Below are 126,074 nucleotides of genomic sequence, written 5' to 3' on the forward strand. Positions count from 1 at the left end.
CCTGGTTTGAGAGACCATCGCATAATGCGAGGTGAAGGTGTGAACTGATGACCATGTGGCAGCCCTACAGATGTCCTGAATAGGGACATGGGGCAGAAAGGCAGCCGAGGAGGCTTGCGCCCTAGTTGAGTGTGCCCTCACAATCGGCAGCGGTGGGACTCCTGCCAGGTCGTAACAAGTACGGATACACAAGGTGATCCAGTTGGAGAGCCGCTGAGTGGAGATCAGCCGACCTCTCATGTGTTTGGCCGAAGCGATGAACAGTTGCAAAGACTTTCTGAACTTTTTTGTACATTCCAGGTAAAAAGCCAGAGCCTGTCTCACATCCAGCATGTGGAGGTGGTGCTCCTCACTGGACGCGTGGGGTTTGGGACAGAGCACTGGCAGGAAAATGTCCTGGCCCATATGGTAGGAGGAGACCATCTTAGGGAGATATGAAGGATGTGGTGGGAGCTGGACCTTATCCTTATGGAACACTGTGTACGGGGGTTCGGAGGTCAAGGCCTGGAGCTCTGAGACCTGTCTAGCGGACGTGATCACCACCAGGAAGAATATCTTCCATTAGAGGTATGACCAGGAGAATGTAGCTAACAGTTCAAATGGAGTTAACCTGGCCAGCACCAAGTTCAGGTCCCACTCTGGGACTGGGGGCCTAACGTAGGGGAAGAGGCGATCCAAACCCTTAAGGAATCAGCCAGTCATGGCACGAGAGAACACCGTGTGGCCCTGCACTGGCGGGTGGAAGGCCGATACGGCCGCCAAGTGCACCTTGATGGACGAGGGCGCTAGGCCCTAAGCTCTAAGATGAAGGAGGTAGTCTAATATGAGCTGGATCAGAGCAGCTACAAGCGAGATGCCCTGATCAGCAGCCCACCGGGAAAATCAAGACTATTTTGTCAGGTGGGCCACCTGCTCTCCAGGAGGACGCGCTGAACCCCTTCCGAGCAAGTCCTCTCCTCCTGACCTAACGCTTGAGCAGCCACACCGTGAGGTGGAGTGCTGCTAAGTTGCGGTACCTGCGACCAGCCAGTCATCGAGATAGGGAAAAATCTGGACCCCCCGACATCTGAGGTAGGCAGCTACCACAGACATACACTTTGTGAATACCCTGGGAGCCATGGACAGGCCAAATGGGACAACAGTGAATTGGTAGTGCTCCTGCCTAACCATGAAACAGAGGAAACGCCTGTGTCCCTCGAATATATGAATGTGGAAATACGCATCCTGTAGATCGAGGGCGGCGTACCAGTCCCCGGGATCCAGGGTGGGGATGATGGAGGCCAGAAAGACCATGAGAAACTTGAGCTTTACCATGTACTAGTTCAGGCCTCGCAAGACCAGGGTAGGCCTGAGCCGCTCTTTGGCCTTCAGAATAAAGAAATAGCAGGAGTAGAACCCCTTGCGTCTGAACTCCGCTGGCACCACCTCCACCACTCCTAAGCCAAGGAGCCGCGTCACCTTCTGCTCGAGTAGGCTTTCATGAGAGGGATCCCTGAAGAGGGATGGGGATGGAGGGTGGGTGGGTGAGATAGAAGTAAACTGGAGGGTGTAACCGACCAGACGGTCCGAAGTCAGCCACGACCACACTGGGAGAAAAGCACACAACCAGTTGGAGAAGGGAAGTTTTATTGTGGGTGGATCCCTGGTATGAACTAGTAAGTCGCCCCCAGACCTGTCCACATGACGAAGCCATTTTTGTTGACTTAAAGGGCTCTTAAAATCAGTTTCTGTACTCCTCCCTGACAAGGGGATCAGCGCTGAAATTGACATTGCCGGGTTGAATTTGGGGTAGTGTGGAAACAATTTGTTGGTATTGGCCTCTGGGAGCTATCCCAGAGTGCTCCATTGTGACTGCTCTGAACAGCAGTTTCAACTCAGATGCACTAGCCAGGTACACAGGAAAAGCCCCGAGGGCTTTTGAATTTCATTTCCTGTTTGGCCAGCGTGGCGAGCTCATCAGCAGAGGTGACCATGCAGAGCTCATCAGCACAGGTGACCATGCAGTTCCAGAATCTCAAAAGAGATCCAGCATGGACCAAATGGGAGGTACTGGATCTGATCGCTGTATGGGGAGACGAATCCATGCTATCAGAACTCTGTTCCAAAAGACGAAATGCCAAAATATTTGAAAAATATCTCCAAGGGCATGAAGGACAGAGGCTATAACAGGGACCTGCAGCAGTGCCGCTGAGAGGGAAGCTGGTGGTGAGTGTCCTGGTGCTGATGGTGATCCTGGAGACCAAGATGCAGTCAGTACCAGAGCTCTGGTACCGAGCAGTGGAAACCCTGTTGTCTCAGTAACTAGAAGATCTCTGGAGAAACAAAACTCCTGAGGTACCGTGATGGTGGTTGGTACCACTAGGGATGGTCAATGCTGGCTCATCAGTACCAAGGGAGTCAGTGGGGGATGAGGCCTCTTGTGTGATGAGCAGTCAGAAGAGGGCTCCTTCCTTGATACTGTAGTCTTATGCATCAACGCCGATTTTGCAGAGGTGGTACGATCTTTGATTCTATGATCCTATGATTTGCTTGTAGCTCTGACAGATGGTGCCGATGCTTTTGAGCTTGTGCCCCTCAGGTCTTTAGGTTTGATGATGGTACCTGTACCCAAGAAACTGTGAGCCTCATGGATACCATGCCACAGTGGTGCCTGTGCCAAAATGACTGATTGTGCCAGAGATCTCCTTTGATCAGTCAAGAATTCAGTTTGGGAACTTGTGGCCCTCTTCTTAGAAGCCCTTGAGGGGAGTCAGATGCTTTCCTTAGGCTCTCCTTCCATGGAAGTTGATGGTCTTAGTAGTGACCATTGCTCTGGGGGAGTCTCAGGACTGGGATCAGAGGCCCATCTAAGGGAACTCTCCATCATGAGTAACTTAAGTTTTAACTCCTGCATTCTGGCCTTCAATTTTTGGCAGAAGGTGCACTTCTGAGAAATGTGCACCTCTCTGAGGCACCAAATACAGCATGAGTGACCATAACTGATCGTTATTGCCTCCCTACAGGAGACGCAATATTTGAACCTGGAGGAGCCAGGCATAGCCCCTGATGGGGAGCTGGTCCCCAAAAAGGAGAGGGGGATGTGTCAACAAGACCAGGGAGAAAAAATGAAAGTACATATATATATAATATTTTTTTTAATGGAGAAAATTTTAAAACAAACTCTACTAGACGCTATGAAAAATGGAAACTCTACCAGCTCTTATAAATTCAAGGCAAACTGCAAACTAAATCAGACTGCTAATCACGCAGTCTCAGGCCAAGGGTGGCTGAGAAGGAGCTGGGGGTGGTTTGCCGACACAGCGCTAGATAGCCTCGAGGCAAGGCATGAGACAGGGAGAGTGCATGTGTGAGCTGAACTGACTCTGCTATCTAAAATCTCTGATCAGAGGCACAGGGATGCAGACACACCTACAGTGGCGCACCCATAGGGATACTACTAGAAGAATAGTATGTGATCATGTAATAAAGGACTATCACAATGCATACACACAAGGGGGCTGAATTAAGGTTGCCCAGGCAACTGTAAGTATTGTATTTCCTAATATTGGAGTGCTTGACTTTGCAACCTAAGAACATTTTTTATCAATGGGAGGATGGGTTTTGTGCACACACACACACACACACACAAACACACACACATTGATTTAGATGTAAGCAGTGTCAGGATGAGCTCCACCCTGACATCTGGTGGTGAGGTGTGGCAAGTTGTGGAAAAGAACTTCAGGGCCCGATCTCATTTGCATAGGCACACCCACCCCGCCTAGAATGAGGCCATAGCTGCCCAAATGGTCACTTTGGCTGCTGTGGGATCCCCAGTGTCTCTGTTATTGGGGCAGGAAGAATAAATTGTTATTACCCTGATTATGGGAACTGTGCTTGGAACTGTACTTGGCCTTTTGTTATGATGGAGGGACTCACCATCAACTAAGTGGCACTCGCTAGGCAAGGGTCATGGGTTCCAAAACTGTGTGAATTGAGAGAGACTGGGGATAAGTATTAATACTTGGTGGTATGGGCCTTACATGCTAATTGCACTTCCTCCTCTCTCCACTGTGGAATATCAGAGCTAATTTTGATTCCATTAGAAGTCTAGTTACAGGCTGCTGAGCTCACTTTGGGCTAATGGTGCACCAGCACTGAGGCTCCCCTACTACAAGCTGAATTCACCAGAGAGCTGAACTGACTAAGAGCTGAAATCACTCAGTGTTGTGTTAAGTAGTGGGGGAGCCTGAAGATATATTGTGGAGCATTTTGTGGGATGGCTGGAGTGCCTTGTAGACAGGCTGGTGGAGCAGTTTGTAGGACAGCGGGAGCTGCTGCTGGTGGGATGCGGAGCAGTTTGTGGACTGGCTGGTGGAGCAGTTCGCGGGACAGCGGGAGCTGCTTGTGGGCCGCGGAGCGGAGCAGAGCTGAGCGAAGGCCTATGGAGCTGTGGGGCGGTCAGCTTCAGATCATGTAAGGTGCCTCTTACCCCTGCCCCATCTCCACCCAGGTTGGGAGGTAAAGCTCCGCAGATAAACTTTCGAACTCTGGGGCTGCCCTGATCAGGGACAGAGACTTTTGGGACTTTGGGTGATTTGGGGTTGCTGGACTCAAGAACCAGTTGTGTTATGAATCCTGTTGGTGGTGTTTCCCCAACATAATGCCACATTGTTTCTCTCTGTTATTAAAAGACTTTTGCTACACTCAGACTATGTGCTTGCGAGAGGGGAGGTATTGCCTCTTGGAGGCGCCCAGCGGGGGTGGTATATATTTGTCCCAGGTCACTGGGTGGGGGCTCGAGCCGGTTTGCATTGTGTTATTGGAATGGAACCCCTAGATATTGAACCCGGCCCTTGTTGCTGCCAACTCTGACGGGCAGAAGAGTTACATATATTATACACGCACATAGATAGATGTTACGGTTGAGAATACATATAATTAATTTAGTGTAAAACCCAGATGTAATTATTCCTAAAACATTAAAAAGCCAAGAAATTCGAGAGTTAAGGTTACATTAAAAAAAATCCAAACATGTTCAAATATGGAAATGCATAGGTCAGTCATCCAAATGATCTTAATTCTGCTCCACAGCAACACTAATGCAATAACCATATGTTTCAGGCATTTTAGTGTTTGTGATACAAAGCTGAATTAAACTAAATTTAAACACACAGTTTATTTTTTTTTCCTTTACAGTTGCACTACAGGACAGTCACCATAGTTGAAGTATCAACCTTTCATTATTTATATTAATTTCTATGGCCAGATCCCCTGAAATGCTATGGCTGCATTATGTCATCTTGCAACAGTGCAAAGCACCCATAACATACTGGATAATTAGACTGAGATAATTACACATGAAGACACACACACACACACTTTTCCCTCCCTCCTGCCCTCCATGCACATACAACCCTCTACTGCCTTTCTTATGGAGTAGATCTCGTGTAACAGCTTAAAAAAAAGTACTAAAAATTAATGGTCATTTTTGTCATTATTCTTCATAGTTCAAAGTTTCTCCTTCAGCAGAAAAATGCTCTATTTCATCCAATTCTACTAGGAACTGATCTTTCAAAATGGCCACTCTCTCTACAGTTTTCAATAGGATTGAGGCCACAGGTTGCCATCAAATAAGATGTTCTCTTTCAAAATGGCCACCCCTCTCGTTATTCCAAATAGGAGTTAAAACAATCTGCCCTGACCAAAGATGGTGGCTCACTATACTTTCAGGAGATTGACTAGAAAACTGTGAAGTGCAGGTGAATGGAGGCAGTGGACATATTTGCTAAGGGCAGCCTGTGGTCTCAGTTCAATTGGGAACAATAGGACATGGCAGTCTTTTTGACAGAGGGCAAGTTTTTTGGTAGAATTTTCTGTAATACAATATTATCCGTAAGCTACTGCTGAAGGAGCAACTTTCACTTTTGAAGAAAGGCAAAAAATGACCATTAATTCTAAAATGTCTGCAAATGTAGCCAATACACAAGATCGTAGTGATTTTAGCTACATAGGGAAATTGAAAAGTCTGCATTACTAGATTATTCTCATCATTTGGGACTGAAGATCACATACAGTGTTAAATTTCAAGGACTCCCTATAAAATGAATAATTTACAATTAAATACATTAGTTTGAGCTCTCAGAAAATACATCCTATAAAAAGTATAGGAAGTAATTTTAATAAAATGTGTTAATGACTTTTCAGATTCACAGAATTTAAGGCCACAAGGGACCATTCAAAAATCTAGTCTGCCATCCTGTACAACACAGGCCACAGAATTACATTCAGTTACCCCTGTACTGAACCCAATAACTTGTGTTGAATTAAACCTTATCTTCCTGAAAGTCATCCAGGCTTAATATGAAGTATTCAAAAGATAGAGAATCCGTCACTTCTCTTGTTAGTTTGTTGCAATGGTTAATCACTCTCACTGTTAAAAATACATGCCTTACCTCTAGTTTGAATTTGGCTTCACCTTCCAGTCTTGATATGGTTCTTGATATGTCTTTCTCTGTTAGATTAAAGAGCCCTTTGGTACCATATTTTCTCCCCATGAAGGTTCTGATAAAACTATAATGATTTCCTTTTTGATAAACTAAATCTCTTTCTCTCTCTCACTGTAGGGTATTTTCTCAAGTCCTCAAATAATTTTGTGGCTCTTCTCTGCACCCTCTCCAATTTTCAACATATTGTACAGTGATCAAATTACCACTCCAGTCCTACTCACTTACTTGTTTATATATCTAAGAATCACAGAGTCTTTTTTAGTACATTACCACACTGGATATTCATGCTGACTTGTGTCCACTACAATCTCTCAATGCTTTCTGGTCACTACTGCCCAGGATACAGTCCCCTATTCTGTAAGTATGGCCAATACTCCTTGTTTCTCAATGTTTGACCTTCCATTTGGCTATATTAAAATCAACTGTTTGAATGAATTACCCACTCATCCAGATCACTCTGTATGACTGCCCTCTATCATCATTAGGTATTTACCACTCATTAATCTTTATGGGATCTGCATATTTTACCTGCTGTGATTTTATATTTACCTCCAGATCACTGATTAAAAGGTTGAATAGGATTGGAGCTAGAACCTGTTCCCTGTGAAACCCCACTAAAAACACCCCTGTGTAATGATTCCCCAATGACCGCTATTTTTTGAGATCTTTCAGTTAGCCAGTTCTTAATCCATTTAACATGTGCTTTATTGATATTGTATTGTGCATTTTTTAATCAGAATGCCAAAAGTCTATTAACACGAGTAGTTACCAGTGTTACTTTTATCTATCAGACTTGTAGTCTCATCAAACCATGAAATCAGGTTTTGCTTAAGAGCTATTTTCCATAAAACAAAGTTGACTGGTTTTACTTCCATCCTGTACATTTTTTAAAATTGAAACCCATAACAACTTTTCCATTATTATGCCCAAAACTGATGTCAGGCTTGTGACAGGTTTGGTCACACAGACCCCCTTGGTACTGTCACCTGATGTGCTGAAATTACCTCTGAGACCATTTTCCCTGCCAGCTTGGGACTCTAGAACTCTGCCTTGATAAGCCAGACATGCTAGCCTGCTGCAACACAGACCCAGGTCTGGTCCATGCCCTCAAAGCTGCAGACTTTAACTAAAAACTGCTCAGCAGGTTACTTGCCTCCAGCACCAAGACACCCAGCTCCCAATGGGATCCAAATAAACCCAAATAAACCCATTTTACTCTTTCGAAAGCTTATACAGGGTAAACTCATAAATTGTATGCCCTCTACAACACTGATAGAGAGATATGCACAGCTGTTTGCTCCCCCAGGTATTAATCACTTACTCTGGATTCATTAACAAATGAAAGTCATTTTATTAAGTATACAAAGTAGGATTTAAGTGGTTTCAAGTAATAACAGACAGAACAAAGTAAGTCACCAAGCAAAATAAAGCAAAAACACGCCAGTCTAAGCCTAACACATTAAGAAACTGATTACAGGTAATATCTCACCCTCAGAGATGTTCCAATAAACTGCTTTCACAGACTAGACTCCTTCCTAGTCTGGGCCCAATCCTTTCCCCTGGTACAGTCCTTGTTAGTTCCAGCAGACATCTTAGGTGTAAAGCAGGGGCTGTCTCATGACTAGCAGCCCCCTTTGTTTTGCTCCACCCCCTTTTATAGCTTTGGCACAAGGCAGGACTCTTTTGTCTCTCTGGGTCTCCACCCCTCCTTCTAAATGGAAAAGTACCAGATTTAAGATGGATTTCACTATCAGGTGACATGGTCACATGTCACTTTAAGACCTCATTCTTCATTACCCATGGCTGGCCCACACATACACAGGAAGGCTTGCAGGTAACTAAACTATCCACAACCAATTGTTCTAGTCAATGGGAGCCATCAAGATTCTAAACCACCATTAATGGCCCACACTTTGCAAAATTACAATAGGACTTCAGTGTTATACTTCATATTTCTAGCTTCAGATACAAGAATGATATATGCTTACAAATAGGATGAACACACTCAGTAGATTATAAGCTTTTTAATGATACCTTACAAGAGATCTTTTGCATAAAGCATATTTCAGTTACACCATATTCACGTTCATAAGCATATTTTCATAAAGCATATGGAGTGCAACGTCACAAGGCTAACCAGGCTATAATTACCCAGGTAATCCTGCTCACCCTTTCTGAGTATTTGCACAAATTAGCACTCTTCCAGTCTTCGGAAATTTCCCCAGTATTGCAAGTTTTATTAAAAGTTAACATCAATGAGTCAGAGATCTCCTCACAAACTGTTTTAGAGCTTTGGGATGCAAGTTATCCAGCCCTGCTGGTTTAAATAGGTTTTTCCTTAATAGATGCTGTTAAACATTCTCCTTATTCATTAATGGCCTGGAAAGTAATTAATCATCCTCATGTGCTACACGCATATCATCCTACTTCTTTCCAAACAGAGAAAGAAAATATTTATTGAACACTTGTCCTTTTCTGCATTATTAACAATGTTACCACATCTAGCTAGTAAAAGGCCTATTCTACTAATAAGAGGCCACTACTAGGATTTCATTTGCTCCTGATATACTTAAACTCTTTCTGATTGTCCTTAGCCCTGCCAGCCATGGATTTTTCCCTAGTGTCTTTAACTCCCCTTATCAATTTTCTAAACTTCATATCTTCTAAGATGAATTGATCACTGGACTGGAATTTGGTGGTTGACTAGGATCCAGTGATTATGACCTGATAACATTCAATATGGGCAAACAGTGGACATTCCCAAATAACTGATTGGGAATGCCCATTGTTTGGCCATTTTGAATATCAGGTCATGATCGCTGGATCCAAGCCAACCACCAACTTCCAGTCCAGTGATCAATTCATCTTTATCCCTTATACTGAGATCCAAAAAGTTGGGTACAATACCTTTTTTGTTAGATAAGGTATTATCATTCTTATTTGTATTGCCATAGTGCCTAGGAACCCTTGTCACAGACTAGGGCCCCATTTTGCTATGTGCTGTACAAACATGGAACAAAAAGATGGTCCCTGCCCCAAGATCTTACATTCTAAGTATTGCACCCAGTATCTAATTTGTAACCCAAAACTTTTTGGTTTGCAAAAGGTAAACATTTTTAGAAACTCTAATGATGTTGTACTGGTGGCTGCATGAAACTGACAGCATAAGTCTCCCAAACTGAAGTCCCTCATAATAATATTTTTACCTACATACAAGTGTTTAAGGAGTAGCTCATCCTGTTCTTTGGTTCAATTTGGTGGTCTGTAACAAACCCCCACTGTAAGGTCTGAGGATCTTTTCTACAGTAAGCAGCAGCAGCCAGAATAAGAAAGCAGCAGCCATGAATTAAGAAGCAGAGAGTCACATCCTCACATTCCATCTAAATTACATCAAAACAATGTAATAGCAGACTATTAAGAAGGCACTCCTGTCCTAATAGTACCCACCATCACCAGATAAAGAAAAAAAAACGGTTACCTATCTTTCGTAACTGTTGTTCTTCAAGGTGTGTTGCTCATGTCCATTCCATGCTAGGTGTATACGCGCCCATGTGCACAGCTGCTAGAGACTTTTTGCTTTAGTGATATCTGTAGGGCTGGCTCTGGCGCCCTCTGGAGTGCCACGCTCATGCGCCGGTATATTAGGCACCACCATCCCTGCCCCCTCTCAGTTCCTTCTTGCCATCAATTCTGACAGTGGGGACAGAGGGCGGGTCATGGAATGGACATGAGCAACAAATCTTGAAGAACAACAGTTACGAAGGGTAGGTAACAGTTTTTTCTTCTTTGAGTGCTTGCTCAGGTCAATTCCATGTTAGGTGACTCACAAGCAGTTTCCCTGGAGGTGGGCTCAGAGTTAATGATCTTGCGGCTTGCAACACTGCTCTACTGAAACTTGTGTCACCCCATGCCTGTTGGGTAATGACATAATGGGATGCAAAGGTGTGGACCAAGGACCAGGTCGCAGCTCTGCAGATGTCCTATTTCAGAACTTGTGCAAGGAAAGCTGTTGATGAGGTCTGAGCTCTGGTAGAACGGGTGGTCACAGTAGCTGGCGGTGACACCCCTGCTTGCTTATAGCAGAACTTGATACATGTAGCTATCCATGAGTAGATACCCTGGGCGGAAACCGGCAGGCCTTTCATCCTGTCTGCCACTGCAACAAAGAGCTGCGTCAATTTAGGAAAGGACTTGGTTCTCTCAAGGTAGAAAGCCAGCACCCTTCTAACACCAGGGTATGTAGCCTGAGTTCCTCGCTAGACTTATGAGGCTTGGGATAAAATACCAGCAGGAATATATCCTGATTATTGTGGAACGGTGACACCACCTTCAGCAAGAAGGCTGGAGGGGGGCCCACAGCTGGACCATATCCTTGTAGAACATCATATACAGTGGTTCTGATGTGAGCGCTCTAATTTTGGAAACTCTGCAGGCTGAAGTGATTGCGATCAGGAAGGAAACCTTCTTCAAGAGGAGTAGCAGAAACACAAAGATAATGGCTCGAAGGGTGGCCCTGTGAGCTTAGGCCACACCAGGTTTAGATCCCAAGGCAGGATAGGGTCATGAACTTCAGCATAAAGTCGCTCTATGCCTTTCAGAAATCTGACCGTCATATCATGGGAAAAAAGCAGATCTGCCCTGAACCAGCGGATGAAAGGCCAAGATGGCCACTAAGTGGACCCTGATTGATGAAAGAGTCAGACCTTGGTGCTTTAGATGCAACAGGTAGTCTAGGATGGATTGTAGTGAGATCTGGTGTGGAGGTAGGTTCTGGCCCAAGACCCAACATGAAAAACGCTTCCATTTGGCCAGGTAGGTAGCCCTGGTGGAGGGCTTTCTATTGCTCACCAAGATTTGCTGAACTTGAGCTGAGCAAGCCTGCTCCTCCACATTCAGCCATGCAGCAACCATGCCGTCAAGTGGAGGGGTGCTGGATTCAGGTGTAGCAAAAGGCCGTGGTTCTGAGACAGCAGGTCCAGCTGGAGCAGGAGCTCCAATGGGGCTGCTACCAAAAGCTCTAACAGCGTGCTGAAGTTGATGCAGCCACACCGGAGCTATCAGGATAACCTTTGCTCCCGACCACAGGAACAGGAAGGCTTTGGACAGGAAACCTCTGTCGTGCCTGTGGATCAGGCAGAACCGGTGACGCTTCCTGTTCTGGTCCACGTGGGGAGTCCCCCACCTTTGGAAAATGCAGCTGACCACCTATGGGTGGAGAGACCACTTGTGGCAAGGCAAGAAAGACCTGCTGAGATGATCTGCCAATGCATTCTTGGTGCCAAGCAGGTGAGACACCATGAGATGAATGGCGTACTGGACGCAGAAGTCCCATAGCTGGAAAGCCTTTTGGCACAGGCCTAACAAGCGGACTCCGCCCTGCTTGTTGATGTCAAACATCACCACGGTATTGTCTGTCCATGACTCAGACCTTGCCCTCCAGAAAGTGGAGGAAAGCTTGACAAGGCCAGCCAAACTGCCTTGAGCTCCCTGATGTTTATATGCAAGGAACGATCTTTCTGCAACCAAAGAACTTGCATGCTGATGTCGCTGAGGGGGGCTCGCCAGCCCAAGTCTGATACATTGGAGACAAAGGTTACTGCAGGACATGGGTTTATGAAGGGAATGCCCTCTAACACTGATTGGGGTTCCATCCTCCACCCCAGGGAAGCCAGGATGTGTGATGGGACTGTAATCACCTGTTCCAAATCGCATTTGCCTGGCATGTAGATTGAAACCAGCCACACTTGCAGGGGTCTGAAATGCAGACATGCATGACGGACCATGTAAGTACCTGCTGCCATGTAGCCTAGCAGCTTGATCCATACACGGGCAGTTGTGAGCAGGTGGGTTCTCATGTGGGTTATGAGGTCCGACATGACTCAGAACCTAGACTCTAGAAGGAAGGCCTTGGCTTGGGTAGAATTGAGTACTGCTCCTATAAACTCTATCCGTTGCATTGGTGACAGAGTTGATTTTTGTTAGTTTATAAGAGGTGGGCAAACTACGGCCCACGGGACCATCCTGTCCGGCCCCTGAGCTCCTGGCCCAGGAGGCTAGCTCTCAGTCCCTCCCCTCCTGTCCCCCCTCCCCCGCAGCCACGCAGGCAGCACTCTGGGCAGCGGGGCTGCCCGTTCAACGTGTCTGGCTCCAGCTGGGTGGCATGGCAGCCAGACATGCTGCTCTGAGCGGCATGGTAAGGGGCCGGGGTGTTGGATAAGGGGCAGAGGGTCCCGGGGGGCAGTCAGGGGACAGGGAGGGAGTTATATAGGGGGTGGGGTCCTGGGGGGCGGTTGTCCCAGGAGGGGGCAGTCAGGGGACAAGAAGCAGGGGGGTTGGATGGGTGGGAGGTTCTGAGGGGGGCAGTCAGGGGGCAGGAAGTGGGAGGGGGCAGATAGGGGGCGGGGCCAGGCTGTTTGGGGAGGCACAGCCTTCCCTACCCGGCCCTCCATGCAGTTTTGCACCCCAATGTGGCCCTCAGGCCAAAAAGTTTGCCCACCCCTGGTTTATAAGCAGGCCCAGATCCTGAGAGGTGAACCTCACCAAGTTGAGGCTGCATTGCACCTGAGTTTGTGACCTGTCTCTGAGCAGTCAGTTATCAAGGTAAGGACACCCCTCGACACCTCAGGTAAGTGGCCACCATGGCCATACACTTTGTGAACACCTTTGGGGCGATTCAGTGGCCAAAGGGCAGGGCCATGAACTAATAGTGGCACTGATCCACTACAAAGCGCAGAAACCTTCTGTGTCCTTGGAAAATGGAGATATAGAAATAAGCATCCTTCAAATTGAGGGCGGCAAACCAGTCTCCTGGATCCAGAGAAGGAATGATGGAGGCCAGGGAGACCATGTGGAACTTCAGCTTCTGAGATATTTGTTGAGGCGACACAGGTCTAGAATGGGTCTGACGCCCCTTTCGGCCTTCAGGATTAGGAAATACCGAGAGAAAAACCTTTTCCCCTCATGTCTTGAGGGACTTCCTCTACAACCCACACCCTTAGGAGGGTTTCTACCTCCTGGACGAGGAGTTGCCCCAGAGAAGGGTCCCTGAAGAGGGACGTGGAGGTGGGGTGGGAGGGAGGAAAACTGCAGGGTATACCCAGAGGTTTCAGTGCTCAGCACCCAGCGGTTCAAAGTAATTCGGAACCAGGCAGTACGGAAAGGGAATAAACGATTGAAAAATAAACGGGTGGGGGAGGGGGGCTGGATCTGATAAATCTGGTACTCCGTCCTTGGGCGCACCCTCAGAATGCCTATCTCGGGCCACCTGACTGACATGCAGAGCCTGATTGGGAGGCTGAGGATGGGGTGGGACAATGGTATTTGAAGCCCTTGTCTCTGTCCCTTCTCCTGTAGGAGCCTTGTCTCAAGGAGCCCGAGACCCTCAGTGATGGGGGAGAAGGCCGGAATGACTTCCTGGAGGTCTGCGGTGTGGAAAGCCCCATGGAGCAGAGCATGGCATGGGAGTCTTTCAGGCCTTGTAGCCTGGCATCCGTTTGCTCCAAGAACAGAGCATTGCCTTCAAATGGGAGGTCTGGATGGATTGTTGGACCTCCAGGGAGAGGCCAGAGGACTGCAGCCACAAACTCTGCCACATCGACACAGCCATAGCCATGGACCTGGCTGCCAAGTCTGCCACATCCAAAGCGGTATGGAGTGAGGCCCTGGCTACTGACCTGCCTTTCTCCAGAATAGACGTGAACCGTTGGCCCAGGTCTTGCGGCAGGAAATGTTTAAATTTTGCCAGCGAGTCCCGCAAGTTGTAATTATATCTACCCAGCAGTGCCTACTGGTTAGATATCCTCAGCTAGAGGCGCGCAGTCAAATAAATTTTCCTTCCAAATAGGTCCAACATTTTTGCATCCTTATTTTTAGGCGTGGCTCTTGCCTGTCCCTTCCTGTCCTTTTGTTCACTACTGATACTATGAGTGAACCCGGGGGTGGGTGGGAGTATAGGTATTCATACCCTTTGGCGGGCACGTAATACTTCTTTAAAGCCCTCTTTGATATGCGCAGCAAAGAGGACAGGGTTTGCCACAGGGCCTTTACTACCTTTGATCACCCCTTTATTCACAGATAATGCCATCTTGGCAGGTGTTGCGGTGCCAAGATGTCAAAAAGGCTGTCTGCTTGTTCTGCAAGCTCCTCAGCCTGTAGGCCCAGATTTGAGGCCACCCTTTTAAGCAGTTCTTTGTGGGCCATAAAGTCATCGGGAGGGAGTGGGTGAGATGGGCCCATGACCACCTCATCAGGGGAAGAGGAAGGTAAACCGGGGAGGGGCTGGGCCACACACACTACCCCAAGAGAGTCTTCCCCAGCAACTGACGTCTGTCATCAGGTACCAGAATCAGAATCCGATTCCAGGTCTGGTCCTGGTGCCAATGGTACTGCAGACAGCTTCTTGGAGGGCCCCACTGAGGAACGTTGTGAGTATGGCCCTGGCATTATGGGGAGGCTCCAGGGATTCCAATAAGGCCACTGGATCGGCCACTGGCTCTGTGGCCAGGCACCCATCGCGGGCTCTGCCATGTCTGGTGCCCCAGTGAATGGTTCCCCCTTTGAATTCTGGGGAAGACTCCTCCCTTCCTTACCCTGGAGGTGCTGTCAGAGCCTCCCTCTGCCATCAAGGCTGGAGAATGGTGCTGGGGTCATGGTGATTGGTGGTACCATGTAGGTGGAGACTGATAGTGGGATGGTGGTGAGAGCTGACGGACTGGGGTGTGGGTGACCTGCGCCGAGGAGATGGCAACCGCTGTCTTTAAGATGCAGGTCGGTGCCAAGGAGATTGAAGCCTCGCCAGTGATGAATCACATCGTCTGAGAACACGAAGGTGGTGATGGACTGGTGCCAAGTCTCCGGGGATTGATGGTGCCTGCGGAACCTTTGCCACCTCCACTGGCTGGGAGTCTTGTCATGTAGGTGGTACCGTGAGAGCCATGAGGTCTCTCACCACCTGAAACGCCTCTGGCATCGAAGGCACCATCAACCACGCTGGCCCCCTACCACTCCCAGGAGTCGGAGGCAGGTTCTTGGATGGGCTAGGGGCTCTTGAGGCTGCCACCCCTGGGCTCTCAAGTGCAGGCAGGTGGCCCGACATGGGTCCTTTGCCTGCTGATTGTGCCTTGTCCTCATTAGAAGCTGGGGAGCGCCCCCACTGCTTTATGTGCTTCCTGGGCACCGGTGACAGGGAGTGGTGCCATGGAGAGCTCGAAGCTGGAGGGGCACTCCAAACTGACCTGGACATGTTCTGTGCTGAGTCAGACCTGGAGGGGTCTGACGCCGGTCTAAGAACTGCCTCCATTAATAGTGCATTTAAGTGGATGTCCCTGTCCTTTTGGGTCCTTAGCTTAAGGTTTTACAAATTCAGTACTTGACCTTGACATGTGCTTCCCCCAAACACTTCAAGCAGCTTGTGTGAAGGTCGCTAACCAGCATCGGCTTATTACAAGCAGAGCATAGCTTGAAACCCGGGGACTGGGGCATGCCTTATCCCTGGAACAACGTCTCAACAGGGAATCATAGAATATCAGGGTTGGAAGGGACCTCAGGAAGTCATCTAGTCCAACCCCCTGCTCAAAGCAGGACCATTCCCCAATTTTTGCCCCAACTCCCTAAATGGCCCCCTCAAGGATTGAACTCACAGCCCTGGGTTTAGCAGGGCAATGCTCAAACCACTGAGCTATCCATCCCCCCACTCTAACTGTAACTAACTCTACCTTAACTGCTAACAATACTAACTATCCAAAAACTATAGTACACAAACAGTTCGAAGAGACCACTATCACACTTGCTGAACAAGAGCGAAAGAGGCGTTCTTTACTTGAAAATGATTGATTAAAGTATAGCTACGCAGGACTTAGTTTAACTATGTAACTGGAGTCCAAAAGGAAATTCTTTGGAACCTAACTCCAGCACATAGCCCAAGATCAGAGCTGCCAGACCTCAACACTCTGCCGAGCATACCATGCAGAAGCTGGAGCCCTGGACGACTTGATCCTGACTAGCCACTAAGGAAAGTTCGTCTGCCTTATTGGGAGTGGTGAGCATTGCATGCTTAGCCTATGTGTTCTGTTTTGGTAACTGTTAATAAACAAATAGAGGTTAAGGATATTATTGTGTAAGGCTCTTTCACTGATAAAGGCCTCACAAACACGCAGAAGATTATGCCCTGATCCCTGGGAACTGGGTCAGGGTGGGTGCCTTTCACCCAGAGCCCTATAACTGGGAAAGGGTGGGGGTGCCTAAATTAACCGTGTTATGCTTTGAGTGCACAGAAGGGTAAATGTGGGGTGCCCTAGAGTGTGTGGGAACATCCACCATTCATCAGTATCCCTCCTGGGCTTTGTTAGTAAGCACGTTAATCCATATGATCAGTACAGCTGGGAAAAAATAATGGCAAATATTTTACTCACCAGAAAGTACAATTTTGTTTGACCCAAAATGATTTGCGTTGAGTTTGCCCAGTTATGACCGAACCAAAAAAAAAAAAAAAAGAAATGTTTTGGAGATGTTGAAACAAAGCATTTTGTTTTCATATGACGGCTTTTCATTTTGATTTTTGAAATTTTAACAAAAGTAAAGGAGGACTAGATTCACCAAATGGTTTTTCCCTCAAGCTCTCCTGTTGAAGCTATTCCACCTTTTATAAATAAGTATTTCTTAGAGCAGACTTGCACTTGAGACTCCCACATCCCAGGCAGTGCCCTAACTACTAGGGTAAAAACTATGAGGAGATCACCTCCTCTTCCAGCTGTTTTCTGAATCTAGTCCTCCCCAGCCTTTGTTAAAATGCCCAAAATCAAACCAAAAAATCCAAGTTGAATAATAACAAAAAATGTTTCATATGACCCTACTAGAAATTTTTCCAACTTTTCAATTCACAAAAAAATTGGAAATTTTTCATTTTCAGTTTGATTTTTTGGAAATGCTAGCGAACCTAAGAAGATTCACCTAGGTCATCTTCTGAGTTATCAATAACTCTAAAATAGGTAATGGTGTCTTTAATGTAGAGTGCAACCCTATCCTCCCCCAACAACTCTTTTACTCACTGAGGGGATCTACAGAAGGTTTCTGTGTCATCCTCCACAGGTCAGAGCCAAGACCCACAATCACAGACCCTGGCAAATGCTGGGGTGTTTGTTTCAATGGGTTTTATTTAATTCCATATTTTACAAGGTGGATCTGGATTCCCAAACTTCCCATCACCAGGAGAACAAAGGATCTTGGACAGCAACAGGGATTGGGGAACTCTGGGGCAGAAGCACAGGTGATACAAAACCAGCTCCACCTAAGCTCACGAATGCTTCCTCTTTCCTGTAAGACACAGTACACTACCCATTCCTGAGATATTCCCCCAGAAGGGGAATAAATGAGACTCAGGTTCTCTCTAAACTCCCTCCTCTCCCACATACAACAGAGACCACTTGGTACTGGAGGTGATAGTGGAATGTAAGGTAGGGCAGGGAAGGACTAAGGGATCCAACTTTTCAACCAACCTGTAAGATGAAGAGGTGGCCTGCTTACCCCCCACGCCCAGGGAAGATCTAATAAAATCAGGAGCCTATAAAGTTTGGGGAGCCTTACCTCCTTCCCCTGGGCATTCAGGTAATCTTTCACTTCCCTGACTAAGTCTGGCTTCCCCAAGGAGAGATGCAGGCAATGGACTCTAAGTGGGGTGAAAGGTGAGCCAGGGAAATCAGGGGACCATCCAACCCCTAGGAATCTGGGGGCTACCTAGTTACCCTCATTCCCTCTGGGATTCAGAGACCTGTTCTAGAACAAAGGACCTCCAAGGGGAATCTGAAGGTAGCACGGGATACAGAACACATTGGAACTGTCATGAGGGCACAGCCCATTCAAAGGTCACCCTAACCACAAACAGGGCAAGACTCCCCGCAACCTCAAGGCCCAGGGGCTGGGGGAGCCTTGATGAGGCCCTAGTAGAAGAGATGGGACTCTGGCCACTGCACCAGGGGGCTCTAGGGATTTTATTTCTTCTTCCTCTCCTGGGAACAGCGAGGGCAGAACCTGGTAGGAAAAGGAAAGAGAAGGCAGCAGTTATGACGTGGGAGGGACCCACCAATACACAAAGCCTATGGGACCCTCCTTAGTGCCCCCCAAATACAGCCACACACACAGAAGCCCTTAAACACACACAACCCCCAATAACTCTTCATTGAGATGCAGTCCCAACACCCCCTAACATTCATAGTCACCCCGCCCCAGAACGTTCCGCTCCAGACACCCATGGGACTCCCCAGTGATTTATAGCCTCTTGAAACCTCTGATGTCCTTGTTTCAGCACCCACTCACCATTTCCCTCTCGGCTTTGTCGTCAGGCCCACACAGGCGAAATGGAACCACTCGATGGAGCACTGATGTGGGATGAAGAGCACAGAGTCAGTCATACAGTAGAGTTTCCTTCCCTTCTGAGTCTTTTGGGGGCTACCAACACCCCCTCAGCATTTGATCACATAACCTCCCCTTGCAACTCCTCAGCAGTGACCACATCAATATTCAGGATTGTGGAAGTGGATTGAGAAACTCACCTAATTCCTACTCTGTTTTAAGGCTTCCCTCCTCCTGGATTCCAGACTTGTCCAGGACAAAAATCTGTCCCTTAAGGGTCTCTCTAAAATGAGCATCCTCCTTAATTCTCTCCTCTCACATAATCTGTACATACACCCTCGACCTGCAGGTGTCACTGCTTGAGATAGCAGGACCCACATAAGCACAACCAGATTTCCAGTGTGAGTCTCACCCCGCCCCCATTCTCTCCAAGTCCAGTATCTTACATCAGGGTTATCACAGCCAATCATCTCCCCATAGGAGACCTGGTGGCACAGGCAGTAGGTGGGTTCATTGGGATCCACAGGCATATCCAGCACATCTGAGGGGTGCACATTTCCAAATGTCACTGAAGGCATCCCATACTCCGTGCTGCTGCAGGAGAGAAGGAGGAATCAGGTCAGCAAAGTCACCAGGGTGGGGGCACCCCCGCACTTCACCCGGGGAGACCCTCTGCTGTGGACTCCACCTTGACAGAAACAGAAAGAGACCCTTCCCCACATAACACAACTGCAGAAATTCACTATCCCAGGTCCTGTCCTCACAGCAAGGACCTGACCTCTCCAGGCCTCTATCTCCTTCCAGAGGGAAGGATATTTCTCTCACTAGGAGTCCCAGCCTACCCGGGCTCTTGCTCTAACTGCTCCAGGGCACAGCAGGAACAAGTGGGATGGATGAGCCCATTGGTCTGATCTGGGTGAAGTCAGGGGATCGCTTATGATCTGGATGAGGGATGGATTGCACCCTCAGCAAATTCTCGGATGACACTAAGCTGGGGGGAGAGGTAGATATGCTGGAGGGTAGGGACAGGGTCTGGAATGACCTAGACAAATTGGAGGATTGGGCCAAGAGAAAACTGATTAGGTTCAACAAGGACAAGTGCAGAGTCCTGCACTTAGGACGGAAGAATCCCAGGCACTGTTACATGCTGGGGACTGATTGGCTAAGCGGAAGTTCTGAAGAAAAGGACCTGGGGATTACAGTGGATGGGAAGCTGGATTTGATAGCAGCCTTCAACTAACAGCCCTCCATCCCACTAACGGGGGGTTCCAAGGAGGATGGAGCTAGGCTGTTCTCAGTGGTGGCAGATGACAGAACAAGAAGCAATGGTCTCAAGTTGCAGTGCGGGAGGTCTAGGTTGGATATTAGGAAAAACTATTTCACTAGGAGGATGGTGAAGCACTGGAATGGGTTATCTAGGGAGGTGGTGGAATCTCCATCTTTAGAGGTTTTTTAAGGCTTGGCTTGACAAAGCCCTGGCTAGGATGATTTAGTTGAGATTGGTCCTGCTTTGGGTAGAGGGTTGGACTAGATGACCTCCTGAGGTCTCTTCCAATCCTAATCTTCTATGATTCTATGACAAAGGGCAGGACCTGACCATTGGTTTGATCCTGATTAGGGGTGTAGCCAGCCGCAGCCCCCATCCATGGCTTGACCCCCCCCAGGCAGCAGCAGCTCCTGCTCCATGGGGAAGAGGTGCAGCCCATGGCTCCCTCTGCATCTGCCCTGCCAAGCAGTCTGTGCCTGTGTCGACCTCCTGTCACGTCGTTACCTTGCTTTTGAAGTGCAGTTTGCACAGTTTCCTATCTGAACCACAAATAACAGCAGAAGTCCTTGCGAATGTGAGGGGCTTGCTTAAAGCTATATTACCAATTGTATTCATGCTTATGAACATGTAATCAATATATAAGGAGTGAGATAGTATGAGTGTAAGAAACCAATCGCAAGGCTTGAACTGAAATATTACCATGTAAGGATAATCAAGGTGTATATGGGACTGTATATAAACCTACAGCAGTAGCGGCCAGAGAGAGATGTAACCTACGACAGCAAAAACTCAGGACCGGACCGGAAGCAGTAGAGCCCTCCCACAGACCCGAAGGGGCTTCGGGGACTCTCGTCGCCTAGCGGTTCAATCTCTGGGAAGCTGGAACCTGGCCAGTCTCAGTCACCTAAGATCGAAAACAACACCTGCGTCTTCAGCCTGCCAGTATGCATGGAATGTGTGTGAGTATAACTGCGCAAATAATGGAAGTAAGCAATAAATCAACCCTCAATACTGTTTCAATTCGACCTTTGTTTGTGGTTATTTCTTGGCTGGTTCCAAGAAAGAGTAACAAGGGGAACCTTGATGGACCCACTGGTCTGACTTAACTTGTGTGGTTACCCCCCATTCCCTAAGTCTCCCTGTCACTTACGTGCGGACGAGTTTCAGCTTCTTTTGAGCCATCTTTGGTGCCTCCTCATCAGAGTTTTTCCCCTTAGAACGAGCACGGGCAGCTTTCTTCTCCTTTTGGGCCCGGCCCTCTGGAGGGATGGGGAAAAGAAATGGGCATTAAACTCTTCCACCCACGAAGACAGATACCTGTACACCAGCCCCCTTTACAGCATTAAGACACATACCCTGCCCTTTCATAGTCTCTGGTCTACACACACCCATCATCTCCTCTGAGACACCCCATCACAACCCTCCATCATCATCCCTGGGTCACCTCCTTGTCACTTGCTGGGTTCTAGATCCTCCTCAAACTCCAACTTCACAGGCTCTGGGCCATCTCCTGCCATCCTCCTCCCAGGCTCCCTTCCAACCCCACCACTTTTGTGGTCCTGGGCCCCACTATATCAGTTTGCGGCAGGGCCCTGGGACTCACTCTTCTTGCCCTTGCTGGAGGAGCTGTCGTAGTCACTCGATTCAATCTGCTTCTCCTTCAAGTCAGCTTCAAAACGGGCAAGGTCCGTGTCTAGCCGCCGGATGTGCTTATCCACCTGCAGGTAGGACAGTAAGCAAAAGCATTATTAGGGGATGGAATCCTGAAGGGCCTAGAAAGGACAGGGGAAGGGGCTTCAGCAGAGAGGCAACTGTAGGTGGTGCCTACAAGGGAGACAGGGATCCATGTTGGGACTGGAGCAAAGGATTTCCAAATGCTTTATAACCCCATCCAGTACCAGGAACAGGATACAGTGAGTCATGACTCCCAGCCCTTCATGCTATAACCCTTTGTCACCACTCTGCTCCCTCTCTCTCCTTCATACCATCTCATAGGTCTGCATGGCCAGCTGAACCTTGTCATCCCCGAACTCCTTGCATTTCGCATAGGCTTCCTGAATTTGCTTGAGAAGCCCCAGTTTTTCCTCCGAAGACAGAGTCCGTGCATTGGTGATATACTCCGTGGCCAGTTTATCAATCTCTGACTTGAGGTCTGAAACAAGACCGGATTCATGGTCAAAAATATCCCAGTGCCCTCTGCTAGGAAGGGCAGATCTGGACAGCTGTAGGCTCCCTCCTCTGCCCTGTTGTCACACCACCACCTGCAAGGGAAGGAAGAGCAGGCCAGCTGCAGGCTTCCTACCTACTCACAGCACATACTCTGGGCCTCATTCCTGACACTCACCTTCTGTTCGCTGGTCTAAATCTCGCATGAGTTGGAAATTTCTCTGCAATTCAAATGGCAGGTTCTCAATGCCTGGAGAGAGAGGTAGATACATGGAGAGGTCAGGTCCCTGTCTCTGTTTCCCCCATTAAGCATTTATAATAACCAGATATAGGACTTAACATCCCCTAATTTCCCTGTCAGTCCAACTCTGATGTAATGCAGCAGCTGTTCTCTAAGATGCCAATGATTCAGTCTTGCGCCCATTGGAAGCCTAGAGTCTGGTGGGCTCACAGACGGGGTCGTTACTTTAGTAAATCTTACTGGGGTCCACTAAGTTGGCACTATCTCCAACTCCCCTCAATGCAGACATTATTAACTGGCATTATTAACTTGCAGGTAGCATGGAAAAGGTGGGTCACGAGAAGGAGTGGGTAGTGGTCCTGATCAGAGCAAGAAGGCTCTTCCACGCATAAGATGCGGCATGAGAAGAGGTATGGGGTTGTTTATGGAACAATTTGACAACTACACAATGGTAGCGGTAGCAAAAAAAAATAATAATGGAAAGCTCATGAGGGACGAAGCTGTGCAGTGGCTTAAAGGTCAGGACAAAAAGCTTGAACACGATATGGAGGAAAAAGAAGAACCAGTGGATTCAAAGGTGATTCAGGGATGATAGTCAGACCAAGATACCAGAAAGATAATCTTAGTGGCAGCATGTTGAATGGACTGAAGGTAAGTGGTGTATGTGTCCAGGCAGTCTTAAAGAAAGAAGTCACAGTAATCAAGACAATAGATATGGGGCTGTGCAAGAGTTCTGCTGAGGGAGCAGAGAGAAAAGGTACCAACTTAGAAACATCATGGAAGCAGCAGCAATATTTGGCCTGGATGTAATTCAAATACGCATGCACCAGAAGCACAGGTCCTTATCAGTAAAGATAAATGAGATATATCTTATTGTAAGCTGTACAGGACCTAGGAGAACATGGGTGAAAAATACTGATTGCATCCAGTACAAGACATTGACGACACAGACCACACTAGTCAGTTCATTACAATATAACACAGAATCATAGACATGTAGGATTGGAAGGAAGCTCAATAGGTCATCTAGCCCAGTCCCTTGTACTCATGACAGGACTACATAATAACTAAACCAGAGGTTTTCAACCTTTTTTCATTTGCAGACCTCTAAAAAACTTCTAAAGGAGGCACGACCCCTTTGGAAAACTTAGACCGTCTGCGGACCCCAGGGGTCCGTGGACCACAGGTTGAAAACCACTGAACTAGACCATTTCTGGCAGGTGTTTGTCTAAACTGCTCTTAGAAACCTCTAATGAGGGAGATTCTACAACCTCCCTAGGCAATTTGTTCCAGTGCTTAACTACCCTGACAGTTAAGAAGTTTTTTCTAATGTCCAACCTAAACCTCCCTTGCTACAATTTAAGCCCATCGCTTCTTATCCTATCCTCAGAAGTTAACAATTTTTCACTCTCCTCCTTGTAACAACCTTTTATGTACTTAAGAACCATCAGTCTTCTCTTTTCCAGACTAAACAAATCAATTTTTTTTCAATCTTTCTTCACAAGTCATGTTTTCTAGACCTTTAATAATTTTTGTTGCTCTCCTCTGGACTTTCTCCAATTTGTCCACATCTTTCCTGAAATGTGGCACCCAGAACTCGACACAATATTCCAGCTAAGACCTCATCAGCACAGAGCAGAGTGGAAGAATTACTTATCGTGTCTTGCTTACAATGCTCCTGCTAATACACCCTAGAATTACGTTTGCTTTTATACCGTTCACTCATATTTATCTTGTGATCCCCTATAACCCCCAGATCCCTTTCTGAAGTACTCCTTACTAGGCAGTCATTTCCCATTTTGCATGTGTGCAATTGATTGTTCCTTCCTAAGTAGAGTACTTTGCATTTGTCCTTATTGCATTTCATTCTATTTACTTCAGACCATTTCTCCAGATAATTTTGAATTTTAATCCTACCCTCCAAAGCACTTGCAACCCCTCCCAGCTTGGTATCATCCGTAAACTTTTTAAGTGTACTCTCTCTGCCATTATCTAAATCATTGATGAAGATATTGAACAGAACTGGACCCAAGACTGATCACCGCAGGACCCCACTCAATATGCACTTCCAGCTTGACTGAACCGCTGATAGGTACTCTCTGGGAATGATTTTTCAACCAGTTAGGCACCCACCTTATAACAGCTTCACCTAAGCTTTATTTTGCTAGTTTGTTTATGAAAAGGTCTAGCAAAACAGTAACAACAATCGCAGGAAAGTCAAGACATGCTACATTTACCACATCCACCCTATTCATAAGGCTTATTAACCTGCCACAGAGAGCCATCCGGTTGGTTTGACATGATTTGTTCTTGACAAATCCATGTTGACTGTTACTTATCACTTTATTATCTTCTAGGTGTTTGCAAATTGATTATTACTTGATTATTTGTTCCATTATCTTTCCAGGTACTGAAGATGAATGGTCTGTAATTCCGAGGGTTGTCCTTATTCCCCTTTTTTCAGATTGACACTATATTTGCCCTCTTCCAGTCCTCTGGAATATCACCCATCTTCCATGAGTTTTCAAAGATAATCACTAATGGTTCAGATATCTCCTTAGTCACCTCCTTCGGTATTCTAGGATGTATTTCATCAGGCTCTGCTGACTTGAATACATCTAACTTGTCTAAGATAATCCTAAAACTGTTTTACATTAAATAAATAATAAAATAATAGTTCTTTTCATGCAACCAACTCAAAGCACTGAACTGCTTGAAGTGCCACAAAGAAGGATTAATTTCCCCATTTTACAGATGGGAAAACAGAAGTCGAGATGGGAAGAGACTTGTCCAAGGTCATAGAGCAAATTGGGGAAAAGCTGGGAATAGAATACAGGAATCTTGACTCCAAGTCCCCTGCTCTTTAGTCTATTCTGCCTGCTACATTATAACATAATTCAGTTGTCTCTCTCCAGGTCCTGGAAGTTCTGAAACACAATGTATATTGTAACTACCAAATATTATTACAGTAACAGACATGCTGCAAGACTCAAAAGTCAGTATTCCATGATTCTTTTTCAGCATTACTTCTTACTAGTGTTGTTGATTAATTGCAGTTAACTCATGCGATTAACTCAAAAAAATTAACTGCGACTAAAAAAATTAATCGCATTGTTAAACAATAGAATACCAATTGAAATTTATTAATATTTTCAGATGTTTTTCTACATTTTCAAATAAATATATTGATTTCTATTACAGTTCAATACAAAGTGTACAGTGTTCACTTTATATTATTTTTTATTACAAATATTCACACTGTAAAAATGATAAAGAAATAGTATTTTTCAGTTCACCTCATACAAGTACTGTAGTGCAATCTCTTTATTGTGAAAGTGTAACTTACAAATGTAGATTTTTTTTTGTTACATAACTGCACTCAAAACCAAAACACTGTAAAACTTTAGAGCCTACAAGTCTACTCAGTCCTACTTCTTGTTCAGCCAATTGCTAAGACAAACAAATTTGTTTACATTTATGGGAGATACTGCTGACTGCTTCTTATTTACAATGTTACCTGAAAGTGAGAACAGGCATTTGCATGGTACTTTCGTAGCCACGTACCAGATGTGCTAAACACTCATATGCCCCTTCAAGCTTCGGCCACCATTCCAGAGGACATGCTTCCATGCTGATGATGCTGTGACGAAGTGGGACTGTTCTTAATGTTTCCTCTGAATAGTGTGGAGGTGCCTCAGCTTCCCCTATGCAGTTCTTAAGTATTTAGGTGGTGGGGTAAGGGTGTATGATCATTGCAGAACCCTAGAGGGCAGGTGTGTGCAGGGGTCTGGACACAGAGAATGGCCAACACCCTGTTTCCTAGCAACTGATGGCCTGGGCCCTTCCCCTCGCCCCCCTCCCGCAAGGTGAGAGCTAAAGGGTTGGAGAACAAAGGAATCAGGTGACCTCCTGGCCCGGGAAAAGGGAAAGCCCAGAGGAGGAGGGGCTGGAGGAAGCTTCAGTTTGGGGCTGGCTGGGACATGGAGTGAAGTGCAGACGTGGTTGTCTGGCTCACTGCCCCCCAAAATGGACCCAGCTGAGGGGTCCTGTTCTCTGCACCTGCAAGTTCTGTTTTAGACCATGGTTCCTGTTGTCTAATAAACCTCTGTTTTACTGGCTGGCTGAGAGTCACGTCTGACTGCGGAGTTGGGGTGCAGGACCCTCTGGCTTCCCCAAGACCCTGCCTGGGCGGACTCGCTGGGGGAAGCACACGGAGGGGCAGAGGATGCTGAATGCTCCGAGGTCAGACCCAGGAAGGTGGAAGCTGTGTGAGCTTTGTGTCCTGAAGACAGACTGCTCACAGAAAGGAGACTTCCCCAGAGTCCTGACTGGCTTCATGGGGAGCAGTTCCAGAGCATAGCCCAGGGACTCCATGACAGATGCTCATTAAAAAAATAATATGTTCATTAAATTTGTGACTGAACTCCTTGGGGAAGAATTGTATGTCTCCTGTTCTTTTTTACCCATTTCATGTTATAGCAGTATTGGATGATGACCCAGCACATGTTCATTTTAAGAACACTTTCACAGCAGATTTGACAAAACGCAAAGAAGGTACCAGTGTGAGATTTCTAAGGATAGATATAGCATTCAACCCAAGGTTTAATAATCTGAAGTGCCTTCCAAAATCTGAGCAGGACGAGGTATGGAGAATACTTTCAGGTGTCTTAAAAGAGCAACACTCCGACATGGAAACTACAGAACCTGAACCACCAAAAAAGAAAATCAACCTTCTGCTGGTGGCATCTGACTCAGATGATGTAAATGAACATGCGTCGGTACGCTCTGCTTTGGATCGTTATCGAGCAGAATCCGTCATCAGCATGGATGCATGTATGCTGGAATGGTGGCTGAAACATGAAGGAACATATGAATCTTTAGCGCACCTGGCACATAAATATCGTGCAATGCCAGCTACAACAGTGCCATGTGAATGCCTGTTAATTTCTGATGACACTGTAAACAAGACATGGGCAGTATTATCTCCTGCAAACTGTAACCAGAATTGTTTGTCTGAGTGATTGGCTGAAGTAGGACTGAGTGGACTTGTAGGTTCTAAAGTTTTACATTGTTTTATTTTTGAATGAAGTTATTTTTTGTACATAATTCTACATTTGTAAGTTCAACTTTCATTATAAAGAGCACTACAATACTTGTATTAGATTAATTTAAATATACTATTTCTTTTGTTTTTTACAGGGCAAATATTTGATATCAAAAATAAATATAAAGTGAGCACTGTACACTTTGTATTTTGTGTTGTAATTGAAATCAATGTATTCGAAAAAGTAGAAAACATCCAAATATATTTAAATAAATGGTATTCTATTATTGTTTAACGGTGTGATTAATCTTTTTTAATCACTTGACAACCCTACTTCTTACCCATAGCCATGGAGGTTCTCTTGGACTCCTCTTACTGGGGAAACTGGCTGGCTAGATTGTCGGGCTCAACGGGTAGTGATCAATGGCTCCATGTCTAGTTGGCAGCCGGTATCAAGTGGAGTGCCCCAAGGGTCGGTCCTGGGGCCGGTTTTATTCAATATCTTCATAAATGATCTGGAGGATGGTGTGGATTGCACTCTCAGCAAATTTGCGGATGATACTAAACTGGGAGGAGTGGTAGATACGCTGGAGGGGAGGGATAGGATACAGAAGGACCTAGACCAATTGGAAGATTGGGCCAAAAGGAATCTGATGAGGTTCAATAAGGATAAGTGCAGGGTCCTGCACTTAGGACGGAAGAACCCAATGCACAGCTACAGACTAGGGACCGAATGGCTAGGCAGCAGTTCTGCGGAAAAGGACCTAGGGGTGACAGTGGACGAGAAGCTGGATACGAGTCAGCAGTGTGCCCTTGTTGCCAAGAAGGCCAATGGCATTTTGGGATGTATAAGTAGGGGCATAGCGAGCAGATCGAGGGACGTGATCGTTCCCCTCTATTCGACATTGGTGAGGCCTCATCTGGAGTACTGTGTCCAGTTTTGGGCCCCACACTTCAAGAAGGATGTGGATAAATTGGAGAGAGTCCAGCGAAGGGCAACAAAAATGATTAGGGGACTGGAACACATGAGTTATGAGGAGAGGCTGAGGGAGCTGGGATTGTTTAGCCTGAAGAAGAGAAGAATGAGGGGGGATTTGATAGCTGCTTTCAACTACCTGAAAGGGGGTTCCAAAGAGGATGGCTCTAGACTGTTCTCAATGGTAGCAGATGACAGAACGAGGAGTAATGGTCTCAAGTTGCAGTGGGGGAGGTTTAGATTGGATATTAGGAAAAACTTTTTCACTAAGAGGGTGGTGAAACACTGGAATGCGTTACCTAGGGAGGTGGTAGAATCTCCTTCCTTAGAGGTTTTTAAGGTCAGGCTTGACAAAGCCCTGGCTGGGATTATTTAACTGGGAATTGGTCCTGCTTTGAGCAGGGGGTTGGACTAGATGACCTTCTGGGGTCCCTTCCAACCCTGATATTCTATGATTCTATGAAACTGTTGGGGGGAAAAGCCCACTTTCTTCTGTGACTGGACAAAAGACTGTGCTGCATGCAATAAAACTCAGTGACCCAGCCACTCAAGACCACCAAGCTTGATTACTACTATCCATATCTAGAAATGAAATCACATGACCTGAAAAAACTCCACTTGGTAAGAAATGCAGCAACTTGTGTGCACAACAACATAGGACACCATGAAAACATCTCCATTCTGCACTGACTCTCCATTGAATTCAGAATCTGGATCAAGGTCTCCATTGTGATATTCAAAGCCCTCTACAGGATTGGTCACAACATGACAGACTGCCCCACCTTTCATGACCATGCATTCCCACAACAGAAATAATCAAAACTAAGACAATTAAGCTGCCAACTATTGGGGAAGGCTTGTGAATGCAAAAGACAGAATTCTCAAAAAAACTGGACCCAAACTACAGAACTCACTCTGGCAAGAGAGAAGAATGACTACAGCTGACTTGGACTTGCAGGGCTCAGGCTGCAGGGCTATAAAAGTGCTGTGTAGACATTACATCTACTGCAGGGAAATGGGCTCTGGGACCTCCCCATTCACAGGGTCCCAGGACTCAGGCCCCAGCCCAAGCCCAAACCGTCTAAACCACAATTTTGCAGCCCTGCGAGTGTAAGTCAGCTGACCTGGTGCAACCGTGGGTGTTTAATTGCTGTGTAGACATACCCACTCTGTTCAGAACCTGTTTGTTCAACTTCAATTTCATCATGCAGACACAAAAACAACCACTTACACACAAGCAAATGTCCTTACAAACAATGCAAAGTATTTCTTCTAGAGGCTGGGAAGGAACTGAAGGGGAATTTGTTACTATTATTTCTATTTTAAATAGCTAGGAGAGGCTCAGCTTCTATGGGCCATTTAAGTATCTAAATAGAAGGGAAAGTTTTCATGGTATTATTCCAAAGATTACATATAAATGGGGTGGGGTGGGGGGCGGAGGACTACATTAAAAGAAAGATAACATTGCACAGTTAAGCATTCAAAAGTTAGGAAAAGCCAGACTTAAGATTGCCTCTGTAACCTCAGTCTATCCTCTTTGTACATATGTATTATGCCACAGTCTTTAATTACATGATCACATACTATTTGTCTCACAAAATGCCTGCCTCATTCAGTGCACATGATGGATAGTGCTCACTGAATGAATTCTTTTCATCCTCATTTAATGTGTGGCCCCAGACCTTATTTACTGCACTATTAGTCAAACTATACTTTGAATACAGAATTATTAATTTCCTCGTGGGCTTTTCTATAGCACTCATCACTGAGTGCTTCACAGTGTATCTCCACCCCACTGCTGTCAGGTCCAGGTAGGTATTATAATTGCCATTCTACAGATCGGGAACTGAGGTTCAGAGAATTTAAGGACAAAAGGTATCCATTCATTTTGGGTGCTCAATTTGAGACACCCAGAGCCTGGTACATCAATCACAATACTTAGCATTTTTATAGCACTTTATATGTTCAAAGTGCAGCTCCCATTGACTTCAGCTGCAAGTGCTTACCACATATGCAAATGAGACCCCAGGATCTCAAGTTGGGCACCTAGAAAATGAAGGACACATAATTAGTGACCACCTGCAAAAAGTCTTAATTTAATTACATAGGAACTCCGTGGCAAAGACAAGAATAGAATCCAATGACTAAACCATAAGACCATCCTTTCCTCTTCCTGCAGTCCACTGCCTCATTCACTATACACCTTCCAACTTCTATAACAAATGTGGCAGGGGTGCCATAGACAACAATCTCATTCACTACACAACCCTGGTCCATTCCCAGAGGAGGCTCAGCTTGTGCATTGAATGATGGAGGGATCCTGTGGAAAAAACAACATGACCCTGTAATTAAAGACTGTATCATGATTGTGACAAAGCTCTGTCCTTGTCTCTGTGGGTCCCGCGTTTCCTGGCGGATTTCGCTAGCCTCAGAGGCTCACTGTGACCCTCCATGTAACCCTTCTCTCTCTAGAGACAAGAGTCACAGTCTACTGAGCCATTTTCACCCTAAGCCAGCGAGGGAGGTGACAAGAAGCTATCCTCCCTTGCACAATCTCTGTTGTCTCGCAGTCTCAGTGATTAATTGGGGGGTGGGGGCGCAAAAGGGGGAGCCCGGGCCCGCCCTTTACTCCGGGCTCCAGCCCAGGGACCCTAATAGTATCAGCTATGGTAACTGACCTTTTAGAAACATGACACGTACAATTCCCTGGACTACTTCCCCACAGCAGCACCCACTTCCTCAAGCTCCACTTCACCCTTACCTCAGGGCCTCCTTCCTTGTGCCTGATATGGTGTGTACTGCTCAGTCTCTCCAACAGCGCAACTTCCTCCCACGGCTCCTTACATTCGCCCCCACCTGACTAACTGGGAGGCTTTTAACTAGTTTCAGCCAGCCCCTGATTAGCTTCAGGTGTCCCAATCAACCTACCATTCTCCCTGCCTTCTGGAAAGTTCTTAATTGGCCACATGTGTCTTAACTGACCTGGAGCAGCTGTCATTTCACTTATCCTGGTACCAGGGATTTGTTTAGCCTGGAGCTAATGTATCTATTTCCCACTACTTTTCTATAGCCATCTGGCCTTGCCCCGTCACATATCCCCACCCCTCTGCTCAACACCATAGAGTTGGGCAACTTGGGACGCCAGGCAGTATGCTCGTGATAGACCATCAGCGTTGCCATGGTGGCATCCAGCCCTGTGCCATATGTGGAATTGGAACGGTTGGAGGGATAAGAACCACCTGGTGACCCTTCCATTCTCTTCCTTATTCCACTGCATCCACTGGAGGGGTGCATGGTCTGTCACAAGAGTAAATCGCTGGCCTAGGAGGTAATAACACAGTGTCTCCATAGCCCATTTGACAGCAAGGCATTCTCTCTCGACTACTGCGTATTTCTGTTCTCTCGGGAGAAGCTTTCTGCTTAGGTAGAGGATCGGGTGTTCCTCTTCTCCCACCATTTGCGACAGAACCGCCCCCAACCCTACCTCAGAAGCACCTGTTTGTAAAATAAATTCCTTGCTAAAGTCCGGGGCTATGAGTCTGAGGTCATTACAGAGAGCCGTCTGAAGGTCTGTGAATGCCCCCTCTGCTGCTTTGGTCCACTTTACCATGTCTGGACTTCGGGCCTTCACCAGGTCAGTTGGGGACTTGCCCTAGGGGCGAAGTGGGGAATAAAATGTCGGTGGTAGCCTACCACACCTAGGAACACTCAGACCCGATTCTTTCAGGTCGGCCAGGGCCAGTTTTGAATTGCCTCTAGCTTATTCGTTTGGGGCTTCACTGTGCCCCTTCCCACAATATATCCCAGGTACCTAGCCTCTGCTAGCCCTATGGAGCATTTAGCAGGATTAGCAGTGAGGCCAGCCAGCCTTAAGGTACGCAGTATTGCCTCAACTTTCTCCAAGTGAGTTCCCCAGTCTGGCATATGGATGATGACATCTTCTAGGTATGCAGCTGCATAACTAGTATGAGGGCGCAGCAGCTTATCCGTGAGGCGCTGGAATGTGGCCAGGGCCCATGTAACCCAACAGGGAGGACGGTGTACTGGAATAGCCCTTCCGGGGTGGAGAACGCTGTCTTTTCTTTAGCTTCTTTGGTCAGAGGAATCTGCCAGCACCCTTTTGTCAGATCCAGTGTAGTCAAGTATCGGGCACTACCCAGTCGGTCAACCAGTTTGTCGATGCGTGGTATGGGGTATGCATCAAACTGGGATATTTCATTCAGTCGGCGAAAGTCATTACAGAATCTCGTGGTACCGTCAGGTTTAGGCACTAGAACAATTGGACTGGATCACTGACTGTAACATTCTTCAATAACCCCTCATTCTAACATTTTCTTTACTTTGGCCTTGATTTCTTCTCTTTTGGCTGCTGGGATTTGGTAGGGTCTCAATGTTACCTTGGTTCTGGGGATCGTGCGGATATGGTGATAGGTCTCAGTCATCCGCACGATCCCCAGAACCAAGGTAACATTGAGACCCTACCAAATCCCAGCAGCCAAAAGAGAAGAAATCAAGGCCAAAGTAAAGAAAATGTTAGAATGAGGGGTTATTGAAGAATGTTACAGTCAGTGATCCAGTCCAATTGTTCTAGTGCCTAAACCTGACGGTACCACGAGATTCTGTAATGACTTTCGCCGACTGAATGAAATATCCCAGTTTGAGTTATCCTCACTTGCTCGTGTAAGTTATCCTCCTGGGGAAGGGTCTCCTGCGTGACTAAGCATGCCTCTCGATCGTACCAAGGTTTTAGAAGATTGATGTAGTAAATTTGCTCCGATTTCCAGCGGCATGGCTGCCGCACCTTATAGTTCACCTCTCCCACGGCTTCGATTACTTTGTAGGGTCCCTGCCACTGGGCCAACAGTTTACTTTCTGCTGTGGGCACCAGTATCATCACCCGATCCCCTGGTTGGAAAAGTCAAAGCTTTACTTGATGGTTATAATGGGTTCGTTGGGTCTCCTGTACTCTCTCCAAGTGTTCCCGTACAATGGGCGTAACTCGGGCTATGCGATCTCTCATCTGCAGTACATGCTCAACTATGTTCCTTCCAGGATTTGGCTCCTCTTCCCAGGCTTCTCTGGCTACATCCAATATGCCCCAGGGGTGGTGCCCATATAGTAGTTCAAATGGAGAGAAACCCGTGGAGGCTTGCGGAATCTCCCGGATGGCGAACATGAGGTAAGGCAATAGGGTATCCCAATCTTTCCCATCCCGGCTCACCACTTTCCTGATCATGGCCTTGAGGGTCCTATTGAACCTTTCCACAAGGCCATCTGTTTGCGGGTGGTATACAGAGGTCCGTAGGGCTTGTACATGGAGCAATGAACAGAGATCTTTCATCAACTTGGACACGTAACGTGTCCCTTGATCAGTCAATATCTCCTTGGGTAGCCCAACTCGGGCAAAGATCTGTACTTAGCTCCTTAGCTATTGTCTTGGAAGCTGTGTTGTGTAGGGGAACAGCTTCTGGGTATCAGGTTGCATAGTCCAGTACAACAAGCACATGTTGGTAGCCCCGAGCTGTCTTCACACCCTACCAGATCCATGGCTATCCGTTCGAAAGGAACCTCTATTATTGGAAGAGGTATCAAAGGAGCCCGCAAGTGCGGGCGAGGTCTATGTAACTGACACTCCGGACAAGAGGCGCAGTATCGCCGGACATCTTCATGTACTCCTGGACAGAAGAACCTCCGCAAGATCCATGCCTGGGTTTTCTCTACCCCTAGGCGTCCTCCAAATAGGTGACTGTGGACAAGACTCAATACGGCTTTTTGATGTTTTCGTGGCACCAGAAGTTGTATTTCTTGCTCCTGCATTTGCACCATGTGGAACAGGAGATCTTTCTTCACTATAAAGTAAGGTCCGGGACTCCGGACCTTCCCATCCACGGGTATCTCATCGATCTCAGCCACCTCTTTCCTGGCGTTATCATATCTGGGGTCCTCTGCCTAGTCCCACCCAAAAGTCTCTCTCCCAGGACTAACCTGCCCAAGCTCCCAGAGGCCAGCTTCTGCTTCTTCCAACGGCTCACCACCGTCATGGCTGGGGCCAGCCTCTGGCTCACCTTCTGTGGTGGAAGTTTCTCGGTTGGCTGCTCACGTCCATCTGCCTACTCGGGAGGTCTTCTGGCCCTGAGTCAGAATCCGGGTTCCCAAGGCCTTCACAACTTTCCTCTCTTTTTTTGTCTTCCGGGTCTTTTCGGGGGCTGAGAACAGATCCTGAGAAATCTCAGTGAACACAGGGGGTTGACATTCCCCCAGTGATGAGTCGCTGTCCTCAAGATCCCCACCTCCCTCCAGCCTCCCCGGAGGAAGTAAATTGTCAAACCCTGGATAGTCCCTCCCAATGACTACAGGATATGGGAGTTTAGGAACTACGCCCACAGTCACCTCAATGGGGTTCCCCTGAACCTCTATCTCCACCGGAATGGTGGGGTAACGGCTCACAGCCCCATGCATGCACATCACTGCTACACGTTTGGTTTGTAGCAGCTGACTACTTTTTACCAGCTTACCCGATATGAGGGTGATAGCACTCCCAGAGTCCACAAGTGCTGTAGTCTCTACTCCATTTATCCTCACTGGCCTGGTGTAATTATGCGGGGCTAATGCGACCCCCACGAGGTGGATAAGGGAGCATGGGACCTCCCAATCCCTCAAGTTACATTGCATAGGCTCCTTGGTGCTGGGACTCTGTGCTGCTATGTGTCCCTATCCCCACATGCATAACATCTATAATTGCTTTTAATCACTACCCTATCCCGCAGGTTAGGGGGTTTAGTCCCGGGGTTCCCCCTACTCAGGACAGTCCCTTCCTTCTGGGTTCCCAGCTGGTTTTCGGCCCCCCCACTTCTTCCACCTAGGACTCACCGGGGTTTGGCTGCCCAACCTTCCAGGGTTGGGATCGGGTGCTTGCTTCGAAAGGGGCCTTCCTTGAGTAGTCAGGTCAGTTCCCTGGCTGTCATCCGTCTTTCTACCAGCAAGATCATCTTGTCGTACGTGGACAGATCGTTCTGACCTACCCATTTGTGGAGATCTGGTGGCAGTCCCTGCACGTAATGGTCCATGACCAGGGTCTCCAAAATCTCCTCCGGGCTGTACACCTCGGGCTGTAACCACTTCCACATGAGGTGTATGAGGTCGAATAGTTGGCTCGGGGGTTTGTTCTCCTGGTATTTCCACTCACATAACCTCTGGGCCCTTACTGCTGCCATCATCCCTGATCATGCTAGGATCTCTGCCTTCAGACAGGTATAGTCAGTGACATCTGTGGCAAGCAAGTCAAAGTAGGCCTTCTGGGCCTCTCCACACAAGAAAGGGGAGAGAATGCTGGCCCACTGCTTCTGGGGCCACGCCTCACGCTGAGCAGTCCTTTCCAATGAGAGGAGATATGCCTCTACATCATCTCCTGACATCATCTTTGGCAGACAAGTGTCCCTCAAGGTTCGTGTCCCGTCGGACCCCCAGGCCTGGGTGGTGAGGATCTTCAGCTGGTCCACCACCTCTCTCAAGAGGGCACGATCTTGGGTTGCCTGGCTCATCAATAATTGGTTTTCTGCAGTAGCCGCATAGACTCCTGTTGCGGCATTGCCTGAACCCAGGTGGCCTCCTGCTGGGCTGCTGTGTGGCTTGTACCAGAGCTCTTACCACTTCCTCCATTGTGGTACAAAGCAAACATACAAACCAAAACAAAACCAAAAATCCAAAACCCCAGTGCACTTTTTTTTTAAACCTCTTTCTTCCGCCACGCTGTGAACGAAATCCCACCCTTAACACCAGTTGTGACAAAGCTCTGTCCTTGTCTCCATAGGTCCCGCATCCCCTGGCGGATTTTGCTAGCCTCAGAGGCTCACTGTGACCCTCCAAGTAATCCTTCTCTCTCTAGAGACAAGGGTCACAGTCTACTGAGCCATTTTCATCCCAAGCCAGCGAGGGAGGTGACAAGACGCTATCTTCCCTTGCACAGCCTCTGTTGTCTCCCAGTCTCAGTGATTAAACGGGGGGTGGGGGGCAAAAGGGGGAGCCTGGACCCACCCTCTTCTCCGGGCTCCAGCCCAGGGACCCTAATAGTATCAACTATGGTAACTGACCTTTTAGAAACATGACACGTACAATTCCCTGGGCTACTTCCCCACAGCAGCACCCACTCCCTCAAGCTCCACTTCACCCTTACCTCAGGGCCTCCTTCCTTGTGCCTGATATGGTGTGTACTGCTCAGTCTCTCCAACAGCACAACTTCCTCCCACAGCTCCTTACATCCACCCCCACCTGACTAACTGGGAGGCTTTTAACTAGTTTCAGCCAGCCCCTGATTGGCTTCAGGTGTCCCAATCAACCTAGCGTTCTCCTTGCCTTCTGGAAAGTTCTTAATTGGCCACAGGTGTCTTAACTGACCAGGAGCAGCTGTCATTTCACTTATCCTGGTACCAGGGATTTGTTTAGCCTGGAGCTAATATATCTATTTCCCACTACTTTTCTATAGCTATCTGGCCTTGCCCCGTCACATAATGCATACACACACAGGAGTTTAATTAAGATTTGCGTGAGCAACGTTAATTCTGATATTTCCTATTAGAGGGTGTGACTTTGCTACCTTAATATTTTTCAATTAATTTTAATATAATTTCTTAGTTTAACACTGCAAACTTAAAAACCATGAGAAACCATACTGACCCCTCAAATGCATCATGAGCAAGGTTGGAACCTTTAGATCCACAGCACAGACCCTTTATGACTTGAGCAATAAGAGTTTATGCTCTGTGTGAACCAACAATAGGAGAGTGATACACACCTTTAGCAAATAGCTGTGAAACCTACTAGCAAACAGTTGAGACTCAAAAATCCTGGACTCTACCCCAAGTTCTAGAAAGGAGGCCTCTCTAGTAATGATAGACCTTTATTGCTCAACTCCCAAAGTTACACCGTGACCCATTCCGAGCTACTATCCATGAGGGATAAGTAGTAGCCAAAACAGTGCTCCAGTCAGCCCTCGATGCAGCCAACACAGCAGACTCCATTGTGGTGGTTATGCAACAAGTGTTTTGGTTACACCTATTTGGCCTCCCTAAGGAAGTGCAGATGACAGCTGAAGACCTTCCGTTTGAAGGCACCACATTGTTCCCTAAAAAGACTGATGCATCCTTCTATATCCTTAAAGATTCCAGGGCCACTCTCCGCTAATTAGGAATCTATACTCCTGGCTCATGGTTAATGGCTTGAGTACCAGCAGCGCAGGGCAAGGCTGAACGCCCAAGATGGGAATGGTTGACAGCTGCAGCAGTGGCACAATATCTTATGGAAAAGAAGTCCCCTGCTAAGGCACAAAGAATGAAAGGAGGAAGTGGAAAGTGGAGTAAATATAGAATTCCCAATATTTTGCAAAATTTAATTATAGCTCAGTAGAAAACTTGTAGGCTATTTTCTGGAGTTGTTTGGGCACATGACCAGTTGGAAATTAAGTAGTGTACCTGGCAACCCTGAGACAAAGAGGAAATTCATTCTACTGAAATAAATGTGTAGTGTGGAAGCCAAAATGCTGCTAACCTATAAGGCCCTGTTAGAGGCCCTATGCTTTGCTTATGTTTTACAGATAAATCTGTTCTTGCCACAGAACCACAACTAGGGGATGAGCCAGCAGGTTGTGAAGTTACTCAAATTATAATATGATGGGCATCCTTGTTGGGGGAGCAGACCACCATCACAGCACATACTGGAAGTACTAATTCAACCTGGATGACATATTTGCAAACTAAATCGGGTACCCGAGCTACCCCTAGGGGGAAGGTAATAAAAGCAAAAATAAGATGTAGGAAATGGCAGTATTGGCCACATACAGGAATAATGGAACACAGACCCCTTAAATGGACTCTCCCATGTCCAGGAAGAGATCAATATGTAAAAGGAACCTGGCTTGGTAGGAAATATTTAATTTCATTGGACTCATAAGGTCATTTAGGACAAAACAAGAGGGTCAGATACGGTGTGAAGTTACCCAGATTGTAGCTATAGCCTTTCAACCAGGGGACCAGATTGATATTTTTACACACACAAGTGGAACCGAGTCTGTGTGGATGCTTGAGTGACAAGAACTTAAGGGAATGCTGATTACTTCTCCTGGTCAAACTATGTAGGCACAGTGGAGGTTTAAGGTGAGTAAGTGACATGTTTCAGATCCAACTGAAAGGGGTCCCCCACAATGGGCTTTCATATGGTCACAAAGAACACAGTATGAAGCAAATCAATTAAAATGGCAATGCAATGAAAAATTTGCAGGGGTGAATGTAATTTATGAGATTTATATTTACACTAAAGGATCTGAACTTGAAGTATCAATTTGAAATATTGAGAGACAGTGTGAGGCTGAGAAACATAATGAAGACCCCCATGGTTAATGAGGAGAAAAAAGTGACTGTTACAAATCACACAAATACAAAACCCTAATTATAACCCCCATAGAAATAGAACCTAATATAAAAGGTAAAACGGAACCATAACCAGCAGAGGTTGACCATGGGAGTGATATTCTGATTATCTGGCCAATATCTCTGAGGTAATCACCCCAGTGATGCCTAATGAAGATGACCCGAGTGATGCCTCAGGTTTCTAATGAAGATAAGGGAACAGCAGAGAAAGATTAAACCCTCACCAAAGAGGTTAACTCATCACCAGGCATTACAAGGATTTTGAAGTACCCTACGACCCAACAGAAAACCCCAATCAGCCAAATTTAGTGAGGACTATGAGTGGAAGAAGAACTAGATGAGGGAGTTTGGCAGTGTGTAAATACAGATTAGACTTGGCAAAGTAAATGGGTACCAATTGTTTTGCACAGGGAACCTCCTCAAACATATTAACATAATCTTGAAAAAGTACCTCAAGAGTGTACTACCAAGGGGCCTGGTTTGATAATGGGACTGAAGTGACAGGAATATTTACAGGAGTTTTTGTAAAATTGTATAATATTACAGGGAATATCTATATATGTCATTGGGGATGTGAGTGGTGTTCTCAGAGGAATTGTTCATTACAGGGTGGATAAAAATCAATGATTTTTTTATTTAAATCGGATTTCTTTGATAAAATGCTTTTTGAGGAAAAACCTAACAAAAGATAGTTTTAATTAAGATATAATGTATCTCAAAGATATCTCATCATGGAATAGGGATTATAAATTCTAATTCTATATATAAAACAATATATTCATGTAATGTTTAAGAACAGTTTTGTAAACGAGTTCCAATAGTTCACGGATTAGGGACTCAAGATAAATATATTGTTTCGGTTAATCTTTCTATCTACCCAATGGGACTCAGTGCTCAGTGTAGAACATGGATCTCAAACTCAAATCACCACAAGGGCCACATGAGGACTAGTACATTGGTCCGAGGGCCACATCACTGATACCCCCCCGGCCCCATTCCAATTCCTTCCCCAAAGTCCCCACCCCAACTCTGCCCCCTCCCTTCCCCAAATCCCCACCCCTGCCCCGCCTCTTCTCCACCTCCTCCCCGAGTGCGCAGCTCCCCACTCCTCCCCCCTCCCTCCTGGAAAGCGCTATGCACTACCAAACAGCTGTTTGGCAGCGGGAAGCACCTGGAGGTAGGCAGAGGAGCGGGGACGGGGTGCACTGGGGGGGAAAGGGGGTGGCAGGGGAGGGGAGTTTGGCGGGCTGCAGCAAATAACTCCATGGGCTGCACCGCATGTTTGAGACCCCTAGTCTAGAAGATACCATCAGAGATGCTTAGTTTTGCAGTTCTCAAACTGTGGATTTGTGTCTCCAGAGATAACGCGCTTGTTAACAGCAAAAATGTTTTAAAATAAATAATGTATAGAGGTGAGAAATAACTGACCTCAACCCTATTGTTTGTGTACAGAGCGTTAATCCCTTACTTCTCTCTAAAAGTGCAAAAGTTTAAAAAAGTTCAATGAATAGAAGATTGTTGGGGGCGGAATAGATCTGGACAAGGCGAAGAAGTCAGGAGATAAACATGAGAAGGGAGGGACACGCAGTAGAAACAAAATTGAAACTGTTTGAGCAGCATATTCCAGAAGTCTTGAGGTCTTTCTGAGTGTAGTCTCCATTGATTTGAGATCTACCATTCCATTCTCTGACTAGAAGGGAAAACCTATAATGGCAGCAGGCCGTAAAAGAGACCCAGTTTGGGAATATTTTAATGAAGTTCCTCTACCCGTGGGTAAAACAGGTATGCGTGTAAAATGCAAACAGTTCAACAAAGAAATGCAAGGCCTGGTTGCCTGAAGGAAACATCCTTCTCAGGAGGAAGCTGCATTGAAGATGATGAAAGAAACATGTCTGAACATGCAGGATCTTCAGTTTGGTAACAACCAACAAGAATGCACTTTTATGTAGAAATCCATGATTAAATCGAGTCTTCCTGACTAGTGATTTAAATCAAATCCACCCTGGTTCACTAGGATATGGTAAAGAACATTTTCGAAAGAGTGTTTGGGAACGAATGGGTCATGATACAGGGACACCATTAATGGGACTTGATTTAAAAGATGGGAAGTATCTAGATGGAAATGTCCCATGAACACGTATGTGCCTTGAAACATCTTACTTACATTGGAGGTCAACAACATAGAACTGGACAAACTTGGACTAATATAACCCAACAGATGAAAGAACACTGGACCGTTACAACTTTTGCTCCTGAACAAATGGAATAGCTGATCCCAGATCGTGATCATGGTTGCAGATGTATACAAAATGGGTCCAGATTTGAGATTACTTTGATTTTATCTCCTGAGGATTGGGTTATAGACAGTCACTATCCAAACTGTTCCAAGTGGACTGCTGGGTATAAAACATATTGGTTTTGGGATTTAAAAAGGAGAATGATTTAAAGGAATGCTACATGGGAAACATTTAACACTGGTTTGGGATTAGGAACTACCTGGTGTCTCTCTACTTTAAGGAAAAGAGAGAGCGAGAGAGAGAGAGAGACCTTGGAACAACTGGCTAAAGTGGCCAACACAGGGGGACAATGGGAGGTGGTAGACCAAAAATTAGATCAATCAGTAATGGAATTAAGGAAATTACTGGGAAAGGCTGTTTTGGAAATTGTTAAACAAGAAAAGCACATTTGTTTTGGTTTATCCTGGTGGGAAGTTTATATGGAAGCACAGGGAATATTAGAACAATGGAAAGATATCTTAGAACAAAGTAGTAAAGGTAACTGGCCAAGAGTACTGAATTGGGCATTAAAATATTATCTTACATTAACAACATGTTCAAAGACACCTGGAAGGTGAAAATGCAAAAGTGTACACTACACCAATGTATACTCATCCTTTCAGGAATAGCCAATGGAAAGGTGCAAGAGGTATAACTAGTACTTGGGGAAATGAGATGAGATACTATGAAATAGTGTCAGAAGGAAATGGATTGTGGTAGATCCCTGGAGAAAGATGGAAAAGAATAATAGGAGCCCAATGGGAATGGGGAACACTAATTGAAAAGGGAAATAGAAATTTAGAATGGAAAGGAGAGAACCTTACAATCAATTTGCAATGGAAAAGAGGTTGGTGGGGATTGTATTAAATAAATCAAAATTTATGTTGGCACCACAAACAAAAAGATAATGTAACAATAAAAATACCCTGGATGCTGGAACGAGGAATGTGGTATATGTGTAGGAAAATAATTAACTTCCAATATGAACAAAAACAATGGCACCCCTTGGTAATCAAAACATATATAACTCACCCTAGATTGATGCCACCAACTTTGGAGGAAAGAGGAGTGAATGATACAGATCGGGTCATGGAAATACAAACATACCAGAGGACATTAAATCAGATAGAACAGACGACAGGCCTTGTAATAGGCATAAAAGGTGTACTTGCTTGAAAATACAAGGTTATTGAAAAAGATGTAAAGGGTAGAGAATCTCAAATACGTGCCTGGTATGATATTGTATGTCATGAAACAGAGTGGAATGGGACTGAATGGATAATTGTATTTTGGATTCTTGGAATAACGGTGTTATTTTTCTTGTGCATCTGTATTGGGTATCAAATATGTAAACAGTATAAGAAAAGGCAAGCCTTAGAGGGACACTTTAAAATTCAGTTGCCAGATTATACAACTGAAGACCACAAAATGACATTTTAACTTAAAAAGGAGACACATGGCCCAATAATTAATAGGTATAATTGGTGTAATTGGTGCAATATCACAATTACCTTTAGTAACTGGATATCGAGTGGGGGACTGATGGGATAGTGTTGAAATATTATGAATTGCGGGGGATGACACAAGTCTGGTAAAGCCTGGTAAGTCTGAATTTGCTAGAGGATTCTGGGAAGAGGATTCTCTTGGCATCAGACAGGATGTACGGAAATTTACTGAGAGTGCTGAAATTGCACTTGAACCCTGACACAACTATGTACTCTGGATGTTTAACCAGGGGCTTTGTGTGTATTTGTGGTGATCTGGAAGAACTATGGTCATGGTCAGTCATGTTCAAACAAATCACCCAGAAAACATGTAAATGGTGAACTCAGAACAAACTGACTAGGGTCAACTGACCCTCTACGACAGCACAACAGCAAGAGCTGAGGTGAATGATTGATGAGAAAGTAAATGTCAGTCTGTCCCTGTTGTCCCTTGCAAAAATATTAATCAGAAAAACAAGTTATGATTATGAAATGCCTACATGGCATATTTCAGGGACAATCTGAGAAAAGATTTCAGATAGAGGGCTCCTTGTTCATGTAGCAGACAAAGGCATAACAGAATTCAACCACTAGAAACTGAAGGTAGACAAACTCAACTAGAAATAAGGCGCAATATTTTAACAGTGAAGGTAATTAACCAGTGGAACAATTTGCCTTGGTACGTAGTGGATTCTCCATCACTTAAAAACAGTCTATCTTTTTTAAAAGATATGCTGTAGCTCAAACAGAAGTTACTGTGCTTGATGCAGGAATCACTGTGTGAAATTCTATGTTCTGTGATACTCTATTAGATGATCCTAATGGCCCCTTCTGGCCCTAAAACTATGAATCAAGCACGTGATTCCCCACAATCAGCACATTTTATTCCATCTTTAAAAAAAAAACTTGTCAACAAAACATGAAAAAAATTAATAGCAGTTTTAATTGCACTGTTAAACAATAGAATACCAATTGAAATTTATTAAATAATTTTGGATGTTTTTCTACATTTTCAAATATATTGATTTCAATTACCACACAAAACACAAAGTATACACTGCTCACTTTATTTTTTATTACAAATATTTGCACTGTAAAAATGATAAAGAAATAGTATTTTTCAATTCACCTCATACAAGTACTGTAGGGCAATCTCTTTATCGTGAAAGTAAAACTTACAAATGTAGATTTTTTTTTTTTGGTTACATAACTGCTCTCAAAAACAAAATAATGCAAAACTTTAAAGCATGTAAATATCTTGTGACACTGGCTACAACAGTGTCATGCGAACACCTGTTCTCACTTTCAGGTGACATTGTGAACAAGAAGTGGGCAGCATTATCTCCTGCAAATGTAAATAAACTTGTTTGTCTGGGCGATTGGCTGAACAAGACATAGGAGTGAGGGGACTTGTAGGCTCTAAAGTTTTATATTGTTTTATTTTTTAATGCAGTTATTTTTTGTACATAATTCTACATTTGTAAGTTCAACTCTCATAATAAAGAAACTGCATTACAGTACTTGTATTAGGTGAATTGGAAAATACCATTTCTTTGGTTTTTTACAGTGCAAATATTTGGAAGATTTTGGAGCCTTTTCCCAGCTCTTTCCCCCCAGTTGAGTCTTTTTTTGAGACATGTAGCTACATATGACAGTACAGATGCAGCCCACTTTTCACTGCACCCCATAGCTACAGATACCCTAATGCCATCGCCATTGTAGACAAGACCACAAACATTCACACAGCACACTATGCTGATTTTCCCCTCAAAGAATATACAGACTTCTATCTTCCTTTATCCTGAAAATCCCATAAAAAACTCAAACATTCATTGATATGCAGAGTAGTGGGATTACTAATATTTATATAAAAACAAGTTACAATTCACAGCCATTGATTTTTTTCACACTGCAAGCCTCTGTAATTGCACAATATGTTACCCTTCATCTTCCCTCCTTCTCTAACATTTGACTACTTACTTGTGTCTTGTCTTAAATTAGGACTTGTCTACACACAAGAATTCCATTAGTGTAGTAAAACCGATGCATCTTACATTGATTGCTTGTGCCCACATTGTTGTAGTTGCATTTTGGTAAGATACGTTGCTTTTGAGCCTTATATTCGTATAGCAGGGCTGTGCTGCATCAATTCCAGTATGGATAAATATGCCAGGATTCCTTGCACTGCTCCTAGGCATGCTGCATTCTGAGTAATTTTTGCTCCAGATTGTGAGATACTTCCAGGAGGCCAGAGAAATTGTGGGAAGAGAGGCCCAATTCCTAAAATCTTCTCACTGTATCCTGGAATTTAGCTGACGGAAGTGCCATTTCTAAACAACTTGGTCACAGTGATAGAGACATACTGTGCTCCTGTCCATTATTGAGACTGAAAGCAGGTTTTGGAATATCTGAAAGCATGCAGTGTGGTACCTATGGTGACTGTGAGAATTTTTGAAATTGTGTGAGAAATTCAGAGAAGGACCCAGAAATTGAATTTGCATGGACCAACAAAATCTATTATTTGATCAACTGTCTTTGGAGGGATGCTGCTGTTTACTCCAGCCAACAAGCATTGATAATCTGGAGATTTAGGATGATGAAAGCTTCAAAACTTCAGACTGCATGAGGGTACTGATGAAGCAGGGCCACAGACCAGAATGAGAGCACTTCTCAGCATGCAGAAGTGAGTGACAATCACTATTTGGAAGGTGGCCATCACCAATTGCTACCAATCAGTGGAAAACCATGTCAGTGATGAAAGATTCACAGTTGGAGCTGTTATGCAAAGTGTGTACAAAACTATTCAGCATTTGACACTGCATCATGTGATCAAGTTAGGTAATACGGGAGCTCATTACTGTGTATGAAAAGATCCCAATTGTGATAGGGATCCACTGAAAGGACCTGTGTGCCCATTCTATTTCCCCCCTCACCAGCTCTTGCCATTCAATTACTCCATGGTTCTGTAGGCCTTGTTTGAAGACCCCAACAGTTCACCAGCATTAACACTGGATGGGTCAGGAAAAGTTCGTGATACCAGGGTCTTCAGAAATTCAGCACTAATCTCAAAAATCAAACAAGAAGTTCTCTTCCTCTACTGTACTACAGACATAAATGAAGAAATTGAACCAACTTATTTTTGGATGACCCAGCACCACCTTCTTGCTTCCCTGGCTTATAAAGGGAGCTACTGTAAATCCTGACAGGAACACAAGAGACTAGTTAACTATACCCTAAACCACTGTAGGATGGCTATAGAGCATGCATTTGGTAGGCTGAAGAGGAGGTGGAAAAGTCTGTCACAGACTTCCCTGTTCTGGACTCATCTTCCCTGTATTACTGCTGCATGTTGTTTTTACACATAATCTGTGAGACTAAAGGAGGAGTAATTGCTGATGATTGAAGAGAAGAGGTGCAGAGACTACCTGCCAAACGTGAACAGCTAAAGGTGCAATCCACTGTTGGCAATAATGAGAAGTATTTGTGGCACCTTTGAGACTAACAAATTTATTTGGGCATAAGCTTTTGTGGGCTAAAACCCACTTCATCAAATGCATGGAGTGGAAAATACAGTAGATAGATCGACAGATGGATCGATAGATCATGAAAAGATGGGAGTTGCCTTACTAAGTGGCGTGGGGGGGGGTCAAGACAATTTAATTAAAGTGGGCTATTATCAACAGGATGAAAAATCACTTTTGTAGTGGTAATCAGGGTGGCTCATTTCAAGCAGTTGACAAGAAGGAGTGAGTAACAGTAGGGGAAATTAGCATGTGGATATTAGTTTTTAGTTTTTGTAGTGACCCATCCACGCCCAGTCTTTATTCAGGCCTAATTTGATGGTGTCCAGTTTGCAAATTAATTCCAGTTCTGCAGTTTCTCGTTGGAGTCTGGTTTTGAAGATTTTTTGTAGAAGAATTGCCACTTTTAAGTCTGTTATTGAGTGTCCAGGGAGGCTGAAGTGTTCTCCAATTGGCTTTTGAATGTTATAATTCTTAACAACTGATTTGGGTCCATTTATTCTTTTGTGTTGAGACTGTCCGGTTTGACCAATGTACATGGCAGAGGTGCATTGCTGGCACATGATGGCATATATAACATGGGTAGATGTGCAGGTGAACGAGCCCCTGATGGTGTGGCTGATGTGGTTAGGTCCTATGATAGTGTCCCTTGAATAGGTAGGTGGACAAAGTCCCCTAACGTCTCTACTTGCACTACACTGATGACATCTTCATCATCTGGACCCATGGAAAAGAAGCCCTTGAGGAATTCCACCATGATTTCAACAATTTCCACCCCACCATCACCCTCAGCCTGGACCAGTCCACACAAGAGATCCACTTCCTGGACACTACAGTCCAAATATGCAATGGTCACATAAACACCACCCAATACCAGAAACCTACTGACCGCTATACTTATCTACACGCCTCCAGCTTTCATCCAGATCACACCACACGATCCATTGTCTACAGCCAAGCTCTAAGATACAACCGCATTTGTGCTAATCCTTCAGACAGAGACAAACACATACAGGATCTCTATCAAGCATTCTTAAAACTACAATACCCACCTGCTGAAGAGAAGAAACAGATTGACAGAGCCAGAAGGGTACCCAGAAGTCACCTATTACAGGACAGGCCTAACAAAGGAAGTAACAGAACGCCACTAGCCATCACCTTCAGCCCCCAACTAAAACCTCTCCAGCACATCATTAAGGATCTACAACCTATCCTGAAGGACGATCCATCACTCTCACAGACCTTGGGAGACAGGCCAGTCCTCACTTTCAGACAGCCCCCCAACCTGAAGCAACTACACACCACACAACAAAAACACTAACCCAGGAACCTATCCCTGCAACAAACCCCAGAGCCAACTCTGTCCACCTACCTATTCAAGGGACACTATCATAGGACCTAACCACATCAACCACACCATCAGCGGCTCGTTCACCTGCACATCTACCAATGTGATATATGCCATCATGTGCCAGCATGCCCCTCTGGGCAATCTCTACACAAAACAATAAATGGACACAAATCAGATGTCAACTGTCACATTCAAAAACCAGTCGGAGAACACTTCAACCTCCCTGAACACTCAACAACAGACTTAAAAGTGGCAATTCTTCAACAACAAAATCTTCAGAACCGGACTCCAATGACAGACTGCAGAACTGGAATTAATTTGCAAATTGGACACCATCAAATTAGGCCTGAATAAAGACTGAGAGTGGATGGGTCACTACAAAAACTAAAAACTAATTTCCGCATGCTAATTTCCCCCTACTGTTACTCATATCTTCCTGTCAACTGCTTGAAATGAGCCACCCTGATTACCACTACAAAAGTGATTTTTCATCCTGTTGATAACAGCCCACTTCAATTAAATTGTCTTGACACCCCCCCCCGCTCCACTTGGTAAGGCAGTTCCCATCTTTTCATGTACTGTTATATATACCTTCCTACTGTATTTTCCACTCCATGCATCTGATGAAGTGGGTTTTAGCCCACAAATGTTTATGCCCAAATAAATCTGTTAGTCTCTAAGGTGCCACAAGTACTCCTTGTTGTTTTTGCTGATACAGACTAACACGGCTACCGCTCTGAAAACTGTTGGCAATGTTGCCAGCAGAAGTGCCATGGTCAAAAATGCTTGTGCATACACTTTGGGAACAGGAGACAGCAACATATTAGATTTTGGTAGAATATATATCAGTATTGCAGAAGTGCTTATGGTCCCAAATGAGCAATTTGGGTGCCACTGTTCTAGGCACTGTATAAACACATAACAGAAAGATGGTGCCTGTCCTGAAATCTCTTCATCTTCTAGTTTATATGCATTTTAATGCTATTCAATAAACCTTGGCATCTGTGTTTTGAAACCAAGACCACCACTGCTGCTTTATTAAACAGTACAAATTTTATTAAACACAAATCAGAACTTCAGCAACCATGCAAAGCATTCACAAACACACAACAAAATAATTTAAAGATCAAGTCTGTGACAGATAAGACACAGACTAAGTCGTTCTCCTTGTCCTGAGGATTGGTGGGAGAATGACTGGGACCATGGGGGGAAAGTGAAAGAGCCCACCCAATATCCTCAATCTCAATATTTCTGCAGCACAAAGGTGCAGCTTGCCTAGGCAACAATGCTCTCCAGGAACACAGTGTGCTTCCTTATTAGGGTGAGCATTTCTTCTTGCATCATCCCACCCCGTCATCTCTCTCTCTCTCTCTTTGCTTAGATCAACTTCAAAGAACAGTCTTCTTCCTGTCCCACACTCTCTCAGTTAAGTGCTCATCTTAACACATCCAGGTCCTCTTTGTGGCTCATTGGAACTCCACCATAAGTTTTTTAAACAATCTCTATATTACTTACCTATATGGCCCTCATTACCATCGTACAGTAACTCCTCACTTAAAGTCATCCCGATTAACAATGTTTTGTTGCTGATCAATTAGGGAACATGTTTGTTTAAAGTTGCGCAATGCTCCCTTATAATGTCATTTGGCAGCTGCCTGCTTTGTCCACGGCTTGAAGGAAGAGCAGCCTGTTGGAACCTACTGGTGTGGGCTTGGAATCAGGGTGGCCCAGCATCAGCTCCCCTAAGTTCCCTGTGCAGCAGCTGCCCAGCAGGCTATCAACTGCCAGGCAGTTCAGCTGTTCCTGCCCTCTGTCTTGGTGCTGCTCCTGGGAGCCTCCTGCTTGCTGTGCAAGGGGTGGGGGGACGAAGAGGGGTACTAATGTTAGGGTGTCCCCCTTCCCCTCCCTGCTCCTTTACCCCATCTCCACAGAGCAGGAGGAAGCTTGCTGGCAGCAGCTGCTGTCTCAACTTGCTGATCAACTTAAAAAGACAGTGTACTTAGAGTGTGGTCAGCGTACTTAAAGGGGCAATGCCTGTCTCTCTCTCACACACATTGTGCGTGTCTCTGTCTCTCTCTGCCGTGCTGTCTCCTCTCCCTCCATTCATGCTGCCTTGTAGAGTGTGAGGCTACATTAACAACGTCTTAATCCTTGAGGGCTCAGCCAAGTGTTAGTTCTTCATTTAGCAGTAAGCCAGTCCCCAGGAAATATCCCACCCTCTTCCACCACCACCTCAACCAAGCCTCACAATCATCATTGCTGTGTACAGTATTAAATTGTTTAAAACTTATACTGTGTATACGTGTGTGTATATATTTAAAATATAGTCTTGTCTGGCAAAAAAAATTTCCCTGGAACCTAATACAACACCCCCTCTCTCCCTTTATATTAATTCTTATGGAGAAATTGTATTCACTTAACATCATTTCGCTTAAAGTAGCGTTTTTCAGGAACATAACTACAAAGTTAAGTGAGGAGTTACTGTATCTATATGCCTTACAATCATTAGTGGGCTTTATCTTCACAACACTACTGTGAGGGAAGTGTTATCCCTATTTTACAAATGGGGAACTGAGGCACAGAGTAGATTTATCAACTTGTCCAGGGTCACAAAAGAAGTCTGTAGCTGATCCAGGTATCCTGGTCCTTTCTCTTGTGTTCCAATTTATAAGACAGCAAGCATCAGTGGAACTTTCTAGTAAGGTATGTCTATTGCAGGTACTGTCCAAAGAAACAGAGATCAGTCAGTAACCATAGTGAATGCAGTAGCTATGGAAACCCAGCATTCCCAAAAAGAAAATGTATCATTTACCCTCCCGCAACCCCTCTTTTTGTTGTTGGCCATTTTCCCAATAGTTTACCATAGTTCCCCAACAATCTGGCACCCAGAGCAAGATGGAAAGCAGCCTTTAAATGCTTCCTAGAAAAAGGATGTTTATCATTAGTCGATGCCAATCTTTACTTTAAAGGTTTGATAGAGTGCGGGAAAATGATGCATTATATGGAACTTATTTAGAACTCCAGTTATACTATCACAGGCAGACCTGGACTTGGAAGACATTACCCTGATGCAGAGTCCCAAAAGGCAAAGGAGGACATAATTCAAGAGGGCTAGAGGCCAGCCAGGGAGACTGCAAGGTTTTGAGCTGAGGTGGTTCTGCCAGATTTGCTACTTGATAAGTGAGAAAACGTATCCTGCCATAGCATGGAAGGGATAGGGAAACATGTATTGTCTAGGAATGTGCATATCGAATTAAAACTCCTCTTGTCCCAGAAATTCTCTGATATGCCAGGAGACATGAGAAAATCAGGATTAAAAATAACCATCTCTGAAAATACACTGCACTAACAAGTTTAAATGACTGCCTCTGATATGTTTCAGAGTAGCAGCCGTGTTAGTCTGTATTCGCAAAAAGAAAAGGAGTACTAGTGGCACCTTAGAGACTAACAGATTTATTTGAGCATAAGCTTTCGTGAGCTACAGCTCACTTCATGAATGCATCCGATGAAGTAAGTTGCAGCTCACGAAAGCTTATGCTCAAATAAATTTGTTAGTCTCTAAGACGCCACTAGTACTCCTTTTCTTTTTACTCGGATATGCGAACCAATAATGCCCATGAATCATTGAACCCCTTTTTTTTTTGAGCAGAAGTACTGTAATTTTCCATGGACTTTCTGTATTATACTGTTATGCATGCAGTTAAACCAAAGGCTTGAGACAGTGAACGACATTGCTTATGATGCTGTATTGCTGGACAGCACAGAGACTGGCAGATATTGTGTTCAAGCTTTGTGATCTCTATATTGCTTCTATATTTATGTTATGACACATCATGGGCCATTTGTGCTGGAATTTTTTTGCTGCTGTTTGCCATTTTGTACCCAACCACATGACTCAATGGGGGGAGAAAAGATGAAAAAGTGTCAGGAATTGAACAAAGGAGAGTGGTGGCAGGAGGAGATGGGGGTGTGTGTGGAGAAAAGAGGAGACCTTGGGGCAAGTAGTCTCAGCAGCATTTTGGAAGATGTGGGATGGGGGCGGAGCGGAATAATGAGAAGGAGAAATGGAGAGGTTTCAAAATGACATAGCTATATTTACCCATTTACAAAAGCAAAAAGTGGAAAAGCAAACGTGGTAGAAAGTTCAAAGCCTCCCCTCCCCCCCGCAGCACAAAAAAAGCTACAATGATTATGTATTACAATAAAAACTTACTGGCTGAGGGCCCCTCATCTCCCTAGTATGTTGTCTCCGTTGTCGTCTCTGAGGCAGATGTATCCTAGTATCTGCATCTGGAGCAGGTCCTGACTGATGGCCTCCAGGACAATACCATGAGTATCAAGCAGCTTTGAGTAGACACGTCAGTATTATTCTCCTATTGCTCTACCTCATCATGGCTATCAGCACTCTTCTGGGGAGCCTCCAGACAGGGTCAGCATGGTTTGCAAGTAACTGAGGCTGAATGATGGGCAGGGTGGATTTGGTTTAAATCAATTTGATTTAAATCATGATTCAAATCAGTAGTCAGGAAGACTTGATTTAATCATGTATTTCTGCATAAAAGTGCATTCTTATTGGTTGTTTTAACCTTAATACATATTCTTCACAACTCAGAGATAGATGTAGGTTTCATTTTTAGAAGGTACACACTATACATTTTTAAAGTGATTTATTTTCAAAAAACTTTTCAGATGAGTTTTACAGCTATATGAGAAAATGAATGATTGTTTATTTCATTTACCTTTGGTAAATGAAGCAGATATTTATGAAGTCATTGGGAGGTGAACTATCTCCAATTCAACAGATTAATCATTAATATTTGGAGGATTTTCTTGCCATGCTGTATTAGGAGGAGATCATCATCAGACAGACACTTAAATTGTTTTATTTAACTAAAACAACGTTATGTATTCTGAATTTTTTTCTTCAACAGCACACACATAATATTTTAACAAAACAAGCATATGAATTTTTGAATTTAGTTAAACATTCAAAGTTTTTAAAATCAGGTTTGTTTTTGTTAAAGTTGTTTTTAACTATAATAGTTAAATGATATTTTTTTAAAAAAAATTAAATCAACTATGTCAGCCAGGTCAACATGAAAAACTTAAAATATTGGCTTCTGCAGCTAACTCAGTCATCTTCATCTTCATTTTTCTGTTTGTTCATAATTTGGAAAAGAAAAACAAGCTTTCCTGCTTTTTCAGGTCCCAAACAATTTCTCAATTTGGAATGAATTAGTCCAAAGGAAGAAAATATTCTTTCTACACCGGCAAAAGAAGCTACTGCTGTTAAAAGTGAGATGATCACTTCAACAGTCTCTGAATCCAAGTGCTTAAGTGACTTCCACCAGTTCACCGGTGTGACTTTCTTTAAAACATCATCAGCAAACATATATTTCTTCAATGGTTTCACCCTTAGCTTTGAAGTTTATTATAGTTGGCATTATGGAGGGATGATTGCTGGAGGTCCATGTCATAGCCAACTCCCCTTCTTCAGCAGTTAAGGTTCAACCCCGGTACCGCGTATTGAGAATATTTGCAAGAAAATGAGCTGGAGATAGTGCTTGTCCCATTCGGTTTTTTAATGCTTGTAATTTAACTCTGTCATGGCATATTTCTCTTTTTAAGATCTCACTCAGCTCCTTCCAAATTTCAACAGCATCAGCAAAAAAACAGCTATTTCCCTGCATTTTGTTCAAGGCTACAGCAATAGGCTTCAGGGTATTCAGTCTGTGTTCAACATTTCTCTTAACCCCAATGTTGAGAACTTTGGCTGTGACAGTGCCATCTATTTTTTCATGATTTTGTTCACAAACTGTCAACAGATTAGACCAGTTCTTGATACAGTGCTCAAACCAGTCCACTACTCAGTTCCATTACACGTCTTGTGGGAGAGTTAGCTTGGCTCCTCCCACTTTTTTCAGAGCAGCTGCTGCTGCAAAGTGGCTGTTACACAAGAATTTTGCAATTTCAACAACATTAGCCTTTATTTCTGGAACACCGAAGTCTTTGGCTAGGAGGTGCATCAAATGAGCACTGCAACCGTATGTCATTAGCTTGGGACTCTCTTCACTGAGCACTGCAACCATGTTATTAGCTTGGGACTCCGTTCTAAATAATTTCTTCTAATCTTAGATACATTTGCAGCATTGTCTATGAACAAGCTGCGTACTAAACATTTGAATTTTTTTCCCCACAGTTTGTTATAGCTTTTACTGCTACTTCTTATAAGTATTCTGCTGTGTGATCATTTCCTGATGTATCAATTGTTTCTGTAAGGAAGACATTCCCTTCTTCTGTTGTCACACAAGCACATACAACACGATCATTGTGGACATTACTCCACCCATCAAGACTCAGGTTAACAATTTTACCCTCTAGACCACTGTTTCCCAAACTTGGGACGCCTCTTGTTCAGGGAAAGCCCCTGGGGGGCCGTGCCGGTTTGTTTACCTGCCACGTCCGCAGGTTTGGCCGATTGTGGCTCCCACCGGCCACGGTTCGAGGCGATGTACTGGCCGCCGCTTCCCGCAGCCCCCATTGGCCTGGAGTGGTGAACCGCGGCCAGTGGGAGCCTCGATTGGCCGAACCTGTGGATGCAGCAGGTAAACAAACCAGCACGGCCCCCGGGGCTTTCCCTGAACAAGCAGCGTCCCAAGTTTGGGAAACACTGCTCTAAACCTTTTGCACAGTGCTCAATTTCTCTCTCTTACACTTTATCCAGCAATTTGCCTGCGACAACTGCTCTGTTGGGTGAACTGTACCCTGGTCTTAATGACTGAACGATGTTAGTGAAGTGTGGGTTCTCAATCATATGGAAAGGAGAGTTTGTTGCATAAACAAACCGGGCAATTTTTTCTATTAATTACCTCTTTTTGTAATCTGCTGGTTAGTATCACAAACTTACCTATGGTTGTTTCTGGGTGACGGAGATTTTTTTTTTTTTTTTTTTTTTTGCTACAAGTGATATACTGTGGCTACGTGACATACATGATGTGACTGAAACACATTGGCAGATAACTCTGAAACTATAGAAAATGATGGTGCTCTTGAAGGTGGATAGTCTTCAGAATCCTGTATGTTGAGGATGGATTCTCCTAAACAAAATAAGTCAACGCAGTTATTTAATTATTATCATATTGCTCATTTAGTATTACTCATTACACTCACTTTTACTCAGTACTACTTTAAAGGTGAAATTGCAAAAAGGAAGATCTGCCTATTTCAGCTATTTATTTTTTATCACAACTGCATCTAAAATCATAGTATCACAGAGTAACAACTATATTTTTTCTTTAAACATGAGAATTCAAGACTACTCCAGAAGGAAGACAGGCGGTCCTTAAGAAAGAAGTATGAAATAAAAAAAGTTTACCAACCTGAAGATTCAGCATGTTCAGACACGTTCTCTCATCATCTTCAACACAGCTTCCTCCTGAGAAGGAACACTTCTCATAATGTTGTTTCATTCGGGCAACCAGGCCTTGCATTTCTTTGTTGAACTGTTTGCATTTTGCACGCATGCTTGTCTTACCCACAGGTAGAGGAACTTCATTAAAATATTCCCAGACTGGGTCTCTTTTACAGCCTGCTGCCATTATAGGCTTTCCCTTCTAGTCAGAGAATATGGAATATTCTGGAATATGTTGCTCAAACAGTTTCACTTTTGGTTCTACTGCCTGTCCCTCCCTTCTCAAATTTATCTCATGACTTCTTCTCCTTGTCCAGATCTATTCCGCCCCCAACAATTTTCTATTCATTGAATTTTTTGAAACTTTGCACTTTTAGAGAAAGTTAAGGGATTGACTGGGTGTACACAAACTTGCAGAAGGACAATAGGGTTGAGGTCTGTTATATAGAGGTGAGAAATATTTAATTTATTTATTTAAAAACATTTTTGCTGTTAACAAGCATGTTATCTCTGGAGACACAAATCCACAGTTTGAGAACTGCAAAACTAAGCATTTCTGATGGTATCTTCTAGACTGAGCACTGAGTCCCATTGGGTAGACAGAAAGATGAACCTAAATAATCTATACAGAAGCCCCTGAAACCCCATAGGACTGGGTCCCTATAATCCATGAACTATTGGAACTCATTTACAAAACTTTTCTTAAACATTACATGACTATATTGGCTCATACAATAGAATTATAATTTATAATCCCTATTCCATGATAAGATATCTTTGAGCTATAATGTATCTTAATTAAAACTATCTTTAGAGAGGTTTTTTCCTCAAAAAGCATTTTATCAAAAAAATCTGATTTAAGTAAAAAAAAACAAAACAAAAAAAATAAAAAAAATCAGATGTATATCACTGATTTTTATCAACCCGGTTGATGGGCTTCTTGGAGGTTGTGTGGGCATTTCCATAGTTGCCATTGTGATCTCTTTTATAGCTTTGTCACAGCTCCTTACCCTTCATTCTACACTGTTATTCAGAAAGTAACCCAGTTCTACCACCTGTCAAGGCAGGTGCTTGGATCTCTTTGCATTCTGGTTCAATTTTCCCAGGTGGGACAGTCCATGTTGCATGTCCCTAACAGCAATTAAAACTCCTTATGGTTCCAGGCAGATGTGCAAAGCATAACGAACACAGAAGGCTGGATTTGGTTGGGAAAGCTCTTTCAAAAGTAGCCTATGAATGGGAACTGTAGATTCGTCAGTGCTCTCTGAACAGGTGGGTGACTTCTAGCTGAGATGAGCTCAGAACATAAAAAGTGTAGGAAGCTGACCAGACGGGTCAAATCTGTTGTGACCACTGGAGCGTGAGACAGCAGCAGCAGAACTATTTGCCATGGAAGTGAAACAAGTCCTTGTGGCACTACACAGATTTAACTCCCACTGGTGCAGACTTACTATGGATAGAAACAAGGGTAATTTCCTCAGTGAAGCATGGGTGGGAGGAAACGTGTGTGTGGATGCACAGCAGTTCCCTCTAATATAAGGGCAATTTCACCAGTGGAACTTTCATGTGTACATAGGGACTTGGATAATAATCTCTTTAGGGCAGGGATCATATCTTATTGTTCATGTTTGTACAGTGCCTAGCACGAGACCACAGTCCTCAAGGGTCCTTTGGTTACTACAAAAAAAAAAATCACATTCTTGTGCCATCCCTTCTCCCACTTGCCCCCCAAGATTACACTCATTTTCCACCCTCTACAAAATCTCTAACAGCCACTCATCTCATGCATCCCATCCAAAAAAATGTCATGTTCTCTGGCCTTCTTACCTCAAAAATCAAGCAAATGCAAACAGCACACACACAGACTGCCTCTACACATAAGGGACTTGTTACACAGGCTCTTCTAAGAGTCCACATACACAGACACAAGCTCCTCTACACAAAGGAAAGAGCTCCTCCCCCCCTCCCCCAGCCTTCTCTCTCCCAACTGTCCCCCAAGACTCTTCCCTTCCCAAGTTCTTTCTCTGATCTCCCTCCTTTCTTCTCCCTCTCTCTTACTACCCACTGCTTCCTTAGTGTAGGGGAGGAGAAAGTGCTTCAGTATCTAGCTTCCTCCTCCCATTACAGGATTTGATAGCTACAGTATAGAAGATCCAGCTTCTCCAATAGTGGAGGCAGGGGACAAAAAATGGTTTAGGACATTAAATGGAGATAAGCTGCAGGAGGACATGTTTTAGGGAAGTGGGGAGATGCCTTTTCATTTTTAACTCCTCTCATATTGGACAGAGTTGAAGGAAGGGGAAGAAGAAGAGGATATGGGACACAGAGACATCACCAGAGAGGAAGAAAGCTGAGTTCAAATGTATCTGTCTGTGAATGGGCTCAGCAAAGCTGGGGCATGCTCAGTGCAGACACACAGTCTCATTTTTTAAACAGCAAGCCTATCATGCTCTGCAGAGTATAATACAAACTGCAAATGGAGATGTTTTACAGTTTTATAACTTTTTCAGTTTTCAAAGGGACAGCAAGATGCAAGTCTCTGAACCTAGAACCATCCCCTCTGCTAAATGTTAAGTCCCTGCTGCAAACCACAGAGGTGTTAGAGCTTACACACACAAAACTGCATTAAAAGAATATGCAACCTTAATTCTGGCATTTCCCAACTTCTGAAAGCTTGACTTTGAAAGCTTAATGTTTGTATAAGAAGTTTTTTTTAAATGGGTAATTTCCTAAGTTTTTAAAAAGGTTAACAAAAATAATTTCATCATGTGATATATTGACACCCACTTGGCTCACCAGCAGGGTTAAAACCTTTAAATCCACAGCACAGACTGCTAGCATTTAAGCTAAGCAATAACTGACAGCAATAGTAGGTTGTCGTCCTCTACATAGATTGAGGCAGGAGGGGTACAAGACAGTGGATTTCACAGCAATTTGCTGACAGCCAACGAATGGTGAGAGCCAGGAATCTTGGGTTCCAGTCCAGGTTTTGGAAGTGTGTGCACTCCGGTCACAGAGCCTTCTGTTCCTGTGCCTTCCAACTGTCCTTGTCTAGTCCTCTCTCTTCGTTCCAGCGCCAATCAGTCCTAGTCCTTTCCTCTGAGCTCCCGGTCTGAGCCCTAGTATCCTTGTAAAATCTGTTTCTTTCCCTTTTCACCAGGTCTCCAATCATCTCCTCCTCACTGGCTCCCAGTCTCCCTTCCTGGGCTCATGTAATCTCAGTTCCCCCACACATATCTTGGCTGAGCCTTCCCCAGTATCTTTGCCCAGCTAGTCTTAGTTCTCCCACGATACCCTGGCTCCTCATGAGCTTTGTCTCTCCTGCCCCCAGCTCAGTATCTATAACTGCTTTAAATTCAGGCAGCTTCCTTCTCCGCACTGCCTGGACCCAGAGGGGAGAAAATTGAGACTGCAGGGGAGAGAGTCTCTCTGCTCTTAGTTCCTGTCCCACAGCAGCAAAGAGTGGCAATTGCAGGGAAGTGCTGTTTGGCCCCTGCAGCCCCAAGCTAGAGTATACTCAGTACTCAAGGAATTTTCAGAGAATTTCGCTGTTAAGTTCCAACAAGTTTATACTGAGCATGTGCAAAAAGATTCCCCCACCCCAGCCAAGACTTGCAACTTGGCCACATTTGGGTGAATTTTCTCCAGGATGGCAAAAGGCACAATCCTAACAATCACAGTAACTTCCCTGCCAAATTTCAAGTCCCTAACCTAACACATGCTAGCAATTTCTAAAGAATAGGTTGCTAACATATCTTTTATTAAAATATGCCAAAACATTTTCTCCTAGACTTGTTCTCTGAAGCAATTGAACTATTTTGGCTGAAATTTAAAACAAAACAAAACAAAATCAGCTCAAGACTTTCCCCCAAAAATGGATCAAGTTTGGTAGAGTTATAAGTGAAAGTGAGGATCTTATAATGAGAAGTATCAGGCAATCTTAAAAGATGGTGCTACCAGCTTCACCTATAAAATTACCACTTTCTCTATAACAAAAAACAAGCAAGGACAATTTTAAAACATTTATGCAAATAAAAATAAACCAGCTGTAACAAACTCCATACAAGTATAAGAAAAACCATAAATATAGTTGGATTTAGCTCACAACCATCCTCTCCACCCACATATTGAAGAGAAAAACACTTTAAACCATCCACTCTCCTTTATTGCTTTCTCAGGGGGTGGGGAGACAGCGTAGGGAGCGGAGAAAAATACGCTTTTTGTCAATTATAGGAGACAGAACTTGAAATCCAACTACTTTCTCTCTTCTTCACTCAAACCATCACTAAAGTCACAGACAGATCATGAGCAAGAAAGGTCATGGAAGACTGTGACCTGTCCGTGACCTTTCCTAAAAATATTCATGACAAAATCAGAAGCTCAGCTGCAGGGTCCCCACACCACACCCAGCAGCCAGACATCTGTGGGGGCCCGCTCGGAGCTCCGGGGGCCCCACCGCCACATGGCGGGGTAACCCCACAGCTCCCAGCCGCCGTGGGCTGAAGTCATGGAGGTCGCTGGAAGTCAGAGATTCCGTGATTTCTGAAACCTCGGTGAAAGAATCATATCCTTAACCATCACCCACACCAATGCCAACTGTATGGCTGCCAGCTCTTGCAGGAGCCTGGCACAAACAATCTGCTTTCTGAACATAACAGTCGCCACACTGGGTCAGACCAACTATTCATCTAACCCAGTTATCCTGTCTTCTGACAGTGGCCAGTGTCAGATGCTTCAGAATGAAGCCACCAGGCAATCGTCAAGTGTCCACTCCCAGTAAGAAGTTTAGGGACACCCAGAGTATGAGGTTGTGTCCCCAACCACCTTAGCTAATAGTCATGGATGGACCTGTCCTCCATGAACTTATCTAGGGTTTTTTTGTTTTTAACCCTGTTATAGTCTTGGCCTTCACAACATCCTCTGGCAACAAGTCCCACAGATTGAGTGTGCGTTGTGGGGCAGGAGAACAAAGCTAAAAAACTACACCTTCCCCCCAACATATAAACCGCGATGAAAGGAGAAGTCAGCAGGGAAAGGATGCAAAAGAGAACGTGCAGAAGCAGCAGCCGCCAGCAGCCCCACCCCCACCCCGAAGCAGGATCTGGCGCCGAGAGCAGGTGTGTGGGACTGACCCAGACCACGTCGAGCCGAGCTCCAGAGAGCACAGGAAGAGCAGGAACTGGGAACAGCTCCGCAACGCCAGGGCGAGCCCGACACCCCATGAGCGCGGGAAGGGGCCACAGCGCCGGCGCCGCGCTTTAACCCCCCTCCCCGCCGCGCACGGGGGCTCGCCGGACTCGGTCCCAGCCACAGCGCCCTGGGCGGGACCGCGCGCGCTCGAAGCTGTCGGGCCGCGTCCCGGAAGCCCGCGCGCCGCTTCTCCCCGAGCCGAACGCACTCCCCACGGGGCCAGCGCCAGGCAACGACCCCCCCGCCAGGAGCCACCCCCAGCCCCACCCCGGCTCTTACTATCCAGGTAGTGCTCCAGGTACATCCCCGCCGCCATCTTGGGCCTCAAACACAGACACTTCCGGCCAGGGCCGCAAACCGGGTAACTTCTGTCCCTCCGTCCGACCAGGCGTCACTTCCTCCCCACTCGAAAGTACTTCCGGGTAGGGCACGGCCGCTTCCGCCTGCGGGAGGCGCCGCTTTGAATTGTTGCTCGTTCCTGCCCCAGCGACGGCTCGGCCGGCCCGCGTCGGGCGGGGGGCGCGGCTAGAGGCTCCGCCCACCCTGCCTCGGGCTGTGAGCTCAGCGCCCGTTGATGGGCGATAACGGTACAAGCGGAGGCAGGCACCCGTCGGAGTGACGCGGTCGCGGGGCAGACGGGCCGGGCCCGGCGCCGCGCCGCGGACGGTTAGGCCCCGAGGCGAGTGGCCATCGCGGATCGCGGATCGCGCAAGCGGGGCGCGGGGCGGAGGAGGGCGCGGGGCCGCTTGGCTGAGGCGCACGAGAGAGCAGTTTGTCTGTGCAAAAAGCCGGTGAGCGGCGTATAGTGGGTCCGGGAGGGTTCAGGGTCGGGGGCGAGACTAGGGCAGCAGCCCAGCGGGGAGCAAGGGCCCCGCTCCTCGGAGGAGCGTGGAAGTGTGTGTAAAGGCGTCTGAGGATCTGGGCCCCATCCCGGTGCGGGAAGGAGGGTGGCTCCATGGACGCGTTCCTGGCCGGCTGCCGCAGCGTGCGGATGCTCTGCCGGGTCATTTCCAGGAGCAGCAACGCCTTGCCCAGCTAGCGGCGAGGAGGGTGCTGATGATGGGAAGGAAAAGGAAAATTCAGTCTAGACTGGCCTGGTATCCAGTCACAATCAGAAACAACTGTGTGCCTGTCGGGATTCATCTCGGGCCCTCCCAGGCTCCCCGAGGGGTAGTTTTCATCGGACTAAAGAGCCCTGGCAGCACTGGGGAAGAGAGTGGAAATATTTTCCTAGTACTTTCCGGGGGGAGCTCTCACAAAAGCGTTGGGGACCCTGACAGCACACAGGGAGAGGAAGAACACAGGACTGAGAGTAGAGGATGGGAATGCTTTCCTAGCCTCGGTGGTGAACACTTTTACCAGGGTGGGACAGGTGCAGGGGTATTGTTCTCACCTTGTGACCTTGGCTCATGCCCTCCAGGAGCAGTGTATTTAGTAGGTTCAGACAGTGGATGATTCAGTCATTGTCTCTTAATCAGTGGTTTGATCTGAGGATGGATAGGGATTTAGTATTAATATAGGAAATGGATTGAATGGAGCCGTAACCTTGTGCGGGGGGAAAGAGAGAGGAGGGCAGACAATAAGATACCAACTGACATAGCCTAGCTATCAATGCAGCCCAGCCAGACCCTGAGGCAGCCTAGGAGCTTTTGCTTACCTTTTTGCAGACCACGTGTTTTGGCTTGTTCAGATGTTCTTTACTACAGGCACAAGTTCTCTGCAGTCCCATCTTTGAAGTCTGTCTCTTAGATAGAAATTTGAAATTATTCCCCAATCATTTCTCTCTTCAAAGTCACTTTACAGGAGACCCCAGTGCAGCTGTCATATCCCTTTACCAGCTCTCTACTAATTCCAAGGTGCCTCAGGAACTAAGTGTCTCTTCTGTCTCCCTTCACACCAATGACAGCCAATGAGCTTTTTGCTCGTCACAAGGCTGAAAAGGTGTCTCATGAGTTATAGTCCAGGAGACCAAGAGGGAAATATGAAATGTACAAAAGGGGATTTATATGTGGTCATCCAGCTGCTCTGTTAAGGATGGGAGATAAAGAGGCTCAGAAAAGTATAAAGGGGGTGACTACAGACAAAACAGGAGGCTATTGAGAGGGTAGCTACAACAACAGGTGGAGTATGTGTGTGGAAAATGGGATGCAATACCTTTTCTTCAAGGGTTTGAAATTCCAACTTTTTTATTGAAGTACAAGAATCATGCATCCTATTTAGGTCACAGGGGCTCCCAGGGAAACATTAACATAGTCATGTCATCTGAACTGAGTGCGTTGTGGGAGATATTTAGTAAAAAGAATCAGAAAGTCAGTAGACTAAGCCCTTGAGGCTGCTCAAGTCCCCAAAAGTACTTGCCTCACAGAACTTAGTCTACACAGTACGATGCCTGCTGCATTTCAGATTCAGTAAAATAAAGGCACCAAAAGGAAGAAAAATAAACTTTGGGGTAAGCAGGACATCTGAATATTGTGTGTGTAACTACTGCAATGGTGGGCAGAGGGGAAAGGCCTGGAGAGGTGGGTGACTGATTGAGAGACTGAATGGCTATAGACCAGTGATTCTCAAACTTTTTTTTCCATGGACCACTTGAAAATTGCTGCGGGTCTTGGTGGACAACTTAATGATCTTTCCAAATGTTGTTTGTACCATTAGCTAACTATTGTAAAACACTTTGGATAAAAGCGCTATATAATAAAAACATCATAATAATTGTTTTTTTATTCTACAAATAAAAGCACACAACTCATATTTTAATATCAGTAGTCTTACCTTTCTAATGCAATGAATGTGCCCTCTCCCCTGACACGGCAGCCCCTGAGCTGGGGTTAGGAAAGAGGGGGGGTCTCTCCCCCACCACAGCACCCACAGAGCTGAGGCTGGGAAGGAGGGGGGTCTCTCCCCGGCAGCCACAGCCCTGGAGCTGGGGAAAGTCACCTCTTTCTCTGGGAACCACAGCCCTGCATGTCCCAAATTCCCCCCACCCCCTCTTCTCACCCTACTACCCCCTCTCACTGACCTCCTATCCCCCCACAAGGCTTACATGTGAATTTCCTACAGGGTCTTCTACAGGTGTGTCTTCACCTTACATGTGTGTCTTCTACAGGGTCCAGGCACCTAATTAGTGGAGCCGCCCCAGGCGTGGCTCCACTAATTTGAGGATGGCTCTTCATTCTGTCGTGTGCGGCCGCCCAGGTGCGCACCTTAGAGGGAACTATCCGCATACCACCTGAATGGAGCTTGCAAACCATTGGTGGTCATAGAATCATAGAATATCAGGGTTGGAAGGGACCTCAGGAGGTCATCTAGTCCAACCCCCTGCTCAAAGCAGGACCAATCCCCAACTAAATCAAAATGGTCCATGGATCACAGTTTGAGAACCTCTGATATAGACAGATAAATTAATATATAGAGTATAGATACATAAGACTGGGTCAGCCCAAGGGTTTATCTTGTTCTGTATCCAGCCTCTAATAGTAACCAGTGCCAGATGCTTCAATGACAGGTGCAGGAAACTCCCTAGTGAACAATTACGGAATAACCATCTCTTTTGTTTTGTATTCTATCTAACATAAGATCAGATGTCCAACCCTGTTTTGACTTATAGCGGTAGAAGTGTGAAATACCTGGCCACACTGATGTATGTGGTTTGCACAGCACACTCACATTCTGCACAATTTACGTTTTAGTTTTTTAAATACATTTCTTGTCCTCAGATAAAACATTGAAAATGTGACCTGAATGTAAACTGTTGTAGGGATGTCATCCTGAGGCAGCAGACAGCCTAAAACAAAAACTCAAATGTGTAAACTTCCTCACCTTCCATTAATATCAATGGTGTGTTAACATTAAAGCCTAATCATTATGTTTTAAATGTCAATTATTTCATTTCCAATAATTTTAGAAGATGAATGGGAATAAAACCCACTGCATGGAAGGACATACAGAAATATGAAAGAAGAAAAGTCCCAGGGACAGAAGCAGGAGACAAAGAAAGAATGGAGGATGGTAGAGCAAAGGGAGCAGAATTTATTGTCTCATTCACTATTACTCAGAGTAAGGCATTGAACAAATATAGATAATGAAAAGATTAGTTTCTACATAAACTTTCTACCCTGGTTTTCTGTGGACAGTTTTCACTGTTGTCAATGGGAGATCAGCTGTGGATAGAGGCAAATATTTTATCCTAAGTTTATATCCCAGCCCACACACCATAATTAAAAACAGAACTTGGCCCTCTCTACAGAATGAGGGAAACCCCTCTGCTAGGCTCTTGGTCTCCATGAACTCATGGGGCAGTAAAGTTTCCTTTTGTCAGTTTTAAATGTGCTGCCTTTCTATTTCACTGACTGTCCCTTGTTATTACATGAGTGAGTAAATATGGGTGCCCAATTTACCTTCACTAGGTTGCTCATTAGCCTTGGTACCTTTAGCCTGGTTGCCTCCATTAATCTCTTTGCTAAACTGAACAGTCCCAGTCTTTTCAGTCTCATGGAAGTTTCTTCTGGTCTTTTATCACTGAATTTCCTCTATTTCTTCCATATCATTCTTGAGATATGGTAGCCTGAATTAACAAAATGTTCCAGGTGAAGGTGTCCCATTCATTTATGTAATTCAACAATAATGTCAGTATTTTTTTCCATCCCATTCTTTACATTTTGTTGTCTTTTTTGACAGTTGCAGCACAGTGAGCAGAGGTTTTCATTGTCTCCATAATGATTCAGATGGAATATACAGCAAGAATCATGGGATCATAGAAGATTAGGGTTGGAAGAGATCTCAGGAAGTCATCTAGTCCAACCCCCTGCTCAAAGCAGGACCAACCCCAACTAAATCATCCCAGCCAGGGCTTTGTCAACCCGGGCCTTAAAAACCTCAAAGGAAGGAGATTCCACCACCTCCGTAGGTAACTCATTCCAGTGCTTCACCACCCTCCTAGTGAAATAGTTTTTCCTAATATCCAACCTAGACCTCCCCCACTGCAACTTGAGACCATTGCTCCTTGTTCTGTCATCTGGCACCACTGAGAGCAGCTGAGCTCCATCCTCTTTGGAATCCCCCTTCAAGTAGTTGAAGGATGCTATCAAATCCCCCCTCAATCTTCTTTTCTGCAGACTAAATAAGACCAGTTCCTTCAGTCTCTCCTCATAAGTCATTTGCCCCAGCCTCCTAATCATTTTCAGAACATACTCTCTACTCCTCTGCCCAAAGGCATTCACCTTACCATTACCAGAACTGCCATGAGCTCCAGACCATATACTGCCACCTTAACACTAGCTCCCTCAATCTAGCACAGGGGTAGGCAACCTATGGCACGCGAGCTGATTTTCAGTGGCACTCACACTGCCCGGGTCCTGGCCACTGGTCCGGGGGGGATCTGCATTTTAATTTAATTTTAAATGAAGCGTCTTAAGCATTTTAAAAATTTTATTTCCTTTACACACAATAATAGTTTAGTTATATGTTATAGATTTATAGAAAGAGACCTTCTAAAAAACGTTAAAATGTATTACTGGCATGCGAAACCTTAAATTAGAGTGAATAAATGAAGACTCGGCACACCACTTCTGAAAGGTTGCCAACCCCTGATCTAACATTCAGGGTCAAGGTTGTGGTATGTGGTCATAATGGTCACTCTGGTCTTTAAAATCTATGACTTTTCAATGCTTAAGTATTTTCCCTGATTAATTGAGAACCCTACAAGGTATATGAGAAGTTCAAATTATTTATTTTAGTGTGCATTATATTGCATTGGTATGCATAAATTTCATGGTGCTACCTGGTCTACCTTGTTTTGGTTCCTCTGATGTTCTGCATAATACTCTATGGTCCTGAGTTTGCTGCAGTTTCCACGATATGCATCTGATGAAGTGAGCTGTAGCTCACGAAAGCTTATGCTCTAATAAATTGGTTAGTCTCTAAGGTGCCACAAGTACTCCTTTTCTTTTTGCGAATACAGACTAACACGGCTGTTACTCTGAAACAATAATTTTGTGTAATCTGCAAAGTTTTGTAACCTCACTGCCCACCTTCCTATTCCAGAAATTGTATCAATATATTAAGCAATAATGGTCCATGTACAGAGACTGGGCACCCCACTGCTAATGAAAATTAACTCTTTTTCTCTTCTCTTTGTTTTCTCTCTTAGCTGCTTTCTAATGCATGACAGAACTTCATATCTCATCCCATGATTGCTTAGTTTTCTTTGGCTTGTCTACATAGTGGGGTAATGCACTCTATGGGGGTGTGATTTTTAAAGTGCACCAATATATTGCACATTAATTGGTCTGTGTAGACCCTGCTGGTGTGCTTTAATGTAGTGCTGTTTGAAATAGTGTTAAAGCACACTAGGGAACTTTAGTGCAGAGCAGCAGAGTCTACACAGACAATCTAATGTGCAGCATGTTAGTGCACTTTAAAAATCACACCCCCATAGAGTCCATTACACTACTGTGTAAACAAGCCTTAGTAGCTTCTGACATGGGACTTCGTTAAAATCTTTCTGAAAATCCAAACAAATTATAGAAACTGGTTCTTCCTTTATCAACTATTTTGCTGACACATCCAAAAAATTCTAATAGATTAGAAATGTGGTTTTCCTTTGTAGACACTGTAGTGTATAGTCCCTAACATATCATGTTTGTCTAAGTGATTTACAATTCTGTTATTAATTATTTTAATTTTCCTAGTCTGAGATACTGCTAATTCCTGGCTCATCCCTAGCTTCTTTAATAAAATTAGCTGCATTTTCTTCTTTCCAGGACCCCTATTACAATAGCTGGTTTTAATGAGCCCCTTTTAATTCTTCAATTCCATCAGAATTCTTGGATAAATTCACTTACAAAAATCTTAATTAAAAAGGATGATGATGCTGTCACACAGCAGTGACTTTTTATTGTACCCTTTCAAGATGTGGGACTTCAAAATGCCAGACTTGTCCCTTCTGAAGTGATTAATATTTCCCTAAACTCTGGGAAACTAATTTTAGGAAAACTCGTAATGCATATTTACCCTCTTTCATTGTGGTTGTGAAGCTGGAAACAATCAGTTCAGTGTGTCGAGCATGATCTGTGTAGTTCTTGCCAAGGATTTGTGGGATAGGAGAGCTTAACTAAGCATTTCAGGTTTTCTAATGTTTGAGTTTGGGGATCTGAGATCCCACATTTCAGAAAGGTAGAAGGAGCAGAAGGCTCTTGGTTGAGCAGCAACCTTAACTCAATCGTAAGGAAGTGTTACCCAAAATTGGGCCAGCTAGTAAGCTTAGGGAGGACTAATCACCCACCAGAGTTTGGCAGAAAGCAGCACATTTATTATACTGATAGCTAAGCTGAAAAGAAGGGAGTGGGGATCACACTCACACTCGCATACTCACGCTCCCAGGACAGGCACGTCAGGATCCTTCAAGGTAAGTGTCCCACAGCGCAACGAAGGTAAGTCTTCCTGAGGCACGATGGAACGCAACACGGTGAACCAGTGGCCAGGCGGTCCTGGCGAAGGGCCTTCACAGGAGGTACAATGTTGTGAGTGCACTCCTGAGCACATGGCCCCTTCCCCTTTTAAGGACCTGCTCCTCATGACCTGCAACTAGAGATGACTTGGCCACGTCTGGTTGGTCACACTCCACCTCGTGCAGTGTCCATGCATTGGGTGTGTGATTTTGCCTAATCAGAGTGCCAGACACCTTGTCTACCTTGGAGCTCTTCTGATCTTCCAGCTGTTCAAGCAGCCCATTCATCCCACAAGTATTCCAAGAGGGAGGGGGAAAGTCACTTCACAGATATTCAAAGAAGGAGAAGAGACAAAGGGGCGAGGGGGAAGGTGTAACAGACCTTTTGAACATACAGGTTATACAGAGCATACAGATCACTGCTGCTCCTACAAGAGGAAGTTATTTGTAAGTGAATTTTATTTGTTTTTTAATCATATGAATAAGCCAGGCTGTCAGGGGTTCTGACATGTCAGGAAAATGGGTTTACTCACTTGTGGATGGGATATAAAGTTTTCACAGACCATATTAGATGTTGCCTTGAGTTTCCAACTTTCCCTCAGTGCCATCTTTAATGAGAGTGCTTCAGAAAAAATCCACTATTGGAGAGAGCCTGCATACACAGTGGCTCTTAAGAGCTAACATCAAATGAGACAGCCCACTCACTAGTGACAATTCATATATTCCCAAGCCAGAAGATTCACAGATTCCAAGGCCAGGAGGGACCAGTGTGATTGTCACACTGTCTGGTGTGGCTGGCGACTATGAATTCCTACTTCAGGACAGACTGTCAAAAACAGGCAGATACCCCAAACTGGTGGTATGTTCTATAATTAGATGTCACCAAACCAGTAACAAATGTGAACTCCTGGATCTACTATAACAGTTTCACCGTGGAGTCCAACAGTCCCCTTAGACTCTCCAGTCTACCGTGCTACTCAAGCAGACTGGGCTTAGTGATAATGGTCACTTATACCAAAAATCACACCATATTCAGGTTGCTTCCAGTCCTAAGAGACCAGTCACTTACCCAGATCGACTGGTACCCTAGATCTTACACCAAAGACAGTGCCTGTAGCCAGTCCTGTAAAAAACTACCTGAAGGTTTATTAACTAGGAAAAAGAAATGAGTTATTTACAGATTAAAGCAAGCATATGTATACACAGAAATGAGTTACCATCTAAATCCTAAAAGTGACAGAGTTGTAGTGATCTGTCAATTCGAAATGGCTTTCAGGGCAGAACCAGGAGGTAACCCTTGGGGGATTTCTGTCTTCAGTTTGGTGTCTCTGGCCATATTGGATTAGGAAAGAGATATTGACCATCAGTTTATTGAAAATGATACTTTCCATCCTTTTACAATATCAAAAGAAAGGTTCAATCTAGAGACTAAGAAGGAGTAGCAGTCTATCCACTTGAAACATGCCATCTATTTGGCCCTGATGCCTGCACTTCCCCTGATCCATGTGAACTGCTTTAATTTCTCCAAATATTATCCTGATTGCCAAGACCTAGGACAACAGTATATGCACACCTGGCCAGCAAATTTGAATTAAACACAGATTCCCTATAAAAGAAATAGGAGGAGGAACTAGGCCAATTATTCTCTGCTAACCAATGGAAACAAATTTTAGTCAGTGCTCCAAACTGTTCCTTGGACCTCCATTTAAGATTAAGCCAGCAGAAAATCATACAGAGGATGCATTGGGCCCCTCTCTGACCATTCAGAATAGTCAGAAAAATGTTGGCACTGTGATTCAATATGTACTAACTGAACCCATATGCTCTGGGAACGTTCCTACACTTGTATGAACAGAAATTAGTTGCAGAGTTAATTTTTTCCTGTCAATTAAAATTGTGTTACAAGCTAAACATGCAATTTTAAACCTAATGGATGTTAATTGGAAGTTTTGAATAAATCTGAAAAACTTTGGTTAAACAGAGCACTAATAATTGCTAAAAGACTAATGGACCAACAATTGAAGATTGGAGCATAAACTTCATAATATTGGCCACCATGGAAAGAATTGTATACCATAACAGAAATATCAAAGAAAAATTTTCAGAGATATGGGATGAGTTCCTGGAAGTATCTGAATGATCCTGTTAAATGTATGTCCCCCTCCTCCCCCTCGCTTTCCTCTTTACCCACTTCCTTCCCTCTCTGTATCTATCCCTCTTCTCTGAAATTTGCTTCTATTCTTTATCTTAATTTTTCTTTAAGTAGTTGGATTTTATTAATTGAATTCTGTTTGTAAATTGTGTAATACAAATATTTGATTTTATATTTTAATAATTCATGATATATAATTAAATGTTTTCTGTATAGCTAAGATTAGGTAGCAAATAGTTAATATATTATGAGAAGTTATAGATTATGAGAAGTGTATGCATAATTATTTGTTTTTTCCTCTGTGTGTGTGTGTGTGTGTGTGTGTGTGTGTGTGTGTGTAATTAATAAAATATTAGTAGGAAAAAAACCCCCAAGACTGTTCAGAAAGCTTCAAGCAGGGACATTCTTCCAGAACCCTGAGATTATTATTGGTGATATGCAAAAACCAGTTCTGATTCTGGGGGACCCAGCCTACCCCTTGCTTCCCAGGCTCATCAAGTTGTACACCTGCCACCTCAATAACACCAAAGACAGAATCAATTACCAGCTCAGCAGATGTAGAATGACAGTTGGATGTGCTTTTGGTGGGTTGAAGGGATGCTGGTGGTGTTTACATACTAGGTTGGATCTCAGTGAGAGTAAATATCCCAATGGTTATAGCTGCCTCTTGTGTCCTGCATAATATCTATGAGTCAAAGAAGGAAAAGCTGCTCCCAGAATGGAGGTGGAACTATTGTCTGCCGACTTTAAACAGCCAGACACAAGGGCCATCACAAGAGCTTAATGTGGAGCTATGTAGTTGAGGGAGGCTTTGAAAGAACATTTTAATGGTCAGCCACAGTAGTCATAGAATCATGGAATATTAGGGTTGGAAGAGACCTCAGGAGGTCATCTAGTCCAATCCCCTGCTCAAAGCAGGACCAACACCAACTAAATCATCCCAGCCAAGGCTTTGTCAAGCCGGTACTTAAAAACCTCTAAGGACGGAGATTCCACCATCTCCCTAGGTAACACATTCCAGTGCTTCACCACCCTCCTAGTAAAATAGTGTTTCCTAATATCCAACCTAGACCTCCCCCACTGCTACTTGAGACCATTGCTCCTTGTTCTGTCATCTGCCACCACTGAGAACAGCAGAGCTCCATCCCCTTCAGATAGAGTTCTGTGCTAGACTGTTCTTTGGGCCTGGAGCTTTGGGTGCTGTTAGGAACTGTGTGGTGCTTGACATATAAATATGACTGTATTTTCCTAATCTATGCAGTGATGTAGCTGTGTCAAACAACCCCCCAATTTCTCCAAGCTCATCATCAGAAGCAAGCTCCTCACAGACCAGGATACACCAACTCAAAGTAGTGCCAGATCCTGCCAGAACAACAGATGCAAACGTGCAGACTTATCTCCACAGCCACCATGGATGGCGGGTATCATAGGCTGAGGGAGGCTGTTCCTCCCTAAACAGGCAGGTGTAGCCCCGCCCATGCTCTACCCCCAAGACCCTCCCTCCTGCTTGCTCGGCATGACGCCAGTCTCCTTGTGGGGTGGCACCGGCTTTGGCCGCGCCTCCTGCCCTCCCTATGCTCCAGGGCTGTGGGGGCTGAGGCCGGGGGGGGGGCTGCAGCTACACTGCCTGCCTTCCTGTTGTTCCAGGGCTGGGGGTAGAGGGGGCACTAGCCTGGTGCGGGAGCTGATGGCTGGGGTGGAGGGAGCTCTTGGCTCCGGCGGTGGGGGACACAGTAGGGGCAGGGGTGGAGGCTAGCCTCCCCCAGCCAGCGGTTCATGCGCCACCCAGACCTGCCACAATGATCAACACCCTCCATAACATACCTTTCAAGATCCAAGGGTCCTACACATGCCTATCACACACAATATGTCATGTACCTAAATGCCCCAATAGCAACTATGTGGGTGAAACCAGACAATCACTATGCTCTCAAACAAACACACAGAGAAAAATGACAAAAGACGAAAAACACCTGTTGGTGAAAACTTTTCACAAAGTGATCATTCAAAGTCTGACCTATCAGTCCCAATGCTCAGAGGAAATCTGCACAGCACTTTCCAAAGATGAGCGTGGAAGCTTAAATTCAAGTTTACTAGATACTAAAAATCATGGACTGAATAGAGAACCACATTTACGGCTTATTACAACATTCTGTAACCCACTAACAACCATCTCCCAGCTGTTTCCTCGCCCCCGTCCTACCTATGACTAGAGGGGTGTTAACGGGCACTTCACTGTGAATGGTCCCTTGAAATATGTGTTAACTAATGCTAAACAATCTGTTCCACCTTGTATTTAGCAGTGAGTTAGTTTCTCAGACCTGAAGAAGAGTTCTATGTAAGCTCAAAAGCTTGTCTTTCTCACCAACAGAAGTTGGTCTAATAAAAGGCATTACCTCACATATTTGCCTGAACCTAGGAATGCTGTGGTGCTTCCTGTAAATTTACAAGTATTGTGAGGGTTTAGTACTCCTATGCATTCTGCAATACATGTTGTGAAGTAATACAAATAATTTTATTCTCCAAAAATTGAAGTTTATTGAGTGGCAAAAAACAGTGCAGAAAAACAATGGCAAAAAACAGGAAGCAATGCAACACAAACTTTTAACATAAATTAACAGAATGGACCTTTAAAATTGGAAAAGCAGCAAACATTTTGGTCCATTTTAGTACACAAATGTATTCCACTGTGGCTACACATACATCAACTGTGGTTCTCTCGGGTCAGTGTATATGAAGCTAGGGGTTTCTTTTCTGTCACCTGGTATGGAGCGGAAGGGGTAAGGATGTGGCCCATGATGCCACATGGTTTGTTGGGGAGCATAGGGAGCTGCTACCATGGAGTTTTCCAAGAATTGCAAAGGGTGGGGAATCTAGAATTTTTGGATCTGTAGATCAACCAGGGTCTGCAGCATCTGGGTTTGTTGCCCGAGAAGACCTATTATGTACTGATGCATCTCCCTGTCCTTTCCTGTTGTTCGTGGTCCAATGCCACACTGGCTTGCCAGATCTCACTGACCATGTCCTCCCTAGTCCTCTTTCTGTTCCTCATCAGGGCCAAGTGTTCTGCAGGTGTGGAGGGGGCACCCCTCAAGGCTGCAATGGCAGCAACTGCTGATAAAAACAGACAGATGTATCATTAGATTTACAGTCACAACACAAAGGGAAACGTAAGTTTCAAAACTCCCTTCCCTTATTCCCATGTAAACTTTCAATAAGACATGCTTACTGACACTTCAGCACTGCTCTCCAGCACCAACCATGCTGAATATGGCCCACTCGGTGAGCAGGCAGAGCAGGGGAGAATTTTGGTTGCATGAAACAATAAATTTTCAGCCCCGATTCCATGAGTATGTGCCTAGGATAATGGCACTGAATATTAGCTCTATTTTCCACAGGCAGTGGTGATTTTGGCTGATATCTCACTCCTGGTGGTAATAAAGGCACAGCGAGCACAGCTACTACTGGTGTCCTGTGTTCCCTCTAAGCTGCTTGGCCATGCGGCCTCCCAAGAGTCAATCAAGTGCCGCACACTTGGTTAGCAGAGCACCCCCTCTCCCCCCACTGCTCTGCAGCTGCATTGCTCCTGCCCTCTGCCTTGGAGCCCTTGGCCAGCTGCTCCTGAGACCCTCCTGCTTGCAGTGCAGAGTCAGGGGAGGAGGAGGGTGGTGCTAATGTCAGGGTGTCCCCATCCCCCCACCCATGTACTCCATCACCACAGAATGGGGGAGGGGGGAACAGAGCTCAGGAGCTGGACGGAGCTGCTGGCCAGGGGCGGGGAGTTGTATGGGCCCCGTGGTGCGTGGCCTTCAGCAAATTCAGGGGCCCATCTGTCGCCCCCGCATGCCTTCCCCGAGTGTCTCTGCCTGCCTTGAGCAGTGGGCAGCTACCCCCTGCAGCTCCGTGTTGTGCTCCCTCACCAGCCACTGCTGGCTACAAGGGGACAGGCTGAGGCGGTTGCTGTGCCTGTGGAGGGAGGAGGGAAGGAGGCGCATGGAAGTCCTCCCCAGTCTGGCAGGCAACACCATGGGAGAGGGGCTTATACTGGCTGGACCTCCTGAGCAGCAGCTTGGGGGGGCTTGGGTGAGTATCATGCTGGGGGGGGCCTGGTCCTCCCCCAGAGCTCGCTGCTGCTGGCGGGGAGAGGGCTGCAGGGTGTCCTCCTCTCTGGCCCTGAGCCACAACCCCAGGGCAGCCTGTCTGCTGCACCCCAAACTCCTCATTCCTGGCCCATTCCCATGCCCCACACCCCTCCCACACTCCAACCCTCTGTCCCAGCCCAGAGCCTGCACCCAGCACCCAAACTCCATCCCAGAGCCCCTCCCTCACCCCCGTCCCAGAACACAAACTCTATCCCAGAGACCGCATCCCTCCCACACCCAAACTCCCTCCCAGAGCCTTAAGCAGGTGTGGGGGAGGGGGAAGGGTGGGGTGCGACTTGGACCCATTCTGGGCTTCTGCAGTTTCCACATTATGCATCCAATGAAGTGAGCTGTAGCTCACGAAAGCGCATGGTCAAATAAATTGGTTAGTCTCTAAGGTGCCACAAGTACTCCTTTTCTTTTTGCTAATACAGACTAATACACAGCTGTTACTCTGAAACCTGTATATGTGTGTATCTCTCTTTGTCTCACACACACACACACACACACACACACACACACACACACACACACGAGTCTCTCTGTCTCACTATAGCAGGGCGGTCACCCCACCCCAGTTTGGAAGGGGTTGAAATCAGCCCTGGTAAAGGGCTGCTCCGGGGAGCCAATCACGAGCGGGCTTGAGGCAGCCAATCACAGCCCAGCTGGGCCAGTATAAGAAGGGCTCCTGGGGAGAAGGAGGGGAGTCTTGCTCCAGCAGTGGAGCAAGAAGGATCTAGCTGCCTGGTAGAGGCAAGGGTACCTTGACTAGAGCAGTACTGGAAAAGGGGAGCTGAGCTGGGGAGCTCTGGCCTGGCAACTTCCCAGGCTGAGGCCTTGTGGCAAAGGCCTGAGGAGGTACTAGGGCTGCAGGGAGGCAGCCAGAGCAAGAAAAGGCAGCAAGTCTAACCCCCTTGCCAGTGATGAGTGGCCACTTCAGACTGAAGTTTGCCCCTGAGAGAAGGGACTAGATGATGACTGGCAGTAGCCACTGAGGAAAGGTGGGTATAGGAGGGTTGGGGTTCCTCTGGGAAGGGAAACCCAGAGTGTGGGGACTCTGCTGTGGGGCAGTATCTCAAGGTAAGGTGATCTGGGAGGGATGCGGGGCCTGAACTGGTGGAGATAAAAGGACTGCAGAGGGGCAGGTAAGGAAAGGGGAGAAATTGGCCAGAGGAGGGTGCTCCTGAGCTGGATGAGCTAATTCCTGGACTGACCAGCAGGAGCCACCATGCTGGTGAGTCAGTGCTGTTACTCACACATACTCTCTGTTTGTGTATGTGAGAGACGCACACACACAGTCTCCATCACACTCACCTCCCAACATTGTGGTGGTGTTTGTTGTTACTACTTCCTACAATACACACAATCTCTGTAATTTTATTCTTTCAAAGTGCTGTTTTTTAGTTTTTTGACTGGTCTATGCATTTCATAACTTTATTTCTCTCATGCTTAAATTTAATTCTTTGAGTAGAGAGTTCTAAAATACCTAACCTGTCCTGGCTAGAGTAATTATCCCTATGGTAACTTTTAAACAATATATATGATATCTAGGTTTCTTCTTTGAGTGCTTGCTCACATCTGTTCCATTCTAGGTGTGCACACATGCACAGTTGTCAAAGATTTTTGCCTTAGTAGTATCCATAGGGCCAGCTGTGGCACCCTGTGGAGTGCCATGCCCATGTGGTGGTATAACAGGCGCCACCAGCCCTACACTCTCTCAGTTCCTTCTTACTGCCCAGGATGGTTGGTTGGAGCACCTGGTCTTGCTTAGCAAGAGCATTAGCGATGCTTCACTGTTTAGATCATTCTCCTTTGTTATTTAGTAGAGTGCTTAGTTAGCTGTAAAGTGTTTTAGTAGTTGTTGGAGTCCCAGGTGGGACTTTGTCCTGTAGTGGGGCATGCCCTGCTTCCCAGGCTTCAAGCGGTGTTCTGAGTGCAGGTGGCGGATGCCCATCCATGACCCTCATGAGAGTTGTTTGAAATGCCTTGGGGAGTCCCATAGAAAAGACAAGTCCTGGATCTGCAAAACCTTTTGCCCAACTCAGAAAGAGCGGGGCATTCAATTGAGGGCCCTCCTCATGAAGGCCACTCTACACCCAGTATCAGAGTCCTCGCACTCCACTCCTGGTACTTCAGCATCAGCACTCAGTACGCCGCCAGCACCAGAATCCACCTGACACTCTTCCCCTTCACTGGTACTGCAGAGGAACCTAAGCTAGGCCTTGTGTCTGCAACAGAGGTTTTCAGGGGTGCCGCTGTGGTCAGACCCCCTAGCCTGGCCAGTGCCCCAACTCCAGGGAGCAGTAGGGGGTCCCAGCCCATCGCAGGGCCATCTGTGCCCAAGGCAGGCCTGGTGGCCAGCACCACTGAAGCCTGCCTACAGGCAAATCCTGCCAAGACACCTGTTCAGGTGACCAAGCCACTTATGGGACCACCCCTGAAGGCAGTGGAATGTCCCTGGTTCCCATACCGCAGGTGTCGAACTCCGGAGTCACAACGCCAATCCTCATACTCCTGGTACCGACTATCCTCCCACCAGAGATCGCCAAGATGCCAGTCACTATCGCCTCACAGATCTCCCAGGCATCGGTCCCCTCCAGCACGAGACCCTTCCTGGTTGTGGCACTAGTCACTGGGGCTCCGGTACCATTCTTTGGGCAGACACCAGCCTTCACCTTCCCCATACCAGTTGCCAATGAGAGTCGGTTGACAGACTCAGTCTTCCACAGCCCTGCCCTGGTCACCAGAAGGACAGTGGTCCAGGTTGCAGGGACACTTCAAGCCCTTCCCCTGTAAAGGGTGAATTGTCTCTGAGCCAGGAACCACCAAGGCGCATGCAGCACCGGCAAGGGGTCAAGGACAATGGCCTGCCCAGTGCCAATACTGAAACCCCTGAGGGGTGCCTGTTATGCTGGCACTGTACTCCCACTGCTCCTCCCAAGCTGCATCGCATAAGCTACCTCTGGCACAGCCAGGACTGATGTCAGAGCAAGGGACCAAATCCGAAGCAGCGACTTCATGGGAGGCCCCAGCGATATCTGGGGAAGAGGATGACGATTCCGGAGGGTGAGGCAGTGGCAGGGCCCTCGCAAACCTGTAGCCTCACCCCCAATGACTTCAGGGAGCACCAAGTCCTACTTAAAATGGTGGCGGCCAACCTGAACTTGGAGGTTGAGGAGCTAGCTGAGGAACCTGATGATCTCTTCAATGTCATTCCCTCCTCTGTCCCAGCCTGGGTCGCATTGCCCGTTCACCCAGGAGTCCGAAAGATTGCCAAGTCAGTGTGGCAGACCCCATCTTCTGTTCCACCCACATCCAAGAAGGTGGAAAAGTACTATGTCCCTGCCAAGGGGGATGAATACCTTTACATGCACCCTCCTGCAGGGTCCCTGGTCATGTCCACTGTCAACAAAAGGGACAGGCAAGTGGCACCCCCAAAAATAAAGATGCCAAGAGGTTGGACTTTTTTGGCAGAAAAATTTACTTAACAGCCAGCCTCCAATTTAAGGTCCCTAATGATCAGGACCTACTTGGCAGATACAATTTCAACCTGTGGGACTCAATCAGCAAGTTCAAAGAGAACCTCCCACAGAAATTTGCCACTATGGTGGAAGAGGGCAAGGTGGTAACCAGAGATGTACTCCAGATGGCCTGTGATGCCACAGACTCAGTGTCCAGGGTGGTCACCTCTGCGATAGCCATGCAAACAACTCTCTCCAGGACCTCCCTTTTGAGGAAACAGGGCTTTCTTGGAGGTAACTGATGCAAGACTCCATAGCCTTAGACTCTCAGGCCACCCTCTACTCTTCGGGTCTGTATACTCCTCAGCAGGCTAGAAAGCCATTCTGCCTTCTGCTGTTGTCGAGGTCTTGGGGTACCCCTCGTTTCAGCTCCTACAAAAAGGACAAAGATGGTTGTGATGTTTCCGTCCAGTGTTATCCAGACTGGTTATCTGCTAGGTCACTCCAATCCTTGACTCTGGGAGCCAGCCTTACCCTGCTCTGCTGTGAGAGCCTCCCCACTCCTGGGCTGTTCACGCACAGCCTCTGGCATGTAAGCTGCTCCTTGGATTGTGCAACCAAACAACACTAGCCAATATCTCCGGTCCCAGACACAACCCTAGGAACCTCTGTCTTGCAGTGTCCCGTTATGCCCACTGGATGCTGCAAGCTTACGAGTTTATCAATTTAACAAAGAAATTGATATGTACCAGGCTTGTTATCCCAAGGAGAGCCTCTGACACACTTCAAACCAAACACACTGCTTCAGGTAGAATAAACAAATTTATTAACTAAGATTGACTTCTAATCACTTAAAATCTAAGCACAACAAGTCAGATTTGGTCAAATTAAATAAAAGCAAAAAGCATTCTAAGCTGATCTTAACCACTTTTAGTGCTCTTACAAACTTAGATGTTTCACAGCACAGGCTGGCTGGTTGCCCTTCAGCCAGGCTCTCCTCTTTGATCAGCGCTTCAGTCACTTGGTTGTAATGTATGTAGATGGAAGAGAGAGAGAGCATGGCAAACATCTCCTTTTTATCATGTTCGTTCTTCCCTCTTGACTTTGCCCCCCTCCCCCTTCAGAGTCAGGTGAGCATTACCTCATTGTAGTCCCAAACTGACCAAAGGAAGGGGGGTGACTCACTTGAGAGTCCAACAGATTTTGTTGCTGACTTGGCCAGTTTCCTCTGTTCCTGTAAGACTGGGTTGGGTTTGTCCCATACATCCCCTGATGAGGTGTGAACTACCCCTCTGCTCTTGAAGTTTTTCCTGGGCTTGTTTTAAGCCATGAGGACACATTTTCAGCCTCACAACTATATACATGAAATTACACCTATAACAATGCTCAGTGCATCATGAGCCTTCCAAAGACACCCAACATGACATCCTTTACATCTCATAAGGATGAACATAGGGGTGTAGGGTGTTCCCCCTCCCCCACCCCAAGTTACAGAGCATCACAATGGGTTTTAAGCAACACCACCAGTCGTCATCTCATCTACCTGCCCAGCCTAGTCCTTCCAGGGACCAGGGCAGCCAAAAGGAGTCATTTTGAGGGTGCGCCTGAGGATGACACCCCAGTCAGTGCACCAGATCTGCTCCCCATCTTCCTCAACTGCCTTTATCCTTTCTGGTTGGCCTGGACTCATATCACCTCAGACCTCCAGGTGCTTGATACTGTTATCAGGCAACCCTGCACTTTATAGCCGACCAACCCTTCCACCCCCCTTCCCCGTCCCTCTTCAGAGACCCTTCTCACAAGCAACTCCTTGTTCAGGAAATCTTAACCTCCTGTGCCTGGGGCAGTGGAAAAGGTTTCACAAAACATGGAAGAAAGAGGATTTTACTCCTGCTACTTCCTAATTCCAAAGGCAAAAGCAGGGCCTCAGACCTATTATAGACCTATGTTGCGTCAACAAGTCTCTCAAAATGTTGAAGTTTTGTATGGTCTTCATTCCCTCCCTGGATCCAGGAGACTGATACACATCCCTCAGTTTAAAGGATGCCTACTTCCATATATTCATCTTACTAAGGCACCAGCATTTCCTCCATTTCACATTGGGCCAGCGCCGTTTTCAGTTCACAGCAATGCCCTTTGGTCTCTCATTGGCCCCAAAAGTGTTCAAAGCGTATAGCACCAGTGGCCACTTACCTGCGATGTCAAGGAGTCCAAATCTACCCATACCTCGACAACTGGTTGATAAGGTGTGGATCAGGTATGGAAGCATCTAAATTTGGTCTCTTCCACTTGCTGCAACTTGGGCCTAATAATAAATGACAAAGTCAACCCTCACCCCAGTGCAAAATATAGAATTTAATTGGGGTGGTACTCAACTCCACTTGGGCCAGAGCATTCCTATCTGAGACTCAATTCCAAGCCATGGTGGACCTCATCTAGTCTCTGCATGCCAAACCACTCACCACCGCCCACCACCTGCCTGAGACTGTTGGGTCACATGGCAGCATGTACTTACATGGTCTGGCAGGTGCGACTCTGCCTCAGGCCCCTACAGTCGTGGCTGGTGTCGGTCTATGCCCCCAATCAGCACAGCATGGGTGATCAGGGTTCCTGACAGCGTACTGTCATCTCTCACCTGGTGGCAAGATCCCACATTGGTGCAGGAAGGAGTCCCCCCAGTCTCCCGAAGCTTTGGATCTGGGTTGGGGAGCCAACCTGGATCTCAATACTCAAGGCCATTGGTCCAGTCACGATCAGCCCCTGCACATCCCTAGCCTGCCAAGCCATTCTGCCTCACGTACAAAACAGGGTGGTTCAGGTCCTAATGGACAATGTGGCCATGGTCTTCTATATTAACAATCATCTGCGCTCTGTCAGGAAGCGCTCTGGAATTTGTCTGCAGCCTGACATCCACCTTGTGGCCATTCACCGCTCAGGAGTCAGGAACACTTGGCTAGACCACCTCAGCAGGACATTCTTGTCTCACCACGAGTGGTCCCTCCATCTGGAGGTGGTCAGTTCTATCTTCCACAGGTGGGGAAGTGCCTAGGTGGACCTATTCACATCCAGGCACAACAGAAAATGCTATGTCTTCTGCTCGTTCCAGGGCAGGGACAGGGGATCCCTGTTGGACACCTTCTTGCTCCCGTAGTTGGGGGCTCTGATGTATGCCTTCCCTTTGGTGCCATTGCTGCCCAGGGTCCTCATGAGGATCAAGCAGCACAGGGTGATGGTCATCTGCGTAGCGCTGGTGCGGCCGCACCAACACTGGTTCAGCACTCTGCTGGACCTCTCAGTGCTGCTCAGGGCAGACCTGTTTGTTTCAGAACCATGGCAGGCTCCTGCACCTGAATCTGGCAGTGCTACATCTAACAGTTTTGCTCCTGTGTGGCTGAACGTGCAGGAGTGGCAGTGCTCATCCAAGATCCAGCAAGTAGAAAGTAGGGAAGTAGAAAGCCTTCCACCAGGGCCACCTGCCTCGCCAAATGGAAGCGATCCACCTAGTGGATAAGGGGTGACACAGGTTTGGTCACAGAGACCCCCTTGGGACTGTCACCTGATGTGCTGGAATTCCCTCTGAGCCCATTTTCCCTGCCAGCTTAGGACTCCAGCACTCTGCCTTGTTGAGCCAGACACACTAGCTTGCTGCAACACAGACCCAGGTCTGGTCCATGCCCCCAAAGCTGCAGACTTTAACCAAAAACTGCTTAGCAGGTTCCCTATCTCCATCATCTTGACACCCAGCTCCCAATGGGATCTAAACCCCAAATCCATCTTACTCTGTATAAAGCTTTATACAGAGTAACTCATAAGTTTTCCGCCCTCTATAACACTGATAGAGATGTACCGCTGTTTACTCCCACTCAGGTATTAATTACTTTAGGTTTACTATTAATATCAGTTAAGTATAAAGAGTAGGATTTAAGTGGCTTCAAGTAATAGACAGAACAGAGTAAGTTATCAAGCAAAATAAAGCAAAAATCATGCAAGTCTAAGCCTAATACATCAAGAAACTAATTACAGGTAAAATCTCACCTCAGATATTTCAATAAGCTTCTTTCACAGACTAGACTCCTTCCTAGTCTGGGCCCAATCCTTTCCCCTGATTCAGTCCTTGTTTGTTTCAGCAGACCATCTTAGGTAAAAACTAGGGGTTTTCTCATGACTGGCAGCCTCCTTCATTCTTTCCCCTTTTATAGCTTTGGCACAAGGCAGGAATCTTTTGTCTCTCTGGGTCCCCACTCCTCCTCCTAAATGGAAAAGTACCAGATTTAAGATGGATTTCATTACCAGGTGACAGTCACATGTCACTGTAAGACCTCATTCTTCATTACCCATGGGCTGGCCCACGAGCACACAGGAAGGCTTTCAGGTAAATAAACGATTCACAACAGATTGTCCTAGTCAATAGGAGCCATCAAGATTCTAAAACCCATTAATGGCCCACACTTTGCATAATTATAATTGAATCTCAGAATTATACTTCATATTTCTAGCTTCAGATACAAATGATACATGCTTACAAATAGGATGAACACACTCAGTAGATTATAAGCTTTGTAATACCTTACAAGAGACCTTTTGCATAAAGCATATTCCAGTTGCATCATTCATATTCATAAGCATGTTTTCATAAAGCATATGGAGTGCAACGTCACAAGGAGGTCTGTCCTAAGCGAGCCTTGTTGCAGCTTATTCTAGACTACCTCCTGCACCTCCAAGCTCCAGGGCTTGTCGCTGTCATCCATCAAAGTCCATCTAGCAGCTATCTCAGCCTTCCACCCACCGCTCAAAGGCAGGTCGGTTTTCTCTCCGCATAGCATGACCAGATTCCTTAAGGGCCTGGAGCACCTCTACCCACGCCTCAGGGATCCTGTTCCTCCGTGGGACTTAAATCTGGTGCTGTTTCAGCTCACAAGCCCCGCTGCAAGCCTCTGGCTTCCTGCTCTCTCCTTCTCCTCTCCTGGAAGGTTGTGTTCCTGGTCGCAGTGATGTCGGCCCACCAGGTATCTGAGATTCGGGCGCTCACCTCAGAACTGGCTTACTGTCTTCTACAAGGACAAGACCCAGCTAAGACTGCACCCAGCCTTCCTTCCCAAGGTAATCTCTCTGTTTCATTCAAGCCAAATTTACTTATCGGTCTTCTTTCCAAAGCCACATAAGTCGGAGGAGGAGCACAGGCTGCATGCCCTGGACGTCAGATGAGACCTGGCCTTCTATATTGACAGGACCAAGCCTTTCCGTAAGTCAATGCAATTATTCATCGCTGTAGCCTCAAAGAATTTTTTTCCTGGATCACTGCCTGCTTTCACTTTTTTGCTATGATCAAGTAAAGATGCTGCCCTGGCGATAGTCACTGCCCACTCTAGTCACTGCCCACTCTAACAGGGCACAGGCTTCTTTGGCAGCCTTTTTGGCCCAAGTGCCTACCCAGGACATCTGCAGGGCGGCCATCTGGTCGTTGGTCCATACCTTCATGTCCCACTATGCACTTAACCAGCAGGTCTGGGATGATGCTGGCTTCGGTAGAGCAGTACTTCAAGTGGTGAACTCAGAGCCCACCTCAATATATACTGCTTGTGAGTCACCTAGAATAGAATCGACATGAGCAAGCACTCGAAAAAAAAATTATCTACCTTTTCGTAACTGTTGCTCTTCGAGCTGTGTTGCTCATGTCCATTCCATTACCCGCCCTCCTGCCACTCTGTCAGAGTTGCCGGCAAAAAGGAACCAAGAGGGTGTAGGACCAGTGGTGCCTGATATACTGCTGCACTGAGCATGGCACTCCAAAGGGCGCCACAACCGGCCCTATAGGTACCGCTATGGCAAAAATCTCCAACAAGTGTGCACGCGGGCACACACAAACCTAGAATGGAATGGACATGAGCAACACCTCTCAAAGAACAACAGTTACAAAAAGGTAGATAAGTTCATTTGTTTCTACTGGTGATGCACATCCACACATTATCTTGATATTGGTGCACATAATTCATTCCGCACATAGATGGGGGGAAAAATTAGAGGGAACATTGCTGGTGTCCCAAAGCTACCCGGCCCCACATGTCACTAGCCTGTTTACTGAAATGGCGCCAACCAATGTCATCATTAGGGTGGCATGGGAAAATGTCCTGTTGTAGTAGTAGGATTTTGTTTGTATTTTGTATGATTTAGAAGGAAGGATAAAGAATAATGAGATAATGTAGCATGTATTAAATGTATTGGTGTAGGATTTGATCATATCCTGCCAGCCACCCTTTTTGAATAGCAGAAAGGAATGTCCTAATGGGCCATTTGGTAAAAATGCATCAGCTGGAATCTGTGTCTGGGCTGACTTCAAGGCAGTAACAGATGTTTTAAGATCATTGCTTTTGTAGGTTTAGCATTTTAAAATAAGTAAAAGAATGCCATGATTGTTTTATTGTGCATTGCAACTTGATGTTTGTTTAAAATGTTGTGTAAATTCTATTTGTGTGTGGATGAGGAATGTATGTGTAAAGAGAAGTCTGAAGGCCATCGCTGAGTCAGATGTCTGAGGGAGGAACTGGAGACAGACGCAAGTGTGCCAGGAGGCTGCAACACACCCCTATTGAAATGTCAGAGGAGGGCAGATTGACAACTCTAAAGATGAGACATACACCTATCAAGGGGGACAAAATACCTGGGATAAAGAATGAGAAGGACAATTTAAGAAAAGAAGCACTTGTCAAACAACAATTGATCACAGCATGATGGTGCAAAACTTTAGTCCCAATTAAGGAAAATCCCTCTATAAACAGGGGGCCTTGCCATGAAATTTTGGGTTTGTCCTGCCAAGACTTCCCTGGAGCCAGGGCCAGTGTAACCACTAGGCAGCCGCTTAGGGTGCTAAGATTTGGGGTTGCCAAAAAGCAGTGCCCCCCCAATTTTTTTTACACTATTTCTGGGAAATGAATGAATAAAGAAACGTCATTGAACTTGCATTTTAACTTGTCGTTCTCTAGTACATTACAGCTATAGCCTACGCCAGGTCTGCGTTACGGGCACAAGCGTATTGCTTCACTATGGTACAAAGTGGCACTGACGTCATTTTTCTCATCGCGCGCAGCCATTACCCGTTCTGACAGGCTGTTTATCATGCTATGTTTACTAGTTTTTGGAGGTTGTTGACTGAGGCTAACTATTTTTGTTGAGTTGTTTCAGATCTAAGACTCTGGCAATTACTGCTGTATCATTTCGCTAATACTTTCTCAATTGTGTGTGTATGTTAAGTATTTGAGTGTATGTTTATCATGTACAAATATCCAGCTGTAGGTTGTTGAAATTTGTCATTGATATTGTCAGTTGTAGGATGGAGTATCCACCATTCTAATTTTATAAATTAATAATTGGATATTCTAAAGGTAGAATAAAATGTAGTAGATTTTTATAGGAAGGAAGGAAGTATACATGACTAAAGGGTGGATTTCCTATTACAATCAACATTGCTTAATTTTAAGGAAAAGTCATCTTGATCTCTTAATCAACGTTTACATCAAACAGTTGATAGAGAATACATGTCACTAACTGAGTCACTATTTGACTATCCTCTACTTTTAACAGTGAACAAGAAAAAGAACTGATAGGAATAAAACTTCATATTTTGTTTTCAGTTGACGCAGCCTCATGGCAGAGGAAAAATTTGTTGATTAAAAACATACATGCGAACATCAATGTTGCAACAAAGACTTGTTGGGCTATCTACCTCGTCAATAGAACATAACATTGCTCGCAGCATTGACTTGGAGGAACTTGTTTCTAAATTTGCTAAACTGAAAGCGTGGAAAGTAAATTCTAAATTATAACATGTTACTCTGTGACCGTGTATTGTGTATAATGTATGTGATTTATTTCAAGAACCATGCTATGTTGTGCAAAGTGAAAACAATAACAATGTCAACACTGTCCAGGTTATTCATTTATTTTCATTAAACATGTATACTAATGAAATTTTCAAGCTGAACATGTATTAATTCTAATGAATACCACATTATGCACTATTCATTTTTGAAAGTTTATAATAAGCAATGCTTTGGGGGAGGGGGGTGTAAAGTGGAAGTTTTGCCTAGGGTGCAAAATATCCTTGCACCAGCCCTACCCAGAGAATCATGTCATGACTGATGGAACCCAGCTCCTCCCTACCCATGATCAACCTAGCTGGCCACTAGATTGATCTGGACTCTGGACTGGTAACTATAACATTGACTGGCAGAGGTAGGTGTGTGTGTATTTAATTGTATCTTCAATAAACGTGATGTGTTGCCTTTTCCCCTGAAAAAGATCCTGTGTGCTTCTTATAAGCATAACACTGTGGAGGAAAAATTTGCCCATACCCTGTGCTCTGCAGTGTCTAGCCCTCTCCTGAAACACTCAGAGAAATAATCAGATTTGTTTGCTCCTTTAAAGAGACAAAAACCAACAGCTTGCAACTCACTGGAGTTACCGTTCACTTGAATTCAAATACAGAGCTGGGTTAGTTTTAGATTAAAAGTAGAACAAGTTTATTAACAAAAGGAAATAAGATTTTTAGTGAGTTCAGGTACAAAGGATAGAAATGGTTAGAAGCAAATAAAAGTGAAAAGTACTTTCTAGAGGCTAGGACTTAACAAAGCAAGCTACAGCCTTTGTTCAAGGTAGTTTTCTTACCAATCTTCCATATAGCACAATGGCTGACCACCACCCTGGTCAGCATCTCCCACAAAGTCCAAAGTGTTCAGTTACTTTGTCATCTTAGGTGAAAGATCACTTGGGTTCTCTGCCCCTCTCGTCCAGTGAGCCTTTGAAATAGATTCTTCTGAAGACTACCCCCCTAATATAATGTTCGTTCAAGCTCTGAGGAAGGTGCCATGGTGTCTCCTGGTGAAGAAAGCTCCAGTCTGGTTTCTTCCCCAGCTGATATTTGCTAAAATGCAATTTGATCTGTTTTTTGCAATCTCCTCCCCCAGCTGCCCTGATGGTCCTGGTTACCTTCCATGTAATTTGCATTTCCGGTCCTTGTTTCTTAATGTACATTTGAGATGCCTTGCAGGTGGCTCTACCACAGTCCTTTGTCTCAGGTGGAGTAACTTTAGCCTCACCTGGCAGACACAATGTCCAATATGTTTGTAATTTTGAATTTCTCCTCTGTACATAAATCACAATAGTAATTATCAGTACATTATTAACTTTCTATTGATCTTTACATTACAGTTTTTAGATACAAATACATTAGTAAGTTGGGGCACATTCAGCCGATCAGGCCAGCTGAAACTTTCTACTGGCTGGACCCGCCCACTGCATCTCCCCTTTCTTGGTGTTCATAGCAGGGATCTCTGTCTTGGGCTCTTCCAAGGTATCCACGATGGTCTGCAAGGTGGCCCGCAGCTTGTTGTAAAGCAGCAGGTCTGTGTCTCAGCACCACATTGATTGATGGCCTCCCTGTGCTTGCAGGATGCCCGATTAAGTTCCTTCTCTTTTATGTGACGCTGCTGCTGCTCCCTGACATATCTCTTTGTCTGCAATCTTTTCACAGTTTCTATGACCCCTGGATTTTACAATGGTGACCAGAGTGGTCACAGCTGCAGGGAATGGGGCATTGTGGGACAGCTGCTGGAGGATTGTTAGAGTCAACACAGCTCATGTAGTGTCTTCACTCCCTCTTTCTCCACCTCAGAAGGTCGACCATGGATTGACGCTGTTCAGAGAGGTGGTCTTACTGTGTCTCCATAACAGGGCACTTACACTGGCTGGAGAAAAAATTGTGTACCACTACAAGCACAATTGTTCAACACAAGACAACTTACATAACCCTAACGTTGTAGGGTAGACCAGGTCTAAGAATGTGATCCACAAAGCCAGCACGTGAGGCAGGGAGGTGCCTGAGATCGCCAATGGTAAGATGTTGATGAGAGCATTGTGTCCTAAGCCCTGCTACTTTCACAGAGCCAGGCACCTAAATCCAGGCTCTACGGAAGCATCTATCTCTGCTAGCTGTCCACAAACAGGAACCCCTCTCCTGGAGTCAGGCACATTAGGTGTTTCTGGCCTCACTCCACACAAAATGGCCACCCACCTTAACTTTTAGGCCAGTGGTTAGAGCACTCACATGGGAGACCAATGTTCAATTCCCCCCTCTGCCTGAGGTAGCAAAAGGATTTGAATGGGGGTCTCTGTGATCCAGGGAGCTCTTTGTGGCAACTGACAAGAGGGCACAGGCTACATGAGGGTTAGAAAGATCCCCTGCAGCTGGATTCTACATAGTAGCCCATCAAAGAATGCCATGTAAGGTCTCTGATGAAAGCCTGGTGTATTACGCTGGTCACCATAATCATAGCAAGTTGTATGGGCTCCCTCAATCTGTCCTGTTGAAGCTGTTCCATTATGTATTAATACTTAAAGAGGCACTGGGCCCAAGACCAAAAGAGAGTATAGTCTGGTGGCTAGAGCACCCAGCTCGGAGACCCAGGGTCCAGACCCCCTGCTCCAACGAGTCTTTATTTATACACAAATCTTTTCTCCCCATCAGTCAAAAGGTGGAATTGAACCTGGGTCTCCCACATCCCAGGGAACTGCTCTAACAACTGGGCTAAAAGTTAGAAAACACATTCCCTCACATACCTAGGGAATGTTTACTGCAGCAATTTAGGTGCCTATAGAGTTTGGCAGCAGCCAAGCAGAAGTTTTGTGGATCATAATAGTGCCTAAAACTTAGATTTAGGCACCTAAATCTGAGGTTTAGATGGCTAAGTACCTCTGTAGATCTTGGCCAGACAGATTAAGGCCCAAATTAGTAGCCACCTCCTCATACCTAATATATCACAAAGGAGGTTAATAACAGAACCAGGCATAGAATCCAGCTCTCCTCAGTCCTGGTTGATCCTCTCATGGATCAGTAACTGGTTAAAAGATAGGAAACAAAGGGTAGGAGTAAATGGTCAGTTTTCAGAATGGAAAGAAGTAAATAGTGGTGTCCCCCAGGGGTCTGTACTAGGATCAGTACTGTTCAACATATTCATAAATGATCTGGAAAAGGGGATGTCAGGGTTCCTTCCCCACTCTGAACTCTGGGGTACAGATGTGGGGACCTGCATGAAAGACTCCCTAAGCTTATTCTTACCAGCTTAGGTTAAAAACTTCCCCAAGGCACAGATTCCCTTCTTGCCTTGGGATCACTGCCACCACCAAGTGGCAATCAAGTGACAAACAATCAGGGAAAGGACCACTTGAAGCCTATATACCCCCTTTCCTGGGGAAGCTTGAGAATAATATCCTAATCAATTGGTTACAAAATGATCAAAGACCCAAACTTCTGGGTCTTGGAACAATGGAAAAATCAGCCAGGTTCTTAAAAAGAAGGATTTTATTTAAAGAGAAAAAGGTAAAAGAATCACCTCTGTAAACCTAGGCTGGTAGTTAACCTTACAGAGTAGCAGGAAATTCAAAGAGCACAGAGGAACCCCCTCTAGCCTTAGTTTCAAAGTTACAACAAAACAGATAAACCTCCCTCTACAAAGGGAAAATTCACAAGTTGAGTAAACAAAGGTAAACTAAAATGCCTTGCCTGGCTGTTACTTACAAGTTTGAAATATGAGAGACTTGTTCAGGAAGATTTGGAGAACAAATTAGTCCCAAGAGCGAATGGCACAGAAAAACAAAACCTCTCCCCCCTCCCAGATTTGAAAGTATCTTTTGTCCCTATTGGTTCCTTTGGTCAGGTACCAACCAGGTTATTTGAGCTTCTTAACCCCTTACAGGTAAGGAGGAATTTAGGCTACCCCCATGGTTATGACAAGGGATAAACACTGAGGTGTCAAAATTTGCAGATGATACAAAACTACTCGAGATAGTTAAGTCCAAAGCAGATTAAAAGAGTTATAAAGAAATCACACAAAACTGGGTTAGTGGGCAACAAAATGGCAGATGAAATTCAATGTTGATAAATGCACAGTGGAAAACATAATCCCAATGGTACATATAAAATGATGGGGTCTAAATTAGCTGTTACCACTCAAGAAAGAAATCTTGGAGTCATTGTCGCCAGTTCTCTAAAAACATCCACTCAATGTGCAGTGGCAGTGAAAAAAGCTAACAGAAGATCGGAAATCATTAGGAAAGGGATAGATAATAAGACAGAAAATATCATATTGCCTCTATATAAATCCATAGTACACCCACATCTTGAATACTGTGTGCAGATATGGTCGCTCCATCTCAAAAAAGATACAATAAAAGCTTTTTTATCTGGCATGTTGGGGGAATGGCGGGTGCTGGTAAGTGAAAAATGCTGGTTAACTAAGAGGGAGGGAGTTTGGGTGGGGGAGGCGGTGCAGAGCTGGGGGTTGGGGCATGGGAGGAGATGCGGGGCACAGGTTCTGGGCAGGAGTTTGGGTGCAGGAGGGGGCTTGGGGAAGAGAGTTGGGCTGCTGGAAGGGGGAGCAGGGCACAGGCTCTGGGAGGGAGTTAGGATGTGGGCAGGGATTTGGGGAAAGGGCTTGGGGTGCCAGATCCCGGGGGTGCTCACCTCGGATGGCTCCCCACAAGCGACGACCTGTGTCAGTTGCTCCTAGGCAGAGGCATGGCAGGCGGCTCTGCATGCTACCCCCGCCCATCCTGAGTGCTGGCTCCACAGCTCCCATTGGCCAGGAACTGACGCCAATGGGAGCTGCGGGGGCAGCACCTGCGGACAGGGGCAGAGTGAAGAGCCTTCTGCTACACCTCCACCTAGGAGCAGCTGGGACAGGTAGCTGTTTGTGGGGAGCTGCCCGAAGTGAGTACCTCCCAGATCTGGCACCCCAAGCCCCCTTTCACACCCTAACCTCCTACCCCAACCCCCTCCCGCACCCTGACTTCCTCCCAGAGCCCATGCCCCACACACACCCCCGGCGCTCCAGTCCTGCAGCCCCCTCCTGCACTCCGAACCCCTCATGGCCATTCCTCCACCTATGAGCAGGAGGGACATGTCGATGCTTCCAGGGAGCCACGTGGAGCTAGGTAGGGAATCTGCTGGCCCTGCGCCAACTGGACTATAAACCAGATTTTCTATGAAGATTAAAAATGCCAGTTTATAGAGCTTTCTGGTTGGTACAGGGCTGGATAACATAGCTTTTACTGTATATTGAAATTGGAAAAGGTTCAGAAAAGGGCAACAAAGATGATTAGGGGTCTGGAACAGCTTCCATATGAGGAGAGATTAATAAGACTGGGACTTTTCAGCTTGGACAAGAGATGAGTAAGGGGGGATATGATAGAGGTCTATAAAATCATGACTGGTGTGGAGAAAGTAAATCAGGAAGTGTTAACTATTCCTTCTCATAACACAAGAACTAGGGGTCATCAAATGAAATTAATACGTAGCAGGTTTAAAACAAACTAAAGGAAGTATTTCTTCACACAACACACAGTCAACCTGTGGAACTCTTTGTCAGAGGATTCTGTGAAGGCCAAGACTATAACAGGGTTTAAAAAAAAATTAGAAAAGTTCATGGAGGATAGGTCTGTCAATGGTTATTAGCCAGGATGGACAGGGATGGTGTCCCTAACCTCTGTTTGCCAGAAGCTGGGAATGGGTGACAGGGGATGGATCACTTGATGATTACCTGTTCTGTTCATTCCCTCTGGGGCACCTGGCATTGGCCACTGTCAGAAGACAGAATACTGGGCTAATTGGACCTTTGGTCTGACCCAGTGTGGCCGTTCTTATGGTCCATTGTGTTAAACATTCTTTTTCTTCCTGCAGCTCTCTCTGTTGTTCATTACCACTAGAAATACCATGAAATGAGACAATTCAGCTGTGTATCTCATGGTTCTTTATAGATGTAGGTATGGAGTAGTAAACCCATTACACAGAAAGCATAGCCACATACATAGATTTGACCTAATCTTTCTGAGAGTCTGAGTAGCCAAATGAGTAAGCATTTACTATATAAGGAAACTTGAATTTTATTCTGTCTCTCCTAGAAGTGACCTGGTACAACGTTTTAGGTATATTATCTGTAAAATGCTAGAAAGAAATCCTAACAGCGGTATAGTTCCTTTGTTAGACAGAGATGATAAACATCAATAATGACAGAGAAAGGCAGAAGTGTTGAGTAAATATGTAAATTTCCAAATGGAAAGAAGCTGAATGATGTAGCCATATCTTACAGTGATAATGAAATATTTCCTATTCCAGTGGTAACTAGGGAGACTGTTAAACAGCAGCTACTAAGTAAAACATTTTAAAATGTACAGGACAACTTGCACCAAAGAATTTGCTTAGGATTTCTGTTAGATAATTATACTGATTAACAAAGCTTACGACACTGGACAGGTTCTAGAAGAAAGCTGATGTTGTCCCAATATTTAAAAAGGGCAAATGGACTTGAAGATAAATATAGGTCAAATATCCTAACACTGATGCTGGGCAAAATCATGAAACAGCTGACTCAGGATACAATCAGTTAAGAATTAAATGATGATAGCATAATTAATGTAATTCATAGAATTATAGAATCATAGGACTGGAAGGACCTTGAGAGGTCATCTAGTCCAGTCCCCTGCACTCTTGGCAGGACTAAGTATTATCTAGACCATTCCTAACAGGTGTTTGTCTAACCTGCTCTTAAAAATCTGCAATGATGGAGATTCCACAACCTCCCTAGACAATTTATTCCAGTGCTTAACCACTCTGACAGTTAGGAAGTTTTTCCTAATGTCCAACCTAAACCTCCCTTGCTGCAATTTAAACCCATTGTTTCTTGTCCTATCCTCAGAGGTTAAGAAAAACAATTTTTCTCCCTCTTTCTTGAAACAAGCTTGTACCTACTTGAAAACTGTTATCATGTCCCCTTTCAGTCTTCTTTTCCAGACTAAACAAACCAAATTTTTTCAATCTTCCCTCATAGGTCATGTTTTCTAGACCTTTAATCATTTTTGTTGCTCTTCTCTGGACTCTCTCCAATTTGTCCACATCCTTCCTGAAATGTGTCGCCCAGAACTAGACACAATACTCCAGCTGAGGCCTAATCAGCACAGAGTAGAGCAGAAGAATTACTTCTCGTGTCTTGCTTATGTAACCTTTCTGCCAGGCCAAGTTGATAGCAGCAAGGGCCGGGTTCAGTACACAGTACACTCTCAACAAAGCAAATGCAAAACTGTCTCGAGCCCCCACCCAGTGATCTGGGAAAATCTTACACACACCCCTTGGCGCCTCAAAGAGGCAATACTTCCCCTCTCACAAGCACAGAGTCTCTGTGTAGCAGAAAATCTTTAATAACATGAGGTAAACAACATCAGCATTAAATTGGGAAAACACCACAACTAGGGTTCATCAAACAAACCATAAGCAAAGACCCATCCCAGCAGATTGGGCCATGTCCTTTCCCTCTGGTTCTTGAGTCCAACAACCCAAACGTCTAGCCCCAGAATTCAAAAGTGTGTGTGTATCTATATATATATATATATATATATATATATAAATATAAAAAAAGAGGTAAGGAGCACCTTACATGATCTGAAGTGGACTGCCCCGCCGCTCCATAGGGCTTCACTCCACTCTGCCCCACTCCACCAGCCGTCTTGCAAGCAGCTCCCGCCATCCCACAAACTGCTCCGCTTGCCATCCCGCAAGCAGCTCTCACTGTCCCATGAATTGCTCCACCAGCTGGTCCACAGGCCACTCCAGCCGTCCCACAAACTGCTCCACTCTGCAATATATCTTCAGGCTCCACACTACTTAACACAGTGCTTAGTAATTTTAGCTCTTTAGTGATTTCGGCTTGCAGTAGTGGGAGCCTCAGTGCTGGTGCACCATAAGCCCAAAGCAAATTCAACTCAGCACCTGTAGCTAGACTCTTAATAGACCCAAAATTAGCTCTGATATTCAGGGGGGAAAGGGGTGGTGGTGCAATTGATGTTTCATGCTATCACAAAAGGCCCACACCACCAAGTACTAATACCTGTCCCCAATCTGTCAATTCATTGAGTTTTGGAACCCATGTCCCTAGCCTAGCAAGTGCTATTTAGTTGATGGCGAGTCCCTCCATCATAACAAAAGGCCAAGCACAGTTCCACTGTCCTTGATTCACATAATCAGGATAATAACAATTTATTCTTCCTGCCCCAATAACAGAGACACTGGGGATCCCACAGCAGCCAAAGTGACCATTTGGGCAGCCAAGGGCTCATGCTAGGCGGGGTGGGTGTGCCTATGCAAATGAGATCAGACCCTGAAGTTCTTTTCCACAACTTGCCACAACTCACCACTAGATGTCAGGGTGGAGCTCATCCTGACTCTGCTTACACGAACAACACTCCTGCTAATATATCCCAGAATGATGTTCACTTTTTTTGCAACAGTGTGATACTGCTGACTCATATTTAACTTGTGATGTGCTATGACCCCCAGATCCCTTTCTGAAGTACTCCTTGCTAGGCAAAAAAAGTGAGGAGTACTTGTGGCATCTTAAAGACTAACAAATTTATTTGGGCATAAGCTTTCATGGGCAAAACCCACTTCATCGGAAGCATGCAGCGGAAAATACAATAGGAAGATATATATACACAGAGAACTTGAAAAAAAATGGGTGTTGCCATACCAACTGTAACGAGACCAATTAATTAAGGTGGGATATTACCAGCAGGAGAAAAAAAACCTTTTGTAGTGATAATCAGGATGGCCCATTTCAAACAGTTGACAAGAAGGTGAGAGTAACAGTAACAGTGTGTGGGGGGGAATTAACATGGGGAAATTGTGTAAAGTAAAAACTATTTCCTCATGCTATTTCCCCCCTACTGTTACTCGCACCTTCTTGTCAATTGTATGAAATGGGCCATCCTGATTATCACTACAAAAAGTTTTTTTTCTCCTGCTGATAATAGCCCACCTTAATTAATTGGTCTCGTTACAGTTGGTCTGGCAACACCCATTTTTTTCATGTTCTCTGTGTACATAGATCTTCCTACTGCATTTTCCACTGCATACATCTGATGAAGTGGGTTTTAGCCCATGAAAGCTTATGCCCAAAGAAATGTGTTAGTCTCTAAGGTGCCACAAGTAGTCCTCAGTTTTTTTCCTGATAGAGACTAACACGGCTACTGCTCTGAAACCTTCCTAGGCAGTCATTTCCCATTTTGTATGTGTGCAACTGATTGTTCCTTCCTAAGTGGAGGACTTTTCATTTGTCCTTATTGAATTTCATCCTATTTACTTCAGACTATTTCTCCAGTTTGTCCAGATCATTTTGAATTTTAATCCTATCCTCCAAAGCACTTGCAACCCCTCCCAGCTTGGTATCATCCACAAACTTTATAAGTGTACTCTCTATGTCATTATCTAAATCACTGATGAAGATATTGAACAGAACTGGACCCAGAACTGATCCCTGTGGGACCCCACTTGTTATGCCCTTCCAGCCTGACTGTGAACCACTGATAATTACTCTCTGGGAACTGTTTTCCAACCATTTTTGCACCCACCTTATAGTAGCTCCATTTAGGTTGCATTTATGTAGTTTATTTATGAGAAGGTCATGCAAAACAGTATCAGAAGCTTTACTAACTTCAACTTGTTTTATGGAAAATAGGTCTTGTCAGACAAAAGATGTATTTTTATGAAATCACAAGTTTGGTCAATAAAAGTAATTGTGTTGATGTGATACACTTGGAATTCTGTACGGTATCTGATTTAGCACCACAGAACATTGGTCATGTAGGAACAAAGAATGCAGGTCACACTTACAGCTATTACCAGCAGGACAGTGGGGTGGGAGGAGGTATTGTTTCATGATTTCTGTGTGTATATAAAGTCTGCTGCAGTTTCCACGGTAAACATCTGATGAAGTGAGCTGTAGCTCACGAAAGCTCATGCTCAAATAAATTGGTTAGTCTCTAAGGTGCCACAAGTACTCCTTTTCTTTTTGCGAATACAGACTAACACGGCTGTTCCTCTGAAACTTACAGGATGGGGGACTATCTCCTGGAAAGCAGAGACACTGCTAAGGACTTAAGGGTCCTGGTGGATAACCAGCTAAATATGAGAATGTCATATTGTGCCAGACTCACATGGTGGCTAGAGATTCTAACCTGCAAACTTGAAGATGAATAATTCTTACAGCCAAGTAGGTCCATTTGTTTTGAGTCTTTTTTCAGATCTGGTCATTTTAGAATGGTGCTGGCTGGTTCTTTTAATTTCCCACAGCAACCACAAGAGAGCCTGGTACTGGATAGGAGAGCAGCCATTCTGCTCCTCTAGAAGGAACATAGTATCTTTTATCAGCCACCTTAGCTGCTGGAGTTATGGTACCTGGCATCGGCCAGATATTCTTTGCAGAGTCTAATAAAGCCTCATTAATTGGGAGAGCAACTCATCCCAGCAAAGATGTGTGCAGAATATCTAACAATTTATATGGAGTTTCTTGAAGCCCTTCAAGGTGGAGCTGCTGTGATTCTGCCACTCTTTTAATGAAACTTGAAGGAATCACCACTTCATCCAAAGACAAAGAGGAGATGGCCACCACTGCCTGAATTTCCTCTTCCCTGGGCTGCTTTTCCTCCTCAGCGGGTTCTCCAGTTGTTTAATCTAAACAGAAAGTTCGTGTGGCTAAATAGACTTATGCCTGAATCACTCTCTCACTCTGGGATTGGAAGTATGTTGCCAATAATGTCTGAGGGATTCCATTTTGGCCACGGTGGGGCACTATAAGGGAAAGAAAAAAAGAGGCACAAGGGGATGAGTGCCAGGGCACATGGGAAACTTGATAATCCCTACAGTGTTTAGAGTAGTGGGACATCCTAGAATCCTGCTCTATGACATAATCTAGGGAGTAAGCTCTAGGAGAATAGATGGGCAAAGTGCTTCCACTATGTTGAGAGTCAGAAGGCGAATAGCATCCAACTCAGAAAGAGGAGAAGTAGGGGTGGTGGGACATAACCCTTGAACGGAGTTGGTACCAGAGAGGAGGATGAGACCATTGAAATCCTAGCCTCATGTATCAAAGGAATATACAGTCCTCCTGACAGCAATTGGGACGTAGGTTCTTCAGTATACTGTAGCGCCCTAGATATCATATATTTGATCAGTACTTAAGGATAAGATTTTGTCATGGTTACTTTTAGTAAAAGTCATGGACAGGTTGCAGGAAATAAACAAAAATTCACAGGAGCCTATGACCTGTCTGTGACTTGACTAAAAATAACCAGGGGTCAGGGCTGGGAGGGCGGGGGAGCAATGACAGCTGGAGCCCCATTGCGGGGACTGACAGCCCCGGCTCCAGCACACAGTCCTGCGTCCGACCCCAGCCAGGGGACGGAGGGGGGGCATATAGCCCCAGCTCCAGCCCCGGCCATGGAGGTACATAGTCCCAGCTGCAGACATGGGGAGGGGGAGAGGGTGCACAGTCTTGGCTCCAGACCCAGTAGCAGCCACAGGGGAAGGCAAGGTGAGCAGATGGCCCTGGCTCCAGCTCCAGTGGCAGCTGCTGACAGCTGAAGCCGAAGAAGTCACAGAGGTCAAGTAAATTCACGGAATCCATGGCCTCTATGACTAAATTGTATCCTTAGTTTTGATGCTGAAGGAGCTCCGAGCCCTGGGGTTAACATGAGCCCCACTGAGATTGTTGAGGTTAAGGTGCTGAGTTACTTGGCACATATGTAATGGTAGCCAGTGGTACCAAATTCTGCAGTGCCAGAGAAACCTCAGTACTGAGAGCCTTGGCACCCATAATGGACATTGGTCCGACGGTTATTGGTACTCAATGGTCAGTACCATGCTCTACAGAAGCTCTGCTGGCACCCAGACTGGGCTGTGGAGTCTCCAAGGCACAAGAGAGTAGAGGCAAATTTAAACCTATTTTACTGGAGGATTTATGAGGAGAATTGCTTCTAGACGCACAAGGAGAATGGACATTTTTCCCCTCAGTTGCTCTCCTTGAGATTTTCCTATTGGAGTCCTCAGTTAAGGCAGTGGCTCTGCCTCTCAAAATAATGGGAATGGAGCTTGAGTGGGCACTTTTTGATCCCATTTTGGTGGGTCAGATGGGCCTGGGTCCAAGGCTGCCCACATGGAGTGGTCAAGCAAATACATTTTGAGCCTTACCTCCCTGGATTCCCATGTCCTTTGGGAAAAGGATTTGCACACACTATATTTTGAAGGAATGTATGATTTCTCTTAGAAAGAGAGACACAATGTATCCATCAAGAGGGAATGCTCCCTCACAGGAGAGCCGATATTTGAACCCAGGTGATTTTGGATGAGTCTTTATCCCTTAAAAATAAAGGTTATTTTTTATAGGGAAAGAATAAAACAAAGGAATGGGGGTAGGGAATAAAAACTCTTGCATACTCACTAGCACCTTAAGTGTCAATGAGCAACAACTGTCCTAACCTGATTACAGCTATAAACAGAACAAACTCTTTAGAAAACCTGAAAGTATGCAGAAACTGAGCACTCCATCTCCAACTACGGGTGGTAAGAAGGAACTGGAGCAGTGGTTGGTCCAGAACCACCTTTTAGTTCCTTAGTACAGTGCACACATGGAGACAGAATGGACACTGCTAGCTAAAAATCTCCAATTCTCAAGTGCATGGGACACGTGTGTGCTTTGAGGAGAATACATTATGGACAAGCACTCAAAAAAACACCAAGTGATGTTCTCAGAGATCCTTCTGGTCCCATGACTAAGAGAAGGGAGAGGACAGAAAATACAAGAGGTGAACCTTTGTCTGCATGATTGGTGTGAAGTTGAAAGTTTTGGTTTTGTGGAGCACTGGGCCACATTACAATGGCACAGAGGGCTATAGGAATGGGAGAACCTGCATTTCACAAATAGTGGGGACATATCTTCTCAGTTGGAGACTAGCTAGACCAGCCAGGAGGGCATTAAATTAGTAACACAAGACGAAGGTACTAAGGAGGCAGATGCTGCACAAACTCAAACTTAGTGTGTTGTGAACAAACTGAACCAATGTGACAAAGAATGAGAAGAGAAGAAAATGTTTCAGTTGCTTATATAACAATGCTAGGAATCTGGGTAAAAAGCAAGTGGACGTGGAAATGCACTAATAATGGATTAAAAGAAATTTGATATCATTGACATGTCTAAAACCTGGTGGGATGAGCAGTGGCATAGCTAGGTGGAGAAAACAGGGGGAGCAGAGATAAAAAAAGGCACCACCCACTAGTACTCACTCGGCAGCACTCAGGGTCTTTGGCGTCAGGTCAGGTGGCGTTCCGAGTCTTCAGCGGCACTTCGGTGTCGGGTCCTTCACTCGCTCCTGGTCTTCGGTGGCACTGAAGGACCACCCCCTCGCCCACCACCAAAATGCCTCCAAAGACCAGAGCGAGTGAAGGACCCGATGCCGAAGTGGCGCTGAAGATCCAGAATGCCGCCTGATCTGCCACCAAAGACCAGGAGCGCTGTCAGGTGAGTAAAAATTAATAAGGCACCAACATTTTAAAAGGCGCCACTTCTGCTCGGTGGGAGAGCGGCCACTGTCCCACTCCCCCCCAGCTACGCTACTGGGGATGAGTCATATGATTGCAATGTTTATAACCTGTTCACTGCTTATAACCTGTTCAGGAAGACTAGAGAAGGTAAAAGAGAGGGTGTGCAGTGCCACTGTACATTAAAAGCACTGTTATCTGTTTAGACTTATTAATAACTCACAAGAAAAGAATCTTGAATGCATATGGATCAATGAACTAACAATATCCAGGAGGGGACATGGATGAGGCCTGTTCCAGACCCATGAATCAAACTGGAGAACAGGATGAGTTACCCTTAAAAACCTTTGTGTAACATGTGCAGAGAAAAAATTGTGCTGTTATGGGGGACTTCAATTTGGGAGACACATGCTGGAGGTCTCATGCAGGCAGTAGTAAAACATCATTACAAGTTTTAAAGATTATAGATGATAATTTTCTAAAACAAAAGGCATTGCACTGAATATGAGGTAACTATTTTGGACCTCATGATGGATAAAGATGAATTAGTCATGGACTGAAAGATGGTGGTTGCCTGGGGACCAGTGATCAAGGCCTCATGATACTCAACATGGGCAAACAGAGGACAACCCCAACCAGTAATATATATACTTTGTGCTTCAAAAGGACTCATGTCCCCAAACTGAGGGAAACTATGAGGGAAGTTGATTGGAAGGAAAAATTCAGACAGAAAAATATTGTGAAAGGAGAAATAAATACCAATCAATATGAATTAGAAGTTATGAAGTGTAGAAAATTGATAAGGGAAGTTAAAGACAACAGGGAAAAGTCCATGGCTTGCAGAACTAAGGACAATAAGGTATTTTAAAATAGGTTAGGAACAAAAGAAATCCCAGCAATGGTACAGGCCCATTATCAGATTGAGATGTTAAAATTGTTAATGATGCAGAAAGGGAAGAAATGGTCAATGAATATTTCTGTTGTATGTTTGGAAAGAAACAGGATAATGTACTCATATATATGAGGATGATGAAGGGATTACCATTCCATTAGTAATGAAGGAGGATGTTAAACAACTACTAGGGTTAAATGTTTTTTAAATCAGCAGGCCTGGATAACTTGCACCCAAGAGTCCTAAAAGAATTGGCTGAGGAGCTTTATGGCCTGCTAATGTTAATTTTTTAATAAATCTTGGAATATGAGGGGAATTGTAGAAGAGTGAATATCAGTACAATAGCACTTTTCCAAACAGGAGAAGTGGAAAAATCCCAGTTAATAATAAGCCAGTTAGCCTGACATCAGACCTGGGGGAAGTAATGGAAAAGCTGATACAGGATTCAATTAATTAAGGATAGAAATATAATTAATGCCATTCAACATATTTTAATGGAAAATATGACCTGTCAAACAAACTTGACTTCTTCTTTGATGAGATCAAGTTTAGTTGATAAATATAACTGCATAGTTGTAGCAGACTTTCGTAAAGCCTTTGATTTAGCACCACACATTCTGATTTTAAAATTCCCTATATTAAGTATCATAAAGCACAAATTAAACTGATTAAGAACTGGCTATCCGGCACAAAAAGTAGTGGTCAATGAGTGATCATGATTGAATGAGAATATTTCTAGTGGGGTTCTACAGCAACCAGTACTAGGCATGACACTATTCAACATTTTTATCAATGTTCTGGAAGTAAATATAAAATCACTACTGATAAAATTTATGGGTGACAAAATTTGGTGTAATGGTAAATAATGAGGAGGACAGGGCAGTCATACAGAGTGATCTGAATCGCTTCATAAACTCAGCGTATTCATAGATTCCAAGACCAGGGATGATTGTAATCATCTAGTCTGACCTCCTGTCGAACACAGGCCCACAGACCTTCCCCAAAATAATTCCTAGAGCAGATTTTTCAGGAAAATATCCAATCTTGATTTAAAATGGTCAGTAATAGAGAATCCACCACAACCCTTGGTAAATTGTTCCAATGGTGTAATTACTCTCAGCATTCAAAAATTACATCTTATTTGCCATCTGAATTTGTCTAGCTTCAACTTCCAGCCACTGTATTGTGTTATTCCCTTCTCTGCTAGATTGAAGAGTCCATTATTAAATATTTGCTCCCCTTGTAGGTACTTACAGATTTTAATCAAGTCACCCCTTAACTTTATCTTTGATAAACTAAATAGACTGAAGAAGGAGTGCAATCTAACACGATAAGGCCTGTTTAATCATTCTCATGGCTCTTTTCTGAATGCTCTCCAATTTATCAACATCCATCTGGAATTGTGGGCACCAGAACTGGACAGAATATTCCAGCGTTAGTTGCACCAATGCCAAATACAGAGGTAAAATAACCTCTCCTCTCCTATTTGAGGCTCCCATTTATGCATCTAAGGCAGTGGTTCCCAAACTTTAACAACCTATGAACCCCTTTCACTAAAATGTCAAGTCTTGTGAACCCCCTCCTAAAAATGAGTATTTCCAGGGATTTTCTCCTTTACCTGAGTATAAATTATAAAAGCAGTGATCTTGGAAATATAAAATTTGTTTTTATGACATGCTTATTACACACTATTTATTATTAATTATTATTGATCATTACAGTATTTTTATTACATTATGAAAACAGCAACACTCTTCCAAGATCTCACTTTCATAGCTTGTATCACTTTGAATAAGCCTATTATAAGACAAGGCTCCTAGGTTTCACTGAGGAGTATCAGATGTGAAACAGCATGAAGGGATTTAAGAAGCCAACTCAAAGAAATCCTCATGTACAAACATTCAGGTCCTGAGCAGTCCAGGTAAACAATGCACATTACAACAAAGCTTAAACTTGCTCTTCATAATAATTTTAAAAACAACACTAGCTGCCAATTTAATTTTAAAAACAGAAAAAAATATCCACGTCCCTTTCCATTTCTTATAAGGAGTCTTGAAGTATTTAAGTCTTCAGTGTGATAGATATGCTTGCTTTGATCTGCTTAGCTCTTGGAAGTCCAGGGGCTCTGGGGCTGCTGGCCCCATGCTGCTCACGGTCCCTAGGGACAGTTCTGTCCGCCATTAGGGAATTTTTTCCCGAGAACCCACTGTCACATTTTGTGAACCCCCAGGGGTTCATGAACCTGAGTTTGGGAACCACTGATCTAAGGATTGCATGAGCACTTTTGGCCACCGCGTCACACGTGCTCGGTTGATTATCTACCACAACCCCCAAATCTTTTTCAGAGTCACTGCTTCCCAGAATAGAGTCCTCCCCATCCTGTAAGTATGGCCTACATTCTTTGTTCCTAGATGTATACATTTACATTCAGCCATATTAAAATGCATATTGTTTGCTTGCTACCAGCTGACCAAGCAATCCAGATTGCTCTGTATCAATGACCTGTACTCTTCATGATTTACTACTATCCCAATTTTTATGTCATCTGCACACTTCATAAGAGGCAATTTTATGTTTTCTTCAGGTCATTGATAAAAGTGTTGTGGAAGTATAACAATGTATAAGTATAACGTTGTATAAGGGGACATGCTGGATACATTGTATATGAGACGGCATGCCAAAACATGTTACAAAGTATCTGAGGGAGCACATGTAGGGACAGTTAGCTTTTGAATGGAGAAGCAATTAAGATAGAGCCAGCATGTCTAAGAAGCAGGCATCAGAATGGAAGGTGTGAAGGGCAATTAGTTAAGTTAACTGGAAGCTGTTAAAGGAGATTGTTAAGGGTGGCAGGTAATTGAAGATACGCGACTGGTCTCAGGGATCTCGAAGGGTGGTGACTAAAATCTTTTTCTTCTTTTGTCTGTAACTTCTCTGTAACTTGTTCTCCAAAAAACTGTATAAATTAAAAGACACAAGCCCCACTCGGGGGGCTCACTTCTAAATGTATTAGCAGAGCAACTTTGCTAATAAAACAGAGTGGGCTGATAAATTGTGAGTCTGAGTCAAACTTTGACAATTTGGAGGTCCCACTGAGATGGCAAGCGGCTTCACTGAGGCTGTGTGATCCCTGACTGCCTTGCAGGACGATCGTGGCAGCCGGCGCCTGGACGCTTAGTCCAAGCGATCCTCCACAAGACAGAAAGGTACACAGCAGCAGAGCATTTGAACTTGTTGGTTCCCACTCTGTTCGGGTAGGGGTCTTTGGATCCAGATTCTGGAATCAGACGTCTCAGGTAATTATTATTTTTGTGCTTTAACCGGTTTGAGGACTGTCTTGTCTTTGTGTCTATCCGTCTTCCCCGTGGTGTGTGTGTGAATCTGGGAGCCATCTCTGTCCGGAGACTGGCTGACCAAGGAGTCCCTGTCCCCACGGTCTGAATAAGTGGAATCTGCACAGCTGCAGCTGCACCACGCCTTGGGTATAACCCCGGGTGTGAAAGCAAGGGCAGTTGAGGCAGTAGCCTGTGGGCTCCTTTCTGTGTGTTGCACCGGGTACCGCTCTGCTGAGCCCGAATTTCCTTCTTGTGTGAGTGCTGTGTGAAGTCCTCCTGGATGGGTAATCAGAAGTCTAAGGTAGAACAGTTCCCTAAGGGAACTCCAGCTTATTTTATGTATTTTAGGAGGGATCCGGACTCTTGTAGGTTTCTTGAAAAATGGTCCAAATTAGCTCTAGAGAACCCCAAATTACAGTGGCCACTGTTAGGTTCTTGGGACAAGGATGGAGTGGACACTTTAAAAAGCAAACTCGTCCTCCCAAAAACCAAATTGGGGAGAGGAGAAGTAGACTGCTTCATGCAGTGGTGGGAAGAGGCAAATAGTAGATGGACTGAGTCAAAACTCACCTCTCTTAAAAATTCTATCAAAAAACTAACAGTTTAATTGGATGCAGTCTCTCCCACCACTAGTCTGAGCGCTCCCCTTTGCCCAGTCCTGTGCAATGATCCGGATCAAACCCGACCCCCACCATACTCCTGTGCAAATAAGAAATCAGAAAAGGAAAAATCTTCAGTGACTACAGATAATGAAAGTGAAGAAGATACCCTCATTGGCCTCGCAGCTCTGCAAAATATTATGAAGAAGAAATCCAAAGCAGACTGCAAAGATTCTCTTGACATCTCTTCTTGGAAAAGAGAACCTGATGGGAGGTTAATGAGAGACTCCGATCAAACTGTTGTGGCACCCTTATGAGTCCTTAAAATGGGAGAAAGTGAGTCTATATGGGATTATAAGCCCTGGACTCGTACGGAACTTTTATCTATAGTTAAAAGTTTTCCCAAACCACAGGAAATCTCTGTCAAATTTGCTGAGGAGTTTCTGTTAATCTGTGAAACCTATGAACCCTCTGAGACAGATCTCCTCCAACTGTGTAAATTGTTAGCTCCTGCCAGTTATTATGAAAAATGATTGGCTGCCGCAGACTGGCCAGCTGAGGCATGCCACTCAACCATAAAAAGTACTGGCCCAGATTCGGCATACAGAGACCGGTGTATGGCTCTTTGGAAGCGCCTGCATCAAGCCATTCCCAAAGTGTGGTCTCCTAAAACAAACTGAACAGCAATACGTTGCTGTAAGCAAGGGCAAGGAGAAAGTCCAGGCGATTATAGGTCCTGGCTAACTGATATTTTCCTACAAAATTCAGGAATACAAGAGCCCGATGTAAATGGGCAGGGGGCCTTGGCACAAGCATTTGTTGATGGTCTTCTCCCTGCCACAGGCAGCATGTTAAAATGAATAAGTGTGGGATGGGAGACTGAAACCATGGACAAATTGCTGGCAGTAGCAGAGCATTGCCACCGCACTTTAAAAGGAAAGGAGGAACAGTTCTCCCAAAAGTTAATGGCTCTGCAGATACAGCATTATTCAGGACTAAGCAGACCACACCGGGGACAGGGACGGGGTTGCAGAAGGGGGCGGGGGGCTGGATTAACTGGGGTTTGTAACTACTGTAAACAGCCTGGACACTGGAAAAAAGAGTGTCCAAGACGACCTAATAATTGTATGGGAAATCAAGTGAACCCCCCGCTGGTTCCTCCAGCTGATCCCCAACCCTATTTTTCACCCCAACAATGATGGGATGCTGGGGAACCTCACAAAGTTTTAGCTCCCTTATTACCTCTGTCCCCTACTGGAGAATGTGTCCTGACTGTAAATGATCTCTCTCTCCCTTTCCTTGTTGATACTGGAGCTTCTCTTTCTACAATCCGCACCACTGACTTGCCTGAGGTTCCCTGATCTGGAAAATCTGTGTCTGCTGTTGGCATTACAGGGATCCCTGCCTCTTTTCCCCTCTCAAAACCTTTGTCTGTTCAGGTTGGTCCCCTCTCTGAGGAGCATGCATTCCTCCTCTCTGATTCCACCCCTGCAAACCTTCTGGGACGGGACTTGCTATGCAAACTTGGCTGTTCTATTTACTGCTCCCCAGATGGTGTCTATCTGCAAATCCCTCAGTCTTCCTTATGTGATGCTGTAGCCTCCCTGCTGTCTGAAACTTCCCTCTCCACTCCTGTCCCTTGCTGTCCCTTATCTCCGTCCCTAGAGCACCTAATCTCTCAGGTTCCTTCCTCCCTATGGCCATCTCACCCATCTGAAGTGGGCCGATTAAATACTGACCCAGTTCGGATTACTGTAGACTATTCCAAACCTCTGCCTCGCCTGTCTCAGTAACCTTTGAATCCTGAGGCAGAGGCTGGGTTTGCTCCAGTTATATCTGCATTAAAAGAACAAGGAATTATTGTCCCTTGTTCCAGCCCCTGTAACACCCCTATCCTCCCAGTTCAAAAGGCTGATGGCAAATAGTGGCGATTTGTTCAAGACCTTCGAGCTATTAACCGTATTGTCATACCTTCTTTTCCAGTGGTTCCTAACCCTGCTACAATACTAGCGTCTATTCCTCCAAATGCAACCCACTTTACTGTTGTAGATTTGTGCTCCGCTTTCTTCTCTGGCCCAGTTCACTCTGAATCCCAGTATCTCTTTGCCTTCTCCTACAAGGGTCAGCAATATACATGGACTACCCTTCCCCAGGGGTATACAGAGAGTCCATCCTATTTTTCTCAAGCCCTAGCCAGGGATCTCGCTGATCTGGTTTTCCCATCAGGATCCACACTGATCCAATATGTGGACGATTTACTCCTGTGCTCCCCCTCTCTGTCTGCCTGCCTCAGAAACTGATTCACTAACACTTCTCACAGCTTTAGCAAACAAGGGTCATAAGGCTTCTCGCACAAAATTGCAGCTTTGCCAAACCTCTGTCACATACCTAGGCTTCCTTCTCTCCCAGGGCTCCCGTACACTCTCTCCAGCCCGGGTATAAGCCATCCTTAGCTTTCCCCAGCCTTGCTCTCCACGCCAGGTCAGAAAATTCTTAAGGTATGACAGGATTCTGTAGGCAATGGATTCCCCAATATGCTTCTCTGGCTAAACCACTCCAATAACTCACTCGATCCTCTGTACCTAACCCCATGCCATGGCCACTTGAAGCAAATGCTGCTTTCATCTCCCTTAAGCAGAATTTAGCCTCTGCCCCTGCCTTAGGGTTACCTAACTATGGCAAGCCTTTTACCATTTTTCTGTCACGAACAATCTGCTTGTGCCCTCGGGGTTCTTACTCAGGAGCACGGTGACAGAAATTGCCCGGTGGCTTATTTTTCTGCAACTTTGGACCCTGTAGCCCAGGGTTTACCCCCTTGACTACGCGCAGTAGCTGCTGCAGCGTGCCTGGTCGATATGTCTGAGTCCCTTGTCCTCCGCTCTCCTCTCACTCTCATGGTTCCCCATTCTGTGGAAACTCTCCTTCTGCAACGCAACACTGCTCACCTCTCCTCTGCTCGCCTCACTATGAACTTTTGCTGCTTTCAGCCTCACATATCACTATTAAGTGCTGCTTCCGGTTAAACCCTGCTACCCTCCTTCCTTTACCTAGTGATGGTGAACCCCATGACTGCCTTGCAACTGTCTCCGCTATCACTGTCCTGCGCCCCGACCTTTCAGATGTACCTCTCCCTAACTCTGACCTGGTCTTATTCACTGATGGGTCCTGTTATAGAAATGACCAAGGCCACCTTCTTGCAGGGTACGCTGTGGTCTCTCTCTCTGAGACCATAGAAGCTGCGCCCTTACCCTCTGTGACCTCGGCTGAACTGATTGCTCTAACCCGTGCCTGCTTTCTAGCCGAGGGGCTCTCTGCCACTATTTTTACTGATTCTCAGTATGCCTTTGGGGTTGTGCATGACTTTGGCACCCTCTGGCAGGCTTGAGGTTTTCTTACCTCTACTGGTACCCCTATCAAGAATGGCCGCTACATTGCCTCCCTCCTGTATGCAGTTTTACTACCGTCTGCCTTGGCAATTGTTAAGTGTACTGGCCACTCAGCGGCAGACACCGAGGTGGCAAAAGGTAATGCACTTGCTGATGCTGCTGCAAAACATGCCGCCACTATAAAACCTTCACCAGAAGCGTTTCTTGGTCCCCTCTGTCTCTGTAACACCACCATCCCTGTCTCATCTCGCTCAGCTCCAGGATTCTGCCCCAGAAACAGAGAAAGACTCCTGGAGTGCTTTGGGTTGCTCTTTGCATTCTGATTCCCTTTGGCGATCGCGCACTGGTACCTTTGTAGCCCCCCTCTCACTCTACCCGTCTCTAGCCGCCCTGCTACATGGTGTTTCGCATGTCGGCAAGGAGGGGATGGTCTCTGCTATGAGTAAGGAGGGGGGGGGTGGGCTCCCCCCATTTCAGCTCCTTTGCAACCTGCCACTGTGCCGCTTGTGTTACTTGTCAAAGCCACAATGTAGGCAAATCTGTAAAAGTAACACAAGGGTTCCGGGGTTTGCCTCAAGCACCTTTCCTACACTGGCAACTTGATTTTGTACAAATGCCAAAGTGTCAGAAATATGAATTCATTTTAGTTATAATAGGTCTGTTTTCAGGTTGGATTGAAGCCTTTCCCTGTCGCAAAGCTGATTCATTGTCCATTGCAAAATGTCTGTTAAACCACATTATCCCTACCAAGGGAATTCCTGCCACTTTGTCTAGTGACCGGGGAACACATTTTACTGGAAAAATTGTTCAACATCTAAACCAGGTATTACATGTCACCCACCTGTTGCACTGCCCTTACCATCCACAGAGTGCAGGGGCAGTTGAAAGGCAAAATGGTGTGCTTAAAAATAAGCTGGCAAAAATCTGTAGTTCCACAGGGTTAAACTGGCCAGCTGCTTTACCACTGGCCCTTACAGAAATTCGGTCATCCCCATCCCAGAGACACAAATTGAGTCCATTTGAAATCATCATGGGACGCCCTATGCGAACAATGGCTACTATTACCCCAGCCCCAGACCTAAACCTAACTCACAGCACGCTCCTCCAGTACTGCAAAGGGTTAATGCAAGCTGTGAGCTCCTTCCATTCGCAGATGCAAGCAGCTTGGCCAACGGAACCCACCTCTGCTGCCTGTCACACTCTTGAGCCTGGTGATTGGGTCTACCTGCAGCACCACCTTCGGAAGCACGCCTTGGAACCCCAGGGGAAGGGTCCATACCAGGTACTGCTCACCACCCAGACAGCAGTGAAATTATCCAGCATCACTGCATGGATCCACGCCTCACAGTGTAAGCCAGCACCACCTCAAGGGGACCAAGCACCTCTGCAAGACCACGCAGAACCAGCTTCAACCCCAGAAGACAAAGAGGAACACCCTGCAATACCTTACAATCTGCGCTCTCGTTAGGGTTGCCAGAAGCAGAGGGTAAGCAGACAGCAGGACCCAACAAACAAGTAGTAGTAGTGAGCCTACCGCCTGCTGCCTGGTGGATGGAAAACCGTGACTGCGGTTCCCTCGAAAGGGGTTGTCGGGACCAGAAAGGGTCCTGCTTCCAACATGTGTCCTTTGAGAAGCTTAATCCTCAGCTACTGAGGATCTGGGGAATCCAGAGTGACAGTGACAATTCTTTCATCCAACAACAGGTGCAGATAGCTCAGATCCTGAATATTTCTAATTGCTGGGTCTGCAGCCACATCCCAGCTCACTCACAAGCTAGTATCCCCACCATGGCAATCCCTTTGAATTCCTCAGAACTTGCTGGAGAACCCTATCCACTTAAAAGGACATGGAAGGAAAATGACACTTGGGGGCTGGGAAAAACATATGTTCCTAAACTTATAAATGTGGTGAAAGGAAAGGGCCACTGGTGCTGGGTGTGTAATGGGACAGGGCTAAATCTAGGGAGAAGCAGCTGTCTCCAATACATTGTGTCCCATGGTGTATGGGACTATTCAAACAAGGTTGGTGAATGGTGAACCGGGTATGGAAAGATAAACTTCCTCTCAACCTGGGATCAAACCAAAGATTCAATCTCTTGCTCCCCCTACAGCCTCCCTGAGAAAAACAGCACCATCTACAAATGTCATGTGAATGCTACCTCTTCTCCCAGTGAAAATCATCCTGTGCCCTTTGGGGGATACTATTCCTCCTTCGTAAATTCTTACATGTCAAAGGGTTGCAGTCAACCCTTCCCAGCTTTAATGGGACATCATTGGGTTTGTGGGGAAAATGCTTACACTGTGTTACCAGCAAATTGGTCAGGTATCTGTTATCCTGCTCAACTTTTCCCACAATTCCGGGTGCTTCAATCCCTCCCACGAAATCACCTCCGTAATTTCAGGCGAAAAAGGAGGGACTTGCCAGATGCTAAATGGTATGTGGATAACATAAGCCCCCTAACTTGGGAAGAAGCTGTTGGCATTTCTTTAGTCCAAGTAGGGGGGGTAATCCACCATGCAAAAAGGCTTTTAAGGTTACAAGCGGTGGTTGAGATCATGGCCAATGAAACAGGAGAGAGCTTAAAAGCTCTAGCCAAAGAAGCAGGAGCGGTCCGACGAGTGGCCCTCCAAAACCGTCGGGCATTAGATATAATACTGGCAGCCAAAGGAAGGACCTGTGCTCTAATTGGAACAGAATGCTGTGTATACATACCTGATCATACTAATGAGGTAATAAATCGTGCTAGCCATCTGGAGCAAATTGCATACCTTCCCCCACGAAAAACCAAGTTCCTTGTGGAAATGGATAAGTAACTTATTCAATTTCTCTAGTCTGGGAAACTGGTTGTTTCAAGGAATCCTGACTATCCTATTTGGAATTCTAATAATCTTTGTGTGTTTTCAATTGATTTCTTGTTGTATCCAAAACTGCACAAGACACACCATCCATCAGGTTACCCCCAACCAGAGTGCTAATCTAATGTTGTTAAATGTCACCAGTGAAAGTAATGAAAAAGAACGATTGATGTATGGAATCCAGTAAGTCACTGGTCATGGGCGTAGCCTTGACCAAAAGCGGGGATTGTGGAAGTATAACATTGTATAAGGGGACATGCTGGATACATTGTATATGAGACGGCATGCCAAAACATGTTACAAAGTATCTGAGGGAGCACACGTAGGGACAGTTAGCTTTTGAATGGAGAAGCAATTAAGATAGAGCCAGCACGTCTAAGAAGCAGGCATCAGAATGGAAGGTATGAAGGGCAATTAGTTAAGTTAACTGGAAGCTATTAAAGGAGATTGTTAAGGGTGGCAGGTAATTGAAGATACGTGACTGGTCTCAGGGATCTCGAAGGGTGGTGACTAAAATCTTTTTCTTCTTTTGTCTGTAACTTCTCTGTAACTTGTTCTCCAAAAAACTGTATAAATTAAAAGACAAGCCCCACTCGGGGGGCTCACTTCTAAATGTATTAGCAGAGCAGCTTTGCTAATAAAACAGAGTGGTCTGATAAATTGTGAGTCTGAGTCAAACTTTGACAGTGTTAAATAGCACAGGGCCAATTATAGATCCCTGCAGGACCCCACTAGAAAATCACCCATTCCCTGTTTACAGTTACATTTTGAGACCTATCAGTTAACCAGTTTTTAATCCATTTAATGTGCTAATTTTATATTGTTCTAGTTTTTTAATCAAAATGTCATGTGGTACCAAGTCAAATGCCTTACAGAAGTCTATGTATATTACATCAACACTATTAGCTTTATCAGCCAAACTTCTAATCTCGTTAAAAAAATCAAGTTAGTTTGACAGTATCTATCTTCCAAAAACCCATGCTGATTGGCGTAAATTACATTATCCTCCCTTAGTTCTTTATTAATCTAGTCCTTTATCAGCTGCTTCATTATCTGGCCTGGTGTCAAAGTCAGACTGACAGGCCTATACTTACCCGGGTCATCCCATTTACCCTTTTTACATACTGGCACAACATTAGCTTTCTTCCAGTCTTCTGGAACTTCCCCAGAGTTCCAATTCTTATTGGCGCATTAATGGTCCAATGAGTTCCTCAGTCAGCTCTTTTTAAACTCTTGGATGCAAGTTATCTAGCCCTCCTGATTTAAAAATATCAGTTAGTAGCTGCTATTTTACATCCTCCAGAGATACTAGTGAAATTGAGTGTTATCAACATTATATGATTACATCATAACAGAAATATTTATTGAACACTTCTGCCTTTTCTGTATTATTATTGATAATTCTACCATTTCCATCTAGTAATGGACCAATACCATTGTTAGGATTCTTACTGTTCCTAATATACTTTAAAACTGCCTCCTTAAGTCTGCTGGCCACAGATTTCATCTTGTGCCCCTTTCCTTCCCTTGTCAATTTTCTATAATTCCTAGCTTCTAATTCATTACAATCAACTGTCCCTTTCTTCTATTTGCTATATATACACATTTTTATAGCTGCCTGCACTTCCCATCTTTTTAAACCAATATGGCCTTCTTCCTCAATTGCTTTTTAATACAGCTAAATGCAAAGTTATACATCTAAGAACAAGGAATGCCAGACCTATCTTCAGAAAGTAGGGGCTCTATCCTGGAAAGCCATAACTCTGAAAAAGAATTTAGGGCATCCTACTAGACAAGCAACACAACATGAGCTCCCAGGGTGATGTTGGAGAAAAGCATAAGAACTAGTATTTGGAAGCTAAACCCGGACAAATTCAAATTAGAAATTAGACTTAAATTTTTAACAGTGAAGATGATTAACCATCCAATACCAAGAACAGTGGTGGATTCTCCATCTCTTGACATCTTCAAATCAAAGCTGGATATCTTTCTGGAAGATAGACTTTTGGAAAATATGAGTGATTGGGCTCAGCACAGGGGTACTTGGTGAAATATAATGACCTATGATACACAGGAGATCAAACAAGATGATCTAATGTTTTTTTCTGGCCTTAAATGCTTTGAAGCTAAGAAATTTTCTGTGACTTATGGGGACATCCAAGGAAGGGATAGTGGACCAAATTCTGGGTCTTTTGAGCATGAGATTCCTAAGAACAAGACTTCCTAAAAATCATGCGGCTACGAAAAGCCTTTTATTCTTATTATTATTCATTCAGTTGGTCACCTAGGGCTCAAACTATGGTTCTGATCCTTCCCAAACTGATATTATCCACTTAAGATTGATCTCAGCTAGTGTCCGGTACTCACTGCCCCTTTGGGAAGCAATATTTTAAAAGCTATTGAGGATAAAGTTGGGAACTCCACCTCGGCTCAAGTTAAACTGATGCACCAAAGAGTGAAATGTGCATGTGTAGCAAAACTATGGCTCTTTTGCAAACCAGAGGATTTGCAGAACCCTGACAGCATAACTGGATGGCTCAAGAGGACATGCTATGGCCATTGAACCTGAGCAGCACTCATGTGTAGGGGTCCTACCAAATTCACAACCGTGAAAAAACACATCACGGACTGTGAAATCTGGTCTCTTGTGTTCTTTTACCCTATACCAGTGGTTCTCAACCAGGAGTAAACATACCCCTGGGGGTATGCAGAGATCTTCCAGGGGTTATGTCAATTCATCTAGATATTTGCCTAGTTTTACAACAGGCTACGTATAAAGCACCAGCGAAGTCAGTACAAACTAAAATTTTATACACACACTCACTTGTTTATATTACTCTATATATTATACACTGAAATGTAACTACAATATTTACATTCCCATTGATTTATTTTATAATTATATGTAGGGCCCTACCAAATTTACAGCCAAGAAAAATATGTCATGGACCATGAAATCTGGTCTCTCCCCACACATCAAATCTCATCTTTTGTGTGCTTTTATTCTATACTATACATATTTCATAGGGGAGACCAGCATTTCTCAAATTGGGGGTCCTGACCCAAAAGGGGAGTCACAAGGTTATTTTAGGGGCATTGAGGTATTGCCACCCTTAGAATCATAGAATATCAGAGTTGGAAGGGACCTCAGGAGGTCATCTAGTCCAAACTCCTGCGCAAAGCAGGACCAATCCCCAACTAAATCATCCCAGCTAGGGCTTTGTCAAGCCTGACCTTAAAAACCTCAAAGGAAGGAGATTCCACCACCTCCCCAGGTAACGCATTCCAGTGCTTCACCACCCTTCTACTGAAAAAGTTTTTCCTAATATCCAACCTAAACCTCCCCACTGCAACTTGAGACCATTACTTCTTGTTCTGTCATCTGCTACCACTGAAAACAGTCTAGATCCATCCTCTTTGGAACCCCCTTTCAGGTAGTTGAAAGCAGCTATCAAATCCCCCCTCATTCTTCTCTTTTGCAGACTAAATAATCCCAGTTCCCTCAGCCTCTCCTCATAAGTCATGTCTTCTAATCCCCTTACTGGACCCTTACTTCTACACTGCCTTCAGAGCTGGGCGGCTGGACAGTGGTGGCTGCTAACCGAGAGCCCACTTCTGTGGACAGCAGCACAGAAGTAAAGGTGGCAATACAATACCATGCAGCTCTGCATTCAGAGCTGGACTCCTGGCTTGCAGCTGCTGCTCTGAAGGCAGTGCCGCCACCAGCAGCAGTGCAGAAGTAAGGGTAGCAGTACCGCAACCCCCACCTACAGTAACCTTGCGACCCCCTTCCCACACACGACTTCTTTTTTGGGTCAGGACCTCTATCTTCACGAACAAGGTCAGCTCCCAGACTGCTGCATTGGGCAGCACAGCATGGGGAGGAGGTGACCAGCCCTCTGTGGAGAAAGAATTGGTTCGGGACTACTTAGAAAAGCTGGATGACCACAAGTCCATGGGGCTGGATGCACTGCATCCGAGAGTGCTAAAGGAGTTGGCGGATGTGATTGCAGAGCCATTGGCCATTATTTTTGAAAACTCATGGCGATTGGGGGAAGTCCCGGACAACTGGAAAAAGGCTAATGTCGTCCCCATCTTTAAAAAAGGGAAGGAGGAGGATCCAGGGATCTACAGGCCAGTCAGCCTCACCTCAGTCCCTGGAAAAATCATGGAGCAGGTCCTCAAGGAATCAATTCTGAAGCACTTAGAGGAAAGTATTCAGGAACAATCAGCACGGATTCACCAAGGGAAAGTCATGCCTGACTAATCTAATTGCCTTCTATGACAAGATAACTGGCTCTGTTGATGAGGGGAAAGGGGTGGACATGTTATTCCTTGACTTTAGCAAAGCTTTTGATACGGTCTCCCACAGTATTCTTGCCAGCAAGTTAAAGAAGTATGGGCTGGATGAATGCACTATAAGATGAATAGAAAGCTAGACCTAGTTCGTCAGGCTCAACGGGTAGTGATCAATGGCACCATGTCTAGTTGGCAGCTGGTATGAAGCGGAGTACCCCAAGGGTCGGTCCTGGGGCCGGTTTTCATAGAATCATAGAATATCAGGGTTGGAAGGGACCCCTGAAGGTCATCTAGTCCAACCCCCTGCTTGAAGCAGGACCAATTCCCAGTTAAATCATCCCAGCCAGGGCTTTGTCAAGCCTGACCTTAAAAACCTCTAAGGAAGGAGATTCTACCACCTCCCTAGGTAACGCATTCCAGTGTTTCACCACCCTCTTAGTGAAAAAGTTTTTCCTAATATCCAATTTAAACCTCCCCCACTGCAACTTGAGACCATTACTCCTTGTTCTGTCATCTGCTACCATTGAGAACAGTCTAGAGCCATCCTCTTTGGAACCCCCTTTCAGGTAGTTGAAAGCAGCTATCAAATCCCCCCTCATTCTTCTCTTCTGCAGGCTAAACAATCCCAGCTCCCTCAGCCTCTCCTCATAAGTCATGAGTTCTAGACCCCTAATCATTTTTGTTGCCCTTCGCTGGACTCTCTCCAATTTATCCACATCCTTCTTGTAGTGTGGGGCCCAAAACTGGACACAGTACTCCAGATGAGGCCTCACCAATGTCGAATAGAGGGGAACGATCACGTCACTCGATCTGCTCGCTATGCCCCTACTTATACATCCCAAAATGCCATTGGCCTTCTTGGCAACAAGGGCACACTGCTGACTCATATCCAGCTTCTCGTCCACTGTCACCCCTAGGTCCTTTTCCGCAGAACTGCTGCCTAGCCATTCGGTCCCTAGTCTGTAGCGGTGCATTGGATTCTTCCATCCTAAGTGCAGGACCCTGCACTTATCCTTATTGAACCTCATCAGATTTCTTTTGGCCCAATCCTCCAATTTGTCTAGGTCCTTCTGTATCCTATCCCTCCCCTCCAGCGTATCTACCACTCCTCCCAGTTTAGTATCATCCGCAAATTTGCTGAGAGTGCAATCCACACCATCCTCCAGATCATTTATGAAGATATTGAACAAAACCGGCCCCAGGACTGACCCTTGGGGCACTCCACTTGATACTGGCTGCCAACTAGACATGGAGCCATTGATCACTACCCGTTGAGCCCGACAATCTAGCCAGCTTTCTACCCACCTTATAGTGCATTCATCCAGCCCATACTTCCTTAACTTGCTGACAAGAATACTGCTAAAGTCAAGAAACAATACATCCACTGCTTTCCCTTCATCCACAGAACCAGTAATCTCATCATAAAAGGCGATTAGATTAGTCAGGCATGACCTTCCCTTGGTGAATCCATGCTTGCTGTTCCTGATCACTTTCCTCTCATGCAAGTGCATCAGGATTGATTCTTTGAGGACCTGCTCCATGATTTTTCCAGGGACTGAGGTGAGGCTGACTGGCCTGTAGTTCCCAGGATCCTCCTTCTTCCCTTTTTTAAAGATTGGCACTACATTAGCCTTTTTCCAGTCATCCGGGACTTCCCCGGTTCGCCACGAGTTTTCAAAGATAATGGCCAATGGCTCTGCAATCACAGCCGCCAATTCCTTCAGCACTCTCGGATGCAACTTGTCCGGCCCCATGGACTTGTGCACGTCCAGCTTTTCTAAATAGTCCCTAACCACCTCTATCTCCACAGAGGGCTGGCCATCTCTTCCCCATTTTGTGATGCCCAGCGCAGCAGTCTGGGAGCTGACCTTGTTTGTGAAGACAGAGGCAAAAAAAGCATTGAGTACATTAGCTTTTTCCACATCCTCTGTCACCAGGTTGCCTCCCTCATTCAGTAAGGGGCCCACACTTTCCTTGGCTTTCTTCTTGTTGCCAACATACCTGAAGAAACCCTTCTTGTTACTCTTGACATCTCTTGCTAGCTGCAGCTCCAGGTGCGATTTGGCCCTCCTGATATCATTCCTACATGCCCGAGCAATATTTTTATACTCTTCCCTGGTCATATGTCCAACCTTCCACTTCTTGTAAGCTTCTTTTTTATGTTTAAGATCCGCTAGGATTTCACCATTAAGACAAGCTGGTCGCCTGCCATATTTACTATTCTTTCGACTCATGGGGATGGTTTGTCCCTGTAACCTCAACAGGGATTCCTTGAAATACAGCCAGCTCTCCTGGACTCCTTTCCCCTTCAAGTTAGTCCCGCAGGGGATCCTGGCCATCCGTTCCCTGAGGGAGTCGAAGTCTGCTTTCCTGAAGTCCAGGGTCCATTTTGTTCAATATCTTCATTAATGATCTGGAAGATGCTGTGGACTGCACCCTCAGCAAGTTTGCAGATGACACTAAACTGGGAGGAGTGGTAGATATGCTGGAGGGTAGGGATAGGATACAAAGGGAGCTAGACAAATTAGAGGATTGGGCAAAAAGAAATCTGATGAGGTTCAACAAGGACAAGTGCAGAGTCCTGCATTTAGGATGGAAGAATCCCATGCACTGCTACAGACTAGAGACCGAATGGCTAGGCAGCAGTTCTGCAGAAAAGGACCTAGGGGTTACAGTGGACGAGAAGCTGGATATGAGTCAACAGTGTGCCCTTGTTGCCAAGAAGCCTAACGGCATTTTGGGCTGTATAAGTAGGGGCATGCCACCAGATCGAGTGACGTGATCGTTCCCCTCTATTCGACATTGGTGAGGCCTCATCTGGAGTACTGTGTCCAGTTTTGGGCCCCACACTACAAGAAGGATGTGGAAAAATTGGAAAGCGTCCAGCAGAGGGCAACAAAAATGATTAGAGGACTGGAACACATGACTTATGAAGCGAGGCTGAGGGAACTGGGATTGTTTCGTCTGCAGAAGAGAAGAATGAGGGGGGATTTGATAGCTGTTTTCAACTACCTGAAAGGGGGTTCCAAAGAGGATGGATCTAGACTGTTCTCAGTGGTAGCAGATGACAGAACAAGGAGTAATGGTCTCAAGTTGCAGTGGGGGAGGTTTAGGTTGGATATTAGGAAAAACTTTTTCAGTAGAAGGGTGGTGAAGCACTGGAATGCGTTACCTAGGGAGGTGGTGGAATCTCCTTCCTTTGAGGTTTTTAAGGTCAGGCTTGACAAAGCCCTAGCTGGGATGATTTAGTTGGGGATTGGTCCTGCTTTGAGCAGGGGTTTGGACTAGATGACCTCCTGAGGTCCCTTCCAACCCTGATATTCTATGATTCTATTATTTTAATTACACCATGAAATTTCATATTTAAACAGTTGAAACAATGAAATTTATGATTTTTAAAACCTGTGACTGTGAAATTGACCAAAATGGACCATGAATTTAATAGGGCCCTACCCATGTGCTTTAAATTTGAGTTCTAACACTCGCAGCTTTCAGAGAATGAGTGTCGTATGCATTATTTGCATTCTGCAGGGGCAATTTCTGGAAGTTTTGCCCAGAGGCCAAAGCTTCTGGTTTAAAAGCTGGCATTTCAAAGTGCTCTGAACTCCCCATGCAGATTCTGATTTTATTTTAGAAATATTGTCAAGGAAATTAGCCTTAACTAAAGAGAAAATGAAAGATGTTAGTAAGCAGCAGCATTAGGGTAGTGTAATCATGCTACTTGCTCCTCACCCTATTTCCTGAACAACGGGATTGAATGTGATAAAAAATGCCAACCACTGAGTCATTTGGTCAAGGGGTTCATGATACACAGCTTCTCCCCTCCCCCCCACCCCAACATGTGCAGTTTATAACATTTTCAGATTCTTACAATTATTATGAGTATAGAGCTAGGGAAAATCTAAGGCACAAATCTTCATGAAATTTATAGTATGGACTGCTAGAATCCAAGAACAATGAGTTCAAATCCTCCACTCAAGCGATTTTTGCTCTGAACATTAACCCTCTCTCTGAGTGAATGGGACAGGTACATAGTGCTGAGACTAAAGTAGGAGCTGAGAATGAGCATGCTCAGTGCATGGTACAGGCCCACAAGGGCTGATACTGCTTGCCCTTGAGTATTATCTGCTTTAGTTCAAACAGGAATTATTTTGGGCAAGTTGTATGGCCTGTCTTCTACAGGACATCAGACTAGATGATCACAGGGGTCCCTTCTGGCTGAGAATTGATGAAAGTACACATGCACTTCTCAAATCACACCAACAGCTCTGCCAATCTGCTCCAACTAATCTCTCCACCATTCAGTATGAGTATACCAAACAGTGGACACATATGCAATGCATGCAGATAAATGGAGCAGTGCAGTGGAGCACAACACAAACAATGACACATTCTTATAGTCCTTCCTCATGTCATCTTCTTATGGTACCACCCTTACCGAATCACTCTCAGATCCAAGGGGACAGAGATAAGATTGTGTTGTTAAGGTGGAATGTATCTTACCTCTTTTCCTGGTTTTCAGCAGATTAAATTTAGCCAGCCATTTAAATTAATAAATAATAGCAAGCATGAGGCATGATCGGGCCACTTTACCTCTGTTTATGAAGTTTTCGGGCTGTTAATAAGCTGTAAACTTGACACAGGAATTACTGAACAAAGTGTTATGGTCTGTGTTATGCAGGACAGACTAAACTATCACAATGATCCCTTGTGGACTTAATACCTCTGAATAAAATACAAGGAACTATAGTTACCGGTCTGTATCCCAGTTGGGACCTCAGGCTTTGTTCAATAATGAGGGTTGCGAAGCATACAAATGTTAATAGTAAGTCACTGTATGAGGTTAGTCTAAACTCATGGGCTCCTAGCTTGTGACTCAGCGTACCTTCTACTGATCTGCAGGATCTTTTGTGGGAGTAACAGCTCATGTCAGAAGTTTACACAGTGTGCTGGAAATCTATAGTGGCATGCCAGCTGCAGCATTAGATTCCCTAAAGCCAAAAACAAAAAGTCTAATAATTATTTCTATGCCAAATGATAGACCTTCAGCATGACACCATGCGCTAGCGCTCACCAAGAACACTGCAGCAACGTGTCTTATACTTCATGCAAAATTCAGCTTTTCATAGGAAACATGTTGCAATCTTAATTGTGGAGCAGCTATTGCTGCCCTATAATACAAATACAATCCCATATTGTTGCTCCCTGTGCATGTGTTTCAGCATCCTTTTTTCAACACTATACTCCAACAGTGAAAAAGAAGAGATTTCTCACTGGGAAAAGTAGGTTCAGGGTAGATCTCCTATTAACGTTCAAGGCAAAAAAACAATGCAAAGAAATGTAGCTACTTTGCAGTGCCCTTAATCTCTCTACTTCCAGATATCCCAGCAGGCCCACTGATTCTCTTACAGGCTGTCTTTCAGTTTCTCATATCCTTAAGAAATCCTTGTTTGTAGGTCTTTAGTTATTTGCTCTTCATAATCTACCTCATAGATGTATAGATTCCAATGCCAGAAGTGACCATTGTGATCTAGTCTAACATATATCACAAGCCATAGAACTTCCCTAAAATAATTCCTAGAGCATATTTTTAGAAAAATATGCAATCTTCATTTAAAAATGGTAAGTGATGGAGAATCCACCATTGCCCTTGGAAATTTTTCCAATAGTTAATTACCCACACCTTTAGAAATGTATACCTTATTTCCTGTCTGAATTTGTCTAGCTTCAGCTTCCAGCCATTGGGTCATGGTATACCTGTCTATGTTAGACTGAAGAGCCCATTATTAAAGATTTGTTCTACATGTAGGTACTTACAGACTGTAATCAAGTCACCACTTAATCTTCTCTTTGGTAAGCTAAATAGTTACTCAAGAAGCTCAATCACTATAAGGCAGGTTTTCTAATCCTTTAATCATTCTCATGGCTCCTTTCTGAATCCTCTCCAATGTATCACAATCATTCTTGAATTGTGGACACCAGAAATGGACCCACTATTCCAGCAGCAGTCACGTCCACGTAAAATAACCTCTCAGTTCCTATTTGAGATTCCATTTGTGCATCCCAGGATCACATTAATTCTTCTGCTTTCTGTCTTACATATTGTCTGCTGTAGTTTGTGCTCCTTTCCATTGGCTTCACTGAAGTTGGATTTCCATTGTCTGAAAGACACTTGCTTGGCTTGAGGAACCTCAGACTTTGCCACTTAGCTATACAGCACTTTTTTGGTCTTCCTCCTTTCTTTTTTTGGCTGGCTGGACTTTACATCTATTTTGGCACCTATCTGGCTCCCATCAGCATAAGATCTGCCTGCTTGCAGTGTTTACCTGTCTTCAGTGTTAAACCGTCAGTTTAGTGCTGAGGTTAGAGGGTCCTTTGAAGGGAACCTGTTCTTGAATTACATAACACACTACACTGTTAGGAAGTGGCTTTCCAGGTTTATCAGGGCATGAGGGCATCATTATTAATAATAAATAATAATAATAATAAAAAACCCTCCTGAAACTGAAATACAAAAATGCATCTAATGCACTATTGAGGTTGAAAATTTAAATACCCCAGAGTCCAGAAAGGAAATGTGAAACGTTATCAGAGCACGCTGAAGTTCAGCCTCACTGAACCTATGCAGTATTTTTAAGCATAAGCCAGACTGTGAAGTGAGCCCGTAATATACCTTGGGCAAACTCCACAGCAAGTGGTTTCAATCAGGTTAGGCAGATGCAAAGAAGTGTATTTGGCCCACTAAGTGCAATGTGGCATGTGTATACTGCTCAGACCTTTAACATTTAGCATTTCCTATCTTTCAAAGTACTACACTTAGGAGGGAAAAATCAAATGCACAAATACAAAATGGGGAATAACTAGTCAGGTGAAGTACTGCAGAAAAGGATGTGGGGGTTATAGCGGATCACAAATTGAATGAGAGTCAACAACGTGATACTGCTGGAAAAAGGCAAATGTCATTCTGGAGTGTATTAACAGGACTGTTGTATGTAAGATGCTAGAGGTAATCATCACCTCTACTTAGCACTCAGCTAACATATTGTGTCCAGTTTTGGGCACCCCACTTTAAGAAAAATGGGGACAAACGAGAGAGTTCAGAGGAGAGCAACAAAAATGGTAAAATATATAGAAAATCTGACCTATGAGGAAAGGTTAAAAACTGGGTATGTTTAGTCTTGAGAAAAGACTACTTGGGGGAGGTAGGGGGCCTTGAAAATAGTCTACAAATATGTTAAGGGCTGATATAAAGAACGAGTGTGATCAATTGTTCTCTATGTCCACTGAAGGTAGGACAAGAAGTAATGGTCTTAATCTGTGGCAAGAGAGATTTAGGTTAGATATTAGTAAAAAAAACTTTCTAATTACAAGGATAGTTAAGCACTGGAATAGGCTTCCAGTGGATGTCGTGGAATCCCCATCATTGGAGGTTTTTAAGTACAGGATGGACAAAAACATGCTCTAGGTAGATTTGGTCCTCCTCAACACAGGGGACTGGGCTGGATAACCTCTGAGGTCCCTTCCAGCCCTACACTTCAAAGATTCTGTCCATCAGATGCCCTTAACACTGCATTAACTGAGAGATTTTATACTGAATATAAAATAATACGTGATGTTCTGTCACTCCCAATTCATGCAGTCAGTTTCATCTTAACAGAAAAAAAAAATCCTGTGTCCAGTGTGCAAGTCTCTGAGGGGCTGCTCCTGGTGCACAGGAGCAGGAACACACAATTGTTACACTCCCCAGCTGCTCACAACCATGCTGGTGCACAGGGGCAGAACAACTCATTCCCACAGTGGCTCACACTCAGTCCTTAGGTACACAGAAACAGGAGTGCGTGATTCTCCCATGTTGCTCAATCAGGCTCCAGTTCACAGCAGCAGATGCACACACTTCTTACATTTGGTCACATGGACAAGAGCACATGGTTACCACATGCCTACAGCTGCCCATACTCAGGTACCAGTGCATAAGGGCAAGAACACCCAATTCACTCCCCTTCCAGATGTCCATTTCCATGCTGGGTTCACCAGAGCAGGAACCTATGATTCTCTCACGTACACCTACTTCCCCCCACACCTCAACGGTAGGTCATACTCCTTCCTCTGGCTGCAGGTTGAGTATGATTCACAAACTCTGGTGGCTACATAATTCTCACACCCACTAGCAGATGTGTTTATCCTTCCATTCCCATACTCATTCATACTAATACCTTCTGTAGGGGGGACAATACTGCATAATTCTCATAGTCCATAGTCACTGAAAGAAAAGGAGTACTTGTGGCACCTTAGAGACTAACCAATTTATTTGAGCATAAGCTTTCGTGAGCTACAGCTCACTTCATCGGATGCATAAAGTGGAAAGTACAGTGAGGAGATTTTATATATACACACAGACCATGAAAAAATATACATTGTAAGGAGAGTGAAAAGGAGTACTTGTGGCACCTTAGAGACTAACTAATGTATATTTTTTCATGGTCTGTGTGTATATATAAAATCTCCTCACTGTACTTTCCACTTTATGCATCCGATGAAGTGAGCTGTAGCTCACGAAAGCTTATGCTCAAATAAATTGGTTAGTCTCTAAGGTGCCACAAGTACTCCTTTTCTTTTTGCGAATACAGACTAACACGGCTGCTACTCTGAAACCTGTCATAGTCACTGATTCACTTCTGGAGCAGCAGTATATGAATATCACTCTCCCATGGCTATTTACCCCCACACTCCATCCACAGGAACACAGAGTTCTCATCACCCCATAGCCATTTCACTCCCTCTCTGGGGAGTAGGGCAAGAGCATGTGCTTCTCCTCCTAGCAAGCCATTCATGCACAGGGGAAGGAGCACACAATTCTCACACTCATACAGCCTCTGGCTGACACCCAGCACATCATTCTCACCTCTCTAGCAGCTGCTCATACTCAGACCCAATAGAGGGCCAGAATGATTTCACAGCCCCTTATGCCTAGTACACAGAAAAGGAGTACATAATTCACAAAAATTAATGGACTTTGAATGCATATGATTCAATATCCTGACAAGGCCGAAGGTGGTCTGCTACAGAACACCGAATCAAACCAAACAGGATGAGTTACTCCTTAAACATCTATCTGATGTACAGAAAGACAAACTGTGTTGACACAGGGAACTTCAATTTGCAAGACACTAGCTAGAGGATTCATATAGTCCATAGAAATTATTAGTTTCTAAAAATTATAGATGATAATTTTCTAACAAAAAGATATTACACCCAACATGAGGTAACATTTTGGATCTCATTATGATGGATAAAGATGAAAATAATTGGACTGGAAGTTGGCAGTTGCCTAGGGACCAGTAATCGTTACCTGATTACATTCAATACGGGCAAAGAGAGTACTGGTCCCAACCAGTAATATGTAACTTGGTGCTTCAAAAGGGCTAATTTCCCAAAGCTGAGGAAAACTATGAGTGAAACTGATTAGGAGGAAATATTCAGACAGAAAAATGTGAGTGAAAATTGGAAGTTCTTTAAGAATTTATTTGATGGCCAAAAAGCCACAATTTCACAATCACAAAAAGGATAACTTTGGGTAAAAGCTCATCCTGGTTCAGTGAAGTGAAGACAGCAATTAGAAATAATATAGATGTAAAAAATGGAAAAGGGGAGAATATATAGCAATTTATATAAATTAGAAGTTATGAAATGTAGACAATTGATAAGGGAAGCTAAGAACATCAAGGAAAAGTCCATGGCTGACAGAGCTAAAGACAACAAGGCGGCAATTTTAAAGTATATGAGAAACAAAATAAATCCAAGTAATGGCACGGGTCCATTACTAGATAGAGATGACAAAATTGTTAATGATGCAGGAAAGGATAAATGTTCAATAAATATTCCTGTTCTGTATTTGGAAAGAAACTGGATGATGTAACGATGATAATTAAATACTTTCCAATCCATTAGTAACTAAGGAGGATGTTAAAAATAATCTAAAAGGGATAAATATTTTTAGATCAGCAGACCTGGATAACTTGCACATAAGAATCCTAAAAGGGTTGGCTGAGATTTCTGCCTTATTAAGGTTAATTTTTAATAACTCTCAGAATACCAGGGAAATTCTAGAAGATTAGAGTGCCAATGTCATGCCAATATTCAAGAAGGGGAAGTGGGATGTGTGACAGTCTGTACCCTTATGTCCACCCCTTTTACAAGACTATGATAAATTTTGCACAAAGCATGCCTGGTGAGGTATCAATTGAAGACTCATAATTTGCTGATCATTGTTGTCCAGGCAAAATGTGTGTGGCAACATTTTATAAGATTCTACGGTACAGGCAGTCCTTGACTTTATGATGTTTGAGTTACGATGAACGGCACTTATGATGTTTATAAATTATCATTATGTTTCAAATTTAAGACATCGGTTTCACCTTTATGACTCTTGATATGACATTGTTCTTATGGGAAATTTGCATTATGACATTTTAAATTTAAGACGAGATTTTCAGGAACCAACTGAGTCGTAAGTCTGAGGACTGCCTGTATAATGTTAAGACATTCCAAATCTGGGGAAGCAGGTACAAACCAGATCCTCAGAGACAAAAGGTAAAACTGATGTCTCAGTCAGGAATCAATGAAATCAAATGGACTATCACCTGGTTGAGTGGCCATTCTTTGGCAGGAAAAAGGGTGTAAGCAAGAAATTAACATCTTGGCAAAGGAACAGCTGGAGGTTCCAATCCCCAGACTTCCTATCTCCTGAATCCCAGCTAGAGATGATTCTCAAGGAATAGGAAAAGATACCAGAATGGGGAACAAATGCTCCCTTTCTTTCTACCCACGGCAGCTGCAACACCTGAGGAACAAAGAAACTGCTTTGGACTGAGGAAGGATCCTGTCTGAAAGGAAGTCAGCCAGTAAGACTGCTGAAGCATGTGGTGAGAGACTTGCTTTCAATTCACTTAGCTTGTTAAGTTGGGTATTAGTTGCATTTTACCTTTTATTTCTTTGTAACCCCCGTTCTGACTTTGCCTCATTTGCCTATGCCTCATTATCTGTAATCACAAAATCTTTCTGTAGTTAATGAACTTGTTTTATTGTCTTATCTAAATCAGTGTGCTTGGATTCAAGTGTTTGGGAAACTCCATTTGAGATGACAGAATTTGTGCATATCATTTCCTATTAATAAATGACAGACTTTATATGAGCTTGAATTGTCCAGGAGAGGACTGGGCAGTAAGAGACACACATTTCTGGGGGAAGTCTGGGACTGGGAATTTGCGAGTGAGGCCTCAAAGTGTATTAATGAGTGGCTGGCCATAACACTCATACAGTATAACTGGAAGTAATTTACATGCTGGAGGCTGTGTGTGAGCAGACCAGGAATGGTTGCTCTCACAGCAGTGTAAAGGGCATCCCAGGTTGGAGAATTGAGGGGACACAGCTGTTCAACAGTCCAGACTGTACCCTGGGTAATGGCATAGGATTGACCCAAATAACTACAGAATGGTTAGCCTGACAACAATCCCAAGAAAAATGATGGAAAAACTAAAAATAGGATTCTATTAATAAAGAATTAAAGGTTGGAAACATCATGAATGCCAGTCAAGATGATTTTCATGGAAAACAGGTCTTTTGTCATGCAAATCTGATTTCATTCTTTGTTGCGATTAAAAATGTGATTCATAAAGGTAACTGCATATATGTATCATATATGTATTTGTAAGGTGTTTGACTTAGTACAGCACAAGAACATTCTGATTAAAAATAAATCACTATATATCATCACTAAAGCACATGTTAAACTGGTTGACAGATCTCAAAAAGTAGTTGGCAGTGGGAAATTATCACTGAAGGGAAGCGTTTCTAGTGGGGTTCCACAGGGATTGCTACTAGGCCAGATTTTCAGCAGTGATCTGGAAATATAA

General features: G+C 44.9%; 1 protein-coding gene and 2 long non-coding RNA genes across 6 annotated transcripts; 1 reads left to right on the plus strand and 2 right to left on the minus strand.

Annotated features, from left to right (window-relative positions):
• Positions 1–17,620: 17,620 nt before the first annotated feature.
• On the minus strand, positions 17,621–60,669 carry ING4 (inhibitor of growth family member 4). Of its 3 annotated transcripts, XM_073311450.2 has the most exons (9): positions 60,461–60,559; positions 30,534–30,573; positions 22,445–22,516; positions 22,086–22,252; positions 21,704–21,818; positions 21,251–21,359; positions 19,280–19,427; positions 18,798–18,859; positions 17,621–18,512 (listed from the first exon to the last, which is right to left on the minus strand). In XM_073311450.2, the coding sequence occupies exons 3-9, from the start codon at positions 22,470–22,472 to the stop codon at positions 18,473–18,475; spliced, it is 669 nt and encodes a 222-aa protein (XP_073167551.1). In that variant the 5' UTR covers positions 22,473–22,516; positions 30,534–30,573; positions 60,461–60,559; the 3' UTR covers positions 17,621–18,472. The 3 variants fall into 3 exon arrangements, with proteins under 3 accessions (XP_073167551.1, XP_073167541.1, XP_073167532.1); XM_073311440.2 differs by lacking the exon at positions 30,534–30,573 and having other exon boundaries at positions 19,280–19,424; positions 60,461–60,669; XM_073311431.2 differs by lacking the exon at positions 30,534–30,573 and having other exon boundaries at positions 60,461–60,666.
• LOC140898042 (uncharacterized) lies at positions 48,614–60,351 on the minus strand. Its single transcript, XR_012154902.2, has 3 exons — positions 54,488–60,351; positions 51,794–52,418; positions 48,614–50,301 (listed from the first exon to the last, which is right to left on the minus strand). It is a non-coding gene; the product is annotated as an uncharacterized LOC140898042 (long non-coding RNA).
• Positions 60,670–60,979: 310 nt separating the features above from the next.
• LOC140898044 (uncharacterized) lies at positions 60,980–85,327 on the plus strand. Of its 2 annotated transcripts, none has more exons than XR_012154903.2 (3): positions 60,980–64,237; positions 64,859–71,239; positions 83,865–85,327. It is a non-coding gene; the product is annotated as an uncharacterized LOC140898044 (long non-coding RNA). The 2 variants fall into 2 exon arrangements; XR_012154904.2 differs by lacking the exon at positions 83,865–85,327 and having other exon boundaries at positions 64,859–70,364; positions 71,042–71,355.
• The last annotated feature ends 40,747 nt before the right edge of the window (positions 85,328–126,074 follow it).

The sequence above is a fragment of the Lepidochelys kempii genome, chromosome 1 (genome assembly GCF_965140285.1).
Source record: "Lepidochelys kempii isolate rLepKem1 chromosome 1, rLepKem1.hap1, whole genome shotgun sequence".
Classification (NCBI taxonomy): domain Eukaryota; kingdom Metazoa; phylum Chordata; order Testudines; family Cheloniidae; genus Lepidochelys; species Lepidochelys kempii.

What these genes read in the sequence shown, in the direction of transcription:
- ING4 (XM_073311431.2), bottom strand. Translation starts at nt 60,497, where the DNA reads ATGGCGGCGGGGATGTACCTGGAGCACTACCTGGATA. An exon ending in CCATGCAGACCTATGAGATG is followed by an intron (nt 21,819 to 22,085) that starts GTATGAAGGAGA and finishes TCCTACCTGCAG; the next exon opens with GTGGATAAGCACATCCGGCG. An exon ending in TTGGCTGTGATAACCCTGAT is followed by an intron (nt 18,860 to 19,279) that starts GTAAGATACTGG and finishes ATCCCACATCAG; the next exon opens with TGCTCCATCGAGTGGTTCCA.